Source organism: Nuphar pumila, chromosome 7, assembly GCF_984573655.1.
Source record: "Nuphar pumila chromosome 7, dmNupPumi1.hap1.1, whole genome shotgun sequence".
Lineage (NCBI taxonomy): Eukaryota > Viridiplantae > Streptophyta > Magnoliopsida > Nymphaeales > Nymphaeaceae > Nuphar > Nuphar pumila.
In genome coordinates this window covers 1,787,289-1,921,991 of record NC_143255.1, presented here as the reverse complement: position 1 = coordinate 1,921,991, position 134,703 = coordinate 1,787,289, and the positions used below count along the sequence as shown (strand labels likewise).

The following is a 134,703-nucleotide window of genomic DNA, read 5'->3' as shown; positions in this document are numbered from 1 at the left end:
AAAAAAAACAGAGAAGAGAGAGAGAGAGGCACCACACATAAGGAGGTGCTAATATAAAAAAAATCAGAAAACAAGAGAGAGAGAGAGAGGCTGATAAGAAAAAAACAGAGAAAAGGAGAGAGAGAAAGAGGTGCCACCATAAGGAGGTGATGATAATAAAAACAGAATGAGAAAGATGTACCACTCACTGTTGGATTGGAATCCTTCGTGCCAGAATCCTTGATGCCGGAACCCCTTTTGCTCTGTAAAATCCCCTTTTGCTCCCACACAGCAAGTTGAGAAAAAAAGGGCTTAGGGTTAGGGCTTGACCCGTGGCACTATTTGCAAAAAAAAAAAAAATGAACTAAAAAAACAAACGAAAAACCTAGGCTAAAACAGTGGCAATATATTGCGAGATTTACAAAATATCATGATATTTTTGCAAGATATTGTTTCTCAATATTTTGTAAATCTCGCAAAAAAAATACCATTTTTAACTTTCAAAATATAATTCACAAAAAACATGAGTCAGGATCAGATGCAATTACATGGCATAAAATTTGTGCATTAAGCACCTGATCACCCTCCATCAGGCCTTGGGCCCGATAACTGATGAGCTTGGGCCCGATAACTGACAGGCCCTATCCCCAAGATGGAGGCTGATCAGGTGCTTAATGGACAAATATTTGTGCAATCATATTGCACCCTATCTTTTCACGAAAAAAACGTTACAGCTATAGGCAAACGCTTGTCATATCTGCACTAAGAGACTACCTTCACGCTTTTAGCAAAGTTTGGAGGACTTGCAAGTTCGGTGTTATAAAATATGTATCTTAAAGCTGCAGACCTTTATGTAGAATCACACATCATATCCACTTAATCAAACGGATGGCCGCTACCACCTTTACTCTTTTGAAAGAAAAAGGCTAAAGAGTGAAAATGTCAGGTGCTTGATAAATATTTGTGAATTAAGCACCTGATCACCCTCCATCTTGGGGAGAGGGCCTATCAGATGTGGGGCCCAAGGCCTGATGGAGGGCGATCAGGTGCTTAATGGGCAATTTTTGTGCAATCATATTACACTAGAACTGGACTCAGCTAAAGAGTAACTAATTTTCGGGGCTGGCCCACAAAGTTTTTACCGATCTGGTAGGGGAGCCTGTGAATGTTATCAAGTTGATGGATGTAAAGAGTTTGAAACCCCACAAGGGGTGTCTCTTGCCACAAGGTTGAAGCAAGATGTACTTCTCGGCGGCTATGTCACAAAGATACATCCACATGAGGGCGCATGACATGGATTCAACTTGTAAGTTTGATTTTTTTTTTTTAAATGAGAGATGAGGACACAAAAATTTTAATTTTTTAATCCATAAAAAACTATGCTTTTGATCTTTTAATATTAAAATGATTTTTATTAAAATAATACTTAAAATCATTAAAAAATATTGGCTATACGTGTCAGAGTCCATGTGTCAGAACGTGTCATAGGAGACACCACCAACATGTCGTATCCCTGTGGACCTCAAGGGTTACCACTTACCAATATGTAACTGGTGATGGAGGGGTTTTTCCTTGTCTTAGCAAAAAAAAAAAAGGAAAAACAAAAAGGGTTTGGTCAACTCACTCAAGTTGGCTGCTTAAAGTAATTCCCTGGGGTCCATCTACATTAGATCGAAGGTGAGATCATTAGGATTCTTCTAGCCTACTTGTGCTTATTCGTAAGGTACAACAAGGATATTAGAATGTCAGAGATTCAACTCACTGGTGTAGGGATCCTCGAAAATAAGTTGAACCAAAATAAAAACTAAAAAAGAAAAATAGAAACTAACTGGGCATGCATCTAGAATAAAAGTTTGATGACTTTTGACTGTTTCCACCTGATATGGATCCGACTTTCCTATGTATTTAGCTGATCCAGATCCAATTCATTTGCATCCCTAAAACTAACACATAAACATAAACATATGTGGCTCTTTTCCAACTTAATTTCTCCCTCACTGTCCAACATCCACGACTTTGGGAGATTATCGGCTGACACTTATGTTTCACTTGTGTAAAAACTTGATGTTGTGTTTGGTTGACACCGACCACAGTTAAGTTGATGACTGAGTTGACTTGATAGAACTAGGTTAATCTATGGATGAAGATACAAAAGTGTATTTTTAATCGTAATTAGATCTTTGATTTTGTAGTGGAGATTGAAGCCAAATAGCTACCAAACGACGACATTGACAGGTAGAATGAGACTCTACATTATCAGTCATTTCTCTTCTGTAAAACCCAACCGGCGGAGGATAAACATAAAAAAGCTTTTGACGGTTCCTCAAAATGAAGAACTCTCCCCCTCTCGTTACATGAGGGGACAAGGACCTCACGATTTTTATTTTTAGTAGGGTGAGGTTTATCCTCACCCACCGTAAGAACTCTCGTTGAACTCTATAAGAGTCCTCACGGTGAGCCGCTATGCCCCACCCAGAGAAAAAAAGAGAGAGACTAAGAAGGTTGAGAATGAGAGAGTGGGAGGAGAGCCGTCGAAGCATAGCCGGTGGGAGGAGAGCCGTCCCCTTCTATTCTTTTTTTCTTTTTCTATTTTTTGAGAGACGCCGGCAACCATGACTCTTGACATAATTTTCAAAGAGAATGTCATCAATACAGAGAAGGAGAGAGCAATTACAAAAAGAGAGAAGAAGCTGGCAACAAGAGGTTGCCAACAACCTCTACTATGAGGGGAGGTGGTCGGAGCCACACCCCTTCGCCTCGATGGCTGTCCCGAGTGAGTTGAGTCGGTTCAGGACTCAGGTGGGTCTGTCTGGGTGAGAGTTCCAAAAAAATAAAAGGGGGGGGGGGGGGGGGGGCTTGGTCGATCGACCCAGTTTGGGTGTGAACCCAGACTGAGTCTGGTCAATGTATGTAAAAAAAAAACAAGACGGGCTGAGCCCTATCTCAGTTTTCTTGTTTTGAGTCTGGATTGAATTGAAACAGACTGGGCCTAGGTCCAGTTTGATCCAGTTGATCTGAACTAGTCCAGGTTGGATCAGACCTAGACTGAACTGGGTCTGGATCCCATCTATACCTAGACAAATCAATTCTGGATCCAGATTAGAACTAGATCTGAATCTAGTCTATAGCTAGATGGATTAATCCTGGATCTAGATAAGAACTAGGTTTGGATCCAGTCTGTAACTAAACAGATTAGTCTTGGATCTAGATCAAAACTAGGTTTGGATCCAGTCTGTAACTAGATGGATCAGTTATGGATCCAATCTGTGATTAGGTGGATCAGTTCTGGATCTTGACTAGAATTAATATGAATCCAGCCTAGTCTGTTCTAGACTGGGTCAGTTCTGGATTCTAACTGGAACTGAATTGAATCCAGTCCAGTCTGTTCCTGATTGAAACTGAACTGAATCCAGTCTAGTCTATTCCGGATTAGGTCAGTTCTAGATTATGATTGAAACTGAACTGGATCCAGTCTAGTCTGTTCTTGACCGAAACTGAACTATATTCAGTCCTGTTTATTTCTGACTGAAATGGAACTGAACCAACCTAGTTTGTTCTCAGCTGGAAAAGTTTGAGTCCAGTCCAGTTACACTAAACAGGATATGGATTCATATCCGATATGAAATTTAAAGAAGTCCAGATGGATCTGAACCCAAACCCAATTGAATCCGTATTAAGTTCAGTAAATCCAGTGTTCTAAACTTAGATCATTGTGAGCTAAAATGACCAAATTACCCTTGTATGTGTGACTGAATATCAAGTTAGTAAAACAAGCATAACTTTGCACCCCGAACTCAGAATTAAGTGAGGTTTGATGCATTGAGTTCGTATTGCAGAGAGAAATTTGCTTGTTCTATGGGTCTGACCAAACCAGAGGCACACAAATTGAGATCTGACAAACTATCTCAAGTGGGGTATTTTGATAATTTTGATAAAGTATAAAGAATGTTTGTTTAAACATACTTTTGTGATGATCAAATTCTACTATTGAGCTACAAAAGACTCGACTGCAGACTAGAGTATAATGTTTGCATTTGAGGCAAGGAAAAATGTTAAGCATTTTATATAATAATATATTATATGCTAACGTACTTATGAATTAGACTACATGAAATTATGTTTACTTGATATCATAAATGTATTCTAATGAGTTTGCAATTGCATGTTAGAAGTGCACATGTTTTGAGATTATTGAATAAATGCATGAGAATTAGTATTAATGCAATAAATTATTTCATGTATTTGTGATTCTTCAGCATGTGTTGCATGTATTAAGTTGTATTTTAGATAAAATCCATACTTGAGTTTGTGAATAACTTAAAAATACATGCATGAAAATAGAATCCTTAAGAAGAGATATTAGTCTCGTACTAGATATAATTGTGCTACTGTGACTTAAATTACTTTAGCATACTAAAACCCCATAAATTATTGGGGGTGACAGGTGAAAATGGCTACCTGATGGTTGTCAGTGTGAGAGCCACCACCGTTGGCGCCCTCAGGATTTATAGATATAGAGAGACTATATCTCTACATACTTAAAAAATTGGTGAACCTCAGAACCTTAGGATTGTCTCTTGAAAATACTTGATTGAGAATATCCCTTGAGAACACTTATCGAGAGACAATGAGTATAAACTCGAGTGAAAGTTCATGTAAATGCATGAGATGTTATATATGTCCTAAAGGATTTTAGGGTTTCACCGAGAGAATTAGTATTTTAGAATTAGAAAAAGATATAGTATGAGCCACGAAGCCTTGGAGAAAGTATAGCTCTAGTTGCTGACTTGTTGGTTCGCTATCGGATGTTCTACACTATAGTGGATAAAGACATAGGGAGTGATTCATAGTTTGGCCAACATCGTAAAATTAAGGTATTATATACGAGTTGCGACACCCACAATAGGCTATTACCAGTATAGCCAAAGTAGATAATGGTTAACATCGAGAAAATGCTTAACTTATGATAATCAAGTAAAAACTTGAAGGAAATTAAAAGACAAACATGCGTGTATTGTGTGATAAAAAACTAAAATAAGACTGAGGGCTTAGAGTCTACTACAGTTGTAAATCTGAGTTTCTTTTGCTTGTAATTTATTCTTTACTCAGTTTTAGACTCACCCCTCAATTATTATAACTGTACGTTTCAGGTGACTTTATGGGACAAGACTTAGTGTTAGGATGTTACTAGCCTTCTTCAGGACATAGGTGGTCTCGTCTTCCGCCAGAGTAGTTTTTCTTTCTTCTTTTATTTATTGAACTTGAGAGGTGATGCCTAATTTGGATAATGTAGCCTTCATGACTCATGTGAGATTTATTTATTTGGATTTATTTGATGATAATTTATTTAAAAAAAAAATATTTGGTGCCATGTCTCTGTGCGCTACGTTGATATTTCTTTCTGAAAAGTAATACCCACAAACACAGACTCCAGAGGTCCCAGATTGAGATGTTACATCTTCCAACTTTATACTCTGGAGTGAATGATATTATCACTCGGTTTAGTGATCACTCAAATGTGCCCTAATGAAGTGGGTACTAAAAACGCTGGAGCACACATAGGCAACCAATATTATTTTTTGAAGTGTGAAAGCTCAAAATTGAATCTGCAATTTTTTGTTGTAATTGAACCTGCAGTTTGAGTTCTTCATAAATTTGATTGCCTTAAAAGGATAATAGGAAAGGACATTTTTTTATTTTTCCAGTTTTTTTCCACATCCGAACCTCCAGATGTAATCTACATATTAAGTTTAGTAAAAGCTAACCTTTGGATCACGTTTTTCTGATGCATATATCAGATTTTATGAAGGTTGATGAATCAACAACCTATAATGTACCAAATTTTCAAACATCAGAAAACCAAACTTTTACTTCGAAAAATTATGATCCAAGGGTCGATTCATACTATTTTGACCATGTTGAACACATCCATAAGGTCAGATTTGGTCAGAACAGCACGCTCCTATCAGTTCCAACTAGGGTAGCATATGCTATATATATATATATATATATATATATATATATATATATATATATATATATATATATATATATATATATATATAACGTCTTAAACAATCTTATCTCTTAAACATGCCTAAATGGCTTAAAAAATCAGGTGTGGTGTTTGCTTAATTTGAACCTAAAAATGTATCTATGTAATTTACTAGGTAAAATCCATACATTAGATGAGGTAATTTCATGTTTAGACATGTTTATGGAGTGATGAAAAATCAATGGATTATATTGGACTAAAATTTGATAATAAAAAAATCCAAATTTTTTGTTAAATTGATTTGATCCAAAGCACAATTGTTAGTAAATCAACAATGACAAACATGATTATATCAAGCAAAAAATACCAGTATCTATGTTTCAAAGAAGTGCTTAGGATTTCAATGAGATAAAATTGTTTAGGAGCTACTAATTCCTTTTTTTTATGACGAAGTTCCCTGCCAAAGCAGGTAATCTCTGGTTGTGGAAACTGAGAGCCAAGCGCTTATGGATCCCACAAGTGAAAGGCACCCGCACACCTGACGTTGAACCTGGACCGAAGGGGTCAGCACCTTCTCCCCAAGTCCACTACCACTTGGGCGATGGGGGTGGGTGTAGGAGCTACCAATTCTTACACACACATAACACAAGCTCATGTCAAATTGACAAACAATTGCCAATATATTGTACTGCCACTTGAGATGTAGTTTTTTAACAAAATTTACCTCAATTTTTTTTAGTAATTACCAACTTCACCACATTGCACACATGGCAAGGGTAATATTGTAAAAAGCATATCACTGATCAACCAACAACCTAAATAGGATTTTAGCGGCATTTTTGCAACATCATGTAACAAGAGACACATTCTTATTTCATTTAATCAATATAGTCAAAGTGTGGCTGAAATGAAACCTTGGTGCTTTCGTCTTCCCATTCTAACCCATCCAACCATTTCTTTTCTCCTGTAATGCTTTTTATTCTCTCAGATTTCTTGGCATCTAGAGGCAGCTTCCATAGCATAGGACATTTACTTACTCCAATGGATTCCAAGGCAGGCCAGACTAGAACACCATCATAAATAGCAGATAGCTTGGGTAAATTGTAGATATAAAGGCTTTTCATCCTTTGGTGCTCATTCTCTTCTCAAGCTTGTGCCTCAATTATTGTTCCAATATTCGGACAATCAAACACAGTAATGTATCTTAGATTATGTAAGCATTTCAGTAAGTCACATGTAAAGAGAGTATTTAGTAAAGAGAGTATTTAATCTGTCACAACTTTTGATGTCCAGTTGTTCAAGGTTTTGGAAGCTTCCATGTCCTTTTATACCCGTAAAGATACAATCCAATTTTGGAAGTTCCTCTACTTGAAGAGAACGTAAATCTGAAAATATAGTCTCTTCAAGGCCATCTTCAATTACAATTCTCTCCAAGTCTAAACAGGATTTCATGTAAAGCCCCCGCAAGCTGTTTAATTTTTTTGCCTGAGGCAGTTTTATCCCTGTTAGGCCCATGCAGTTCTCTACAGCTAATGCTTCAATGCAGTTTGCTAATGCACTTCTGAGTAGCCACTCAAGACTCTTGCCATTGTTCATGATGGTGATATCCAAGGTGTCCAAATGCACCAAGTTTTCCAACTCATGCAAGTTTGTCTCATTTTGTAATCCCTCTTCATTTTCACCTGTAGAGCCAATTCCCCAGTAAGCGTAGCTCCTATACATGCTCAAGACTTCCAAAAGGCGTAAATGAGCAAACAAATCAGGTGGAATTCTTTGGAGACAGACAGTGTGGTTTAATCTAAGCATCCTTAGGTTATGCAGCTTAGTGAATGCTTCAGGCAACTCTTTTATAGCAGTACCAGACAGATCAAGCACTTGAAGCTTTGAGAATTCTTCTATGACTTTTACATCCTCTAGCATCTTACAACCTATCAAGTAAAGGGCATGGAGATTTTGCAATGCCGATAAGGAAGGTGGCAATGAGGAAATAGAAGTGTTGCTAAGATCGAGTATTCGCAGTGAGTGCATGCGTTTGAAGAAACAACTTGGCATACTGGCTAGATGTACATTTCCTTGTAGAAACAATGTTAGTAGCTTTTGACAATCTGGCTCATCTGGAAGCTTCTGTATGTAATTGTTCATGAGGGATATCCTTTTAGCTTCTCTCCATTCTGCCGCTTTTGGTGATTGGTGCAATCCGATACCAGCCTTTATCAGATACTTGGACTCGGCATCTGATGATGTGATCTTTACAGCCATGTCACGCACTAAGTCATGCATCTTTACTTCTTGCGGATGATCACCACCTTCTAATAGGCATGCATCTTTGAGCTTGCTGATGATAGCATGTCCCTTATTTTCTACCTCTTTAAATTTGGTTACTTTGTCTATAAAGCCTTCTAAATACCAATTAACGATCAGGTCATATGTAAAAATGCTCCCATCTTCAGGAAATAAAGAACAATACAAGAAACATTTTCTGATATTGTCATCACCCAAGTGATCATAACTAAGTTTTAGACATGCAAATACATGTTTTTCCATGTCTTCAATTTCACCAGTAGAGTGTTGCAATGTCCTTAAGGCATCCAACCATGGACTCAATTGGCCCTGATTTCTCAGGGCTATCCCCACGACATTTATTGCAAGGGGCAAACCACCACATTCATTCAAGACATGCCTTGCTGTTTCTTTTATATTTTCATTTAGGACTACATCCCCGACCTTCCTGCAGAATAAATTCCATGCATCGGTTAGGGACATAACTTTAATTTGAAGCTGTGCAGTAGTCTCCATTGCATTGCATACCTTAAAAGATCTGGTTGCCACCACAAGTTTACAACCATTTTCTTTTGTTGGATGAGGAATTCCCAGTTCACATAAATCCAAACCATTCCAGACATTATCCAAGATCAATAAGTATTTTATCTTTTTCAGCCTTGCAAAAATTTGGTTTGCCCTTTCCCCTAAACTAGAGTCCTCATCAAAAGAGAAACACAAGCTTCTTGCAATAATTTTTTGGATATTCTGAACATTAGGATCTTTAGAAACTTCAATGAAAAACTTATGATCAAATCCACGAGCTTGGTTGTAGACATGCCGTATAAGAGTTGTCTTACCAACTCCTCCCATTCCATAAATGCCAATCCTTGCAATTCCTTCATCTCCTATATAAGTGAAAATGTCCTGAATGAGTTTTGGTGCCCGCTGTTGATCATCCAAGGGTATGGTAGGCATTTCATAAACAATGTGCCCTGGTGGTGCTAATGCCACAGTATCAAAATGTGCCTTATCTTTGTGGTCAAGTACATCCTTGAGTTTCTTTGCAGTTGCTTTTCCAAGTTTGTAATTGAAGCAGAGATCAGAAAAACAACCCTTAAAGCACCTCTTTTCAACCTTAAATTCATCAGATATGGTGACTACTTCATTTTGAAGCAAACAGGCCCTTTCTAACCACCACTGTACCTCCTGTGTGATAGTCTTTCCGGTCTTCTTTTCTCCCTCTACCAACAACCTAATGTCATCTTCTTTGGCCTTTAGCACTTTAGCTTCTATCAGGAGACTGCTGAAGGCATGTTGGCGATTATTGAGATAGCTGAAATGTTGTTGAAAAGGTTCAGAGAAGCACTTGAACATCTCTGTCGTCACACCGAATATTATTCTCAGTATACTGATGTCCATTATGTTTAGATTTCAGGGAATCAGGTAAATGACACCAAAAACTTGCCGAATAGAACTTTGATATACTTGGGAGGTTTTAGAGCAATAGAAACCTATCTCAAGAAACAACAATAAAATGTTTACATATGTAGACTGAGGTCAAGTTGCAATATACAGAAATTCTACAACCAATTGCAACCAAATTAAGCCAATTTCTTAATATTTGTTTAAAGCATTACAATTGACAACAATTACCTCACTCTTATCATAGTTAGAAAAATATTACTTTCCAATTACAAGCACGTAGTTAAAGAAGCTGAAGGAGGAACAACATCTTGGTAGTGCTGAGAAAATCATAAAAACATAAAGATAAGAAACTTACATCAAGCTGGAAATACTTAGATGGTGCAACTTGATGTTTGTATTTTCTCCCAAGATTATTAATGATGATAGTTCAGTGATAAATGTTAAAAAAGAAAAATCCATACCATACCCAGGGCCAGAGCAGCCCCATATTCCAGGGTGCCCTCTCCATGAGACGCATGCCTACCTAAGTGTAAAAAGTGCTATCACCAAGCACAGTGACAAAATTAAACTATTTGATCCATCCATAGTGTCAATTATGAAATCTTTTTTTATCAGAGAAAAGGCATGTAGTATTATTTAATATATTGCAATATTATTTATAGGCAAAAAATGGATCAAACCATTTTATTTTTCAAAATTGTTGTGATATATCAACCTTTTTATTTTCTTAGCAAGTGCTATCCATTCTGTAAACTAAGCTTCTCTTGCAATTTATTTTATTATTTTATTGTTTTTTTAGATTTTCTGGAGAGAAACACAAGAAAAAGTTTGAAAAATCTCATGAGAAACACCCAGCTGAATACTTTCCTTTTTTAAACCCCCTCTCTCTCTGTCTCTCCCTCACTGGATAGGCAAGCCATTCCTCTTTATCAATGAGACAGAAGGAGAAGAAGAATAGGAAGAGAGAATTTGCAAGCTTCTTATAGAAGGAATTCATGAATTTAATGGTTCTTACTATCCAAATGCCTTTCTTCTGGATTTCTGCTTTTGCTGAATCATTCTTGAGCTTGAATTATGGCTCACCATAGCAACCTGTAAGTGGATTCTTATAGTTGGCATCTGATAGTGTATTTTTCATTTCCTTGTTCATCGGTCATCTTTCCTTTGTTTTTGGTGAATGTGTAGGTTTCGCTTTTGCATCCTCTTTTTCATAGTTGTAAGCATCGTATGATATGTTGGGGTTTGAAGACTTTTTATCCTTCTCCTTAAGTTGCAATTTTCTTATTTAGTATTGATCATTCTACTGATGGTAAGGAGCTTCAGCGTATACTGGAGATACTTGGAAGCTTAATGCTGAAAGTAAATTATGCATGTTTTTTTAGTAGATTCATACTGCATTTCTGCAACAAATTCACAATATAGGAAAAAAACCATCAGAAGATATTTCATAGAAATCCATCTCAGCAATGCTGCACTATGACTTAAATGAAAGGGGGGAATGTGTGTGTGTTTTTGCGATACGTTTCACCACTCTCCTGGATCTACTGAATTCATCTCAGGAAGCGGGAACAGAGAGAAACATCATGATCACCAGCTAGCACCCACACCAATTCTTTTACATTGCGTATATGTCCACAATAGTGTTTACATGCTATTAAATCCTCTATATGCACTAATCTTACGTTACTAGACAAAATTATGAGCTAGAAAGACTAAAGGCAAGGAAGGGGAAAAGATAAAAATGACAAAAATTAATTGAAACATCTAATGAAAATGGTTCAAGGCTACCTGGTTCCTTCTTATTCTTCATCATCCTTGTCTTTCTTCCTTATCAGCTTCTTCCTCCTCCATGTTTTTCGAGAGAGAGAGAGGGTGACCACTTTGTTTTCAAAAACAACTGGGTATCAGCCAGTAGGGTCAACGTAGAGAGAGAGGGTGACCACTTTGTTTTCAAAACACCTGTCAATGATCAATCTTATAATATAAAAAGTTTCATTTAAAAATGAGAGAAATACTGTTTTTCATCCATATCCTGCTTACCACGAAGTGAATCAGTAATCATTCTTGGGTCCACGCCTAAATTGAATTTAGAACCGACATAAAAAAAAATCTGAAACACTTAGAAAAAGAAGGATTACATGTTGAGTGGTATTGTCCAACAACAACAGCCCAACAGACCGAAAAGTTTATGTTACAACCGGTAAGCTTCAAACTACTTATCAGTTCTGGTGTCCCTTATAGTACTTTTAAGAAGCAAAAACAGAGGAGCCCTCGGCTCTCTTTTTTCATTTAGCAATAAAAAGCCCCTACCTAGGGATTTTTGCCTCAACGATGCTAGGGATTTTTGCCTCAACGAACGAACGATTACAAGGCGCCCAGCAGGAGGTGACTTTCCTTTGGATCTTATCATGGAACATTTCAGTGGGAAAATGCTAAGAAAAATACGAGTGAGAAAGTATAAAATTTTCATTTTTTTAAAATTTGTTTCACATAAATTTTTTTTTTTCAAAAAAATCGAGGTCCTAAGTGTGAGAACTCTTGCAATTTGATTTTCACATCACACAAACAAAAGAAAAAAATTTACATGTAAAATTTAAAAGTTTTTCTTTTTATAAAAACTTTTACTTTCAAAAGGTGGCTTAAGAGAAATCTAAAAGGCCTTGAGAATAAATCAATGTTGTCAAAATGGGTCAGATCGGCCCCAAAACGATTCAAAAGGGGCAGATTCAAGGCCGATTCAATTAGATTTTAATATTTTTAAAATAAGTTAAAAATATTTAACAACATTGGAATAGATGATCGCACCCCAAACCCGCAAGTAACGACAGAGTGACAATTTAATAGTTATAGATGATGGTGGGCAATGTGAACAAAGTGTTGACATTAATGGCATGTGAATGATTGGAGTATCTTTTTGTTAAATTACTTTAATTGTTTGAGTCTTTTCATTAAACAGAATGGCAAACCCATAAATTTTGTAAGGAATCTGGGCATTTTGTAAAGCCAAAAGTAAAATCATCAAATCATGATACGAATCAAAATTGTGAGGACACCAAAGTGGATGCGTCCAACAGCGAAGCAGGTTATATCTCCCCCCACAACAGAGCAGTTAGCTACATCTCATGTTCGGGGTCCCAAAGAGCACCACGTATGTAAGCATGTGCATCTTGTATCCCCATGTTTGTCAGCATTAATTAGCATTGGAGTTTGATGCGATTGCAAAGACTTAAGTATCCTATTCTCCATTGGTGCAAAAAAAATGACGATTCTTGAAAATGAGTGGTTGTAAAGACTTAAGTGCCCCAAAGATGATTATTTAAGACCCAGTCTCTGCACTGCAAAATTATCTGAGAAAGAAATCTCCCCTGAAGGAGGCCATGAATATCAACCCTCTCACTCTCTCCCTTCTCTTTCTGCTTCTATGCACATCCAACAGAAGATCTTACATTACTCCATCAAGCACCGACTGACCTGCACATTGACTGTTGTGGAGCCTGATTCAGAGTTTTTACCCTTACAGGAGGAGGGTTTGGGGGCTCCTCCTAGCGTGTGTAGCATCATTCAACTTGATTCGTTGTGGAGCCTGATTCAGAGTTTTTACCCTTACAGGAGGAGGGTTTAGGGGCTCCTCCCAGCGTGGGTAGCATCATTCAACTAAATGAGTTGTAGATCCTGATTCAGAGTTTTTACCCTTACAGGATGAGGGTTTGGGGGCTCCTCCCAGCGTGGGTAGCATCATTCAAGTTGATTTGTTGTGGAGCCTGATTTAGAGTTTTTGCCCTTACAGGAGAGGGGTCTGGGGGCTCCTCCCAACGTAGGTAGCATCATTCAACTTGAAGAGTTGTGGAGTCTGATTCAGAGTTTTTACCCTTACAGAAAGTGGGGTCTGAGAGCTCCTCCCAGCGTGGGTAGCATAATTCAACTTGATGAGTTGTGGAGTCTGATTTAGAGTTTTTGCCCTTATAGGAGGAGGGTTTGGGGGCTCCTCCCAGCCTGGATAGCATCGTTCAACTTGATTCATTGTGGAGCTTGATTTAGAGTTTTTGCCTTTATAGGAGAAGGGTTTGGGGGCTCCTCCCAGCGTGGGTAGCATCGTTCAACTTGATTCGTTGTGGAGCCTGATTTAGAGTTTTTGCCCTTACAGGAGGGGGTCCGGGGGCTCCCCCCGGCACGGGTCCCGGGTGTCGTGGTCAAAAAATGCACAGGGTATCGTGGTGAGAAAGACATATTTTTGTTCCAAGCAAGGTTGGAAGAAATCAATGAAAAATCCAACAAGGAGCATGTCCGAATCAAGATGTGGATGTCAAGCGAGAATGGTGTTGTGCAACTCAAATAACACAAAATAATAAGGGTCTGGTTTTTAGTTAAAATGATGAATGAAATGACAATAGAAACCGCTGAAAATTTACAGAAATAAACTAGACTCAATAACAAAGACACCACTTTTTACGGATTTGGAATATGACCTTCGGTTAGGGAGATATGACCATAACAAGTTTGTCCTAATTCGAGTAGCGATTTACAACAATTTGCTTACTGAATAACACTACAAATCGCTATAGTGATTTGCGGAAGAATCTACAAATCGCTATAGCGATTTGCGAAAGACACTACAAATCGCTATAGGGATCCGCGCTAGGGAGAACCCCCCGAACCCCCTCCTTTAAGGGCAAAAACTCTAAATCAGACACAAAACTAGAGAGATAAGGGAGAGAGAGTGAAAGGGTTGATGTTCATGACCTTCTCCAGGGGGAACTCTTTACCTCCCTTGATTTCTTCTCTAGAGAGAGAGAGAGAGAGAGAGAGAGAGAGAGAGAGAGAGAGAGAGGGTTTTACAGTGTTTTACGGAGAAGGAAGAAGAAGAAGATGGCGATGGAGCAATGTAGGATCGTCTGTTTGATGTGCACAGAAGTAGAGATAGAAGAGAGAGAGTGAGAGGGTTGATGTTCATGGCCTTCTCTAGAGAGAACTCTTTGCCTCCCTTGATTTCTTCTCTAGAGAGAGAGAGAGGGTTTTACAGAGAAAGAAGAAGAAGACTTTGAAGAGTCAACATCATCCTCAACTTTATGGATGGAGGACATGTTTGTCCTTTTTTTGAACGGAGAAAGAAGAAGAAGACTTTGAAGAGTCAACATCATCCTCGACTTTCTGGATGGAGGACATGTTTATCCTTTTTTTGAACTGTTTGTTTTTTCTTTTTTGAATGAAGGGCATTTTTGTCATTTTCTCAAACCACTTTATGAGAAGAATAGCAAGAAAGGGTACTTAAGTCTTTGCAACAACACCAGAGTCCGATGCAAAGTTATGTCAACATACACGGGAATACGAGCCCCATGTGCTTGTATACGTGGTGCTCATTCAAAGCCCCGAACACAGACGTGGGATTCAATGAATCATCGGGGGTGAACATACACCACCCTCTCGTCCAGCAGCATTGGGAGCACACCACCTTCTCTTGTGGAACGTGACATCTCTGGCCAAAATGGTTTTAAAAAGATAATATAAGGTTTTGAAATCAGATTTGGAAAAAACGTGGGTGTTCGATATCAATGTTGATTCCCTTTTCTCTGAATCATCTCCAACAGGATCATTGCTTCTCGGATCGAATATTGATCCGTTCAGGGAATGCATACCTCTTTGAGAATTCTTGAAAATCCGAAGCTCGAGGAAAACGCAAAAAAAAAAAAATAGAAGCAGTAAGACAAACCGAACTTAAAAGTAATAAATAAAGCAAAAAAAAAAAAACAAGAGAAATAAGGTAAAAGGGACTCACCATAGATTTAGGCAGCCCTTCTTGACAGATCTGGCGAGCATGGCTGAGGCATTATGAGTTTGAGTATGACAAAGCGAACCCAATAAGCGAAGTCTATAGATCTAGAACTAGGTCAAGTGGATTAAGTGAGCTTGGGTAGAGTGTAGGCACCAAGGTTAAGGCAAAAGTTTAGTGCAACATGGTTCCTCTACTCTGGTTCTAGATACTGAAATAGAGAGAGTATATTTTTATTTATAGAGTTTAAGATGAATTTTGGATATTGAATCTTGATTCAGGATCCAAATTCGATGAGATTTTGAGCTTAAATATCTAGATTCAGCGACTGCACAATAGTTGATATATGATTGGTCATAGGTTTGAGGTATGAAGCTCTAATTGAACAAGATTTCATGGCTTATCCTAAAAGGATTTTTGAGAAATGAAAAAAAATGGGTTTAAGGCATGAGCTTGTTTTGGTTTATGGAAGGTCTAATAATGAGATTCTCTATTTCTGGAAGGTGGGATATCCTCATTTTCACATGCATCTGAAGCCAAAATGAGCAACTCATCTACTTTCATCTTTTTGGTGTAAAACCAAATTTAATCAATTTTAGAGTTAAAATCAGACTTAAAGTAGGCCTGAAAACAGGTTTTTCAATCAGAGACAAATTGACTTGTTTTGATTATAACTTTGCTGTCGATATCAAAATGACATGATTTTTGTGACATTTGAAAGCTAAGATGTTCTAGTTATTGGACATTCTTGAGTCTGTAGATTGTTGTGATTTATGTTTTCATGGGGTTGTGGTAGTAATGTCAGAGGCAGTTCTTAAAAATGAAATCGCAGGTTTGGATTACAGCTATTTTGATCTATATCTTAGCTTTGAAATTTTCAAATTTTGTGTTATTTTGATTTTTTCATAGGGCTGTGGCAATATTATTAGTTGTGGTACATGAGGTGAGTGCTTAATACTAGTGGTTGTCTTGATCAATGTCTTGACTCATGTCTTACGCTAACTTTTAAGTTTAGCCCGATTAAGCCCGGCTTGACCTGATTAAAGCCCATGGCATAACAGGCGGGCTGTGGGCTGAGGTTTTTCCAACAGGTTGGCCCGAACCAGACTGTTGGCCTAACTTATTAATTTACGGCCCGGGCTTTGATCGGTCTGGTTGGGTCAACCGCCTGGTTGGCACGGTCCATTAATGGGCTAGGTCGGCTCGTCGCCCACCTCTAGTCGTTAACCTCTTAACTGCACCATTATTGAAGTATTTGTTTTTATTTTTACTCGGAGAAATCATCCCAGGCACAAAGAACTAGCCGTGTTGGCTCAACCTGCCGTGTTTACTATCGCTGTCCTATCAACGTAAAACTCTGAGGGCATACCCTCCACCTGAGGGAGTCACCAAGTTTCAACTTACGCAGGATGGTGACGTCCATGAGATTTGAACCTAGACCATCCGTCTTAAGGTCTAGGTCCCAATAATATACCTTCAATTATACCTACATGAAATAATCTCAAGGGAGTCTCGTTGAGCAATGGATAAAGATAGGGTGATAGAAGGTAAATATAATGGTTTGCAAGGCACTGGTTGAGACACATGCCAATCCAAAAGGGCATAACTTTGTTATTTGATATTGGAATTTGATAATTTTTATGCTGTTGGAAAGCTTATTTTGAGGGCTAAGCCATTTGGGGGATCATCAGAACTTATTTAATTGGCCAAAGAGGTAAGTCATGTAAAGTCTAATCCACACTTATCTCTTTATTCAAGAAGAGGTTGAAGATGATCCAAAAAGCAAAATTGATGTAATCAATGAGCTCTACATAGATATGGATTCATGTAATTTGAATATTAACGTAATTTGAGCAAGTATGTTTTCTTGTAATTAGTAGTATAATCTAACCTAATTAGAGAGCGCAACATCCACCAGTGCAATTTCAAGTCCAATGTATCAAAATAAACGTAGAGGGAGTTTTGGAAGTTAATGAAAGTAAAGAAGGCATAGGGTCCTACTTACACTTTTTTTCCCAAAATTTTTGCTTGATTTTTTTTTTCTTTCTCAAGTTCTGATTCAAGAGGCCTGGAGGAAGATCTTCTCTCTTAATTTCAGATCACACAGTGAATGGAAGGGAATCACATCTCCAACAAAATTGGGTGGGATGGGTAGTAGGTATTTGATCTCAATACAACATAACACATATCAAGAAGTTCTTCAAGCTCATTTTTTGAGATAAAGATGATGGGTATAGACAGTCAGAGCAAAATATGGAATGAAAGGATAGCCAGGGGGATGGGCTTATAAACATAGCTGGGAATCAAGAATCAAGATTGAGCTTGTGGAATGGTTGGACCAAAATTCTAGATGATTTTGCTAAAATGGTAATTGGACTAGATTTTTGGAAGGATTCTTGTATTTGAAATTTTGGGTCGAAAAGAACATGCAATTATTTAACACAAAACAAGGAAATGAGTAAGACGCAGATCTATGATGTCCAGCAAAATATCAGGTTTAGTGCAGAGTTAAAATAGATCAATTGGAATTATCCCGGATCAGGATACATAAGAATGAATCTCAATGATCAGGATGAGGTTGGGACCTTTCCAGTGAATTGATCCAGTCCGTCAGCTACCCATAACTCTAATTGTTATTCATTCTTTTCAGGTTAGTGCAAATTTTTATTTTTTCTGTTTTTGCTGTTGTGTGGCTAGCTGTTCTTAACTTGTAATAATTTATTTTATCTTAAGAATTCACTTCTGAATTTCTTCATATTGGATTTTTTTTGTTGGGGGATCATTGGGCAGGTTAAGCGGCCAGCCGGACAGGGTATAGCAGTGAAGAGCAGGGGTGCCAACGGTTCAAACCTGGTTCGGACCCAAGTGAGTCCAAACCCCTAACTGTTTTTGAGGTTTTGGTACCAGATCCAGACCTGAGTCCTATCGAGTCTGCTATAAGAAAGACCATACCCGGGTCCCATAAGGATTACATGAACCAGACCTGTCCATACCTGAAAAAATAATATTTTTAATCCTTTTTACTTAAAAAATCAGTAGTCTTAATCAGGTCGGATGGGTCTGGTATGAAGTTTCACAAACCATACCCGGATCCATATACTAATTAGAACCTTGGGGTCCCACCTATGATTTCTAATTGGACCTCCTTTTTATCACCAAACCCTGACCCTACAGGGTTTGGTACGGGTCGGGTGTGAGTTAAACCCGACGCATTGGCACCCCTAGTGAAGAGGTATTCAGAGAGCCTAGGGCAAGGATTCCAAGAGTTCTTGAATGAGATCATCAGGCATATTTCAACAAAGGAATCTGGTTGAGCTTGTTGACCGCTGCATTCAGGGGGAGAAGTGAAGACCCTGACCTACTACAATCACTCGTAAAACAGACGGCTGGATGCTTTATTCTTTGGTTGGCAATGTACTTCCACATCATGATTCTATTAGGTCCTGTTTGAAAGTTGGAAACCAAAGGAAAAATTATGAATGAAATGAGAAAAAAATACAGTATTACTATGCAAAATTTTCCACGTGCAAATTTTTTATAGTTTTGTGTGAATTCACCATCCCTACGTATCAAAGACTTCATCATATCCCATTCCTAATTGTATCTAAACATCATCATACACTATAGAACTCGGTGTAATTCATTCCAAAAGCAAAGGAACCAGTGCCGCTGATGACACATGACAAATAGGAGAATAATTATTTAAAAAAAACACCTGCGTACACTTTCCTTCAAGAAAAAGTGTAATCAGACCAAGTGAAGGTACTCCGTCCATGGTTGATCAAATTCAAGAAACCCACAAAGACACCATAAAGCTTTATTCTATTGGAACCAGGGTTACCAGAAGCGCCATAGTGCATGGGAAAGTGCATTTTCCCCAAGAGCATTTCAGAAGTGCGAAGACTTCCCCCTCGCTTCCTTTCTTTTTTTCATTTTTTTTGTTGTCATCTTTATTTTTCTCTTTTTTTGCTTTTTCCTTCGCTTCCTAGGTTGCATTCGGTTTGTGCTTTTAAGTCGTTCCGCTCTTCTCTCGCTTCCTAAAATTTTAGAATAACCTCGCTTTCCACTTTCGTTTTCCGCTCTCCCGCTTCTCGGACTAGCAACTCTGATTAGAACCAACCATGCATGACATGGCCTAGTAAATGGTTTTGGTTCCAAGAACATTTTTGACTGGTTATTCTGAAAGATTAATTAGCAGTTTACACCAAATCAACTCTCTCTCTCTCTCTTCCCCCGCACACACAACTCTCCTCACACGCAAAATAGTGTGCTCTCTTCGTAACTATCAAGAAACTTGTGGCTTTTCCACTTGCAGACATAAGCCACAAGGATTTGGCAGTGCCAGGGTGAGTTTTCTAATGGGACAAGGAAAAACTGCAATATGACTCCTTTAGCCAAACAAAATCCACAATCAGTTCCTAACTTCCTCACAGTAAACCTTTCAACTGTGCTCCTTTTAACATATCCTACCGTCAGAAACATTCTTCAAGCTCTGAACGATTGCTTACTCTATCATGAATTAACAAATACAGCAATTAAGAACAAAACGACATCCAATGTAAGTAGAGCAGGAACAAGCTCACAGATTTTCTTTTCCATAAACATATTACGGGGATTTTACCAGTAAATGGACAAAATGATTCAAAATCCATATACAAAGATAAGGAATTGCCTAAAGCAAGCTAAACATCCTGTATGGCATTTAAGAGATAGAAGGAAAAGTAGATAACGAGGAGAGCAACAGAATAGTGTGCGACTCCTGAGGATGAGTAGATTGGGGAGAAGGAATTCATCGTGTCATAGGAACTATTCACGGCTATACAACTAAAGCTAAACTTAAAATTTAAAAAGAACATTATAGGTGGGTTCAAACACTAGACTTACATAGAGGTGTGACAAACTGAATGATTGTACTAACAGAATCATCAGCAAGGAGTAAGTATTTATAATTATCTGCACTTAAACATGCTTGGACATGTTAACACATTAGAAAGTTACAATCTCCTAGTGAAGGTAAAGAGGTGCAGGTGATCGAGGAAAAACTAAACTGTAAATCATAAAAAGGGGAAAGTGAGATAAAAGAAAACCACTATTTGTACAAGAAAACAAAATTCAGATGCTGCTGCTACCAACTGTAATGGCTATTCAAATCCAGTTTATCATAATTTTTATCTCATCAATTTCTCACTCATTTGACATAACTTTCTACGTCTTAATCATTCCCCACAATTTGGAAAATGATTTATTGTTATACTTTACTCTATATTTTTATAATGTTTTGTTAGCCGCTTGATTGTTTTCTCCACGAGTAATATGAACTCAAAGAACAATGCTTCTTGGAGAATCGCATTCAAGCAAAAGTGCACCACAAACAAAGGTAGGACCTCTAGTTCCTACAGTGATAACATCCCACCCAGTTATCAATTATCCAAAACACCATAATCATCAAATGAGCAGAATAGAGTAATCTAGCACCCATCACCAAACAAAACATAAATGGCGGTTCAAATTAATCAATTATACAATGGGCTATGAAACACTAAAACCATGTATGAACAATGAAGACATTCATCATAACACATGCCCATGACCAAAAACTTGTATGCAGATAGAAGGGTTATTAGTAAAGAAACAACAGAAAAAGAGCAACCACGGAAAGTGACAAACTGACAACCTTGTGCACTTAAGCACAACAAACCAATAAATCCATTTTTCGCACTCAAAATACCACTTGCAAGTGAGTATTAAGCAGGCAGTCATTAAGGCTCTGTTTTGGGAGTATTGAATCGGAGATGTGTGTGTAGTGGTGGTCTTCCCCAGTGTTCTCATGTTCTCTGCTGTTTGGGAGCGGCGGTGTTGCCAAAACACTGCATTCTGAATGAAGTTGGCAGCCCCAACACCACATTTCAACACCATCCAAAAGAGGTATGTTTTTGGCAACTCCATCCTCCATGCCACATTTTGGCAACACATGGAAATGGTGTTTCCATCACAATGCAAGGATCCCAAACAGAGCCTAAATTGAACACCCAAAATATCTATCCCTTATTGTTAACCCACAACAGCCCACTTCAGATGTTCTATAAAGAAGAAGGCAAGAGTTCCAATTCATAAGTGCAGACCACCATTGTATGGTCTCTAATCCATAGATGCATACCGCCATTCGTCGATCGTATCGCAAGATCCATCTTTTATCATCAAAATCTCAGTTTCCCCTTTCATAAAAGATTCGGGCAATGCTTTTCGGGAATTCAATCCAATATATCGCATTCAAGAAACAAAAGAAAGAAACCAACGGAAAGAAAAGAACACAAGAAGCCTTTCTTTTATAAAAAGCTTAACGTTCCTATAAAATTTCAACCAAAAGGAGATAAACTGAGATCGCTGAAGTCCCGACGAACGAACAAACGTCTCCTTCATATAAAGAGTACAGAGCCGAACAGAGGATGGAAAACCCACCCCGAAGCTATACCTACCGTTCAGAAGACCACCCGGAACTGCGGAGCGTTCGACCCCGACCCCGCAGAAGGCAGGATCTCCCACCGGCACGGCTCGAGCTCGTCGGAGACGGGGCAGTAGCCGGCGAGCGTGATCTTGTCGCCGGAGGCGGCGACGGAGCCGAACTCGAAGACGGTGACGGCATCGGGCCTCGGCACCTCCACGGCGCCGTTCATCCCCGGGACCTCCTGCTCTCTGGCGGCTGCGTCGGTTGCCGGCTTCTCCGTTTTCCGGACGTCCTTCCCCTTGCCGTCCGCGTCGCCCTTAGTTCTGGAGAACCACCACCCCATTCTCGCGCTCCTAGGGTTAGGGTTTTGGTCGGGGAGAGAAGGAAGGGAAGAAGGTGTGAGAGAGATGGCAAAGAAGAAGAGCAGAGAGAGAGAGAGAGATCTGGGGTATAGGTAGATGGTTTCGGGCTTGGATTAGGTGGGACGCAGGAGAGGTGAAAATACAATAGAGCCCCTTCTCGGTATTCGGGTCTGACCCGACCCGAACTGGTTTTAGGCCCTGAATAATTTTAGGGATGTCAATGAATCGGATTTTATCCGATATCCGACTGAATTCAATTCCTTTAGTTGCATTTGTTTAGCCAAAACCATATCTGATAAAATGGTTTTGATTGTTTTTCCAAAAAATATATGAATTTGACGGATATCCGAATCGGTTTACATGTAAAAAGCAGATCTGCTATGAGCATTTTACCTTTCCAATCCGAATCCGAATTAAAATCCGTTTAGCCAACATCCGATTAGTCCAATATGGTATTAACCACATCTGATCCGAACCCGTTTACATCTTAGCCCTGTTAGGCTTCTTGATTTGATTTGCCAATGCATTAGGTAGGTCCCAGGCACTTTTTTTTTATCTTAATCCACATCTGAACTCAAATTGTATGCATTAGATCAAGATCTGGTTATGGACGTAAATGAGTTTCAATGAAGTAAGGTTAGATTTGGATCCATAAGGCATATAGTAATATTAGATCCATTAATTGGAAACAGGCTTTTTGCATGTAAATAGGACTTGATCCATATGTGAACAAAGATTTGACACAGATGCCAATCAAGCGAAAAAAGTAATCCTATTATTCAAATCGCAATATGATTAGAATGTGCAGTTAGATCTTGTTACAAAGATACATGTCTGAGAAATAAAGTATCAGATTCAAAATGAAGCTCTGACCAAACTCGATCCATTTGCACCCCTTGTTGACACTTGAGAGGTAGATGTACTGGTTCGGGTTGGATCGGGACAGACATTGGGTTGGGATCCAATGAACTTGGATACGTGATTCGAGATGGGCTAGATTGAACACGGATCATATCATTTGAATTAGGACGGATTTCATCTTACATTTAATCTTAACCATCCAATCAAGAGAAATGATGGGATCCGTGCATGATTGGATGGCTTGGATTAAATGTATGATGGATCCCATCCTATTTCAAATGATGGGATCCGTGTTCGGCTAGATTTGGACAGCGAACCGGAGAGAGGAAATAGGTTTACCACGATGAGCGGCACTGTTAAGCCGCTATCAGAGAGAGGAAATATGAAATTTGTTTTTGTCAGACTTATAGGATCGGTCGCTCTTTGCTTTATTCATGCCCGGACAAAAAGTTTTCTGTAAAACAAAAACCCATAAAAGATTGTCAGAAAACTTATTTTGAAATTCAAAGCAAGAATTTTAAAAGGCTTTTTGAAAGAAAGTTTAGAAAACTTGTCTTTGAAATTCTGCAGATGATTTTTTTTTCTTCTAAAAGTCTTTTTAGAAAACATTTTTTTTAGGTTTTTCTAATGTTTTCTTTTTTTTTTTCGAATAAAGGGATAACCAAAGTTCATGAAAACAAAATGAATGAAATGCAAAAGCAAGATGAAAATGCTTGAAACAATGAGAAGATCAAAATGCATGAAACATAGGAACTACACATTTTTTTTTTGAATTTTTTCCAATTTTTTGATTTTTTTTTTGTCTTTTAGAAATGTATAAGGAAATCTTCACATTTTTTTTTTGAAGAGACTCAACGCTCCATTTGGAAGTCTTTCCTATACTCATGGAAAATGTTCAAGATCATTCCCCTATTTTTATCATTCGCTCTTTTATAAAAATTCTGCCTAAATTAGTCAATCTTAGCTTGAGAAGGGAAAAGTGAATTATGTGATTGACGTTTCATCTAAAATCCATGGTTGTAAAACTTTGTCTTCAAGAAAATTTTGCAAAATCTTTTGAAAAATGTCTCTCTTCTTCTTTTCAAGATGTTTATTCTAACTTACCTTTTCAAACTTTGATTTCTAAATCCGATTAATTTCATCCTGTCATCCTCCTTTCATAAAATCAGTAGGAACAAGAAACCTGATAAGCATCGTCAAATCCTCTCTTTTCTTTTTAAATCCTTGTTTCAAATAATAGATCAATGTTGCCCCAAATCAAACTTTAGACATCCTATTGCCAATCTCAGATTCCAAGGATGAAAATTTCTTTATAGTAAGATATAAAAACAAATTTTTTGGTTCACTTGGGTCTTGAAATATTTCATAATTTTTTTTGTCATTAACTTTAAAATGCAATGATAACGCCACTCGCACATGATTTTTTTAATCCAACCCCTACCCTCATGGTGGCCTTGGCCTATATGCACCTATCATCCCTATTTTCAGTGCTCAGTGTATTTTGTGTGCTAAATCCAATCTTCTTTATCCTCATCGTAGCCTAACTAGGCTGAGATTTGGCTTTTTGTTTTAACCTCTACCCCCTTGATAATATTCTGCCATGGCTGAGCCTTGGCCTATGCACACCTATCCGTGTTGTTGCTCTTTTATTTTTTTTCTTTTCTTTCACATGTTTGATCTTTTAGCTCGTTTATCTCTACTTTTTCTCGTTTTTCATTTTCTACACTCACTCGTTCTCTCAAGTTTTTCTTTTTTATCCTCACACCATTGTTCTCTTAAGACTTTTATCTTCAAAAGATATCCTATTTTTATTTTCTTAATTATGTAGAGTTAGACACTAATATGGTTCTTTAGTGGGCTTACACCAACATCTAAAAGCTTGACTCTATTCCCCGCTAATCCAACATCTCTAATTTGAATTTGGTCCAAACTAACTTGGATTCTCTACATCACCGAGAGTGCTCTTTTTCACCATGATTTCTTTAATTTAGATTCTAAGAAAAGATTAATGAGATTTATTCATCATTGCTTTCAAGAAATAATCGAATGTCACTTAGAAAATTGTTTGTACCCCTATTCTAGGGATACAACTTTTTCAAATGAGATGCATTGATAGGGCTAGAAAGTTCAACTCCATCGGTGTTGATGAGTTAATAAGAATTGCCAAGCAAGACTTATTTTACAACGAAGGACCCTTCTCAGTCTAGCTTCCACTTCATGAAAGGATGTTGGTGAACATGATGAATTTCTCTAAGGACCAGATCATGAACTTTGAACGTTCTCTTGAATACGGATTTGGTAAAATGTCGCTCAACCCTTCTTCTATAGCCCTCCACATACACTTCTACAACGAGCCTCTTCTCGTTAAGCAAGTTAAGTTCAGCAAGCCGATACTCTTATTGAAAGTCAAGGGGAATTCTAGAGTTGTGGTGATTATAAGAGAAGGGAATTCCACATGAAAAGAAAGCACAACCTTTTCCCCATACACCAACTCGAATGGAGTAGCTTTGGTTGGTGTAGGGATCGTAGTCCGATATGCTAATAATGCATCATGCAACTTTTCACGCTAATCATGACCCTTTTTTATTGCCCATTCAACAATGCAAATCGTTGTTTTATTAGTTGCTTTAGCTTATCTATTTCCTTGAGAATAATTGGGTCTGCAAAAATGTTGAGAAATGCTAAAAATTTTGCTAATCTTTGCAACCTTCTCATTTTTTAAATGCCATTGTCAAAAACTAAATTTTTTGAAATTTCAAAACAGCACAAGATTTTTGTAAATGAATGAAGCAACATGTCAGCCTTGATCTCTCAACAATGAGACATCCTCTACCCACTTAGTGAAATACTCAGTACCAGTATCTATAACCATTTGAAGCTACAGGGTTTATGAGTATGACATCAAATGTCCACATGCAGAAAGGCCAAGGTGATGCAACGCAATGTAATGCTGATAAAGGTGCATGAATGATGTTCTCATGAATTTGGCATTTAGGACACCTTTTGACATTGGTATGACAATCTATCTCTAAGGTCAACCAATAATATCTTACCTGAAGTATTTTCTTTGTCATCATGCGAGAGCCAACATGCCCTCCACAAATTTCATCATGGCATTCTTATATTATGATTTAGCCTCTTTTTATCAGCATACCTCAATAGTTCTTTGTTGTACCCTTTTTTGTATAATGCTCATGATAGGATGAAGTATCTAGTTTTCATTTCTCTCACTTGCTTTTTATCTCTAGAAGTAGCTTTGGTAAGAAACTCTCTCTTTTCCAAGAAATTCTTTATGTCATAAAACCGTGGTTTCCCGTTATCTAGTTCCACTACAACAAAGCAGCAAATTAGCGACGACCACAATCCGTCGTTAATCCGTCGCTAACAGGCGTAGCGACGGATTAGCGACAACGAGGCGACGATATGCTTACGTCGCGAATATTTCGACGCTAACTGGCGACGGATTTATTCCATCGCTAATTGCGACGGATTAACGAGCGCTGTATTCCGTCGCCAATCCGTCGGTACTAAACGGCGACCACGGCTTGGCGACGGATTTACTTCCGTCGCTATGCCGTCGCTAGATTTATATGAATAGCGACGGATGGTTTCATCGCTAATCCGTCGCAAACACGAATTTTTTTTTTAAAAAATTAAATTGAAAATTAAATACCGAGAACGGTACAATTTATATTTCCTGTACAATTTATATTTCCTGTAAATAAAAAACAAACCACACAAAAAATTCCATATAACAAGAATCTACAACAATTAATCGTTCCACCTTAAAATTAACAAGTTTAATTATTTACAATTCAACAATTACAATTAGGAAACATAAAAAAATAGAACTTCTTCAACACAGTTCTCTAATCATCGCCAAGATTTTGTGCGTCTTCTTGTTCATTGTCTTTATCTGTCCCTTCAGCTCCACTACGATGATTATCGCTAGCAGCCTATACAAGAAAAGAACATGCAGTATTGATAAACAAAATATAATGAAATAAATTACACACTATATGTGATTCTATCATGTGCTCATGTGTGATCTAAGGCAATAAAAAAACTCTATATGTGATTCTATCATGCTCATATGTGCTCTAAGGCAGACAAAAAGTTATATATGTGATTCTATCATGCTCATATGTGTGCTAAGGCAGTCAAAAAATTGAATATGTGATTATAGCATGTTCATATGTGTTCTAAGGCAGCTAGAAAAACTCTATATGTGATTCTACCATGCTCAGATGTACTTTAAGGCAGACAAAAAACTATATATGTGATTTGATCATGCTCGTATGTGTGCTAAGGCAGTCAAAAAACTGAATATGTGATTATAGCATGCTCATATGTGCTCTAAGGCAGGCAAAGCAAAAAAAATTATATGTGATTCTATCATAAATGATATATGTTCTAAGGCAGTAAAAAAACTCTATATGTGATTTGTGCATGCTCATATGTGTTTTAAGGTAGTCAAAAAACTGAATATGTGATTATAATATGCTCATATGTGTTCTTAGGCAGTCAAAAAACTGAATATGTGATTATAACATGCTCATATGTGCTCTAAGGCAGGCAAAAAAACTTTATATGTGATTATAGCATGCTCATATGTGCTCTAAGGCAATAAAAAAACTCTATATGTTATTATAGCATGCTCATATGTGTGCTAAGACAGTCAAAAAACTGAATATGTGATTATAACATGCTCATATGTGTTCTTAGGCAGTCAAAAAACTGAATATGTGATTATAGCATGCTCATATGTGTTCTAAGACAGTCAAAAAAACTTTATATGTGATTCTATCATGCTCATATGTGTTCTAAGGCAGTAAAAAAAACTTTATATGTGATTCTATCATGCTCATATGTGTTCTTAGGCAGTCAAAAAACTGAATATGTGATTATAGCATGCTCATATGTGCTCTAAGGCAGGCAAAAATTTTTATATGTGATTATAGCATGCTCATATGTGCTCTAAGGCAATAAAAAAACTCTATATGTTATTATAGCATGCTCATATGTGCTCTAAGGCAGGTAAAAAACTCTATATCTGATTCTATCATGCTCATATGTGCTCTAAGGCAGGCAAAAAGTTATATATGTGATTTGATTATGCTCATATGTGTTCTAAGGCAGACAAAAAACTGAATATGTGATTATACCTGAGAGGAACCTGGAATCGAAGATCCCCTGTTCAGAACAAGATTGTTGATCTCATTTCGGAGAAGGGGGGCAACGGTGTCATGGAAATAGTTATTCAGTGATTCCGTAACGATCTGGCGTACATCATCACCGAAAAGAATAGTCTGTTGCTTGGAGCTTATGTCGGCGCAAGAAGTCGGTGAGTCGTAACTGGAAGAAGCAATAACTGGTGAAGTGTTCATATTACTCCCAAACCTGAACACGCGACCTTTTTTGGGTTCACCTGCTGCAGTCACCCTTGCTGTAGGATCAAATGATGGATGCTGAGTAGCGTCATCGCGATATCGCTCTACCATCTGTTGCTCATATGCCTCCTACAAAATAATGTTTAAAGTATTCATTAATAATTAATGATAACATTATGATAACTTTCATATATATTGCAATGATTATTAATAGAATTAATACATATCGTTGTCGTTCTCGCCTTCTCTGATACGAAGACTCCCGTGGTCTTCCGTTTATGTGTTTCAACAAACACATCCTTATATGGTACACTGCCTCTTTTTTCTGCTTCCTGCGAAGTTAAATGATAAAAGATTTAGTACACAAGTTTGCAACAATACTTATAAAATTAATATTATATATTGCTGAGTTACCATTTTCTTGAGGTGGCTCCTAAATGTCTTAGATCCACCTGTGTGTAGATGGGCTTCAGGCATCTTCGATCGATTTTGTGCAGCCTTCGCAGAGCGATTTTTAAATGCATCTCCCGCCCACTTATCACACATTTCATCCCAGTAATCTCTCTTGATAGTAATAGGACCATGACCCTTCCACAGTAATGGATCATCTACTACGCCAGATGCTTTTTTTGTTGCAGTCTTCATAGTATGCAGCATGTCTGTAAATCGATTGACAACCACCTTCTGCCACACCTTCCTTGCATAATTTTCTTCCACCGTAGTTGCGAAGCGATTCGAAGCCTACAAATATTTTCAGAAAGTTAGTAGACATTACTTAAATAAATTAAATATGAAGCACATTAACTATGAGGAACAACTATATACCATGAATGAGGACCACAATCTGTCTAACACCTCATTTGGGTACTCTTTCCATTAGGCAACCGATCCTCGTAGATGTTGAAGAAGTGAATTCCTAATCTTCCGTACTATTTCTTGTGGCTCAAACCTCGTGCTGCACATGAATTGTTACACAGTAAATATCAATATAAAATATTTATAAGATATACAATAATTGAAAACAAAATACTTACGGTCGATTATCGATATACACTATTCGAATGAGTCTTCTTGTGCCAGCCTGAGAAGACCCTGTTTCCTGTGTTGGCTCTTGACTTGTGTGATTAACTGGTGTAGGTGGGTCGTGTACAGGCGCAACATCATCTGTAAAAAAATACGTTAGAAATTCTCAGAATGCGCATTTGAACTAATCAAGCATCCAATTAGTTATATGATATACCTATCACAGGAGCCCGTGAAGATGAAGACTGAGCCTGACTACTACTGGATGAGCGACCACTATAACCTCCACGAACCATATTCTAACAAATAACATATGTCATACAATACATTCAAATAATTCACATCAAGTATTACAATGCATTCAAGTCATTCACATTAAGCATTGCAATGCATTCAAATCATTCGCATCAAGTATTACAATGCATTCAAATAATTCAAATCATTCACATTAAGTATTGCAATAATTCAAATCATTCATTGCATAAATTATAATACATTCAAATAATTAAAATCATTCACATCAAGTATTGCAATGCATTTGAATCATTTGTATCAAGTATTACAATACATTCAAATAATTCAAATCATTCACATTAAGTATTACAATGCATTCAAATCATTCGTATCAAGTATCACAATACATTCAAATAAAATTTATAATCATTCACATCAAGTGTTGCAATACAACTCATGCATTTGCATCAAGTATTACAATATATTCAAATAATTCAAATCATTCACATCAAGTATTGCAATGCATTTGAATCATTCGTATCAAGTATTACAATACATTCAAATAAAATTTATAATCATTCACATCAAGTGTTGCAATACAACTCATGCATTTGCATCAAGTATTACAATATATTCAAATAATTCAAATCATTCACATCAAGTATTGCAATGCATTTGAATCATTCGTATCAAGTATTACAATACATTCAAATAAATTTTTTAATCATTCACACCAAGTATTGCAATGCATTCGAATCATTCGTATCAAGTATTACAATACATTTAAATAAATTTTTTAATCATTCACACCAAGTTATGCAATGCATTCGAATCATTCGTATCAAGTATTACAATACATTCAAATAAAATTTTTAATCATTCACACCAAGTATTGCAATGCATTCAAATCATTCGTATCAAGTATTACAATACATTCAAATAAAATTTTTAATCATTCACACCAAGTATTGCAATGCATTCGAATCATATACTGCAATGCATTTAAATAGAGGTTTGTAGTATAAGATTTTGCTCACTAGCTTGAGAATTCTTCCTCATCACTAGTTTGACTTTCTTCTTCTTCTTCTTCATTGTTTGCCCATCTACTTGGTACATCATTTGGATCACATTCCTCTATGAATGTTTCATCGGCCAATAGAGATATGACATGCATATCATGCGCAACATCGTGACCATAAGCGAAGTCATAGACATCATCTGATTGATAGTAATCGCTGTCTTCAGCTAACTCATCTTCCTGTAACTGATCATACTCGGGGTATAGTTTGGACTTCACCTTGCAAACTGCCCACCATTCATTTATATCTGACTTTTTTATACTCGGATATGAAGTATAATAAACTTGTTGAGCTTGCGAGGCTAATATGAATGGTTCATATGTTCCAAACCTAGATTTATGATTCACCTCCACAATGCCTGAAGCTTTGTCGAGTCTTATTGCAGTTGGATCAAACCAATGACACTTGAATATCGTAACCCTGTTATTCATGCCTAAGTAAGTCAACTCCATTATTTCCTCTATAACACCGTAATAATCATGTTCATTTTCAACGTAGCTGCTACCCTTGACACACACGCCACTATTTATCGTTGATTTGTTTATACCGTAGTCTTTTGTATGGAATCGATAACCATTTACGATGTACCTGTTGTAGCATTGCACAACTTTGGTCGGACCATTTTCTAAATCACATATTCCTTGATCTTTAACATCACCATGGCGAACCTACGCATAGACACAAATAATGATTGTGATCACGATCAATTAAGTAACTTAGTGTTGTTTATAAGTACAAAATTTACGTTAACTTCTTTACCAACTGTTTCAACCACTCCACAAACTTAGTTTCACGTTCTTTTTGTACTTCTGCATCAGTGAGATGTGAAACTTTGCTTTGCAACTCCAGATCAAATCGTCTGCAAACCATAAATACTTATATTAACAAGCCATGTATCCACATATAGAACATAAAAGGATTTATAATTGAGTTGCATATACATATACTTACTCGATATATGGGTCGATCGCTGAGCAATTAAAAAGAATATAGATGTGTGCTGCATCTTGCTCTCGATCTGTCAATAGCCTTGATCGGCAACTACCAAATGCATACCCAAGTGGTTGAAATATCGACAGCTTGTCAGCTACAGTTATTTGTTCTCCATCATCGTTACGGGGCGGACATGTGTAACGTGTTGGAATATGAGGTTCGAAGTACATAGATGAGAAATTTGAAATCTCTTTTAAAGTGTACGCCTCACAAATAGAGCCTTCTACTCTTGCTTTATTACGAACCTTTTTTTTAGGTCGAACATGCATCTGACAAGAATATACATTTCAAATTTTAAATATCTGACATTAAAGAAACAAATATAAAAAAACATATACCTTTCAAATGGGTACATCCATCGATATTGCACAGGGCCACCAACCCTTAGTTCATATGGCAGATGTATGATCAAATGTTCCATAACATCGAAGAATGCTGGCGGAAATATCTTTTCTAGCAGACAAACAGTGGTGATGACAGAGTCCTCGGGATTCTTTACATCTGATACAACGACCTCCGATGCGCACAATGTTCTGAAAAATCTGCTCAACTCAGACAATACCCCCCATATAGGTTTGTCTAACATATCATGGAATGCTAGGGGTATCAATCGTTGCATAAAGATATGACAATCATGGCTCTTCAACCCATATAACTGTCCATCGTCAATCTTCACAGCCCGAGCAATGTTAGAGACATATCCATCTGAAAATCTCAGTTGTCTCAACCATTGACATACATGTTTTTTTATCAGGTTCGAGCACGTACTTTGCCTTTGGTTTCAGTACTTTGCCATTATACTCTTTGAGTTCCAATTCTGGTCTTTTACATATTAATTTTAAATCCATACGTACCTTTGGATTATCCTTCGTTTTTCCTTTAATATTCGTTACTGTATTGAACACATTATCAAACACATTTTTCTCTACATGCATCACATCTAAATTATGTCGTATCAATAGGGTCGGCCAATACAGTAGTTCCCAAAAAATAGATTTCTTCGTCCAATTGTGATCCTTCCCAAATCCACGAAAGGGTGTAGAACTGCAGGCATCTGTTAATACATCTGAAAAGTATCACAATCTTCTTAGAATCTCTATGCCAGACAATCTTGAGGATGGACCTTCCGTTTCAGTTGTGTATGCTTTAAACACATTCTTTTGTCGTCGGAACGGATGATCGCTGGGTAGAAATCGACGATGGCACTCAAACCAGCAAGGCTTCCTTCCATGCCTCAATCTAAAAGCTTTGGAATTCTCTATGCAGTACGGACAAGCCAACCTCCCATGTGTGCTCCAACCAGATAACATACCATATGCAGGGAAGTCACTGATTGTCCATAAAACAACGGCCTTCATGTTAAAATTTTGTTTTTTGTGGGCGTCATACGTGGTAACACCGTCATCCCACAGTACTTTTAGTTCATCAATCAGTGGCCTTAGATATACATCAAGATTTTGGCCAGGTGAGGTCAGACCAGGGATCAACAGAGACAAGAAAAGATTTGGATGTTTCATACACAAGCTTGGTGGAAGGTTGTATGGAGTTACAAATACTGGCCAGCATGAGTATGAAGTTGATCTACCCCCAAATGGATTAAATCCATCTGTACATAGACCGAGTCTAACATTTCGCACTTCCATTGCAAAGTTCTGATGAGTACGATCAAAGTGCTTCCAAGCTTCAGCGTCAACAGGATGCGTGATCTTGTTTTCATTGTGTCGAACTTTATTTGCATGCCATCTCATGTGTTTAGCTATCCTTGAAAACATATACAATTGTTGCAATCTATGAGTGATAGGAAAGTAGCGGAGCGACTTGTATGAAACTTTCTTTGATCTCGTGCTACCATTGGCTCTTGTCTTTGGCTTGAACCGAGGATGCTCACATGACGGGCATGATATGTTGTTTTCCTGCTCCTTGAAATACAACATGCAGTGATTTGGACAAACATCAATCTTTTTGTAACCCATACCTAAAGCGTTGATCATAACTTTCGCACGATAGAAATTTTGTGGCAATTTCTCATCTTTGGGCAACATACTCTTCACAATCATGCACAAACGGTCAAAACATGATTGACTCAAATTATACTCGGACTTCAAATTCATTAGTTGAAGAACTGCAGACAAGATAATGTGACTCTCATAACCGTTCCAAAGTGGCTCATCAACATCTCTAAGTAAATCATAAAATCTACTAGCTGCATCGTTTGGTGATTCTTCATCTACGACAGTTCTTACATCACTAGAACTCATAGCAGAACCCAGTTCTGTTCCTTCGGCATCAAATATCAAATTCGTATATGGATTATCGTGCACCACATTCACTCATGCATCAAAATTGTTTCTAAATTCTTCTTCATGAAACATTCAGTTCTGATAATCACTCACAAAACTCTTCCTGTATAGGTGATGTCTAACGCCATGAGGTTCTACAAATCGATTATTCTTACAAATCTTGCAGGAACACCTAATCCGACCTGTGGGATATACTGTACTGACACTTCTCGTTGCAAATTCAATAAAACTGTCAACACCATCCATATATTCATGCGATAACTCATTGTCCACTATCCTACGGTACATCCATTCACGGTTTGCAGTTATTTTGTCATATGATGTTACGAATAGTATCCTAACCAGTTAAAAGAGAACCATCAGAATGCTATGATAGAAGAAAATATCAAATTTATCATGCAATATATGATGTCATACAGTCACAAGAATTATGATGCATGCATTGATAACTTAATATTTTCATGTGCAAACTATTCATGAAACGATACATTCATTTGAAGCATGCTTTCAGTATACAATTTCACATGGAAGACATAATCAAATTGAAAGTAACTACATGCAAGCATGGATACAATCACATCAAACATTGCAATACATCGAAATAATTCATATCAAACAAATGTCAAACATGTATCTGCTGCAAACACACTTCAATATCCCACTAACTACTACCATGCCTAGCATGGACTCCGTACTCCAAAAATAAAAACACTTTCATATTCATACATTAAAATCATGCTCAGCATGATCTCCAAACTCCAACAAAGCAGTCCTAGATATCAACAACTAAGTGAGTGTGTGAACAATAAAGTGTTACATTCAATAAATTAAATAACATGTGATGCGCTTGCATCACTTACTCACCACGGGTATTTACCCGATTTGCATTGTTTTTGTCACTTACTTACCACGGGTGGCGGGGCACAAGCGAGTTCCGTTGAGAAATCTGCAAAAAACACTGTGCTAAAATGAAGTCACCACCTGCCGAAAAAAAATAAGAGGCAGATGCAGTTTTACAGAACGCAGATGGCGACCCCTTTGCCGAAAACGCAGGGGGTCGACCCCCTGCCGGAAACGCAGGGGGAGCGACCCCCTGCGCCCTGCTGCCAGAAACCCAAGGGGTCGACCCCCTATCGAAAATGCAGAGGGGGTGACCCCCTGCTGCTGGAAACGCAGGGGGGTCGACCCCCTGCTGCCAGAAATGCAGGGGGTCGACCCCCTGCCGAAAACACAGGGGGGCGACCCCCTGCTGCCGGAAACGCAAGGGGGGCGACCCCTTACTGCCGGAAATGCAGGGGGTCGACCCCCAGCCGAAAACACAGGGGGCGACCCCCTGCTGCCGGAAACGCAGGGGGTCAACGGGGTCAACCCCCTTCTGCCGGAAATGCAGAGGGGTCAACCCCCTGCCGGAAATGCATGGGGGTCGACCCCCTGTCGAAAACGCAGGGGGTCGACCCCCTGCTGCCGAAAATGCAGGGGGGTCGACCCCCTTCTGCCGGAAATGCAGGGGGGTCGACCCCCTGCCGGAAATGCAGGGGGGTCGACCCCCTGCCGGAAATGCAGGGGTCGACCCCCTGCCGAAAACGCAGGGGGGTCGACCCCCTGCTGCCGGAAATGCAGGGGGGTTGTCCCCGTGCTGCTGGAAATGATTACCTGCGCGTCGCCGGACGGTGGTGGGAGGCTGACAGGTAGCGGCGGCTGGCGAGCGGTGGACGGTGGGGGCCGGATAGAGGCTGACGGGCGGAGGGAGGGAGAGGGCGGCGGGCGGGATCAAGACAGCGAAAGAGGAAAAAGAGAAAGAGGGATGAGATTTACGCTACATTTAGCGACGGCTTAGCGACGAAATTATTCCGTCGCTAAGCCGTCGTAAATCAAAATACCAAAAGAGCGACAAAATATATTTTGTCGCTAAGTCGTCGCTAATTAGCGATGACACAATTCCCTCTCAAAATCCTTCGCTAAAATGGTTTTCTTGTATTAAGAATTAGCGACAAAAAATTGATGTCGCTAATCCGTCGCTAATTAGCGACGGATTAGCGATAAAAGTTATTTTCTCGCTAATCCGTCGCGAATTAGCGACAAATTCATGAAGAAAGGTTTCTCTAGCTAATCTGTCACAAATTTTCGTCGCTAATTAACAATTTTCTTGTAGTGTTTTGTCGAATTAATTTTTTCGATCTTCTCTTTTTGGACTATTTCTTTTCTCCCTTCTATCTTTTCAATTTCAAATAATCAACACTTTTGATCTTTCTTCATTTTTACAATCGATGCAAGGTTAGCTAGACCATCTACAAATTGATTATTTTCTCTTCTAGTGTGGGAGAAATTACATAGATCTAATTTTTTTTATGAGATCTTTGACAATTTCATTATATGGAATCAATTTCTCATTTTTTGCAATCCATTTTCTAGTGACTTGTTTGATGATTAACATCGAATCTCTTCATACATTCACTTTCTTAACTCCCAATTCAATCAAAATCTTCAATCCTTGGATTAAAGCTTTATATTTTGCATCACTACGTGTACATATGAAATCTAGTTTTAATGAATATAACATTGTTTCCTTTTCCAAAGTTATGATCACAATTTCAATTTTTGATCCATTGGCATTTTTTGATCTATCAAAATACAATTCTCAGATGTTGTTGGCTTTTTCCAAATTCAGGATGTCTTCATCGCGAAAATCATCTTTGATTCTTGTTTTATCCTCTAGAGGTAAATATGCTAGATGGTCGATTAGAGCTTGCCCCTTGATTGATTTCTACAAAATTTATTTCAAATCGAATTCCATAAGTAGTAGTTTCCATCGAGCTATCTTTCTAGTCAAGACCAAATTCTCAAAAAGGTACTTAATTGGATCTAAATGAGATATGTGTTTCACTTTGCATGCTAGCATATAATTTTGAAGTTTTTTAGTCGCCCAAACCAATGCTAGGCATGTTCTCTCCAATTTGGTATAACTTCTTTTATAATTAATGAATGTCTTATGTAATAAATAACATGTTTTGTCATGTTATCTTCCTTATATTTGGAAAGTAGACTTCTACAAGCAACTTCGTTCACTGGAAGGTATAAGAGTAATGATTTCTCTAACATGGGTGGCTTGAGCATACGAGGGTTTAGGAGATATTCTTTCAATTTTTGAAATAATTGTTGACAATCTTTATTCCAAATGTTCACATCGGGTGGATAAGTTTGATATGAATCTTCTAATAACTTAAATCTTTCTTTGGAGGTTTCTCAATTGCTTTATTGGGTAAGTAGTAGTTGCCATCGGGCTATCTTTCCAGTCAAGACCAATTTCTCAAAAAGGTACTTAATTGGATCTAAATGAGATATGTTTTTCACTTTGCATGCTAGCATATAATTTCAAAGTTTTTGAGTTGCCCAAACCAATGCTAGGCATGTTCTCTCCAATTTGGTATAACTTCTTTCATAATCAATGAATGTCTTACTTATGTAATAAATAACATGTTTTGTCATGTTATCTTCTTTATATTGGGCAAGTAGACCTCTACATGCAATTTTGTTCACTGGGAGGTATAAGAGTAATGATTTCTCCAACATGGGTGGCTTGAGCATACGAGGGTTTAGGGGATATTCCTTCAATTTTTGAAATAATTGTTGACAATCTTTATTCCAAATGAATTCAACCCCTTTTCTCAAAATCCTATCGAAAGGTTCACATCGGGTGGATAAGTTTGATATAAATCTCCTAATAGCTTAAATCTTTCTTTGGAGGCTTCTTAATTACTTTAGTGTTAAGGGAGCCAACATCTTAACAATGACTCTAATTTTGGCAGGATCAATCTCAATACATTTCTTGTTGATCATGAACCCTAAAAGTTTTCTTGATCCTATTCTAAAGACACACCTTTGAGAGTTCATCTCGAGTTTGTATTTTAGGAGACGGTTGAAAATCGTGATGATGGAATCTAGATGACTTTTCTTGGTCTTGGACTTGACTAAAATGTTATCTACATAGACCTCAATGCATTCATGCATTTAATCATGAAAAATGACTTTCATGACATGTTAACGTTGCCCCAACATTTGTAAGACCAAAAGGCATGACAATATAGCAAAAGGTTTCCCAAAGTGTTATAAAAGCAATTTTTGGTTGGTTCAAAGTGACCAATTTTATTTGGTTATATACTGAGTATCCATCTATGAAAGAAAATATTTTATATTCAACATCATGATCTATATTTGGTAATGGGGGGTCATCTTTAGGTGTTGCTTTATTTGGGTCTCTAAAATCGATGCAAACTCTAATTTTTTCATTAGGTTTCAAAATTGCAATGATGTTAGCAAGTCATTCAAGGTATTCTATAGGATAGCTAAAACCTAGCTTCAAAAGGTACTCTAGACTCTCGTTGACCTTAAGCGCTATTCTCTAGTCAATCTTCCTAAGTTTCTGTTTAACTGACAGGGTACATATTAGGCAGTGTTTTGTCAAGTGTCGAGTCTAAACCCAACATGTCTTGGAATGACCATGCAAACACCTCATTATATTGTTTTAAGAGTTCTACCAGATCTTCATTTTCTGTGGAACCCAGGTTTGTGCCTATCTTGAATATTTTTTGTTCTTCTAGAGTCACTAGATTGACTTCTTTGGTTTCTCCTCCCATAATGTGTGAAGGGTATTCCTACCTTTCAAAAATCCTCCTAAACTTAGGTAGTTCAGTGATGTCTTCTTCTTCTTCAGGTTCTTGGTTGTCTGGGTCTCTAGGTGACTTTTCTTAAGATTTTTTGGTTTAAGAAGGTTTTCCTAGTGCACTAGCTTCTTCATGATTTTTGAAATTTGTAATTGTTTTAGATTTTTTAGAATTTTACATGTTGGATTTTCAATATTTTTATTTTTTTAGAATTTTTAAAATTTTCAGTTTTTAGGAATTTTGAATTAAAGGAAGCATTATTTACAAGAAAATGAGGAGTAATAAAATTCTTTGAAATCAAAAATAGTTTTGGGCTTTTTTATTTTCTAATTTTTAGACTTTTCTTAATGAATATTTACAAGGGTGGGGTTAGACATACTTACCTGTTCCCATGGAATGGTGATCCAATTTTTTGATGCCATGATCTTGGATAAAAAATGAAACAAGATTCACAATATTTATTTGAAATCATAACATTTATTTATGGGGCTTCTCATCACATGTTTTTTGGAATCAGAAGCACTTTCCATAACCACATTGCACTCCAGGTTTTTTCTGCTCATGGATTTTGGGTCTGAACTTAAGCTCAACGACCGCTTCTCCGAGACTTGAGATCCCCTTGCTTCCTTCCAACAATTTTCTCATCATGAAAATCTTCTTCTAAACTTATTTTTCTTCTACTTTTTGTCTTTTTGCTTGCTCACCCGCCTTGATGAAGATGACTTTTCTCTTCTAATAAAATTTTCTCATGCTTTTTCTTTCCTGCCAATCTTCTGCCTTAAAACCCTGCTTGTATTTCTAGATGTTTTTCTGGATCAAGTAGCTCTACCATTCCTTGACTAGAGGCTCCCAGACCTTGAAACGGTAAATAACCATTCTTCAGTATCAATGGCTAACCAATATCTGATATTAAGCAGTTTGGGTACAATTCTTTCTGTTTGAGATCGGAGTTATTGACCCTACCTCCATTTTTGAAGAACTTAGCTCATTTGAAACAATCTACAATAGCTATCTTGGCTAGCTCAGCTCCCGTAATTATGCCTTTTATGTCATTTCTTCCTTGTCCCAAACTGTTGACATGTTTGTCATTATTTATCCTATGCGCCATGGGTTGAGTCATCTGCGAACTCTACTATGACCTGATCTCCCCAAGGAATTTTCACACAGGTGATAAGTAGAAGGTACTGCCTTTAACACATGGATCCAAGGTCTACCCAATAAAAGGTTATAGGATATGGGCACAACAACTACATGGAATGAAGTCTTGTGGATTATCTATCCAACGGTAATGTCTAGCATGATAATTTCTTTGGTGGTGGTTATATTTTTGTCGTACCCACTTATCTGAATGCAGTGGGTTCCATACTCTGACCTTGGTATTACTAACCTTTTGGCAATTAGGCTAGGGAAAACATTCATTCCCCCTCCTCCATCTACTAAGCAATTTGGTATTGAAATGCCCCTCACTTGGATTGTTATGTAAAGGGCCTTTGTGTTGCGGGAAAACTGGCTCGGGTCTGTCTTCTTTTAGAGAATGTAAGAGGTAAGTTGGTCATGACCTGAGAAACTGAAGTAGACAAATTTTCAGGTTCTATAGATCTGACGAATTTTATTTTATCAAGGATGTCATCAAGTGCCTTGTTATGTTCAAGAGAAGATTTTATCAGGTCCAAAATAGATTTGTGAACATAAGTCTTAGAGAGTTGATTCTCAATGTCACACCCTTTCTTTTTCCTCAAGTTTGGTTCAGATGATGAGGTTGGTCTTTCCTTCTGAGGTAGGGGATTTAGGCAAGGTGGTGGAGGAACTCTTTTGTAGAGATTTCCAAGTTGGTAAATCCTCCCTAACTGAGTTATGTTTTTCACTCTCTTTGTATTCGATTTTTGGGCCACCACTCCAAGAATTTTGGTGATAGGCTTTTGAGGATCATTTAGTTGGGGGCGGGGGGAGGGGCATCATAGTAATTTTCTTGAAATCTTGGTCCAAGTAAATCACATTGATTTCAGACTCTAACTTCATTTTAGGCTTTTTTCATGGTCTAGACCCTACTTTAACAACTCGAATCAAGGTCCACCTTGGGATAACTTTTGCCCTATCTTCTATATCACGAAGACTTTTGTGATGATTCTTATGTTGTTCAAATAGGCACCTGGGGATGACATTACTTTTTATAAATCCTTTCACTTCAAGCTTACTTCTCTTTCTAAGTCTGAACTTTCTCCAATTTCATTTGACCTACATCTTTGTTTGGTTTTGCTGTTGACTGGATAGGTAAGTCTGGATCTTGCTAGGTGAGGGTGGGGGTGTATTGAAAAGATATGCAGATGTAGATGATGAATCAGAATATTCCCTAGAAAACAAATTTTCAATAAAAACTTCTTATTCAAAGGGATTAGGCAATATCTCTTATAATGGGGCGACAGAAAGGGTTTGGTCTGAAATTTTTATTATACCAAAAGAAATAAAGATTGGTTTAAGGGATTCTTCATGAGAGGACAAGATCCAAATCACGTCTTGAGGATTTTCAATTTGAGGCCAATTGTCAATTCTTTCCAATGCCCCAATGTCTACTTCTTAGACTTGATGTTTAGGAAATGGGTTTTGGTAGATTCATAAGTCCTGGTTAGAGGTAGAGGGTTTATTTTTCTCCAGTCAAGACAAGCTCCCCTTTGTCCAGGTTATCATGAACTATGTTCTTTAAGACCATATATTCCTCAGTGTCATGTTCGACTAGACGATGATATTTACAAAACTTCGTTGGATCTCTGCCTTTTATGAGTGGTGGAAGCTTCAATACACCTGCTTGAATTAATATGGTCATGACTTCCTCATAGATCTCAGTGAGTCTTGTTTTGCCACTGTCTTGTATGTCTGTTCAACTCTGAGGGTTTCTGACTAGTTTACTTCAGTTGGATTTGATTATATGTCCTTCATCCCTTATATTTCCTTTTGGTTTACAGTCTTTGTCTTTTTTGTGATAGTTGTTATTGTACTTGACAACATTAACCTAATTTTTCTGATAATCTCTTCTTTTTGTAGTTCACTTCTTTACTTGACCACAATTTTATGATGATCCCTTCATAAAGACTTCTCTTTATTCCAATTTTGATCCACTCGGCTGGCTTGATCAATTCTTCGAAGCTATTAGCTTGGACTATACTTATCAAACTCTTTAAGGGTTGTGCAAAGTTGTCCAAGATAATAGTGAGTGCATTTTTTTTTTGAAATAGGCTCTGTGATCCTGATAAAGACTGTTCTGCATCAGTGAATGAACTCAAATGCATTCTCATCTTTCTTCTGTTTGGTTTCATACAGGTGGCTAATGGTTGGCAAGGGTTCAAGGTTATAATGGAACCTTTCAAGGAAGGCATTGGTCACTTCCTTAAAAGTTCTGATTCTTTGAAGGTCCACTGTTAGAAACCAGGTTAATGTATCTCCATCCAAGCTTCTTGAAAGCCATCTTATCATAAGATGATCATTATTATGATGCTTTGCACTCACTAACAAACATTGTCATGTGAGAGAATGGGTTTTCAGTTCAATTAAATTTCATGAACTTTTTGGGAGCTTTAGTTGGATATTCTTCACCTTAGAGTAAGAAGTCTTTTGGATCGTATTATTTCTTCTCACCTTGATTTTTTATTTGAAGAGTTAATTGCTTTACTAAATTATGAAGTTCTTGGATTTGCAAGCTTTGTACTCAAGTGGTTGACTTCTTTCTTAGGAAACTTAGCTTCTGGGATCTTCTTTTCTTCCTTCGCTGGCCATTTTTCTTTCAGTTCCCAAGCAATCTTTCTTGCTTCCTTTATGGGGACTCTTGCTTTTTTTGGAATTTAGGGATCTTTCTTGTTTTTGGGAATGTACCTTGTCTATGACTCTAAAGAAGTTTCCTTATATTTGGGTTTTATTTTAACCATCTTTTCCTTATCCTTATTTTGTTCTTCCACCCTTTTAAGATGACTTGACTTTCTTGGAAAGTTCTTCATTAGAGTAGTCTTGGTACTTTCTTGTTACCCTTCTCTCACACCTATTTCAATCTTTCATATTCCTCTTGAGACCTTCTTTTCTTGAGGATGTACTCTTCATTAGATGAGTTCATATTTCTTGGATATCTTTTTTCCTTTTGGTACTGTTCTTGATAATACTTGGGGTGGATTATCTTCCTCGGATAATATTTTTCTTCTTCCTCAGATTCATCGTAATATTTCCTAGGTCCCTTTTTCCTGGGTCTTTCCTCTTTGTATTTTTGAGTCTTCATTTTTCTGGGACAATATCCTCAATATTTATCTGAAACTTCATAGACTATCTTGTTCCTGGCCTTCTTAGACTTTAACCTCCTTGGGCTTTATTTTTCTGGGATAAACTTTGCCTTCATCTGAGCTTTCATACCTCCTCTAACTCCTTAACTCCATTAATTTCATTTTTCTGGGGTAATTCTCATCCTGTTAGTATCCCTTTCCCATGACTTCCCTGGGTTTTCTTTCTGGGGATTTGTTTTTCTTAGGAAGAAAGTTTTCTTCACCATTTAACTCTTTACCCATGGCTTACATGACTAATCGCATCATCTCTCTCATGAGGTCCTCTTGGTTGATTTGATAGGACCTTACTTTTGTTGGGACTTTCTCCCTTAGTTTCACAGTCCTCATTCTCATTTCCTTTGATTTCTTTTCATTTTGGTTCCTTTTCTTGGGTGCCTCCTTTGGTACCTATTATGCATAATAAAATTTCAATTTTTCATCCCAATTACATTTTGTTGTGATTTTTATTGATGAGAGACGGAGGGCCACTATTCAGGTATAAACTATGAAAAGTTGACATTGGAATTGCATTCTCAATTTACATAAATGAATACAAACAAGGGAATGAGAATCCCATTCCAATTCAAAAAGTCATCAAAACAAATAAATTGGACTCCTTGAGAATTCAATTTCAGAAATTCAATTCCTGGAATTGTATTCTTCAAGATTCCTTGAATCCAACCAGGGCCTAAAGATAATTCATGAGGAAAACAAAATAAGAAAATTAAAAGCAAAAGAAAGGAAAAAATATAATAGAGGACTTTAGCTCAATTAGATTCTGAACAACATGCGAATCTGGTTAAAATCAAACACAAATTTTTATAATTTTGTTGTGTTGGATTCTCTACCCATTTTATCTGTTTCAAGTTGCAATTATCTAAATCTGGGTCGGGTCTATAAGCAATATAGTTGGATCTATCAGATTTGGGGCCGGAATCATATGGATATATATGGTCAGACTTGGGTTAAAATCCGTTACAACCTAACCCGTTTTCCATTTTTTAACTTAGAATTCTATATGTTTCACTTGCTTTGTGGATCTAGACATTTGCAATTGGGTCTATTTCAGTCTTGGATATGAATGGCGTGGCCGATGCATATCCAACCCTTCAGCAACCAGCAATTCACCTCTCTCTCTCTCTCTCTCTCTCTTTTGGGGAAGAGCAGCGGCACATTACTAGTCAAGTCAAACCACCATCCAATGAAATTGAATTAGTTTTCTATCTTTTTTTTAATAAAAAAAAACAGACCGACTTCTCTAATTATATTCTTTGATCATATCCTTACATCAAACTCTTCCAAGCCTAATATCTCCCAACTTTACCGCATTTTATTCATAAATTTTAAAGCCCCCCGTTTCTAGTATCATTCCTTTTTTTCGGCTTTCCTTCCACCGAGAAAGCTGGGGTTAGACAGACCCCTACCAGTTATACAAGCATACCATTTTGGGGTTCAAACTTGCAACGTCCCTTAATTCTTTAGTAAAATCTTGATTAACTCCTATTTTTTGAGCCGTATGCCTTCTGTCTCATTTTAGTTAGTTAACCATAAATTAAAAAGCAGTCACCTATATAAATCTTATTATTAGCCTGAAATTTGACCAAGAGAACATAGAATCACAAACAAGAAATGAAGAGATGAAATTGCAAAGATGACTTCACATTGACCTGACCACCAACATCCCATTGGGCCAACTGAAATGAAAAAAGGTTCATCCAGGTTATCTTTCCGTTGTCAGAGAAGTTCCTCAAGTAATTGTAGTTATCACAAAAGAAGACTTGAAAGCAAACAACAGTATGCAGGCAGGCTTGCTAGAGAGCAAATGGTTTCAGGGGCTAATAAGAAATAGAGGTCAGGCAAAAGTAAACTGGGTCTAACAGGAACTAAATGTAGTAAAACACCAATCAGAGCAGCACTTTAAGTAAATATACACATACAAACAACCAACTTATTGTGGAACAAATGAATGGAGAATAATTTTTGCAATAGCAAACAATATGCAAACCACATAATGGGGACAAGCGTGAAAGCCAGTTGGCCAACATTTTTGTTGATCTATAAAATTTCTATTACGAACTTAAAAGGGACGTGCGTGATTTACTCGTCTCTAGCTTATGAAAACATTAAAAGTAAGATCCAAGGGGAATGACGTGGTGGGATGGGGCCAGAAGGTTTTGGCGGGCAGCTTAGGTTGCATTCCCATGGGTGTCACTCCCTGCATAAGCAGAAGCTTGGTGACTCCCTGAAATTGAGGGGTAAGCCCTTAGAGTTTTACGCAGACCAAGTTAGCAACTGTATGTACATCTGGCTGATCCAGAGGGACTAAGGTTTCTGCGCCTGGGGCGGTTTCTCTGAGTAAAAAAAACATTAAAAGTAATGACATGACACAATCAATCAATCACCCACTGTTGCATATGTAAAACACTGGGAAAGTCTAAATTCATAGGACCAAAAAACCCAGCAAACATTCCATTCTGAATTTGAATTGAAAAGTCAAACCATCTTCATATGCATATTTCTTCTTCAGAATCAGCAACTACACTCAACCCAAAAAAAACATTTTTCTTGAGTCATCTAATTACAAACTAGATATTCACAGGACTTGCCAGGCATTCATGATCCTCAACACAAAGTGATTCTCATACAGCATAAATGAAAAACTGGAAAAAAAAAATCCAAGAGAAAGAAGAAACAATCTGAAGATAAAAAGGAAAACCTTAATTTTTTTTTTAATTTATAACTTGAAGAAACCACAACCCAGCACGCAGACCTGGTCGCACTGTATCAGCCTGCCATACCTACAGTAACCGTGCCGGTGGCATAAAACTCTGAAGCTAGGACCCCCAGGGTCTATGCTGGGCATCGTCTTGCGCAGAGGGTGACCTCATGGGAATCGAACCTTGATGGCCCGTCTAGCAGCCAAGACTCCACCCCACTACGCCAACCACCCTTGGGGCTTAGGAAAACCTTTGTTGCGAGAAGGTGAAGAAAGAAAAGGGTGTTCAAAAGAAAAAATGGGTACCTCAGAGAAAATGGGGAAAGAGAGTATCTCCCTACTTCAAGTCAACAGGGTAAATGTACAGAAGAGAGACCACCATGGCGGCTGGGAACACTATGAAAGATGCTGTGTTCGTTGACCTCACGAACAAGGTTTGCTTCTCTCTCTCTCTCTCTCTGTGGAAAAGCAGGGCAGCTTGGATTGACCAAAGCGATAAACAATTTATATAAGCTAATTAACTGCTGCATCTCCATGCATGTCATAAAACACACACGGCTGATATCATATGTTGGCAGATCTGACATTAGCCATTAGGACTTTCAACCTACTTACGAACGGATTAAACATTAATTTGTAATATCTGGAACTCTCCACTTCTATAATTACATTTAAATCAATACCGGCAAAAGCTCAACTATTGCCACAAGAATAAAAAAAGTAGAAAAAAGGGCAAAATTTTCGTGCAGCACCAAGAAGAATTGTTAGTGGAGCAGTAAATGATTTTTCCTCTTCTACCACCTATAAATAAAAATGATCAATACCGAACTGCTAACAGAAGACGAAAGTATTCTTTGTGGAAGATACCATCTTCCTGGATGCAGTTGTCCCCACAATTCTCTCCAGCTGACAAATTTTGAGCGCTTATTCAGAAAGATGATTGGGCAGATAAAAACAACAGTTGTAAGCTCAAACGAAGGGATGAGGAAAGTATCAAGAACCTTGTAACTGTCAAACTGTGAGAAAAGCACTGTGCAGCTTGCATTGTCGATTTCTCCCAGTCTATTCACTATCTAGAGATTGCCAAAACGAAGGTGAATTGTGTTAGTTTACCAGTAAATGAACAGAACAGATTTTGTTATTAGTCAAACAGTTCAGGTGATGCAATCTAAAGATTAAGAGATAATGCTTATAAGCAGTAATAATAAATGGCTGATCTGGAGTTGGTGACCAAATTCTTGCAAACCAGCTTGGCCAAGTCCTAGTGGCTTGATTCTTGGGCTGCCTTATTCCAGTTGTCAGCCATAGGATAGGATACATTTGCAGGAGAAGAAAAGATACCTCAGGATAAAATTCTTTCCTCTCTGGAAGAGAATACACAATTAAATTCTTCACGCCTTTAATCTGCAATTCAGGGGATAAAACATGGAGATTATCTGGCAGATGGTGAAAGCGTCTAAAATATGAGAACTAAAATTCATAAATACACATAAAGCCACCTGAAAGACTAAAAATATGAGCTCGATGGCAAGTATAAATTGTAGGCACAAGTAGCCTACATCAAATGGAACCTATGTCACACGGACTCTTCCAACAGGGCACCGCACCCGCGTCGCACTCACACCCAGGCGGGTGCGACACTTGGACATAGCTTCCTTTGTGTTAGGTGAAGTCAACCACACTGAGGTCCATTTCCATCCAAAAGTAGATTCAATTAAACCTAATCAAGTCCATTTTTATCTATATTATATATAAATACATAAATGCACACAGATACACGTAGTGTTAACTTAAAACTGTTAAAAATTATATATATATATATATATATATATATATATATATATATATATATATATATATATATACACACTCCCACACCCCCGCACCCAAGTTTTTTTTAAAGTGCCGCATCCGCACCCACACCTATGTGACATAGAATGGAACATGTTTGGGTGGTCTGGTTATGTCATGCAGCTGTTGCATTTCTACTGTTGTACTATATCCCCTTCTCTAGCAATAATTATAAACTCCATAAAAAATGGCTGAATCCTGTATCCACAGCAGTATCTATGTGACAACTGTTCAAATGAGTCAACCATGGCTCAATCCGGATCAAGATGACATTTCTAACATGCTGATAAGGGGCAAGATCTTCCCACGGAGCTAATTTATTTACATTTTTAGACAGCAGAAAAAGGTTAATTAATGAAAGAGAAGCAGAAACCTTGTATCGGAAATAGAAATGGGCTCGCTCAGTATACAGCATAATTTTTCGCTTCCCTTCGAAAAACCAAAGCCTTGCACGAGATTTATCGCTCTCTTCTGTGTACCTAATGTGAAAAGAAAGGACAAACATGAATATTAAAACCCTTATAGTGAGTAAAATATAGGTCCTCAAAGACCCTGCCATTAATCAATGACATGAATGGGAACTTTAAAAGAATATGCATAGGCAATATGATCTATTGAATTTCTAAAAAGCATAGATAACATAGCAGCTTTACATAAGGTGAACTTGACTACAATAAAAAGTGAAGCTAATAGTGCACTTGTTATGTGCAAACTGTTAAATTGTATCTCCTTTTTTTGTATATATATATATATATTATTTTCACATCATGTAAAACCCAGGGGTATTTCTGTCTTTTCTCCTTTTTACGCATATCCACACAACAACAACAACTACGCCCTCATCCCAAAACAATTGGGGTCAGCGATATGAACCAAAAAAGAAATTCATTTTGGGTCTTCCACATGAATCCTTTTCCTCCAATCATTTCTATCCAATGCCATGTCCTCGGTGAGGTTCAAAGCATTCATATCCTTTCCTATCATCTCCATCCAAGTCTTCCTAGGCCTACCCCGACCTCTTTTAACTAATATATTTTCCCATTTCTCCAACCTTCTAACTGGAGCATCATTAGGCCTTCGCCGAATATGTCCAAACCACCGTAAACGATTCTCTCGCATCTTATTTTCAATGGGTGCAACACCTACCTTCTTACGTATCTCTTCGTTCCGAATCTTATCTTTTATTGTATTTCCACACATCCATCTAAGCATCCGCATCTCAGCTACACTCATTTTTTGAATATGATGTCTCTTGGCAGCCCAACATTCCGTACCATATAGTAAAGCGGGTCTAATAGTCGTCCTATAAAACTTTCCCTTCAACCGCAATGGCATTCTACGATCGCACAGCACTCCAGTAGCACTTTTCCATTTCATCCACCCAACCTTTATCCTATGATTTACATCTCCATCAATTTCTCAATACTTTTGAATGATGGATCCCAAATATTTGAAATAATCATTCACCGGTATATCTTGCTCACCAAGCTTCACTACACTCCCATCACTACTTCGTTGCTTACTAAACCGACATTCCATATATTCAGTCTTACTCTTACTCAACTTAAAACCTCTAGCTTCCAATGTCTGTCTCCATAATTCTAACTTAGCATTAACCCCAGCTCTAGACTCATCAATCAAAACAATATCATCAGCAAACAACATACACCACGGTACATTTTCTTGAATTGATCTCGTAAGCTCATCCATCACTATCACAAATAGGAAAGGGCTTAAAGCAGATCCTTGATGTAACCCAACCGTTATCGGAAAATTGGTTGTCACCCCTCCACAAGTGCGAACATTGGTTACTACTCCTTCATACATATCTTTAATTATACTAATGTACTTGAGAGAAACACCTTTCTTCATCATTGTCCACCAGAGAACGTCCCTAGGTACTCTATCGTATGCCTTCTCTAAATCAATAAAAACCATATGCAAATCTTTGTTCCTCTCTCTATATCTTTCAATAAGTTGTCTAAGAAGATGTATAGCTTCCATAGTTGATCTTCCAGGCATAAAACCAAATTGATTCTCCGATATCATGACAACCTTCCTCAACCTAGACTCAATCACCCTCTCCCAAAGTTTCATAGTATGACTCATGAGTTTTATACCACGATAGTTTGTGCAATCTTGTATATCACCCTTATTCTTATATAAAGGCACCAAAGTACTCTTCCTCCACTCATTAGGCATCTTATTTGTTCGCCAAATCAAGTTAAAAAGATTTGTCAACCATTCTAAACCTTTCTCTCCCAAGCATTTCCAAGCCTCGATAGGTATACCATTTGGGCCAACTGCCCTTCTTGATTTCATTTTCTTCAAAGCCTCTGCAATTTCTTTCTTTTGAATCTTGCGCATGAAGTCACGATTTATCTCATGAAAAGGAATGGAGAAGTCTCCAAGATCTTGAGCATGACTATCATTAAATAGCTTATCAAAATAATCTTTCCATCTCTCCTTAATCTCCTCATCTTTGACTAAAACCCTTTGCGTTTCATCTTTGATACATCTAACCATACCCAAATCATTCGATTTCCTATCTCTCATCTTTGCAAGCCTATAAATATCCTTCTCGCCTTCTTTGGTATCCAACTTGTCATAAACCTCCTTATATGCCTTAGCCCTCGCGTTTCGAACAACTTTTTTAGCTTCCTTCTTTGCTATCATATACTTCTCCAAATTCTCATTATCACGACTCTTACTTAGATTTCTATAACACTCTCTTTTAACCTTAATAGCTAATTTGACATCCTCGTTCCACCATGATGTATCCTTACCTAGTGGTGCACCGCCTTTAGACTCACCCAATACCTCCTTAGCTACTTTTCTCATACCACCCGCTATCTTATTCCACATTGATTCTGAATCCTCCTCGAGACACCAATCAACTTCCTTAACTACCTGCTCTACAAACATTCCTTGTTTAGCTCCTTTCAGTGCCCACCACTTAATTCTAGGATATATCCTATGTCTATCCCTTTTGCGGCATTGTCTAATTCTAAGATCTAAAATTAAGACTCTATGTTGTGTAGCTACACTTTCTCCTGGTATAACCTTACAATCGATGCAACAACCCCTATCTCTCTTTCTAAGTAGGAAAAAATCTATCTGACTCGTATTAACCCCACTTTTAAATGTTACTAGGTGAGACTCCCTCTTCCTAAACCAAGTGTTTGCTAAGATCATATCATAGGACAAACAAAAATCTAAAATCCTTTCTCCACTTTCATTTCTTTCTCCTATACCATAGCCTCCATGGATATTCTCAAATGTTTGTAACTTTTCTTTTTCTTTTTTTCTTTTCTTTCTTTTTCCTTTTCTTTTCTCTTTTCCTTTTTTGTTGACTTAGTCAACTCCTTGGAGGGGGTCCAACACTAGACGTTGGAAGGGCTCCAACGTCTAGTGGGAGCCCCTCCAAGGCTTCCTCCTTTATAAATAGGGGTGAACCACCCTCTTAAATGTTATTCAATGCTTGGAGCATTGTTCTCCATTGTTTAATAAGGACAAAGAACTATGTTTTCAACTAAGCCTTTTGAAATTGTACATTCGGATGTATGGGGACCGGCACCCGTAGTGTTTAAGGGAAGGTTTTCGTATTATTTTATTTATGTTGATGATTTTTCAAGATACAGTTGGATATACTTCCTCAAACATAAACATGAGGTTTTCTCTACCTTTAAGGTTTTTCATATGACGATACAAAATTAATTCAATAGTAAATTACAAATTCTTAGAACCGATTCCGGAAGAGAATATCTTTCAAATGATTTCAAAAGTTATATTGAAAATAATGGGATTGTTCATCAAAGGTCTTGCCCCAAAACACCTCAACAAAATGGATTAGCCGAACAAAAACATAGACATATAATAGAAACTGCAAAGACCCTATTCATTTCTCAAAAATTCCAAAAAGATTTTGGGCCGAAGCGGCTCTTGCATCGGTTTACCTCATAAATCGATTTTCATCCCAAAATTTGAATCAAATATCCCCCTTTGAAACCATGTATAAAAAAGAACCCGATTACAATAGACTAAGAATTTTTTGTTGTAAATGTTTTGTCCTCACCGACAAGAATGATAAACTATCTCCCAAAGCCATTCCTTGTGCGTTTTTTGGGTATTCGGAAAGACAAAAATGTTTTAGGTGTTATGATATTAAAAATGACAAACTATATGTTTCAAGAAACGTAACCTTTTTAGAAAACATGAGTGATTTTGAAGAACACAAAACTCATGAAGATAATGTCGATTACTCTTTTTTGTTTGAATTATTATCTAGAAATGAGGATTTTTTTAGCGATGATGAATTGAACGGGGATGAGGATATAAGTGAAAGTATTCCACAACCCATCCAACATGAAGAATAAATGATAGTTGAACCAATTACCTATACACATAGAGATAAAAGTACCTTTAGAAGTGTAATAGAGAAATATAGTGACCCTAGTGAACCTTCCAACCACTCTCAAAGAACCGAAAGATCTAGAAAAAATCCTTCTAGATTTATATTCTATGAGTTTTTTTCTCCAAAACATAGGGCATGTCTTAGTGTCATTCACTCATATCAAGAACCTAAGAATTTTGAAGAAGCTAAGGAAATGATAGAGTGGAGGGATGCCATGGATAACGAACTTAGAACCCTCAACAAAGCCAAAACTTGGGTCTTTCAATATCTTCCAAAAAAAGAAGAAATCAATAGGATGTAGATGGGTTTTTAAAGTCAAAACCAAGAGTGATGATACTCTTGAAAGATATAAAGTTCGCCTTGTCGCAAAAGGATATAGTCAAAAATACGGCATTGATTACGAAGAAACATTTGCCCTCGTTGCACGAATGGTCACTGTAAGATGTTTGATCACCATTGCATCTATTAAAAAATAGAACATTTACCAAATGGATGTTAAAAATGCTTTTTTAAATGAAGACCTTAATGAAAAAGTTTACATGGATGCTTCTCCTGGCATGGATATACCAAAGAGAAAAGTCCTTCGTTTGCAAAAAGCGCTCTATGGTTTAAAACAAACCCCTAAGGCTTGGTATGATTAATTTAATGAAATAAAGGTTCAAGATGGTTTTACTTCATGCTACACTGACACTGCTTTGTTTGTCTAAAAAGTCTGATGCAAGAATTGTGATTTTAGTGCGGTATGTTGATGATATGTTGATAACGGGTAGTGACATAAAGGGCATCAAAAGTATTAAAACCACCTTGAAAGAAAGGTTTGAAATGTCAGACTTGGGGTATCTGACATACTTTCTTGGTATCGAGGTAGCCTACTCTCATAGAGGCTATTTTTTGTCTCAAACTAAACTTGCATGTGAGATTCTTGACAGATCAGGTATTACTGAGGATAAAATCTGTGAGACCCCTAAAATTGTGGAATAAAAAATAAAGATCGATAATGGGATACCTTTGGAGGATCCCACCCCCTACCGGCAACTTGTGGGGTCTCTAATGTATCTTAGCATCACAAGGCCAGACATCTCACATGTCGTACACACTGCAAGCCAATTCCAGCATGCTCCTACATCCGTCCATATGGCGTCGTTCTCCGAATTGTTAGATACATGAGGGAAACTTTAAACAAGAGAGTTTTTATTTTCTCATCTTCTGAGTTAAATTTAATTGCATATACTGACTCTAATTGGAGAGGTGACCCAAATAATCGTCACTCCGCTATAGGTTATCTCATGGAGATGCAAGAAACAACAGAAAGCGTCTCTATCATCCACAGAAGCAGAATATCAAGTCATGACTTCCACAACCATGGAAATTGTGTGGATTCATCAATTATTACAAGACATGGGGATTCAAGTTCAAGGACCCACAAAGTTATGTTGTGATAATAAGAGTGCAATCTATCCAAAATTGAAATCAGGGTCAGAGTCTTGATCCAACTGGGACTCTTCGAACAGAGTCCTGGTTCAACTAAAACTCTGAGTTTTTGACTTCTCTTTGAAAGATTTGGTTAAAAACAGGCAGAATAACAATGAAAGATAGTCCTAATCTGACTGAAACTCTGGAAAAAGAGAACTGATCCGGTTAGAACTCTAAAATTTTAGCTAAAATGAAAGATTTTGAAAATCAGATGAGAAGGTTTTGAAAACAAGTGAAGAACATGAGTAAAGGGTGAAATCGAGAAAGAGTCCTAATTCGACTAAAACTCTAGAATTTTGGCCAAAATGAAGGATTTTGAAAGATTTTCTCAAAAACAGGTAAAATGGTAGTAAAAAGTAGAGTTCTGATCTGACTGGGACTCTGAAAAAAGAGTCCTAATCCAACTAGAACTCTGGAACAAGAGTCCTGATTGGACTGGGATTTTGAGATTTTGGCCAAAAATAACAAGAATGGGCAAGGGATATGATTATATCTGATTTAGAATCAAAATGGAGTTTTGAAAAGATTCAAAAAGATGAAAAGACAGAGTCCTGATCCAACTAGGACTGAGATTTTTTGAGAAATTTTGATAAATGAAGGAATCCAGAAGCGACACAACCTAAATGGGTCTCATCTGAGGATTGAAATTAAGTTAAAAACAAATCCAGATTGTTTTTATGAAGAAAACAAGATCCTGGGGGTTAACAATTAGAAAATATTGATGCAAAAACTCAAGTTTGTGAAATTGATTTCGAAAGAAAAGTTTTAAAACTCGAATCTGGATTAAAAGATTTTGAAAACAGGAGTACTGGATCTCGAAAATGAGATGCAATGACATACAATGTTACGTAATGCAGTGAGGTGATATGCCAAATGCATGCAATGATATGCAATGACACATAAAATGCAAACACTGAATAAGGGTGAAAATTTGGGGTGTTTACACACCCTATCCTTTATAAGGAGAGGGAAAGCATCAAATGAAGGACGATCATTTTTTCAAACCAGATTTTGAAAAAGAAAAAAAAACGAAACTTCTTTTGGCTCCCCCCTTTCCCTCTTCCATTTTTTTGAGATTTCCTCTTTTCCCTCCTCTTTTCTCCTTCTTTTTCCCTTTTCTCGCTCCTTCCTTTGTTCCTTCTTCTCTGGTGGAGCAACATATCGGTGGCGGCGCATAGGCTGGAGATCACCCTCCCTTCTCAATCAAGACTGTAAGTTTTCTTCTTCATTTTCTCTTCTCCTCTCCCTTTCTTTTCTTCGCCCTTCTCTTCTTTTGTATTTTTGTTTGGCATGTGCTCGGATTCACGGTGAAATCAAGTTTGAAGTTATCGTGAATTCTCATTTGCAGTGGAATTCGATTAGATCCGGAATCAGATGATCTGCCGGAATTGATTTTCACGATGAATCTCTGATTCACCGTGAAATCCTTTATACCTCTTGAATTCTTTAGCATCTGCCGAATTTGATTTTCATGGTGAATTTTTTGTTCACCATGAAATCCTTGATCTGCCGGATTCCTTTGCCGGAATCATTTACCGTGAAAATCATTATATCCTATCATAATCAGGATCAGAATTGATTTTCATGGTGAATCTCGGGTTCATCGTGAAATTCTTTGCATTTTCCAGATTCCTTTATATTTTCGGGAATCCGTTGCATCTGCCGAAACCTGTTGTTTTGCTGGAAATTATCGTGGGAAGTTGATTTGTTGTATGTATTTCGTCGGGAGTTGATTTGAGTTCTACAGTGAATCTCCGATTCACCGTGGATATCTCATATTAGCTAATGTGAATCTCTGGTTTCCAATACTGTAAAGACACAGTAGCTGTAAACTTTAGCTTGATCTGCTCTAAAATCCAGAGGCTCGTGTGTAGCATTCCTCTGTTGATCTATCAGCTTTACTGAGGCATCTTTGGCCCGAGTTCATTTTGAATTAAAATCCAGATTGTTGAATTTGGCCAATCCGGACCTGCCGAAATTCTTTTGCAATTCCTGGAACTCTTCATCAGATCTGATGAGAATTCCCATGCAATTACTGGATAATCCTCATCTGATCGAAAGTGTTTACCATGAAATTAGAGTTAGATCTGATCAGACGGAATTATCTTAATCTGCTGTGTTTGGTTCAATCTTTACCTGTTTTATAGTTTTTTTTTAATCTACATCATAGCAGCTTCCGACCATGAGCACATTCGATACATCCATGCTAAAAATCACACGTTTCATGAACGCACAAAGCATATTGAGATGGACTGCCACTACGTTAGAAAAGCATATTTGCAAAAAGTTATAGATCTTCCTTACGTGACCTCAGAATATCAGTTGGCATATTTCTTCACCAAAGTGCTTTGCTCTCCTAGATTCAACTTTCTTCTCGGCAAACTCTTGGTCATTGCGTCCTAAGTTTGAGGGAGGGTGTTAAATTGTATCTCCTTTTTTGTATATATATATATATATATATATATATATGCGTGTGTGTGTGTTATATTATTTTCACATCATGTAACCCCAGGGGTATTTCTGTCTTTTCTCCTTTTTACGCATATCAACGTTAGTGAATATGTATGTACCTTTTCTTTTTCCATTTCTTTTCTCTTTTCCTTTTTTTTCTTTTCTTTTTCTTTTTCTTTTTTTGTTGACTTAGTCAACTCCTTGGAGGGGGTCCAACACTAGACGTTGGAGGGGCTCCAACGTCTAGTGGGAGCCCCTCCAAGGCTTCCTCTCCTTTATAAATAGGGGTGAACCACCCTCTTAAATGTTATTCAATGTTTGGAGCATTGTTCTCCATTGTTCAATAAAATTCTTTATATTTTAGCATTTGTGTTCTCTATTTGTACCTTGTGTACATTTTGTTCTAAGTGTTCTTGTGCCTTTGTGCACATATCCCTTTGTGGAGGTAGTGCTTATTTTGCACATTATCTCTTTTGAGATATTTTCACACAAACATGAAGCCACCCATGGACTAAAGGGTCCAGAAATATAAGCTTTAATAAAAAAAATTGCTGCCATCCTTTTCTCTTCATGAACACTTATGCAGTATAAAAGATTATTTCTTCCTATTCTCAGCCAGCTCTTGATTAATTCAATAGGGAACATTGATAAATAGCATGCTGAAAGGTCATATTCTTACTCTCCAAGCATACAGAAAGAAGCTTTTTGTGACTTCAAGAAATTTCGAATCCGCACAAAGTCAAAATATGAACTGGTAAATATCATGATTCCACCCTGCATGACAAAGGAAACAGGTTTTACATAAAATAGAAGCATTGTTACTGTCAACAAGTTGAAAGAGGAGAGAAAAAGGAAAAAAAAAGCACATGCTGATTGACTGATTCCCTTGTCACATGAGAAAATCAAAGGTCTTGAAACTCAACCAGAAAGAACTGAAGGGGAAATAAAAATAGCAACAGGCAAGCTGGAGCAAGAACTGAAACAAGTGTTAGTTGTGTTGCAAACCTGGAGTGAATCCTTTATCTTAGGAAATACCTGCAAAGATGAACTTTCAACATCAATATTTGGTTTACCTACAAGCAACCAAAGAAGTCTGGTTTTTGTTTCAATATTTCAACTCTTAGATAAGTCATACATGTAATGAAACCAAGCACTTAGAAAATAGAAAACAGAAAACGAATTACATTAAAATCCTGTAAGTAACGAGATGCAATAATAGAAAATCAGTAGCTAATTTGATTGCCGCTTTGCATATGACTGACATGAACCAACATGTTACATCAAGGCTTAAATAAAAATGTAACATAAATTGATATTTTATGATTTTTACTATGACATCGGAGAATATCACAGAGCTTAGCATCTTCACAGTCACAAAAACTTCATTAAAGTATATTGGACATGAATGACCTGGGGTTGATGGCCAATGATCTTGGTCAGCAAGGCGGTTTTTTCTCCACTTTATCCAGTAAAAAAAAATCATAAAATGTAATTAACAAATAACGATACTAATCTAATTACGAAGAAATATTCCACTGCCAAAAGGATCCAGCACTGTTTATACTTGTTTTGGAGGCATCTAAGCAGAGAAAAACAGCCAAACACATTTTTAAGCCAACAGGTTACAAATTGGTTAAGAAATGTGAATTCTTCCAAGTAATTAGGTGATGAAACCTACAATTACATATGATTAATTTCAATTTTGGATGTTTCATTGAAGTTGAGTATCTAATATATAAGTTTGATCATGTTCATGGGTGGATGCCAGGGATGGAATTATGTGGTTTTCTAACAAGAGATGGCATAAACAACCCTACATCAATTTGCCTCATCTAGTAAGCATAATGACCAGATGCTATTAAAAATTGAAAATTATTTCAAACAGCACATGAACTATTTTCAACCAAAAGACATCAAACCTTCTGAACAAAGTAATCAAACCGAGCATCCTCTACATCAATGATAGAAGCAGCATCGAATCGCTCATAAACCTACAACATATGAATATTTTATCTTAGTACTGTATCTTTCACTCAGGATTTCTTTCCGTAGATCATTAATGCCACAAGCACTATTTAAAGAAATTATAACCACATATCATCTTAAAGAATAACAATAAATAATAATAATAATGACACAAACCTGCCGCACTTGAAGTAGAATCTTTTGGAGAATGCCAGTATACTCACGTGCCAATTTTACCTAAGAAAGAAATTTAAAAAATTAAAAATAAAAATGAGGATGAAAAGAAATTTAAATATACCAGCCTACCTTGCCTTGGTAGTTCACAGAGAATTTATTGAATAATGCATTCATATCTGTCACCAAAAGCATGAAAAGATTCAAGTTACATTAAATTAAAAAGGAACAATAGCACATTAAATAAAAAAAGCAGTCAACTCAGAATAGTATGACCAGGTAGAAGCTCCGCTTGAAAATTGACTGTTGAAAATTTATTTAAAGAAAAAGCTGAAGGCACCACAGTGTAATAAACAAAGCTGCTGGCACCACATGTAACAGAAAAACAAGCACCAATAACCAAAACATAAAAAATATACTTCAGTGGCATCACATGAATATGTAAAAATATCAAGTTATAAAGAGAAATAGCAACTCAGCATCTTATGTAGCATCACAAAAATATTTGAAAGCCTAACGATTTTTCTTGGGGATTCAGGTAGGTCAAAGTGAAAACTTCTTTATGTTGACACAATGCAAGCATGTTGTGCATGTTCTGAAAAGATTTGATATGAACTGTAGACCTGTCAAGACACCTATGGTGTAGAATGTTAAATTTGAGGCATGCAGAGATGAACATCCTCCTACGGTTGAGTCGGACATGTTCAAAAGTTTAATTGGAGCACTTCAGCATTTTACTTTTACTCGACCAGACTTGGCGTATGTTGTTAACCAAGTCTCACAATACATGCACAGTCCCAAAATGTTCAGATGGTTTGGTGTATAAGTCATCACTTGGGGCTCCAGTGAACTCACCACTGCTCATTATTGCTTATTCAGATGTTGATTGGGCAGGAGAATCATATGCAAGAATATCAGTTATAGGATATTGTGTTTACTTAGGCTCTCACTTTGTGTTGTGGTTGAGTAAAAGGCAACAAACAGTTGCAAGATCAAGCATGAAAGCTGAATATCAGACTGTGGTTGTTGTTACCACTGAAATCCTATGGAATAGACAATTGTTGTTTGCCTTACATCAACCGATTTATAGGTCTCTCTATATTGTGATAATAGAAGTGTTGTTGCCATATCCACCAATCCGGTTCAGTATGGGAACATGAAACATGTGGAACTGGATCAACACTTTGTTGGAGAAAAGGTTGAAGATAAGGAAACTCAACCTGTTTTCACTTGTGGAGAAGATCAAGTGAACGATAATTTCACTAAACTGTTCCCAACAAATAGGCATTACTTATCAAAGGTCAAAACTGTCCATAGATCTTACCACGTACAGTTTGAGGGGCTGTGTTGAGAATCACGTATTGGATCTGGTCCAAGTTATAAAGAGGAATTGTAACTCACGTCCCATTACGCTATTGTTTTTGGGACTTTACCATCCAAGCCTTGCCTTTGTCTCATTTGTTGTTTTCTGTACGGGTGAGACAGGGTACGGTTGGTAGTCTTGACTTTAACAAATCAGTCATATTTAACGGAGAGAGAGAGAGAGAGTCATCTGTGCAAGACCATCCAGTTTCTAAGTACCTGCCATGATCAGAAAGCAGCACCATAATCCCCCCCCCCCAAACACACACACAGTGACCAGAAAGTTGGGACATAAATTTCTGCTTAAAATCATCACAATGTGGTAAGCGGGGTCCTGTGCCAAGTTGAAGGCTCAGGTTCGAATCCCTCTGCCACATGGGGCTTAAGCGTTATCTGGTAGGGGTCTGCCTAACCCCAGCTTGCCTTTCGAAAAAAAAAATCATCACAATTTTCTAAAAATAAATAAATAAAAAGGGCTACAGGATGTTGGAGAGGGAGTTGCCTAGGGAGGGATTGGGTCTATGATACAAGGGAAGAGAAAAGTGTGCATGCAAGGACAGAACTCATACTAGAGAGCAACCATACAAATGAAAAAGTGCCATAAGTTACACAACCCGTGTACGGAAAGAGAAATAAAAGCTAGAAAATATATGAAAAACATTTGATACCTGGGGTAACAAAATAACTTAACAAGATTGTCTGACGATAAAATTGTGCATGTCCATCCAGATACCTGATCAACAAACAATTGAAAAAAGAAAATAAAAGAAAGAACATTTAGAAACAGTTGGAACTAATAATGCAACCAAGGACCCAATAATATATACAAAAAGTCACAACATAATGGTTGAAAAAAAGGGGTAAAATAGCTTTATGCAATTTATGCAACTATTAAGAACCATTTCACCAAGCGCTTGGGCTGTTAGCATGGAGATGCAGGTTAGTCCTGAGGGAAGCCACTTCTTGCAAAAAGCAAAAAAGCAGAAGATTATTGCAGACCCCAGTATGCCCCTCCCCCAACACCCTGGAGTACAAGACTGCACTTTCTGTGTGGCCCTTTCATTTTATGCAACTAGAGACAAGTAGCATTTATACACCAGATTTGAATGTTCTGAATCAATTTCTTCATGAATATACAGATGGTCGATATCCTACCATTTTCTAATGCGCATAATATCAGTACCATGCTGCTTTGATGGCATCTGATTAACCTGTTTAAAAACAAAATTCATGTGGTCCCAGTTCTGCATAATAGCATGAATAGAGTAAGCAATACAGAATTTTGCAGTCAGCATAATACTAAAAAGGAAAGAAAACTATAATATCAAGTGAATGTACCTGCATTGCCATTACATCTGCATGATCAGTAATTAGGACCTGCTTAGGACAGCCAACATAATCATTGCTGTCAGTTATACGAGTGTGAAGACAAAAATATAGGGAAAAAGTTTGACTTATATGAACAACATAGAGATTTGCACAGGAATCTATACCTCTATAGAGGACAGAAAGTCAAAATCTTTTTCCTTCACCTTCTTGGCCTCCTCAATTTTCTGATAAGTAGCAGATAGAACAATCTTAATGTGTTTAACAATGATTTCAGCAACACTTTTATTTTACAAAAATCTGAAAATTTATTTGTTAGTAACATTTTAATCCAAAAGCAAAAAGCGCCAATGGACCGATGGATTATATATAATTTTCTCTAAAAAATTGGTATAATGTAAAAATTTTAAAGCAAACAGTTGCATCATCATCATATTCACTACATATCACATTGCTTTGCCACTTCTTCACTATCATATCATTCATCCTTCACAGTGAATTGCAACCAAATTTTCTATTTTTAGGTGGCCTCAGAGCTCTACTCTGGCAACAATGCTACTGATACCTTCAATGTTTGAAGGTTCAATCGCCCAAGAAAACAACCTGATCATTTTCTCCAGTCTTTTTTTTATCCTATTTTTATTATTGAAAGCATCATTTTCTTGATCATATCTCACTGAAAAGGACTGTCACTGCAAGTCATCTAAACAGCTGCTCAAGTGAGGTCATTAATTACCATTTTGGCCAAACAACCATTCAGTTTTGTGAATCAAGAGAGAGAGAGAGAGAGCAACAATTTTGTTCTAAAGCATGAGAGAAATATTGTTTCACTGCCTAGGAAATGCAGTGGCAGAATGACCCTTTGTATTCTTCATAAAATAGATATTGATGTACTGAATCTTCATATATAATTCTTATTTCTTACACTATTTTATACAGTTTCTGAATATCTTGTTCAAAAAAATGAAAACATGATTGTAGAATTTGAGATTTTGAGAGTGAGGTATTATCTCTCAGGTTTCTTGTTTCAAACATGTGATCAAACGACCAAGTAAGGAAACGACTGCTAGAAAGATTTGAAGAGTACTCAAGATTAAAGTCAGCATACTCTTTTCCAAGTTGACATTGTTTTTTATCATGCATCTTTCCAAAATTTTAACAGTTTTTGTCACAAATACCCTAATAATCCAGAAAATATTTATAATTCTTGGTGATGCTGGAAAAGTAGATCTAGAAAATGTCAGAAAGGTACAGCTAATCTAAAATGATCATGGTAGAGTTACAGCAATACTTTGAGATTTCTTGATATTTTTCTAAGATTTTAGGTATCTTTCTTTTGAGATGCACCCTGACACATTCAAGCATAAAGAAGAACAGCAGCAAAAGAGGGCTGGAATGAATGGCATTGTTCCCAATGTGGGATGTGATCTCTTGGGTATCCTTTTATATTAAATCACTAATGCAAAAATTACAATTCTACCCCAAATTAGTAATGAGTGTAGTAATTACAAAAATAACCCCTATTTTGCATGACCTTAGCTTGGACAAAAATACCCATACAATCTTATACAAATAAACAAGTAATACATAATAAAATACAAGCTGAAGTCACAACCAAATCAATCAAATCATGTCTCAATAGCCTTCCTCGAGTTGTTCATGGAATAAGACCATGGACAACTTGGATTTTAAAAACCAGAATCCTCGTCTTGTGAGGCCCTTTGTGAATATATCAGCAACTTGATTTTCAGACCCAATAAATTTTGCTTTCACAGCTTGATCTTCAATCTTTTACCCAATAAATGTTGATTTATCCTATGTAGTCAAAAGCACTAGTACTTTTTTTCGTGCAAGTGAATCACCATGTGCAGCCTAGATCACCACGAACCCAAGGGAGGTCTAGCAGCCTTCCGCCTTAATGGTGCGCTCGCAGTAGTACAGGGACACATAAGGGACTTAGATGACAAGGCACAAAGCACTTGCAAGCCTTGATCCGTTCTAATTTGTTTTTCACATAGTTCTACAACTTGGGGGCAATGCCACTTTGGCTCTAAAAGAGCCAATTCATCCCAAAGAAGAGAGAGGGCATTGTAATATTCCTTAATGCTCATCTTTCCTTGGGTCATAGTTTTTACCTCATTGAGCAATATCCTTGAGACTATACATATCTTTAAGATACTTCTATGCATCACTAGCAAAATCAAATTTTGCTAAGCTAAAGCATTTTTTGATGTCAACACTATTGATGAGTCATCCAATTATCTTGAAATGACTCATCCTCCATTCTTTTCATTTTTTCTCATATTTGGGACGGCCTTAGACATTTCGTCTCTTTGAAAAGCCACTTCCTTTCCTTCTTCCATCTTAGTAAGTATTAAGTTTAGACTCTTTCGATGCCATCAATCAAACCAAATAGACCCCTTTCCCATATTTTATGCTTTACTATGGATGCCCACATCACATAGTATCATTGAGTCTCACGGGAATGGAGACGACTACTTCTTTTCATCCTCCATTTTTACAATAATGAGAGAGAGGAGATAAAGAGAGAAGAAAAGAGAAAAGAAGGTAGCAAGAATTTTGTTGAAGAGAACTTTGATGGTGCGCTTCCCAATGCAACGATCCTATGAACCGATGCTCCACCAATCTCATGATCCTCCTCTTAGCCTTTCCGAATGAATCACAACCCAAGAGCACCAAAACTTTGACACCATGTAATGAAATAAGAACGAAAGCAAATGAGAGCTTCTTGTGGGCTTACAAGAACACAACCAACCCATAAAGAACCACTTATGGATCAATCCACACCACCCACACAAGGGCCAAGAGAGAAAAATATAAACGCTTATGTATTACAAAATGCTTGAGAAAGCATTGAAGAGTTACAAGGGAAGAACCCCTATTTATAACAAGAGAGAAGGAGCATGGAGCAGCCCAACTAGCTGTTGGGCTGGCTCCCAACGGTCACATTTGTGACAATTGGGAGCAGCTCCAACAGCTAGTTGGACCTATTTCTTTGAAGTACAGCAGCTCATAAAGAGCTAAAAAATAACAAAAATATAAAATATAAAAATTACACAGTCAGCCCCTAATGGGCTGACCACTATTACAAAGTGATGGATATTTCAGTTTCATATATATATATATATATATATATATATATATATATATATATATATATATATATATATATATATATATATAAAATCTTAACAATACTTATGGGCACACACTCAAAACACACACACACACACACACACACAATATATATATATATACAAGGGGAGCACCAATATATAGAAGGGACTCCAATGGCTAGTAGGAGTTCTCCTACTAGCCGTTAGAGCTAGACCCAACGGCTTGTTTGACTAGCCATTTCTAATGGCTACTCAAACTACCCACTCTAATGACCAAACGATGAAGAATAAAATACAAAACACCTAATCTAGTCTAACGTACAAAGATACTTGTTCTAAGCCTAATAGGCATACCTTTAGTATACCTTACCTAAAAAATAAATATACAATAAGGTACCTCTGTGTACCTTGAATCTAATAGGTATACCTTATATACAATAGGTGTATCTCTAGTGTACTTTGAATACAAAGCACAATAAATTAAAAAAAAAAGAGATACCTAAAAGTATACTGAGTATACTTGGGTATATACAATAACAAATACACTAGACTGTATGTACAACAATATTACAGATTTCTTAACTTTAACTTGGACAAAAATATCTATACAATCTTATACAATACATATGTAGTATACAATAAAATGAAAGATGAACTCAACCAAATCAACTAAGTCATGTCTCAATAATTTTCTGATATTCTCCAGGAAGACCTGACCCAAGATTTCTCCATTTTCTGAAACTACAGATTTCCCCATGCCTAGAAGCTATTTACAGTAATAGCTTTTACATAGACAATCACTTGAACAGGATAAAATTGATACTTTACAACTAGAGGACTGGTAAATTTGCACAGCAGGCCATTCGATAACCATATGGGCCTTTAGCTGCTGAAGAACCAATAATGCCCAGATTATGCAAGAGCTGATACAAAGTAGAGAATAACCTTATGATCAATTTGGAAACATTAAGATGGCACACAATTTTCAAATGAATCACATAAGCGCTCAATTTTTTATCAATTTACATTTAAGTCCACTTTTCAGCATCTACCCAATCAACTTCTTGAGTAAAACACCATATTATTAGGCAATGAAGCTACAATTTTTACCCTCAGTAACTAAACACTACCCCACTTCAATCAATTCTTTTTTCATAGCCAAACCTTCATCTGTAGTAAAGCAAATTCTTTCCATCACCATTTGAGTCAAACTTCACACACTATTTGCATAGTGACAGGCTGAATTTTGGGCAGTATGGAGGTCAGAGCGTTTCACAAGCTCTTAGAGAAGAAGAAATTAAAAACAGTAAAAAATAAAAGCACAACTTGATTGAACGAACTAGAGGAGGGCAAACCAACCAATGATCAACTGGACTGGAATAAGATCAAACAGGCTTTCGTTCTAATGAGAAACAGCTAGATGGACAAACATAAACACTTAAAAGCAGATTGTTATATGTAAATAAGAAAACAATTTGGCCGGTTTACAATTTATGCAACTTATTGTATTCTTTTATCAGACTAATTTGGCCCAAGAAATGTTGCTTGCTCAAAATTTCTAGGATACGTGCCTTTAATAAGTAGCAACTTGTGAGCTGTTAAATAGAAAAACAAAAATTCCCTACTTTAAATGGAGTATTCTTCAACTTGCACCCAAGCAATTAGAACATAAAAGGCATAATTCATAAAATTTCTCGTGAAGCTCCAACCTGAAGTCCTATGTTGCATAGAGCATCTCATCCCTCTACCAATTACTATTTAGCTGAATTGGCAACATGCACACTTGATCTGAGAGCTGTCCCACAAAATGTTGACTATGCCTTTTAGCCATCATAGGTTATATCTAAGTAATGATTGTGCTGATCTTTTCCTAATTTTTTTGTTCTCGCTTGAGCAAACCAGAAGCACCTTAGATAGGTGGGAAGTGCACTTCCCCATCAGCTAGCTTTGGAAGCATAGTAATTCTTGCTTCTAAAATGTGATGGGGTCTCACTTCCCTCGCACTTCCCTACATGTATCTCATGGGCTTCTGCTCTTCTTGTGTTTTCCATGTGTTTCCTCTCTTGCTTCCCATGTGCTTCTCCTAAATTGCTAACCATGATTTTTCGATGCTGAGAAAAACTTAGTTCTGACACTAAAAGATCATGATACTTAAGATTAGTCCTTTTATTTTAATTTTTAAACCAAATATTATGCTATGTTTAGAAAAGGTAAATAAGAATCTCGATTAAAAATAGTTAAAGCTATTAAAGAACAAAATCAGTTTATGGTTTTACATTCGTTTCCCATTCTTTCCCTTCTCTTCTATCAGCCTCCAATAATTTCTGGGTTCATTCTTTATATAAAAGCTCTACCAATCAACTTCATAAATGCTAATAGTCAACTTACTTTAATTATTTTAGGATTGACAATACAATTATCAAGAGAAAAATGAAACATCAAATGGCTTTTTGGCATTTAAAAGTCGAAAGTTTATGTTATATAGTATTATAGTTGTATTTTTTATTTAGTTTTAAGTTTTCATTATTAAGATCATAACTCTTCCATTTCATATCACAAGAATTACATGGATTATATGTTTTAATGAGTTAAAGAAACATAAGAGATATTTGTTCCTCATTTGATTTTATTTTTACTTTCAATTTCTTTTGTTTCATTTTTAGTTTGGTTCTTATTCTTATTTTGGTTAGTCATTTGATTTCCTTTCCGCTTTCCATTCGATGTTTTTTGCTCCCCATTCAATTCCCATTTTGCTTCCTGTTTTATTCCTGATTTGCTTTCAAATTGATTCTCTCACTACCTATAAATTTTAAAATGTCTTGCTTTTCGCTTCCGCTTCCATATGATTTCCAGCTTCAGCTTCTCAGTCTGACAACCTTGTCCTCAGGGTATTTTTTACAAATCTATGTCAGACTCTTTTAACAGGGCACCGCACCTGCGCCGCACCCACACCCAGGCGGGTGCGACACTTGGACACAGCTTCCTTTATGTTAGGTGAAGTCAACCACACTGAGCTCCATTTCTATCCAAAAGTAGATTCAGTTAACCCTAATCAAGTCCATTTTTATCTAATATTATATATATACATAAATGCACACAAATACACAGTGTTAACTTAAAACTGTTAAAAATTATATATATATATATATATATATATATATATATGTATATATATATATATATTCCCCGCACCCAAGTTTTTTTAAAGTGCCACATCGCTGTACCCGCACCCGCACCTATGTGACATAGTTACAAATATTTTCTTGGAATTTATCCAACTGATAAGCAACTAATAAAACTTGCATTCTGTGTAGAATGATTTTGTAGCTCGGTAAAGACTACAAGTTATAGAGGATCACATAGTTGATCTATGATGCAATCACAGGTTAGTTTGGTTAGATGGCCTTTTGATACAAATACAGGGTTTCCCTTATCCTACTCTCTCCATGGTGATGAATGCCAAATAGTGATGCAAAAGACATTACTCCATTATAGCATGAAGTAAGGTAGCTTACACTTTTCACAAGCTAGGCATATAGAAAGCAACCTTTCCTTACATATCAACCGTTTATACTTAATGTTTACAAAATGGTACTTTAGTAATTTTAGTGTTCATTTTCAGACGTGCATGCATCTGTGTGTGTGTGCGTCCGTGCATGAATGATTACAGAATACATAACCATTTATCTCCATGACTCTTTTCTAACAAGATGTACATCAGTCAAACATCATTTTATCCTACTTGTTCAATGCTCTCTTGAGCCAATTTTGATGCATGGTTCATTTTAGTACGAATTTGATCTTGTCAAAGAAAAGCCAAAATTTTCAAAATTGTTAGCCTGCAGGTGGCATCTTCGAAATAAGCTTTTCCCAATATTCCAAAGAAAAATTCACATATCAGAAAAGATTCTCTCCAAAAGAAAAAGCTCATATTAACAGAAAAGTCTTCATGTAAACAAGCCTCTTCAAATAAAAGATTAAAGATCAATGATTAGCACAGGAAAAATGAGAATTACTTACAGTTACAAGGCCAAAAGGAGATGCAATAATCATGTCTGACGAATAAAAATCGCTGTACAGTTTTATGCTTTTCCTAAAAAGGCAACAGATACAAAGAATAAAATTAATGAAATATAGCTCCAAATGTCATGTACGACTCAGCTAATAACAAACAAATTTGATGAAATAACAAAGGAAGAGCACAAACATGCATAGATGAACATGCTCTGGAACCAAATTTAACCAAAACATATGGATTGATGAAATTGATAAAACATATACAATAATTTTTTGACTGATCCAACTATTAAAGTTCTATGTGGTCCATTAGGGGGCGTTTGTCACTTTCCCTTGAATAGGATGTCCAGTAGAGAAGTTCTTCCCATTGGGGTGGGGGCGCAAATCCATTTTGATAGGAAAGTTATTTTGTTTCATTTATTATGTGGATCCAACCACATATTTCACATGGAGATGTTTGTTTCATCCCCCTTGGAAAAGAGGCCCTCTTTCCTCCTCTTTCATAGGAAAAAGCATGAAACAAATGCACCCTGAGATATATCTGGTTCCATAACAGTTCGGCCAGCATATAGAAGCCTGTTTATAAAGACGCCATATAGATAACCTATTGCCATTAAAATTCAAGGAAACAATACCCAACCCATGGTACTGCAATCTATGATTTACAAAGTAATTTAGAAATCAAGCAACTCATTCTCCAAAATTGAAAAAAAAAACTTCCCTAAAAATACAATGACAGTTTATAAAGCATCTCTACAAAACCAAATTTACAGCATATCACCTCATCAGGAATAATGAACTACAAAATATACCAATATGAAGCAGCTGAAGCATACTGGCAAAACCCTTTCAGATCAAATCTAAAAATAATCAGAACATTGTCTTTTAACCTGTCAATCCTTTTTCACAAAACTTTCTTAAGATTTGGTTTAGATAGGATATCCTAAACCAAGATATACACTCAAGAAAGAAAACCAACGGAAAGGTTTTAAAACTTATTGCAACAAATAGATTGTGGAGAAGAGACAAAATAACAATGGCAAAATTAGATTCAATTCAGCCAATTGCAAATAATGGATAAGGTTCCTGGTGTAGAGAGAGAGAGAGAGAGAGAGAAGACGCCAGCAGCCAATGTGAGTTGCCCTCATTAATAGGGCATGATTTAAAGCAAAGAACCCAATCCTCACAACAGCTTCAAGTTTCCAAAAACTCCCCAAAAGAAAAGGAAAGAAAAGTTGTGTAAGGGGGAAAGAGTAGCGTGCACAAGCATGAGTACACATTTAGAACACAAGTATATGCACTCACAAGTGAAAACATGCATATGCACACAGAAATCTAAGAGAAGCCCAAGACTCAGCTATGCGAGTAAGCGGCATCACATGGATGGATATATCACCGAGAACTCTGGCCTATTTCAGTGATTATGAACTGTATTCAACAATGAAGCATTTGTAAACAAATGAGAAAGGGTTCATAACAGAGGAAAGGTGATGACAGGATAGTGTCCAGTCATATGTTCAAATCTCACTAAAAGTATTGGTAACCGTGCTACTGTAATGAACAGAAAAGCTCATATGCTAAATTTAAGTTGCATCCACAGAAGAAGGTTGATAGAAATCACATTTATCTATAATCTCACCGAGTAAACTTGACGCCCACCCTAAAGTGATCATCAGAATTCCCACCAAAAAGAATTTGATGGTCAACAGGTTTTGAAGACCTAGCATCATGATCCATATGTCCATTTTTAGTAGCTTCATCTTCATCTTCTGCAATACCAAACTCTTCAAAAAAGCGATCTCTATGTTCAATATTCACCTGTGCACAATACCAGTATGATGTCAATGAAGAAAGTGAACTTTGTCATGCTTGGAGTCAGCAGTGCACTATGCAACATAATAGTTAGGGTAGTAGAACAACTCCATGCACGAGTCATCTATAACATAATAACAGCAAAAGAAAACAAGACACTTCATTCCATCATTCACACCTATGATCATTGTAAAGTGCAAACTATATATTGCAGTTTAAGTAACATAAATGTGATGGTATGTTGGTTCTATTATGCTATCCTTCATTTACATGTTGTATCACTTCATTTTCTTTGCAAGTTCACATGATTTAAATCCCGTCTCAATATTCCATTCTATCTTAAGTTGTAAGTTTCTGGAAGGTTCTATCCTTTTATCTTTGCAAATGAACCTTTTGTTCTTTTATATGGAGAAGTTAACCAAAGGGATCCCAGGGTGCAGCAGCCCTGTGTAAACTTTAGGGGAACAGGATTACCTTCAGGGTTATCAATCAGAGATCGAAATTCTTTCTGGTTCTTTTCAGTCTGGGAATATTCAGCAAGTCAATCTAGCCTAATTAGCATGGTCTACATTGTATTTGTAGTCAGAATGTTACATTTTTATTTCAATTTTAAATGTGCAGAGACAGACTGACCCAGGAAAGTTAAATCTCATTTTTCCTAGTGGTGTTGCCTCATTTGTCAGAAATTTGAAATATATGGTCCAATGCACATAATGATCATGTCCAGTGAGTGTCCAGTTTCCAACTAAAAGTTCACAATGAATACTGGACACAGTATGATTAGAAAGCAATAACTGGAAAACATATATTCATTTTCCCGTTAACATAATGTGTACTACCAAAAAGGATAAGCATTTAATTGTATCCCGTAAATGCATTATCACGTCTGAATGCAGAAAACATGCTTATCATGCCTATACAGGTAATAAAGAAAAATTATGAAATGTGCAAGCAAAGATATAAAGTATATCAAAATACAAGCTACACAAGATACAATGTTGAGAGAGAAAGAAGTTTGGGAGAAAACCGTCCTATTTCCTTCAATAGAGAAAAAGAACTATATTTATAATGGCATTTACCAAATCACATAGGAAAATGCAAATAACAAGTTTTATGCCTCGAAGAAATACTCCAAAATCCCAAAAAGAATGAAGTATTCTCATAACATGTAGGAAGTTTACAAGTTGAATTTTCAGAATTTCATGGCAATATTTAATACAGAAAATGACCATATTGTCCTTAAAATGGTGTGTTCTCGCAAAACCCACAAATATGTCAAAATTCTCCGCATGTCCAAAATCATTGATTCCCGACTTATTTAGGATCATTTTACCCTTCGCAACATATTTGTGCAGACCTCCTAACATTCTCACAAATATATTGTGAACCTCCTGACGTTCGCAAGCGAACTTCATGATGTTTGCACAAATAGGTTGCGAACCTCTTGAAGTTCGCACAAATATGTTGTGAACCTCCTGACGTTCACACAAATATGTTGTGAACATCCAAATATGGTTAAAATCAAACTAAGGAGATTCACATGATATTTACGGGACCTTTTGACATTCCCATAAAATATCTTATGAACCTCCAAAGTTTATAGTCACATGACTTCAGACTCATATAAATACTTATTTTTTCTTTTGCGACTCTCTTTGCCCCCCGAGATAACCCTAATTGTGTGTTATCCTCCAACTCTCTAATGTCAACAGGTCAGCGCAACTATCATCTGAATCTTCTCAATGATTTTTACCATATTCGAGGGTTCACATGATAATTGTGCAAATGTTGGGAGATCCACAAAAATGGGAACGAAAGGTTGTAGCAAGTGTGAATCTTCTCAGTGAGTTTCATCTTTTGGAGATTCGTAATATATTTGTGCGAACACAAGGAGACCCGCGAAAATATGTTGTGAATCTCCTCAATGATTTTGACCATATTTGGAGGTTTGCACATATTTAAGAGAACGTAAGGAGGTCTGCGCAAATATCTTGTGAACCTCCTTGGTGATTTTAACCATATTCGAAGGTTCACAACATATGTGTGAACGTCAAGAGGTCTGCACAGATATTATGCAAATCTCCTAAGTGATTTTAACCACATTCGAAGGCTTGCAACATATTTGCACAAATGCCAAGATTAGTTGTCATAAGCAGTGCACCCCTAAAAAGACTAGGCGAGCCTAGGGAGACTAGTCGGTACACCAATTAAAATAATTTAAAAATATACAAAATATGAAAACAAACTACCAAAATTAATAACAAACATGTATACAACATGAAATCAATCAACAATAAGCAATGGACAAAACACAACATGTCATCGAATATTGTAAAGCAACTATATTAAATATACAAAACATGATGATGACCCACCATGGCAAATATGTAGCATATTTGAATATATATTTGCAAATATATAGCACATACAACACTATAAGTGCATTCAAGTCTAAAATAGTCAAATACAAACTAATATATGTCTAAAGGGTAAGGGTCAAAGAACCCCAATAAGTTTACAATAACTCAACAAGTCTACTAAGATGATATGTCGAAAAGATAAGGATCAAAGAACCCCAATAAGTTTACAATATCAAAAAGACATAAATGAACTAGCAAGCTAGTCCAAAACTCTCGACTCTCTACTCTAAGGAATCTAATCTTTACATGATGAATTTGAAAGTCCATCTGAATCATCTTCATCAATATATTGGTCATCTTCTTCAGTTTCTATAGAACTAGCTTCTTCCTCTTCTTCTTCCATCATCACCACCTTCTTTCCCTTGTTCGATCTTTTCTTCCTTATGTCTTGTGTAGCACGAATTTTTTCTCTCCCCTCAATGCCCCGACGATCCAAATGCCTTTTCACCTAAAGACCATGTAAGTGATGTGTCATCTTCAAAGACCGCCTCATCTTCACTTGGTCACTCATCTTTTTCATCGACTTCTCATAAGATGATGGGATCGATGAGATCACCTTTGCTCATTCGCTCCTTATATCATTGCCTCAATCTTCAATTAAATTACACAAAAACCAAATCATTCAACTTCTTGTGCAAAATTCGATTGATTTTCTTTGTATGTATCTATAAAAAAAATATAAAGTTAAAAATGTATACAAATTAACAAATATTGTTTAGTATTAAATAACAGTTTACCGCTTCAAAAATACTGCAGACACGTTCGCAATTGGAAGCATTACATATGAGGCCTAAGAAACGAACAACGGTCTGGAGCTTGGGACAACCAATGCCAAAGGAAATCCACCAATCTACTATAAAAAAATATCAAACTAGATGTAATTAAAGTATATATGTTATAAAAATAATACAAACTTAAAGTTATATGAAATTTAATCAACTTAACTAGCAACTACACTTTTCTCTTTGTCTTTGCTAATTCCATGCAAAACGACACACTAACAGTTCTATATTTTATCAGTTGGTCTACTAGCAGTGATTTTTTAAATATGTTCTTTAAATATTACAACTCTCCTATATCTTCCAACATCAAATCCACAAAATGTGCAGCACAAGAAGTCCAAAACAAGTGTTTTCTTTTCTCCATCAACATTTCACCAGCTTTGATGTAATTGGGTGCATTATCAGTAACAATTTGAACAACATTTTATTCGCCAACTTCTTCAACAATCTCATTCAACATTTGAAAAAGCAAATCTGAATCTTTAACTTCATCAGATGCATCAACTGATTATCAAAACATTGTAACTAAGGGGCAATTAACCAAGAAATTAATAAGCGTTTGGCCCTTAGTATCACTCTATCCATCCGACATTATGTTGCATCCATAGTTGGTCCAATGCATTTTGTATTGGTCCAAGAACTCATTTGTTTTCATAATTTCTTTAGCTAAAATTGGCTCTCACAACTCGTGGTACGACGAAGGCTTCATCCCAGGTCCAAACTGGCCTATGACTTCAATCATACTATGAATGGAAGGCAACTTTGATGTATGAAGAGATATTTTTGCTTCATAAAACCATCTATCCCCTTCTTCTTTCTTGAAGTGGTTCTCCAGCGTGTCCATTGTTGTTTCCTTGTTCTAGATCACCTCGAAAATATAAATTCATAGGTCCTTTTGGTTGTGGTGGTTTCAAACCAAAGTTACTATTCGGCTGCACCCTCCATCTACGAAACTGCAAGTCCTCCTGAATTCGAAACTAAGAACATGTATTCAGATCTCCCTTCATATATATTAACCCTTTTTTTTATTTTTTCACTCTTCTTTGATTTTTCATGTACTCAAAAATTACTATATTGATTTCTGGTGTGGTTTTATCACATGCCTTCACATTGTTTTTAAACCCAAGTAGATGTTGCTTAATTTTGTATATGCCTCCTTTATAAGTTGTTTTACATTTACCGCACGTCGCAGAATTCAAATCATTTTTGTCCTTACAATATGCCCAATTCCATGTTGAATCGCCAGATTTTCGCTTCAAGCCCATCACATCATCTTCTAAATCTGGAAACGTCGAACATGGAGTACACCCACTAGCACTTGAGGAAGAAGCCCCTTCCATTGTTGTTCTAAAAAAAAATGTAAATTCACTAAATTAAAAGGAGTAAGCAACAAAAAACATAAGATAATATATATCAATATATGTGAAAAACAAATACATAAACTATCCAGTATATACATAATACATAATTACATACGCTTATAAGTTATAATATATATATATATATATATAATTATATATATTTACATATAGAAAACAGATATATATGTGCATCATCATCTATTTGTGAGTGTGTGTGTCAAAAAAGATAAAAAGAATCCATATCCTCCAATCATTTCTATCCAATGCCATGTCCTCAGTGAGGTTCAAAGCATTCATATCCTTTCCTATCATCTCCATCCAAGTCTTCTTAGGCCTACCTCGGCCTCTTTTAACTAATATATTTTCCCATTTCTCCATCCTTCTAACTGGAGCATCATTAGGCCTTCGCCGAATATGTCCAAACCACCGTAAACGATTCTCTCTCATCTTATTTTCAATGGATTCAATGCCTACCTTCTTACGTATCTCCTTGTTTCGAATCTTATCTTTTATTGTATTTTCACACATCCATCTAAGCATACGCATTTCAGCTACACTCATTTTTTGAATATGATGTCTCTTGGCAGCCCAACATTCCGTACCATATAGTAAAGCGGGCCTAATTGTCGTCCTATAAAACTTTTCCTTCAACCGCAATCGCATTCTACGATCGCAAAACACTCCAGTTGTACTTTTCCATTTCATCCACCCAACCTTTATCCTATGATTTACATCTCCATCAATTTCTCCATACTTTTGAATGATAGATCCCAAATATTTGAAATAGTCATCCACCGATATTTCTTGCTCACCAAGCTTCACTACACACATCACTACTTTGTTGCTTACTAAACCGACATTCCATATATTTTGTCTTACTCTTATTCAACTTAAAACCTCTTGCTTCCAATGTCTGTCTCCATAATTCTAACTTAGCATTAACCCCAGCTCTAGACAAATCAATCAAAACAATATCATCAGCAAACAACATACACCACGACACATTTCCTTGAATTGATCTCGTAAGATCATTTGTCACTATAGCAAATAGGAAAGGGCTGAAAGCAGATCCTTGATGTAACCCAACCGTTATAGGAAAATTGGTTGTCACCCATCCACAAGTGCGGACATTGATTACTACTCCTTCATACATATCTTTAATTATACTAATGTACTTGAGAGAAACACCTTTCTTCATCATTGTCCACCAGAGAACGTCCCTAGGTAACTCTATCGTATGCCTTCTCCAAATCAATAAAAACCATATGTAAATCTTTGTTCCTCTCTCTATTTCTCTCAATAAGTTGTCTAAGAAGATGTATAGCTTTCATAGTTGATCTTCCAGACATAAAACCAAATTGATTCTCTGATATCATGACAACCTTCCTCAACCTAGACTCAATCACCCTCTCCCAAAGTTTCATAGTATGACTCATGAGTTTTATACCATGATAGTTTGTGCAATCGTGTATATCACCCTTATTCTTATATAGAGGCACCAAAGTATTCTTCCTCCACTCATTAGGCATCTTATTTATTTGTTAAATCTTGTTAAAAAGATTTGTCAACCATTCTAAACCTTTCTCACCCAAGCATTTTCAAGCCTCGATAGGTATACCATCTAGACCAACTGCCCTTCTTGATTTCATTTTCTTCGAAGCCTCTGCAATTTCTTTCTTTTGAATCTTGCGCATGAAGTCACAATTCATCTCATGAAAAGGAATGGAGAAGTCTCCAAGATCCTGAGCATGACTTCCATTAAATAGCTTATCAAAATAATCTTTCCATCTCTCCTTAATCTCCTCATCTTTGACTAAAACCCTTTGCGTTTCGTCTTTGATACATCTAACCATACCTAGATCCCTCGATTTCCTATCTCTCATCTTTGCAAGCCTATAAATATCCTTTTCACCCTCTTTGGTATCCAACTTGTCATAAACCTCCTTATATAACTTATCATTCGTGTTTCAAACTACTTTTTTAGCTTCCTTCTTTGTTATAATATACTTCTCCAAATTCTCATTATCAAGACTCTTACTTAGATTTCTATAAACTCTTTTTTAACCTTAATAGCTAATTTGACATCCTCGTACCACCATGATATATCCTTACCTAGCGGTGCACTGCCTTTAGACTCACCCAATACCTCCTTAGCCACCTTTCTCATGCCACCCGCTATCTTATTCCACATTGATTCTGAATCCTCCTCGAGACACCAATCAACTTCCTTAACTACCTGCTCTACAAACATTCCTTGTTTAGCTACTTTCAGTGCCCACCACTTAATTCTAAGATCTATCCTATGTCTATCCCTTTTGCGGCATTTTCTAATTCTAAGATCTAAAATTAAGACTCTATGTTGTGTAGCTACACTTTCTCTCGGTATAACCTTACAATCGATGCAACAACCCCTATCTCTCGTTCTAAGTAGGAAAAAATCTATCTGACTCGTATTAACCTCACTTTTAAATGTTACTAGGTGAGACTTTCTCTTCCTAAACCAAGTGTTTGCTAAGATCATATCATAGGACAAACCAAAATCTAAAATTCTTTCTCCTATACCACAGCCTCCATGGATACTCTCAAATCCATCCCTATTAATGCCTACATGTCCATTAAGGTCACCGCAGATGAAAAGCTTTTCTCCATAAGATATCCCTTGTACTACTCCATCTAAATCTTCCCAAAATTGACGCTTAATGGAATCATGTAAACCTACTTGAGGTGCATAAACACTAATAATATTAATAATATCCGTACCTAATACTAATTTAATAAGTAAAATTCTCACCCTTCCTACGGACCTCAACTACATTATTTATAAACTCACGACTAATAACAATCCCTACTCCATTCCTATTCCTATTTATTCCTGTATACCAAATCTTATATTCCCAAGGTTCTATCACTTTTGCTTTCTCACCTACCCATTTGGTCTCTTGTAGACATAAAATATTCATCTTTCTCCTACACATAACATCTACTAACTCTACCAACTTACTAGTTAAAGACCTTATGTTGCAAGTGGCTAACCTAATTTTATGCTCTTGAACTATTTTCTTTATCCTCCACCCGTCCAACAAAGTGAGGGAACCCTTGCTTATTTGACACCACACCAGGGCGCTAGTGTGACGCGTCGCTTCTGGGCGACGACCTAGCAACCCTTGCCCATTTATCAATGCCTTCGGGCCTATAGAGTACAACGGGTCGCTTAGTAGGGAACGCCCCAACAAAATTCTCATATTGGTTCATATTCATAGGGTGTAACTAAGTTTTTATGCTGACTGTCACTGGCCTACTGCAACCCTCCTCCTTTATCCGGGCTTGGGACCGGCACTCAACAGCGTTGACCGTCCATCATACATACATACATGATATGTGTGAAGTGTGAAAAAGATAGGAAAACAGATTATATATAAATTGCACACACACAAAGATATATATATATATATAAAACTTAGAAACAGTCAACCAAAAATATAACTCAGAAACATAACCCAGAATCAGGCAAACAAATTATATATTAATTACATATACATAGATATATATATATGAAACACACAAACACAGAATATATATAATAGAAAAAATGGTAGTTCAACCAATAGGTACTCAAGCCGCACTCAACAGCGTTGACCGTCCTCCGTCCATCATGCATGCATAATGGACGGTCAATGCGCAAAAACGAGCAAAAAAAGCATAAAAATGTTCTTTTGCTTAAAAAAAGATAAAGCGCCGCAAAAAGCCAGTGGGGACATGTGCAGGATTTCTGAAAAGAGCTTTGAGCGTCGTTTCGAAGCACCGCAAAAGGTCCAAGCGGAACTGGGACCTTTACCGGTTCGAAAGTGCCGCTAAGGGTTGTATTTGCGCTTTTTCACATTTATTGTGCATTTTTTTTCATGTTGACCGCCCATCACGGGCACAAGACGGTCAGCGTGGTTGAACTTGGGTTGAGCACCTATGGATTGAGCAGCTACCAATCACACATATATAATATACATATTATAATACCTGAAATACAGAATATATATAATATATATAATTTATATAATATAACTGAAACAGAAGATTATCAAATATATATATATATATATATATATTATAAGATACATATATATCTAACTGAAAACATAAAATATAGAAAAAAGGAAGAAAAAAAGGAAAAAGAAAAAAAAAGGAAAAGCATGAAGAAAAATAGGGGGGGGGGGGGGGGGGGAGAGAAGAAAAAGAAAATAGGGATGGAGACAGCAAACCGAGAGAGAGTGAATGTGAGTGACAGAGACAAAGAGAGAGAGAGGAGTGTACCTTCTTGTTGCAACAAACCGAGAGGGAGAGAACAAAAGGGGGGGGGGGGGGGGGGAGCGAGAAACATAGAGTGTGTGAGTGAGAAACTGTGAGAGAGAGAGAGAGGAGTGTACCTTCTTGTTGCAACAAACCGAGAGGGAGAGAACAAAAGGGGAGAGAGAGAGAGAGAAAAGTGGGAAGGGTTACACCCTTCCCGTTTTTATACCTCCCTTTTAGCATGGTTGACCAGTTAAAAAAAAGAACAAAAATAGGCTTTAAGCCTAGGCAGTCTCAACCTAGGCGGCAACTATACGGTAAAAAAGGGCCCCACTGCCCAAACCCAAAAGCCCAGGCAGTGTGGCCGTGCCTAGGTTGCCTATGCGCCGCCTTTGACAACTAAGACGTCAGAAGGCCTAAGCAGATATTATGCAAATCTCCTAAGTGATTTTAACCACATTTGGAGGTTCACAACATATTTGTGCGAACGTGAGGAGGTCCACGCAAATATGTTGCGAATCTACTGGGTGATTTTAAGTTTTTAACCATATTCGGAGGTTCACAACATATTTGTGCAAGTCTACACAAATATGTTGTGAAGGGTAAAATGGTCCTAAATAAGTCGACATTCAATGATTTTGGACAAGGGGAGAATTTTGGCATATTTGTGGATTTTTTAGAGAACTTGCCATTTTTAGAAGATAGTGTGGTCATTTACTGTATTTAATATTGGTTGTCATAGCCAATGACATGCAAAATTATAAAATTACACATTTTTTATTTAAACTTTTTGACACCAAGAATCATTATGTAAAGACATCAGTACTACTAAAAATTAACAAAAAGGTCATCACAAGACCAACCTATACAAGGGATGACAGGGACAACAGTAATTAACATCAACTAGAGGTTGCATGCACAAAACATACTTTGAACACGCATACTCACAAATTAGAAAATGAAAAAGCAACTTTCAGGAGTGATCATAGGAATATGCAATTCTTAAGTGAAGTTCTGATCATACTCTGAGTGATGGAGGTGTTAGTTCAATTAACCTCTTGACAACACGCAGTGCAATGCTTCTGATTGGCAATAAGATCAGAACCTGAACAGGTAGGGCAAGAAGTTAATATTAAAAAAAAAAATTATAAACATCTAAGAATGAAGCATGAAACAAGAGGCCTTACACAATAATAAAATATAGAAAAACATGTGTATAAAGAGAAAATTGCAAAATAAAAAAGAAAAAAAAAGAAAAACAGAACACAATCATTATAACATAAACACACACATGTATCTGTGTGGTGCTCAATAAGACATGACATTAGGTCATTTGGTGTGGCTCCACTGATAGCATATAGGCTTATCAAAAAAATTCATAGAAAAGAATCAATTGGCGACCAGAGGTCATATCAAAAAATATCAGTTTAGTGAATCCGTTATAGAAGTGTCAATCCTGTCCAAACTTATTCAGGATAAACCTTTTTTCCTTTTTTTTATTCTGTATTTCTTGTAGTCCAGCCAAACCACCTATTAGAGATCGGATCAAAGGATAATGGACCAGATAGAGTGAGCAGAAGAGAATCTCAATCAAAGGAAAGTAACAGCAGTAAGTCTCAGTTAAGGGAAAGTGCTCAAAATCCTAAGATTAGACAATGACAGCAGCATCCAATAATGCCATTCTCCCTATTATAATACATGCTTGTCTCAAGCACTTGATGAAATATAAATTTATAGTTTTTATGCACTTTCTCTTGCCAATTAGTGGGTTTATGCTTGTATTCTTGTATTGACCCATGAGAGGTGTTTCTGCTCTTGTGTTATTGTGTTCTTGTAAGCCCATAAGTGGCATCTACTTGTGCTTTTGTATTTTATTACATTGTATCTGAGCGTGAGGTGACGATGAAGTGAAGGAACATTCATTCCAAGATGCATGAAGGAACATTCATTCCAAGATGCGTGAAGGAGGAACGAGTGTCCATGAACTTCATCACTTTGGAAAAAGTTCATCATCAACACTTTTTCTCTCTTCTCTCTATCTCTTCCAGTGTTGTTAAAAGCGTACCTTGAGGAGCAAAAGGTGTGCCTCAACTTGAGGCAAGGCCCTCTGCGCCTCAAGGCACCAGCCTAAGGCGTGCAAAAGAAGAAGAAGAAGAAGTTTTTTATATAATCAGTTTCTCAGTTATATAATCAGTTTTTCAATTATATATGTTATATATTTAGGACATAATCCTGTTATGCTATGTAGTTTTTTTTCAAAGCTATATAATTTGTTTCTAAGTTATATAATTAGTTTTTCAATTATATAATTAGTTTCTCAGTTATATAATCAGTTTCTTAGTTATTTTTTTATAGTTTTTTTAATCAGTTTTTTTAATCAGTTTTTTTAATCTTGTTATGATGTGTAGTTTTTTTCACAGCTATATAATTTGTTTCTAAGTTATATAATTTGTTTCTCAATTATATAATCAGTTTCTTAGTTATATAATAAGTTTTTCACATACTTTTACATGCTAATCTCATATTTTTAAGTATTTATTTGAGTTTTTTTATTTCGTATTGGTTGTTGCTTCATCAATAAAGCATTTATTTATTTATTTATTTATTTATTTATTTATTTATTTATTTATATTTTTAGATATATTTATATAGTTTTTTTAAGTTTTCAAAAAAAAATTGAGGCTTACGCCTCGCTTCAGTTTTTTGTGGAGCACCTCGCTACACCTCAACGTTTTTCACAACATTGATCTCTTCTCTTCTCTTAGTACGATGGCCGAAAAGGAAGTAGTTACGGTTGTTCCCATCAAGTTTGATGGGAAAAATTATAACATGTGGAAAAAGAATCTTGGTTGGCAAAGACTTGTGGGACTATGTTGATGGTTCCATATTCTTACTAAATCTATTTGTGGAGAGGATTCTGTAACTAAAGAGGAATCTCTTAAAGACAATGACACAGAGAAGACTCTTTTAGACAATAAAAAGGTCATTGTAGCATGAGATGTTAGACATGCCAAGATTTTATCCTTACTTATAGGAAGTATGTGTGAAGAACCTTATGAAAATATATTGGAATTTGAGAGGGCCAATGAAGCGTGGGATTTTATCAAAGAAACCTACACCCAAAATGGTGTTGCCCATAAATGAGAATTGCAAGATATGATTCGTAATTGCAGGCAAGGAGAAAAAAGTGTCAAAGAGAAATATGAAACTCTCAAAAGACTTTGGGACCAAATGGCTAAAACGGAGCATATTTGGGATACCCTTAATGATGCTTGCCGTAGGAAAAATCATATCCTTAGTGAGCAATTTTTCCAATTTATGAGAGGACTTAGGCCCAAATATGAACATGTTCGGGTTTCTATCATCCACAGTAAGCAAGAGGAGCTTCCTCCCTTGCATGACATTTTAGCCCAAGTATAACAGAAAGAAACAAAGCTAAAATCCATGATCGGATCTAAGGAGACCAAAGACAATGTATTGGTGGTATCTAGACCCAGTGCTAATACTTATTCCTATAAGCCTCCTATTTCAACAAGAATAATTTTGGGAGGCTAAGGAGGAATGATGGTAGATATGATGAGAAAAATGATGCTAAAAAAGGGAAAAATATTTTTTATAACTGTGGAGAACCGAGGCACATCAAACCATATTGCCCTAAATTCAAAAAGGATAAGAAAAAAGTAGTCATCTTAGAAGCTCCTCACGAAGACAAAGATACTACCAACACCAGTTACAAAAACATGTCTTTATCCCAACTCGTTGAAGCTCTACAACTGCTCCTCAAAGGCTCATCCTCCTTAACCAGTGTCGCAGTCTCCTCTTCCTCACCTCTCGATAAGATTTTTTGGCTCTTTGATTCTGGTGCTTCATTTTATGTGACCGCTAATAGTACTATACCTTCTGATTGTAGTATTAATTCAAGTAGATCTAATGTTTTTACCGCAGATGGATCCTCCCTTGAAATCAAAGGAATTGAAAACTTTACAAATTCTTCAAGCTTCTTTATCAAAAGTCATAATCATTCCAAAACTTAATTTAAATCTTCTTTCAGTTTCCCAAATAATCAACCATGGTTGTAGTATCTCCTTCGCATCTAACAAGCAGATTGGAGGACATAGAGAAAGAGATCATTACTATATGGACCGGTTGATCATTCCCAAAGATACTTTTTGTTTCAATGTACAAAAAATAGATTTTTTTTTGCATCAAAGACTAGGTCATCCTAGTATTTCTAAGGTATCCAATGTATCTCACTTGAAAAAATTTTGTAATAAAAAATCCAATGTACTGATTGTATTCTTGGGAAAATGAAAGTCATTCTTTATCAAGAAAGAACTTTTTTTGCTTCCAAACCACTTAAATTAATATACTCGGATGTTTGGGGACCTGCTCTGGTTGCCTCTAAAGGAAGATTTATTTATTATGTGATTTTTGTGGATGATTATTCTCGTTTCACTTGGATTTACTTTCTTAAGCATAATTATGAAGTTTTTGAAACCTTCAAAACTATTCATAACCTTGTCAGAAATCTACTTAAAACCAATATTTCTATATTTCGTTCTGATTCAGGGAAAATATATATCCAATGACTTTAAAAATTATTTGAAAAATCACAGCATTTTGCATCAAAAATCTTTTGTAAACACACCTCAATAAAATGGTATTAGCTATAGTGTTAAAATAATATGTAATTCTTGATATACGTATATTTATAAATATACGTATATCAGGGGCTTTTTGGTCATTTCATATACTGCACTTTAGCACAGTCCATTGGGGACTGAAAAATCTTTTAGTTTTTTATTTTTTGTTTTTTCTATTTTTTGTTTTTTGAATTTTATGTAGCCGTTGGGGGGCCGACAGTCCAACGCATGTTGGACTGCCCCCCTTTTGTGAGAGCAAGTGAGGCTTCTTATTGTAAGCCAATGCTTGTAAAAGCATTTTGTGTGAATATATGAAATTCCTTTTTGGCTTTAAGCCTTGTGCTATTTTGTGAAAGTGATGTTCGGTATCTCCTTCGTGAGATTGTTATTGGTCCATTAGTGATCATTTTTATTTGTGCACTTCTTTAGCCTTTCATTGGCATGGTAATAGTGCACTATTGTTTCATTTCATGGTATCAGAGCTAAGGTCTTTGAAAAAGCTTCTTTAGTGATCCTTCGTGTGGTAGTGCCCTTCACGCTTGTGCTAGCCGCTTCTCTATTCAATTTTTTTGCAATTCATTATGGAAGAAAGAGATTCTGCCTCCGTCATCACATACAAGCTAAATGAGAACTATTTGATGTGAGCGACGGCAATAATGAATCACATCAAAGGCAAAAGGCTATGGGGCTTTATTAATAGCTCCACTAATGAACCCCAACTCAAATTGACTAAAAGAGAAAGAGATCAAGTCAAAGTATTGTCCGAAGAATAAAAGGAAAAGACTTTACAAGAATACCAAGATAAGTTGGAAGATTGGGAAGCAAGCAACACTCAAATCCTCTCATAGTTTATAAATACCATGGAATTTAAGATTGCCACCAACATCATCAAGTTCAAGAAGGCATGCGATGCATGGATCTTCTTAAAGAATTCCTTCATTCAAAGGGATATGGCTAGATTATATTACCTCCAAGACAAGGTACGTAATGCTAAACAAGGAGACAAAAGTGTGAGAGATTTCTATGGGGTTTTGTCTCCCATTTGGGACGAATTAGCCATGTTAGAACCTAAATGGGAAGGTTCAGCTATAGAAATGAGAAAAGTTCAAATAGAAAGAAAAAATCTTTTTTCTTTCCTTTATGGCCTCCGACCGAAATTTGAACAAGTTAGGTCCTCTTTACTTCATAGGACCTCAATTCCTTCTATAAGTGATGCTCTTGCACAAATTTTCCAAGAGAAAACAAGACTTGGCATGCACAAGTCAAATGATAAGGTTTTTGCCATGGTAAAGACCCGAAAACTTTGTAAAAACATATAAACCCCCTCATTTTGAAAAGAAAAACAATGGGGAAGGACATCATGGAGGATACAAGGGTAAAATCATTTGTCATCGTTGTAAGGAATCGGAACACATAAGACCGAATTGCCCCAAATTCAAGAAGGTAGCCGTTTTAAGTGAAGAAACTCAAGATATCAAGAAAGAAGGCAATTTCAATGACTTGACAATTGCTCAAATAGCGGAGGCCGTTTCACACATCCTTAAGGATACTCCTTCTACATCCGGTGTCACCATCTCTTTCTCCTCTCCTCCAGGTAAGTCCACTTGGATTTTGGATTCAAGAGTGTCTTTTCATATGACATATAATGAATCTCTACTATCCGATTGCACCAATTCATACTTTTCATGTGTGTCAACCGCCGATGGCACTTCTTTAAAAGTCAAAATTATAGGAAATCTTAAAGACACTTCAAAAAAAATTTGTTCCAAACATAAGGGTTATTCCAAAATTAGATTTAAACCTTTTTTCAGTTTCTCAAATTTTCGATAACCGGTGTAAAGTCTTCTTCTCATATAAGACTTGTTGGGTGTAGGATCTCCAGTCAGGGAAGTTGATTGGGCAAGGCCATAGAAGAGAAAATCTCTATTATATGGACTTTTTATGTCTGCCCAAAAACTCTTTTTTTAATCATGTCAAAGATATGGATTTAGATCTTTGGCATAAAAGATTAGGACATCTAAGTTTATCCAAATTATCTTATTTTTCATTTTTGAAAATTTTTTGTAAAGATAAAGATTTTGTATGTGAAGATTGAATACTTGAAAAAATGCAAATGATACCTTTTGGATTAAGAACTTCCTTATCTAGTGAAATCTTTGAATTGGTGTACTCGGATGTATGGGGTCTCACTCCTGTTATGTCAAAGGGAGGATATTCATATTATGTTACATTCATAGATGATTTCAGTAGACATACTTGGATTTTCTTCCTCAAGCTTAAATCAAAAGTTTTTTCGTGTTTTAAAAATTTTCACAACCTTGTTATAAACCAATTTAAAACAAATATTAAAGTCTTCTGCTCTGACTCAGGAGGAGAGTTTCTCTCAAATGAATTTCAATCATATCTAAAAACTCATGGAATTTTACACCAACGATCTTGTTTAGGGACTCCTCAACAAAATGACATTTTTGAAAGAAAGCATAGTTATATTACTGAGACTGCTAGAATCCTTCTTATCTCAAAGAATATTCTAAAACAATTTTGGGCCGAAGCTGCACTTACTGCAATATATTTAATAAATAGAATGCCTTCTCAAGTCTTGAAAAACAAATCTCCAATTGAATTTTTTTTTTAAATTTCTCCTAACTTGAAGGTTATTTGGATGTAAGTGTTTTGTGCTCCTTGTAAAATATAACAAACTCTCTCCCAAAGCCATAAAATGTGTCTTTCTTGGATATGCTGAGAATAAAAAAGGTTATCGATGCTATGATCAAACAAATGACAAACTTTATGTGTCCAGAAATGTCACTTTTCTTAAAAGAAAATGGATTTAATTTTGAAAAATCCAAGGAAGAAGCCGAGTATGCCTTTTTATTTGATTTATTACCTAAATCAAATAATGAAATTGTTAATGACGTTGAAAATGTCAAATCTATTAATGACTAGTGAAGAAAGAGAACCATCCTAAAATCTCGTACAGTATTCTAGACGAAGTAATGGGGAGCATTCATGTACCTTTGAAAGATATAATCAATCAACAAATATTGAGGAAACTAATGTTAGGAGATCTGAATGAATCCATAGGCCTCCAACTAGATTTGTGTCATATGAATCTTTTACTCCAAATTATAGAGCTTACCTTCTAGCTATCCATTCATATCATGAACCATCTAACTACAATGAATTTAAAAACATAGACGAGTGGGTAGAAGCCATGAAGATAGAATTAGATGCACTACATAAAGCTCATACCTGGACAATTTAACCTCTTCCCAAGGAAAAAAAGACTATAGGGTGTAGATGAGTCCCTAGAAAGGTATAAAGCACGATTAGTTGCAAAAAGGATACTCCTAAGAATATGGAATAGATTATGAAGAGACATTTGCTACAATAGCTCGTATGACCACAGTTAGGACTTTAGTTGCAGTAGCATCCATTAGAAAATGGCCTATTTATCAATTAGATGTTAAAAATGCATTCCTAAATGAAAATTTAAATGAAGAAGTGTGCATGGATCCTCCTCTCGGTTTGACTATTAGTTTAGTAATACTATATTGAACTTTGGTTTTAAATCCTGTTACACTGGCACTGCTTTATTTGTAAGATCTACCGGTACTTCACTTATTATTATTCTTTTGTATGTTGATGATATGATCATCACTGGCAATGATAAAAAGGAAATTGAAGAAATTAAAGTTATGCTTAAAAGGTCTTTTGACATGACTGACCTTGGTTTTTGAGATATTTTCTAGGAATTGAAGTGGCTTACTCGCCAAGGAGATACATTTTGTCTCAAATCAAGTTTGCAGCAGATATTGTTGCATGTTCGGGAATCACTGACACAAAGTGTGCAGACACACCTGAGATGATAAATGCAAAAATGACAGTTGAAGATGGAGTACTATTAGATGATCCAACTCTCTATAGGCAACTTATCGGATCGCTAATGTACCTTTCTATTTCTAGATCTGGCATCGCACAAGTTGTACACAATGCCAGCCAATTTCAACATGCACCCACATCAGTTCACATGAGAATAGTTCGATACATCCAGAAAACTATTTCTAAAGGGTTATTCTTATCCTCTTCCTCATCTTTAAATCTTATTGCTTATACTGATTCTGACTGGAGAGGAGACCCCAATAACTGTCACTCAAGTACTGGTTTTTGTGTCTTTTTAGGTAATTCCCTCATCTTTTGGCGATACAAGAAACAACAAAAGGTGTCTTTATCCTCCACTGAAGCTGAGTATAGGTAAATGGCTACAACAACCACCGAAGTTGTGTAGATGCGAGCATTACTTACAGATATGAGAGTTGATATTTCAAAGCCTTCAAAATTATGTCGCGACAACAAAAGTGTCATATATATTGCCATCAATCATGCCTTTCACGAGCGAACAAAACATATTAAAATGGATTGTCACTACGTTCGTGAAGAGTATTTGAAGGGGACAATTATCTTACCTTATGTTGAGTCTGAATTTCAGATTGCAAATTTCTTCACCAAAGTTCTTCCTCTACCAAGATTCTTGTTTCTTAGCAAACTTTCGGTGATCTCACCGTAAGTTTGAGGGGGAGTGTTAATAATATGTAATTCTTGATATACGTATATTTATAAATATACGAATATCAGGGGCTTTTTGGTCATTTATGTTAAAATGTAACTCCAAATTTCATTACATGTATATATATAGAGATACATATACATATATATCATGTATGCATGTATATGTATCTCTCTCTCTCTCTCTCTATATATATATATATATATATATATTTTTATTATTATAATACCCAAAAGGGTATTTTTGTAATTTTCCCTTTTACGCATATTCCCTTTAGAATTATGGTTGTAATTATTTTTTTAACTTTTTCTTTTTCTTTTATTATTTTTTATCTTTTATTTTTTGTTTTTTGAACCACATTGGGGGCCTCCCAATAGAGTCATTGGGGCCCCCACAACGGTCACAAATGTGACCGTTGGGGGCTCCCAACGACTCCCTTGGGAGCCCCCATGTTGGCTCCTCTTGTGTGGATGTGTATATATAGGGGTTCTCCCCCTTTGTAAAAATAAGCTTGAGAATCTCAAGCATTTCCTTTTTGATTATTGCATTCATCGCATGCCTTTGTGCATGTTTGATTATTTTACGCTTGTATGCGTATTTGTTCAAGTGTTGTTTGAGTGCATTTGAGCACATCTTTTATAAAGTATTAGTGCTTGGATGTGGATTGTCTCTTCGTGAATATTTTTACAATTTCATATATTGTACTTTAGCACAGTAGGTTTAGATGTTTCCATCAAGCGTCAATTTTGGGAAGATTTAGATGGAGTAGTACAAGGGATATCTCATGGAAAAAAGATTTTCATCGGCAGTGACCTTAATGGGCATGTAGGCATTAATAGAGATGGATTTGAGAGTATCCATGGAGGCTATGGTATAGGAGAAAGAAACGAAAGTGAAGAAAGGATTTTAGATTTTGGTTTGTCCTATGATATGATCTTAGCAAACACTTGGTTTAGGAAGAGAAAGTCTCACCTAGTAACATTTAAAAGTGAGGTTAATACGAGTCAGATAGATTTTTTCCTACTTAGAACGAGAGATAGGGGTTGTTGCATCGATTGTAAGGTTATACCGAGAGAAAGTGTAGCTACACAACATAGAGTCTTAATTTTAGATCTTAGAATTAGAAAATGCCGCAAAAGGGATAGACATAGGATAGATCTTAGAATTAAGTGGTGGGCACTGAAAGTAGCTAAACAAGGAATGTTTGTAGAGCAGGTAGTTAAGGAAGTTGATTGGTGTCTCGAGGAGGATTCAGAATCAATGTGGAATAAGATAGCAGGTGGCATGAGAAAGGTGGCTAAGGAGGTATTGGGTGAGTCTAAAGGCGGTGCACCGCTAGGTAAGGATATATCAGGGTGGTACGAGGATGTCAAATTAGCTATTAAGGTTAAAAGAGAGTTTATAGAAATCTAAGTAAGAGTCTTGATAATGAGAATTTGGAGAAGTATATTATAACAAAGAAGGAAGCTAAAAAAGTAGTTTGAAACGCGAATGATAAGTTATATAAGGAGGTTTATGACAAGTTGGATACCAAAGAGGGTGAAAAGGATATTTATAGGCTTGCAAAGATGAGAGATAGGAAATCGAGGGATCTGGGTATGATTAGATGCATCAAAGATGAAACTCAAAGGGTTTTAGTCAAATATGAGGAGATTAAGGAGAGATGGAAAGATTATTTTGATAAGCTTTTTAATGGAAGTCATGCTCGGGATCTTGGAGACTTCTCCATTCCTTTTCATGAGATGAATTGTGACTTCATGTGCAAGATTCAAAAGAAAAAAATTGCAGAGGCTTTAAAGAAAATGAAATCAAGAAAGGTAGTTGGACCAGATGGTATACCTATCGAGGCTTGGAAATGCTTGGGTGAGAGTGATTTAGAATGGTTGACAAATCTTTTTAACAAGATTTGGCGGACAAATAAGATGCCTAACGAGTGGAGGAAGAGTATTTTGGTGCCTCTATATAAGAATAAGGGTGACATACAAGATTGCATAAACTATCGTGGTATAAAACTCATGAGTCATACTATGAAACTTTGGGAGAGGGTGATTGAGCATAGGTTGAGGAAGGTTGTCATGATATCGGAGAATCAATTTGTTTTTATGCCTGGAAGATCAACTATGGAAGCTATACATCTTCTTAAACAAATTATTGAGAGATATAGAGAGAGGAACAAAGATTTGCATATAGTTTTTATTGATTTAGGGAAGGCATACGATAGAGTACCTATGGATGTTCTCTGGTGGACAATGATGAAGAAAGGTGTTTCTCTCAAGTACATTAGTATAATTAAGATATGTACGAAGGAGTAGTAACCAATGTCCGCACTTGTGGAGGGGTGACAAACAATTTTCCTATAACACTTGGGTTACAACAAGGATCTACATTAAGCCCTTTCCTATTTGCTATAGTGATGGATGAGCTTACGAAAACAATTCAAGAAAATGTGTCGTGGTGTATGTTGTTTGCTGATGATATTGTTTTGATTGATGAGTCTAGAGTTGGGGTTAATGCTAAGTTAGAATTATGGAGACAAACATTGGAAGCAAGAGGTTTTACGTTGAGTAAGAGTAAGACAGAATATATGGAATGTCGGTTTAGTAAGCAACGCAGTAGCGATGAGAGTGTAGTGAAGCTTGGCGAGCAAGAAATATCAGTGGATAACTATTTCAAATATTTGGGATCTATCATTCAAAAGGATGGAGAAATTGATGGAGATGTAAACCATAGGATAAAGGTTGGGTGGATAAAATAGAAAAGTGCAACTGGAGTGTTGTGCGATCGTAGAATGCCAATGCGGTTGAAGGGAAAGTTTTATAGGACGACAATTAGGCTCGCTTTACTATATGGTACGGAATGTTGGGCTGCAAAGAGACATCATATTCAAAAAATGAGTGTAGCTGAGATGCGTATGCTTCGATGGATGTTTGGAAATACAATAAAAGATAAGATTCGAAACGAGGAGATACGTAAGAAGGTAGGCGTTGCATCCATTGAAAATAAGATGAGAGAAAATCGTTTATGGTGGTTTGGGCATATTCGGCGAAGGCCTAATGATGCTCCTGTTAGAAGGATGGAGAAATGGCAAAATATATTAGTTAAAAGAGGTCGGGGTAGGCCTAAGAAGACTTGGATGGAGATGATAGGAAAGGATATGAATGCTTTGAACCTCACCGAGGACATGGCATTGGATAGAAATGATTGGAGGAGAAGGATTCATGTGGAGGACCTAGAATGATTTTCTTTTTTGGTTCATATCGCCGATCCCAATTTTTTTGGGATGAAGGCATAGTTGTTGTTGTTTTTACTTTAGCACAGTCCATTAGGAACTGAAAAATCTTTTAGTTTTTTATTTTTTGTTTTTTCTATTTTTTGTTTTTTGAATTTTATGTAGCCGTTGGGGGCCTGACAGTCCAACTAGACGTTGGACTGCCCCCAACGGTCATAACATTGACCTATGGAGGCAGTCCAACGCATGTTGGACTGCCCCCTTTTGTGAGAGCAAGTGAGGCTCTATAAATAGAGCCTCACTTCTTATTGTAAGCCAATGCTTGTAAAAGCATTTTGTGTGAATATATGAATATCATTTTGGCTTTAAGCCTTGTGCTATTTTGTGAAAGTGATGTTCGATATCTCCCTTGTGAGATTGTTATTGGTCCATTAGTGACCATTTTTATTCATGCACTTCCTTAGCCTTTCATTGGCATTGTAATAGTGCACTCTTGTTTCATTTCACATAGGGTATCTAGTCCTCACACCCATGAGCAAAACGGTGTTGCAGAATGCAAACACCATCACAATGTTGACACAGGGCTAAGTTTGATGAGTCAAGCTGAGGTTCCTACCAAGTGCTGGAGTTATGCTTTATGTGTTGATGTGTATCTGATCAACCACATTCTGTTTGAAGTCACACGCCATAAATCACCCTTTGAAATTCTTTTAAAACAAAAACCTGATTATAAGTTTCTTAAAAAAAATTGGTTGTGTCTGTTACCTGTGCCTAAGACCTCATAGATCCCATAAACTTGATTACAACTTAAGAGTGTTTGTAGGATATAGTAATACACATCGGGGCTATCAATGCCTACATCATATAACGGGGAAAATCTTCGTCTCTCGAAATGTAGTATTCGATGAATCGAGGTTTCCTTTCCAACCACACCCATAACTCCTGGCCTTACACTATCTGCCACTCCTGTATCTGTACCCGCACCTGTTGGACCTATATCAAATGTTCAAAACTAGTCTATGGTCACTCAACCCATACCCATTCAAAATAGTGACCCACCGTCACCGATCCAAGGTCCCATTATCAATGAACCCTCAACCTCAAGTCATGATTCAACACCTTTATTTGAGTCGTCAACCTCATTGACACCCATTTCTGACAACCAACTTCATATTCAACTAGAGCCCCTACCTAGACCACTCCGTGCCCATCCAATGATTACACGATTTCAGGATGGTATTGTACACCAATAATTTATCTTTCTACCCTTTATCCACTGCCATGTGCTCTCATAGCCCAATTTATTGAAGATGCCAAACCAAAAACCTTTCGCCAAGCTAACCAAAGGTCTTTACTGGTATGCTTCTATAGATAAGGAATTTTTGGCTTTAATGCAGAATGGTACTTGGACCCTCGAACCTCCACACCCATCTCAAAATTTAGTCGGGAGCAAATGGATTTCAAAATAAAGCATAGGGCAGATGGTTCATTAGAGAGATACAATGCTTGTCTCGTTGCAAAAGGATATGATAAGGAAGAATGTATGACTATTTTGAAATCTTTGGCCTGGTAGTCAAACCAACTACCATATGAACAGAGTTGTCTATTGCAGTGAGCAATCAGTGGCCCATTCGTCAGTTGGATGTGCTCAATGCATTTCCACATGGTGATCTTAATGAAGTCATTTTTATGGAATAACCTTTGGGTTTCAAAGATCCACAATATCATGATTATGTATGTAGTCTCTGCAAAGCTATTTATGGCTTATAACATGCACCCAAGGCGTGAAAAAAAAAATTAAGGCATTGTTAGCTATGGGATTCTCTGGATCTTGAATCGATACATCACTCTTCATATTAAGGCAGTTGTTTGTGGTTGCTTATGTCTCAGTTTATATGGATGACATCTTGGTTACCAGCAATTTGGTTCAGTACCTTCGCAAACTTAGTTTAAATCTAAGACAAGCCTTTGCTATAAAAGATCTTGGAGCCCTGAATTTTTTTCTTGGTATCGAAGCAGTGTGGACCCCCAACGGACTTATATTATCTCAAAAGAAATATATAATTGACCTTCTTCACCAAGCTAACATGATTAGAGCTAAACCAGTTCATACACATCTTTCAAGCTCCTCTATTCTTTCTGTTGGATCTGGACCTGCTTACCATGATCCAACTCAATACCGAAATATCGTTGGTGCACTTTAATATCTCACCTTATCACAGCTGGATCTTGCATATCCAATTAACAAGGTGTGTCAGTTTATGCACAAACCTACTATTGAACATTGGACAACGATTAAATGGATCCTTTGACATATCAAGCATACACTCCAATTTGGTCTTCTTATCAAGACATCTGCTAATTGGTCTCTCACTACCTTTTCGGATGTTCAAGAGGCAAAATATAGGGGCTACATCCAATACTAAGGCCAAATACAGGGCCGTTGCTAATGTTGTAGCAGAACTCATTTGGATCCAATATTTCTTAAATGAACTAGATGTCCACTATTCTTCAACGCCAACACTTTGGTGCGAACGTATCCCACAATGCATCCTGTGTTCTATAATTGGAACAAGGACGTGGAAATAGAGGTTCACTTCATTCGGGATCATATTGCTTATTACACAATGAACAAGAAACACTAAGAAGAAGAAAATGGAGGCACAAAGACAAGGAGTAACTTCATTGAAAATGAAGAATGAAGAAAGAGTACAACATATAGAGACAAAAATAGTTGACCACATGACCTCATGACTATGTATAAAAATACCCTCCAGAAATAATCATATATACAAGAGAAGGGTAGCACAAGATTTAATAATACACATATTGCATTCCTCAACACTACTAAGAAGCAATTGGTGGTCAAACAATTAGTGCATCAAGACTAGATTGCTACTACCAACAGATCGGTTGAATGAGATCAGATCCAAACTCAAGGTCCATCGTAGACCATTGAGTTTGGGGGGGGGGGGGGGGGGGGGGGGGGAGGGGAGGGGGGGATGTTCAATAGGACCTAGAACACCTATACACCAGAACTCTGTATGCGAGATTGGTGTGCTGACATACTGAAAGAATAATGTTTGATCCCTCTCCCACTTGTAAGACTTTGTTAAATAGGCACAGAATGTGAAAGTGATGCAAATGTGCCCAATTCGCAAAAAAACAACTAAGTTATGCTACTCCTACGGATCTATGCTACCAAAGCAAGGTTAATGGAAAATAACTTAATTAACTAATGCAGAAAATTAGAGAAAATATCAAGTTTCAACCCAATCAACCTCACTGAACAATCCTTATAATGAGTATTTATAGGGGAGGACAAGAAACCCTAAGTCTATTTCGGATCCAAGATGGATCCATTACATCAAAAAGATAAAAACTAAATACAAAATCAAATAAATTCTAACTAAAATGGATCTCTTATGGATCCGGCTTGCACGCAGCTGCACTCCTGCATCATAAAGTCAATTGGAGGAAGCATTCCATGTGGAAAGGTCCTCTTTCCATTGATGTGAGACACACAGTCAGGTGTAGACCCCATAGAAAGCTGTCTTTCTTGTGGCAGGCACACAGCCACTTGAGCACCTTAAATTTGGATTTGTGAACTAGTGGCAGAAAATAGCTAAAATTTGGAACCACTATTTGGTTAAAATGATGTAGAAGTATGATCTTTTAATCAACCTTAGACTGAAACCAAATATGGGACCAAGGGATCAAGCATTTAGAAAAAGGTAGGCCATATGCTTAATTGTTTGCCTTAAGGAGGTTGAGTAGAAAATGGCAAAGGATGTAGTATCTGCTTTTGATTTGGATACACAGTGAAATGATTAACAATTATGACAAAATTTTCCTTTATAATGTGGCACAAAAGCTAGTGGAGAATCATCATCTTCAAATATCATATCCAAGAATAAGTCAGGACCTTATAAAGATAGGAGCTTTAGAATGTCGTTCAAATCCTTCAGCAAGTAAATCTCACCTCCAAAGAGGTGAAAAAATAGCAGCCTCATAGTGAACTCGTGCTATATCTGCTTGTGGTATCCTGCTATTACATGGAACACTAACAAGTGTAGCATGCATAAACCCGCAAACATTTACATTAGAACAGAAAAGGGAAAGGCCCAAACTATATATCATTATTTAATATTTCAAATGTAGTAAGAACAATAGTAAAAGAAGCAAAAAGTAAGGTGTACACATAATCTCATATCATTAATACAAGAAAGGGAACTCAAGTGCAACTATAGAAAATTAATGATGAATATCAAAAAGATGAACAAAGTTCAGATCACAAGTAGAGTGATCAGCACTATAGAAATGAAAAACTGGCATGATATATCAATTACATCTAAGTCGAGCTTTCTAATTTAATACAAAAAGGATGCAGAACACAGCCTTTCCACATAGTAGAGGAAAAAATCTGCACCTTGGGACGAGTGAACCCCTGATCCAGTAGCCCAGCACTAACTGCAGCAGCATCACCATTGCTCTCTGATAACTTTGCCAGTTTTGCACTATTCTTAGTAACAATATCTCTTGCCCTGAAGACATGATTCAACTACAAGAAAAAATCAATGAGCAAAGCAACATAAGGATGATTTGGTAACATTAATTAGGCAAACAAAGAGGGGGTTTGTGGGCAATGAAGCAAGAATACGAAGAAATACTTATTCTAGAGAGGAAAAGAAAAGAAAATCAAAGAATCTACACGTACAGAGTGCATTAGGTATGCATCCATGATATTTGAATCTTCTAGCCCCTTAAGATAGAAAGGCTTCTTGTCAGAGTGCAAAATATCACGATACCTACTACCTACAACAAGTAATAATGTCCACGTAAGATGCAACAGAATGAAAAAAAAATCCATCAACATATTAAAAAAAGGGTTTACAGTGGCATTCATTGAAAACCATCCTCACTAGTTTAGTTGTTTTTATGGAATCAAGACAAAGTAATGTCCACATCAAAGCATAGAATCACCATAAGGATTAAGGTTAAATGTATTGGAATATAAGAACTTACAAAGTGAAAAGAACCTCCACTGCCTAGATGAATGAAAATCAACAGATCCAGACCCTTTGTACAAGTCTAGCCAATGTCTACACAACTGGGACTTAAGGCCATAATCACCACTCTCATCATCCTCCTGAAGTGGAAAAACACAGGGACTACACAACATGAATATACAACAAATAAAGTTGAAATCAAACTTAAGATAGAAGCCCCAGTCTTTAATAGAAAAATAGGCATCAATCAAAATTCACATATGACATTTGAAGATAATGATGCCAACATCACAGTTCAAAGGCCGACTCCAGTCTGACCCTGTAGCATCCAATGAGAAAAGAAAAAGCTTCTAGAAAACTCTAGGACATGAGATTTTCTAAAACACAATTTACTAAAGATTGGAGATCTAGACTCTACTCTGTCAATCATGATGAAGCAACTTTACTATCTGTCAATGATGATGAGGCAAACACCAATGGAATCAACAGCTACCAAAATATCATGTACTTTCTATATTTCCACCAGAGGAAAAGAAAATGAGAAATAGAAAGAAAATCCTTATGAATTAAGGGGCTAGGCACTCAAAGTGGTTAGTGAAGCACTTGTCGTTGTATCACTAATCCATACAATAGGATACACAAACACCCCCCCCCACCCCCCCACCCCACCCACCCAGAGGGAATCGGAGAAAGTGGTGCATCCTAGCATCCTATCATGTTAAAAGATGCAATATCGCATCGTGTAATGCATGCTATATTGTAAGATACTTTTGTTAATGTTTCATATTTTTATTGAATTGTTTTAGGTAGTTTCTTTAGATGATTTGTTCACTAATGAGATCTTTTCACATAACTAATACTTTATTAAAGACCTATTCACCTATTTCATGTGAAAATAGTGAATAGGTTGTGTCTTAGGGGCATAAATGGCATTTTGATATTTGATGTCTTTTTATAGTACATACTTTTTTATTGTTTCTTTCTTGTTCTTATCTTTCTTAGGGTATTTCAATCTTTGTAATGTTTCCTTGTAATGTAAGCCCAATAAAGAGGGTAAACTCTCTTGCATATATTTTCTTAGTGAAATAAGACAATTTAGAGTTTTGCCCTCCACTCTCGTGTGTGTGCTTGTGCTTCCTTCATATTGCAGCAAATGAAAGATGACATCAGAGCTAGCAAAGATCATAGATTTGAGGATTGTATGAAGTAAGATAGTGCAAGTTGCTACAGAGCCATCGCTACAGTAACATCGCTACAGTGCCATAGCTATAGTGTCGTCTCTACAGTGTGCTAGAGTACCATGAAGGTTTGATTTGGGTCTTTCACTGTTGGTAAAGCATCTAAAAACAAGACTTTACAGGCAAGTTTCATCTGAGTTGGAGTTGTCTAGAGGAGGTTATGATTTTTTCAACATTTCCTAAACTGTTGTCTAAATAAAAAATCAGTGGATACTGAATCGTATTTAGAGTCTTAACTTGGGAGTTTGGTTCCACTTGGGTCGTTTTTTATATAGAAAGGTGTTGAAACCCTTGTTTGGTGAAAATACACATTCGTTTGAGTGTATTTTTAAGTTTGGGATTGTCGAACAAGAGGTGGCAGTTGTGAATTTATGGCTTCCTTGGTATTGGAGATCCTCTATTAACATAACAAAGTTTTTTTTCTGTGTTGATGGACAGATTTGAAAATTGAGTTGAGGTTCGAAGCTCTTTGAAGGTATTTTTATTTGAATTTGATGTGCTAAAGCTTTGGAGCATACTTGTACATGCTAAATGTCTGTTGAAGTGCTTGAGTGACTGATTGTGGTTTGTTTGAAGCATGTGTTGGAGATTGTATGTTGTGTTTGAAGTGGAATATTGACTGGTGATTGCTAGGGTGAATAGCATTGCTTGTTGTGCTAGTGCAAGCTAAGTGTTTGATGGATTGTCTAAGCAACATGTACACCAAGTAGTTGGGTGTTTGTGTAAGTAATGCACATTGTATATGTTTGGTGCTTCATTTGGGTGTTGTATATACCACATATTTGATGGTTGTTTGCTCGATGTGTTTGTGCTCACCCAGAGATTGGTGAATCGACTCTTGGTGTGCGTAATGGAGGCTAGTATTTGGCTAGGTGTTGATTGATTGGTTGTGTGTTCCAAGAAGATGGAGGATAAAGTAAAATGTAACTACTACAAGAGGCTTGCCCATATGAAATACTCGTCCTAGGTTGGAGAAGAACCAGGGAATTTGTCTTGACCATGTAGCAGCTGTGACTAGTGCAGCTACACATACTAATGCTATGACTACATCGAATATGCAGGGGCTAGAGCACCAGTTACCTTTTCACTCTGCAACTTCCTTAACCCTATCTTCTTCCTCATTTGATACAATTCATGAAGGTGAATTTGAACCTAATTTTCGTGGGTTGATTGACTCAAGAGTGTCATGTTACATGAGTGCAAATGAGTCAAAATAAGAGTGCTCGTGTGGTCTCAAAGAATGTGCCTATTCTTGCGTGCTATTTAAGATGAAAGAGTTAGGGGTACTGCAATATTTCCTTGGGTTGGAGGTTGCATACACTAAGAGAGGACATTTACTATCCCAACATAAGTATGCAGTTAACCTTGTAACTCGGGCTAGGTTAGTTGAGGATAAAAAGCATGTAGACACGCCCATTGAGACAAATGCTAGACTTAGATCGACAGATCGTGAGCCTCTTGTTGATCCTATAGTATATCGTCAGTTGTTTGGGAGCCTCATTTACTTGACAATTTCGCGACCGAATATTGCCTATGTTGTGCATTTAGTGAGACAATGTATGAGTGCACCCCATACAGTTCATATGGTGGTTGCAGTATTGAGGATCATTCGGTATGTCAGAGATACTATGCATTATGTATTGTTTTTCTCTTCAGCCTCTTCACTTGAGCTTAAAGCCTACTATGATTCTGATTTTGGAGGATGTGGTAGTACTTGTCATTCTACTACATGTTTCTGTATCTTTCTTGAAGACTCTTTGATCTCCTGGAAGAGCAAGAAGCAACAGAGGATTGCAGGCTGAGTATCGAGCTATGGCGCAGATTACTGCAAAGATTATTTGGCTTCATCGATTACTTAGGGATATGTGTGTTACTTTAGCATCGTCAACAGTTTGCATTGCGATAATGAGAGTGCTATCCATTTGGCTAAGAATCCAGAGTCTCATGAACATACCCAACATATAGAGATTGATTGTCATTTTGTACCTCAGGTGTATCTTGATGGCATTATTACCTTGCCCTATGTTCAGTCTGTTCATCAAATTGCTAATGTGTTCATTAAGGCACAACCAACCGTTCAGTTTCAAACCTCAATCTCCAAACTTGTGATGGTTCCTATTGCACCATCTCGAGTTTGAGGGGGGCTGAAAATAGTAAGTTGTGTCATAGGAGCATAGTTGGTATTTTGATATTTGATATATTTTTATAGTACATACTTTTTTATATTGTTTCTTTGTCGTTCTTACCTTAAGGGTTTTCAATCTTTGTAATGCTTCCTTGTAATATAAGCCCAATAAAGAGGGTAAATTGTCTTGTATATCTTTTCTTAATGAAATAAGACAATTTAGAGCTTTGCCCTCCACTCTAGTATGTGTGTTTGTGCTTCCTTCATGTTGCAGCCAATCGAAGATTTCATAAGCCAAGGAACAAAAAGAATTTTTCTTCTTAGTTTATTGTGATTAGTGAAGACAAGAAAGATATCTATTATGGAAAAAGTCACATTGTTTAATTTGTGTTCGTTCTGACTAGTAGAAATGATCAATGAAGACATTATGAAACCTTCTCTTTTGGAATACATAAACTCACTAACTCTTCAAGCAAATATGGATAGTTAATACTTTATTTAAAATTTACATAGTGTGACCATTGACCAATTAGTTGATTTTAATTTTTTAGTTTTTAATGTTTAATCTTAGACCCTTCTGATACATGCAACAGGTACGCCTTTAAAACATTGTAATTATGGTTATTTTTATTGTAGGACATCCAGTGTCTATTGATTGTTACTTGTCTTATTTATTTCATGTTTATTTCATTCCTAGATTTACTTAAAATTGCAGTGTCACTGCTCCAATGAGTTTTGTTTCTCTTTGTGGTTGAGTTTTCTAATTTCTAAAAAAATTATGTTTAATATTATTTTAATTCGATTTTAAATCTTTTTTGTGAATCTTATGATACGATATGTAATAATATATGATAAAGTGTAACTTACATCGCTTATGGTACACTTTATGATGTGCTTTTTACAATATTGGTGAGGATAATAGCCAAAAGAGAACATATTTGTAAATGAAGTGTCAAGCATGATATAGAATAAATACCAAAAGAGAGCTCTCCTCTCAACCAAGCTCTTCTCACCAAACAATGGGTTAATTATAGTTCATTGGACTGGCATACCAGCAACATATGATGGCAAGAAACTCATTTTGGAAGCCACAAATAGGAGAACAAATATTTGGAAAATTCCCAAATACTAAGAAAGAACTGGCATCATCTGCTAATAAAAGCTCATTACTAAGATATTACAGATGATCAAGCTCAATTCTATTAAGATTTCAGACCAAAATGCCATGTTAATACTACAAGGGCACCATTTTCAGTGAGATTTTACATATTATGAACTTAAAAGATTAATACAATAATAATTAATTAAATAGATACATCTTTTTCAATTTTTAAATATCTATGTGAAAAACTATACTTATTATTTTTGTAACTGTGCATCAATTTTTTACAAACACGTACCAATTCTTGAGAAACTATATCAATGTCTGCTAGAAACTCATCAAATCTTTTGAAACCATATGAATACATGTTTCAAGTAAAATATGTACCTAAACCCATTTCTGGCAACCATACACCTATACCCTTTGGGAACCATAAGTTTAATTTGCTGAAAACAAGAAAGCAGTACAGAACCAAACATCAATAACTTTTTAAAGCTACAGCAGAAGTTGGACAGCTTCATTCTACACTTTATTTCATGAATGTTAAGAATAACTACCATATCAGACACTTCTCTTAATGCATATAATAACAAATACACAACTCAATTATTGGAAAAAAAATGCATAAATACCCAAACTCAGTGGTCAAAGCACAACCTTCAGAAAACACTGGCCAGTGCCTAGCCATCTGGTTGACGACTTGTCAACAGCTGGAACCTCCCAACCAAACTTCCACTTCCCCTTCATTATTTCATTAATCTCTGTTTCTGACAATGAGTGTTCCAGGTGACGGCGGAAGTAACTGATAAGCAAGCTATGCGTTAGACAAATTGTAAAAACCAAAATAACATTTTCTAAAGAACGAACAATTAAAAAAGAAGAAGAAAAGGAGCATGAAGAAATGAAAAGTGGCTTTCTGATATCAAATCTCACAAAACGGCTATGTCACATAGGTGCAGGTGTGGGTTCGGATGAGGATATGGCGATGCGGCACTTTAAAAAAACTTGGGTGCAGGGGTGTGGGGAGGTATACACTATACATATAATTTTTAACAGTTTTAAGTTAACACTAATGAAATAAAAACAATTATCATATCATCAATTCATCATGCATAAATTCATGCAATAAATCAAATTACCAATCTACAATTGCTATTCCTCATCAATAAAAAATAACACCACACTAGGGCCGTGGTGCATATATATATATATATATATATATATATATATATATATATATATATATATATATATATATATATATATAATTTATTTTTTCTCTTTTTCTTCTTTTTCCTGTTTTTTCCTTATTTTTTTCTTCTTCCTGTTTTTTCTTCCTTTTTCCTTTTTCTAGAGTTTATGTTTTCCAGTTATAAAGATTGAGGATGTTGCATCGATAAGTCTATAAAGATTGATTTCCTACTGTCAAGTTTCATAAAGATAATCAATAACTGGATCATTTTCTTCTTTACATTGCAATGCATGAAAGTACAACTGTTGGTGTTCAAGATTGTGAGTTTCCAAATTGTGTGAAAAAACTGTCCTATCACTCATCACTTCAATGCTGACAAGGAGCCCCAGACCATTTAGTTTATCAAAAACTACCCAACTATCACTTACGAGCTTGCAAACTATTTCATGATATTAGTTCCTATCCTTATTTGTTTAGAGCAAAACGGGATTGCCATAAAGAAATGAGGCACCACATGGTTTTCAACTTGAATGTTGTTGGCTGATTTTCTTTTTTCTTTTTTCTTTTATTTTCTTCCCTATGTATGAGTTTATTATTTCGATTTTGCATTTTTTTATTATATTTCTTTTATGTTTGAGGAAAATTTGTGTGATCCCCTTGACTTCTAGTTTGGACGTTATTTTAACTGGTTTATGTGAAATAATTGGATTTCCTTTTGGATTTGTGAAATCATTGGTTTAGTTTTGGTAGTCTGAGTTTCTTGATTGGGCATGAATTCGTTGTTTGATCAATTACTTATTTTAATTATTGTGTCTGCAAAACTCTCAGAACCAACTTTCAATTTCTGGATTGATTGGTGGCATTCTTAAACTAGACAAAACTAATGGTGAGAAAGAGGGCATGAGTGGTAGTCTTCTATTTGACAAATATATGTTGTTGGTTTAGTTTTAGAATATGGACAAAGAATTGAATTTTTTTTCAACAATTTCCCATTTTGTTTTGCTCAAGTATTGTTTAAATTGACACTAAGGAAATTTTGATATCAAAGTATTTGATACATGAAAATTTGCATGCAGATGTCAACTGGCCCCCTCTTTGAGCCCTAAATATTCTATTTTATTGGGAACAAGGAGAAGAATATAATTGGATCTCTATTTTTGCATGATTCTGAGAGTGGGCTTATGGTGTTGATGAGAGGCTAAATTTTGGTAATGCCACTTGTTTTGTTTCAGAAACATGTGTAGTTATGGTAATCTTTTTGTCAAATCTAAATTATGACTGAATTGATCTTATGTTTTTGGCTTTTGTGCATGTAAAATTTCTTTGAAGGATTGGTTGACAGAGGCTTACTGGAGATAGTTGGTTTCATGAAGTCCTCAGTGTCCGGTTGACAGAGGCTTACTGGAGATGGCTGGTTTCATGGAGTCTTCGGTGTATGAAAAGTTATTAACTAAATTGGGTTCAAGCAATAGATCAACATTGAAGAGGTGCCCTTCTAATTTGGCCTTTCCTTTTCTTTGCTTCTCTTTTTTCCTGTCATTTTTTTCTCCTGTAGATTGTTTTATATATTCTTATTGCATTATGTACACTTTTGAATATTGGTGATGTGTTCCTTTCATGCATTCTTTGTACTTTGTTTTGCAGTTTGCTTGTGGATGCTCTATAATAAAATATTGTTACTATGTAGTTTTATTGTTATAGAGCTGAACTGATAATTATAACCTGAGGCTTTCTTCTTTTGATAACAAACATACAATTGTCTCTTAAATAGTTTGTGCATACATTTTGATGTGTTAGAAATAAACAACCAGGAAAAAAAGAGAGGGAGAGAGGGAGGGATAATTCAGCAGAAGATAGCCATCTGATAAAAAGAAAAAAGTTATCAGCTCCATTTTATAAACTTCTGTATGCCCTTGAGAGTGTCAACACACCAAATTCCATAAGGATGTGTGTGTATGTGTATAAAAAATAATAAATATAAATATATAAATAAATAATACATATAATGTATGTAAGTATGTATGTATTTATTAATATAATTATAAAAAAATGTGAGAGAGTGTAACTATGCATGTATTTGTCATATGCACCAGAGCCTGTTTCCATTCTTTTGTTCTATATCTGAGTTTTCCTTCATGGCTGTGTATCAGAGCATGGTTATCCATGACTTCTTGTTCTGTTTGTTCTTAACCATTCTTATCTCATTAGCTCATTTCTCTTCTCCTAAATTGATCTTTCAATGGTCTTTTATTGTTACATGCACTTTTTCAGCCATCATTATCGGCCAAATAAGGGTGATATATGCACTTTCAATAGCAGGCTAGCCTACTTGGGTTCTACAAGGGGGTGGCATGTCATGTCATGTAAATTCTACTTGTATTTGGTATATTTGTAGTCACTTGGGGCTGGGATGGCAAATGTAACTACTTCTTGTAATGGGGGTAGTTAGGAGGGCCGTGGCCTATATAAGGTCCAGCCCAAGCCTTTGGTTCATTATCTCATGTTCTACTTGAGATTGCTTAATGCAAATTGAGAGAGATTCCTTGTGAATCTCTTGGTTAGGGTGCCCTACTCTAAAGGCTTAGGCTTAGGTAGTTAGCACCTTAAGGGCCTAACCACTTAAGATTCCGCTTATCCATTTCTAACCATCCCTAACCTCCCTAAGCTCTCACCCCTACCAAGCCAATTCAGCCCATCTCTCTCTCTCTCCAAGCTAGCCAACCCCCCTACTCCTTTTTCCTTGTTTTCCAAACACTCAGCACATCTTCTTCCCCATTTCCCTTATGCTACCTACACCTCCATTGCATTCTTGAGTGAATAAAACATTTGGTATCAGAGCAGCAAGATCCTAGCTGTTGAATTTAAGCATTCACCATCAAGAACCACCAAAGAGCTCTACTCGGCTAGAGGAGCTCACATGGTTGAAGATTTGGAGGACTTCCATAATCAAGAAGCCAAGAACCTGTAGCAGACCTTCAAACACGTGGATCTACTAGAGAAGGATCTGAATATAGCTGAGTTACAGTCCTATCTCTCATCTGGAGAAGACCCTTGAAGGAAAGAATCCAAACTTGTAGAACTCTAGCGTGAGATCCTCTCCACTATCGAGTTCCATGCATTGGACAAGTGGATCAATTCTTTGGAAATTTCTTGAAATCTGGCATTCATCTTGCTTTGGGTCTTACAAATGATAAAATTCAGTGGATGATATGAGTTTTGGAGTGACTTCTTGAGTGAAATCAGATTCCCCACGTTCTTGGGTCGAATCTTCATTCTCTCTATGTGTTGCATGGCCACCTTTGTAGTAGAAGCATAGCTTGGGCGAATTTCTTGGAAGATTGCTGCATTCTTGCTGGAATTTAATTTTGGGCGTCATATATGTAAAAGTTTACATCATTACATGTTGATTGAAGTGTGATTCATGGGTGTTTGATGCTGGAGTGAGATTTGGGTTGAATCTTGATTGAATTAACATGGTCTTATCAAACCCGCGTTGGAGTTCTCAAGATCTTGATCTTGTTAGCATAAGATCTGAAGTTTGGGTGATTTTCCTGCTGTTGTTCTCGTTTCTTGTTATTTTTGGGTGTATTTTGAAGTGTCGAGAAGTGTTTGAGGTCAAGTTTTTGTGATTGGATTCTGTTTGGAGATAGATAGACCAAGTTCTTTATCTTGGAGAGGTGCCAATTCTGTTCAGGCCAGGCCAAACCAGACACAGAAAATTGTTCAACTTCAAAAATTTGTATCTCCCAAACCCCTTGGAATCTGACCCTAAAATTTTTACTGCAGCTACATCCACGTGTCAAGATACTGTCCAATTTTCAGAATTTTTAGACAATCGTGCTCTCAGATAAAAATTCCATGGTGAAACTTGTTTTACCAACTCTCTGAACCTGTCCAGACCCAGAAAAAACAGTCGGATTAAAAAAATTCATAAATCCCAACATACTTGGAGTTTGTCTCTCAAAATTTTACTGTAGCTTCTTGCACGTGTCTACTTTTGACCCTCCAATTTTTAGAATTTTTGAACATCTGTGCGGGGAGATAAAAAAAATCTGTGGTGCAACCTGTTTCTACTTGACTGTGTACTTCCTGAAACAATGAAACCTGACCTGTTACCATTGTGAACCCTGTTAGCCCAACTTAGACCCTTCCATTTGACCCCAAATTTTGACCATAGACCTATCATACACCCTACTTGAAGACCAAACTCAGCTTTGACCTGAACCTATCAGGACTCAATTGGCCTATACAAGTTCCAGTAAAGCTGCAGAAATTGCCTTGACTGTGTGAAGTGAAATTCCTGTTAGATGGCAGCCATGAAGAGTGATGAGTTTAGTTTGATTTTTCACTCATAAAACTGATGTGTATGTTGCTTGTGATTAATGGATGTAAGAGGAATCCACCCTTGACTGAGATGAATAAAATAATTAAGAAGATTGAACAACTCTATGTTGAGATCGAGAAGCGATTAGCTAGAGAAAATACCTTGAGATTATTGACAGCCTAAATCAGCTCAAGGAGACATTAAAGAAAATTCATTGGTCTCTATGTGGCATTTTAGATTTGGGATATGAAGAATTATATCGCTGCTCTATGATGATAAACTTCGCTTGAAGGAAGACTTGGAGAATTATCATGTGATCTGTTCAAGAAAATAAGCCAAATAAGAGGGTGTCACACATGAGACTTTTCACGAACATAAAGAAAATCCAAATGCTGAATTCATGGAAGAGAGTTTCATGTCACCACAACTCTAAGATCTGATGCATGAACAAGAAGTAGCTGGATTGAAGGATGGCGAAAAAGAAAATGAAAAAGAAAAAGAGGAAGTGAGGGAAGAAGAATTAGCTGAACACCCAAAGGATGCTGAAGAGAAAACCACAGAAAACTCTGCTGAATTGCCACAAGCCCAGGCTGAATTCCTGGATGGGAAGATGAAACAGAACGATGTAGAGTCGGTAATGCAAAAAAAGGATCAGATTACATGTGAGAACTTTGATCAGGTGTTATTAGATGCAGACCTTACAACCTTTTTTGATAGCATATGCAAGGTAACCACTATCATTACCAAAAGAATACGTAAATTCATAAATAAACAAAAAAAAAGATCATACACACTATATGCACCAATCAGGACCCCTAAATTTCAACCGTTAAAATAACATCAAAACCCTAAATTATCCCAACATAACACAAAAATCCTTAGAAAAACTCGACAAAAATCCTAAAAATCAGGCCAAATTACAGGACTTAATTTATCTTTTTTAAACAAAATCCCTTCGGAACACTTTCCCGAGGATTACGCAAAATCCTAGAAATTGTTGTCAGTAAACGGTATGTACAAGAAGAATCAAATCAACGACCTAACTAATCAAAACCCAACATTCATCAACGCTATGCAAAACCCTGGATCAGAACCACAACAAGCACTAATAAAATAAGAAAACGCAAGAAAAAAACTGGAATTTTGTTCCGCCACACTAATCAAGGCAAAAGCATCAGACCTCAAAAGCAACAAGAAATCAGTAGAAGATATCAAACAAAAAAAACTAATTTCGCGAAGAAAACTAGAGAGAGAGAGGGAGTAGGCGAGGAACCTGGAGGTGTCATTTTCGGGGTTCTGGCTGATGACGATGGCGTGGTCTCCTGAGGAGAGGGCTAAGACGCCGCGGTCGCCGACGTGGTGCTCGACGTTGCAGACGACTGCACCCTCGGGGATGGAGCGGAGGGGGGGGACGTTGCCGACGGAGAGGGTAGCCTTCTTACCGCAGTAGACGAACTCGCCGTTCCGCTCTCCGAATTCCAGCGACCGGAGCTTCGCCGGACCCTTCCGGTGGTGCGTGTGCGACCGGAAAACCGACCCCGCTCCCTTCCTCTGCGCCCTGACCACCCGACCCATCTCTCTCTCTCGCTCTGAACTTTGGTGTGTGTAGTAAGAAAGCTTTATAAAACACTGCTTTTGTAGTAAAGAACTAACTTAGTAACTTACCACTTACCCTTGGGGTTCTAAAGTGAGTCGGGTTTGGGTCGGGTATAAGTTAAACTCACCTATCTCAACTTGAACCCAACTCAAAGTAAGTCTGGTCATGGGTCGGGCCAACCTGAACCCAACTCGAGGTAGGTCAAGTTTGGCTCGGGTATAGTTTAAACCCACCCAACCCAACCTGAACCTAACTCAAAGTGTGTCGGGTCTGGTCATGGGTCGGGCCAACCGAATCCTACCCCGAACCTGACTTAAAATTGGTCGGATGTGGGTCGGGTATAGATTAAACCCACCCAGCCCAACCTGGGTGTTGGTGGGCTGCAGAACAGAAAAATCGGAAACCATAAAAATTATATTTATTAAAAAAACGGAGAAGCCATAAAAAGTTATAATTTTTTTGCCTAGTGATACATCATCTAAGATTTTTATGTCACCATTCAGTTCCATCAAATTTCTCTAATAATCATTTCAATCCATACGTTTCAAAAAAATTAGGTCCTTGTACCTGAAGAACAAATACTCCACTTGTCTTTCATCAATGATAGCTCTTGTAGGCTATGACACTCACTGCTATATTGCAGCACAACTCTGAGATGCAGCCTCAGATGTACATAAACAATGAGTAAGGAAACATTGTTATCAATATTCCAATAAGTGAAACTATAGTCAATCATTCTGGAATTGCACATAATAAAACTTAAGTGGCTGTGAAACTGCATATCCAACCGACTAACTAATCGAATTAATAAAAACATTGCAAAGTTATAAACCAACCTGTCATTGCTTGAACATTTTAATAAGACAACAAAGACGGAGAAAACCACAAATGCAATTTCAACAAAAGGTGGTTATACATTCATTTGTTTGATCATCAATGAGTTTCCATGACTTAAAATAATAACACTTAAGAATGAATACTCAATGAACATATTTATTTGATCACGAGCACACAAAAGACAAATATCAATGTTCTTACAACTACATGGCTAAACATACACAAACCACTCTATAATAACATGCCGTAAAAGTATCAAAGCTATTACATGTTCATAAATCAATGATTCTAAAGAGCCACAAATTAAAGTATCAAAGTGTCAAAATATCAAGGAGTAAAAGTTATAATAAACACAAACCATAAAAGTATACCATACAAGCCTACTTTCATCACTTTAAAGTGTTAGGAATACTTCGGCTTTCTCATTGTTATTAAGGAGTCTATAGCTAAATACGTGAAAAGTATTGTGTCTCTTCAAACCCACCATATTCTCTGGAAGCTTGATTGCTTGACCTATAAAACTGAACTTTGCATTACTTCGTCTATCAATAAGTGTCTCATACATTTTATTTTGGATGTCAATCATCTGATTTGTATTAGACTTTCTCCTACGATGTGTGTTGTTGTCAGCATCATCTAAATTTGATACCTCTACGGATTTCTTACGACATCGTGTAGGTAGTACACTAATAGTGGGAGTAGGCGTCTTCCTCCTCCTCAAGCTCATTTAATCATATGCTTGCACAAATATTGCTTTCAGTAGTAGAAACCTCAACTCTTGGACAAAAAACTTTGAATGGGGTCAAGATATATTTACTCATAGAAGTGGTCCCCCGTAAAGAGAATATCATATTCATTAGTAAACTTAAGTCTTCTCAACCTAAATTTATCGCCATTTTTAAACTTGTACAAAACATAAAACATGTATATATAACAAATCAGCCCCAAATTCAAGAATTTTTGTCCATACAAAAACAAAAATGTTTCAAGCATACCTTTGCAAACTCAACCCAAAATTCAACTAATGCACTGTATGTATGTCGAATATGGTCCCAACCCAAACTAGTTTATTTAGCAAGGTATGTTCACGCTTTTCAAACATTTTTTACATTATCTTAATGGTTCTTTAACTGCTTGGATGTGTAAGCAAAGCGAGTTGATTGAGAAAAATTTTTCTTCGCAATCACCCAAGCTTCCTTAGTCAAGTGTGTTTCTTGTCTATTGCTTTTTTTAACCTTTTTTAGACAGATTTCAACGAAAGCTTTGTGTGTGCAGTCATCTCAATGTGCCTTTTTCACAGGCACTAGTTCTTGATTATTCTCGTTGGCTATAGCCTAATACATAAATTAAGAATTAAGGACAAGTAGGCATCTGAAATAAATTTATAGAGTTATAGAAGCCAATAAGCGATTTGTGCTAACTTTGTGAATAAGTTGAATAGAATAAGCTTGCGGATTCATCATACAATCAAAGGTACCTTATGGATGTTTTTGTAAGTGTTATTTTTATCGTTGAAAGCGTTTTGGAAAATCACCAATCAAGTAATAATAAAACTGACTTTCCATGAATATGGCAAGTACGGGTCGAATCCATAAGGAACGGGATACATTCAAATTAAATCTAAAACTTCAATTTATTAATATCACAAATGTTTACAACTACGTTAACATTACAATTCTAATTGAATGACAATCTAAAAATGAAAATGAACTGAAATGGATTGCTAAGTCTTTTTCAGATCGTTAGGGGTAAATTTGTCTTTTCGCCACACGTGCATCTACACTCGCATTCCAAATACACCTGTTGATATGTTTCTAACTTATCAACCTAAACAAAGGAAAATCAAAAGTTAGCAACAATTCCAGAAGTAATTCTAAAAATTAGACTAACCCTAATTCTGAACTAATTACTAAACTAAATTACAATAAACTAGAAATGAAGGAAAATGAAAAATCAACTAGACTAACTAATCATATTAATTCTAACTAGTCTAACTACTATTAGTATATTAACTACATGCTAGAAAACATGAAAAACTATCGAAAATCAACTAAGTAAGTAAATGATTGTTTTACCCTTATTGTAGTGCAAAATGGATACTAATAGGTTTTTGCAAACAGGGAATTTGAAGAGGCAAACAAAATCTGATTTAAAAGATTTTTATATTATTCTCTTTCTGACAGATTCAAGAGTCTATCAAATTTTACGGAATTGAAAAACTCATTCGAAAACTCCGGATACAAGCGTTTCAAGTTTGATGAAAATTCTAGAATCGTTTGACCCGAAATCTAAAATCGCGAAAAACCTAATTTTGGAAAACACTTAAACATCAAACCAAATCAACTCGAAATGAGTTGATTTTTGGTTTGTACACAGTTAACACACTAATGAATATCATAGAATAGTAATTTTGAGAAAACTCAGAATATTGCACATAAGGTAACGAGCGAAAATCCATGCAAAATTCAGGTTTCTACTTCAATACACTATTCACTTGAATGAATGTAATGTTTGCACTTGTCTAATTAATACATATGCAAAGCAGACTTCTACCTACCTAATGACATTAAATAAAACTAAATATCAGTAAATGAACTAACTATGTTAAACATTACATTAAACCTTATGAAACAAAAACCAAATTATCATACACGACTAATGCTAGAATAGAACCAAACTAATTACTCAATTAAAACACCGCAACACAATCCTAATGTCACCTAAGTTACATTACTGCAGTCAAGAACTGAGTATTAAGACACTACTAACACAGAAATTAACAACCCTTAACAAACTATATATTAATTCAAACTTTCCTAAATCGAGTGAGATAAACATACTTCCAAAACCAAATGCATACTAAAGTTAATCTAGCATTTATTGACATGGACATAAGACTAATTAGAACTAGCACACCATCTAACGAATCAGTAAACCTAATCTAGGGATGAATCAATGCACTAACCAATAATACAACTGCTATAGTAATGCTACCAAAACAGAGTATGTCGTCCACCCATCTACTACAAAGCATCCACTTCAATCAATCATAGAAATAACCCTAATTAAGGCTAACACACAAAGTAAACTAACATATAAACCTAATTTACCAGATTAACATAATCTAATACAGGTTTAACTCACACATTAGCAGATAAAATACACTAGGCTATACTGTTGAACAGGAAATAACCAATTGTGCTATGTATGCAGAAAACTAGAAAACTGATAACATATTTATTTCATGAAAAATGCCTAAACTGTGTGGACTATCAAACACCTCAACCTGAAATACAATCTAAAAGAAAGGGACTACGTAGCTATAGCATTAAACTTACAATCTACCTAATTATCACATGAACTAATTATACAATGTAGCTAAGTTAACATCCTAAAACAAAAACACATCCATCGGCTAGAGTCAATCTAGCCGGTTTAGGCATAAATTGAAAATCGATAATTAAAGTATTGCACAACTAAAAAACACACACAAAACAATACAGCCTAGACTCAATCTACCATGCTGGTTTAAGCACAAAACATCTATACTATGGTTGCACAAACAGGAAAAATGTATAGAAATTACAGAAATTAGAAAATTAAACCACACACGATTTGGGGTTTTTTGCTAAAAGAAAAGGGGAAAAGAAGACAACCGCACCTTGGGGTTGTTCGACGAATGGGGAGATAGAGGGTGAGTAGATTAAGCGAAGGTTTTTGCGTCCAGAGGCCTTCAATGGTGTTGCTGCCATGCTCTCATTGTTGCACCTTGTCGTGGTGAGTAGGGTTGAAGTGCGCTGAAAACGAAAGAGGAACCGATTCAAAATCGGGTGGAGGAGAGAATCGGGGAGGTGGGGTCGGTCTTCCATGGAGGAGTAGACGACACTCTAGCCATGGATGACGCCTTCCTCCTCTGCTACATCTGCAAAACATAGAAAAGGGGCATCGGTTAGCTGCACGGATGAGAAGAAATGGAAGACATGAAAGAAAGAATGAAAATGGAGAGGAAGACGGGCGATTAGAAGGAAGTGCATGCGATTTCCATGCAAAAACTCAAGACGAACAGAGAATGGGGCGTGGTGGCTGGGAGAGACGATGGAGGATTGAGAATCAGGCCTCAAGTGGCACAAAACCCTAGGAAAAACCAACGATTACAGTTTCAAAACTTGATTTTAAAAGCAAAGACCCAATTTTTGGTTATTTCCCAAAAAAGGATTAAAATAGAAAGAAATGCTAGGCGCCTTTTCTGAAGAGGTTTTCTATGAATATTTTTTTAAGAACGGGTTTGGGTCTGATATGGGTTGGATTGGGCACATTTTGGCCCGAATCCAAGACCCAAATGGTCGTTTGGATCCGTTTTGACCCGCTTCGCTCTGAGGTCTGACCCGTTTCACTGAAAATGTGATATCTCTCTTGTTTTAAGTTCAATTTGAATGAAATTTGAACCGTAGCTCAATGACATCTAAATGCATCTAAGTGTGGGTTCTAAACCTATAAATGATGCATTTATGCGATAAAAATATATTATATTTATGAATAATTAATGCATCATCAGTACCCAATGAACCCTAATTTAGGTTAAGTAGGCAAAACATATGAATAAATTGACAGAAATGCTTAGTAATTAAAAATCATATTAAAAGGATTAAACAAAATTGGACATGAATCACCAAATCATATGATTAAAGTCCTAGACACTTCACCTAAACACTACAACAAGGCCACAACATTCATCATGCAATAAAAGATTGAGAAAATACACAAGAACTCATAAAACACCAAGAAAAATGAAAAAAATGCACCAAGAAACCTAGATTAAGAACACTGATAAAACACCAATGATTTTAGCCTAGTAACAAATGCAACAAAATGCATATTGAAAATGCAAACAAATGAAATGTCCCACTAAGAAATATAACAAAATGCGCATTCCAACCAAACAATATACTACCAATTGAAGTTCAAGCAGAATTCAATGTAGAAGACACATCAAAATAACCAATAACAACAAAAGCATCACTAGAAAAAGCAAGAGATGTCGGCGATTAACATTTATTTTGTTTATCTATGTATTGTCTAAATCTAGTAGAAAAAATCAAGATCACAAAACACACAAATGACACACTTGACATGTCCAGCCTTCCCATCCAATTACGATGGTAACTTTAACCTTGAGCTTTTCACTGACATCAAAAGGAGAAGTCAAAGATTATATCCAATCCTTTATGGCAACATAAAACCAATTTCACATACTATCAACTTTTACCAATGCTATAAAGGTAAAAGTTTGCAAGTTGAACACTACATCCAAGCATAGTATTTTTCTTTGCCACTTTTCAAGAGACAACCATGTCTATTGATTGCATGATTGCATTAATCAAAACATTTAACATCCATTTTAGTGAAAATCGTTGTTAGCAAAACTGAGATTTTCTTATACAATTTTAGCGAAACTCACCATTTCAGTCAAACTTGATGTGAGATTTGCCTTTACATCGAAATAGTGAAACTCAGTTTAGTTGTCATAGAACTAACAAATCTTAGTTGTAAGACTTTTTTTTAATAACTACTTCATTTCTTTCAGTCCACCCCATCACCACTACCACCATCATCACTACTTCTCCACCACTTTAGTTGTCACAGAACTAACAAAGCGTAGTTGAAAGACTTTTTTTTAATAACTACTTCATTTATTTCACTCCACCGTCATCACCACCACTTTTTCACTACCACCACTTTTCCACCATTATCACTAGCACCACCACCATCATCACATTGTCATCACCATCATTATTTTCATCACCACCATCATCACCATTACCACCACCACCACAACTACCAAGGTTGGCAAACTCGTCAAGTCAACTCAGTTGACTCATTCTAAAATAGGTACCAAACGAGTCACCAATTGAGAATGACATTTTTTTGCCTAAACTCGCCATCAACTCTACCCGAGCTAGCCAACTCACACTAAATTGGTCAAACTCGGACTAAATTGTTCGAGTTGAGACATTTAATGAATATTGTAATGTCCATACAATTTTTATGTTTATTTCTAATATTTTATAAAAATTCATCAACCATGAATAAATTGATGAACTTTTGGATGCTAAAAAGGGTACAGAGCCTAATCAAGAACGCAATTTTGTGTATTCTTGTCTCATTTAAATTATATTATTTACTTTGACGTCGCACTGTTATGTGCATTGGCTACTGCTTTACACAATTCACTTAGCCTGATATATGGTTTCATATACTGGGCCCTGCTTTATGCAATTTACTTAGCCCGGTATATAGTTTCATACACCAGGCCCTGCTTACACAATTTATTTAGCCCGATGTGTGGTTTCACACATCGGGTCCAACTCTATACTATTCACTTTACCGTTGCGCTGTTATTTGCACATGCTTCCACTTTAATATATATGTATCTTATATACATATATAATTATTCAAGTATATAATTTTGCATACTCTTGCTTTATTTTAATTACACACATATTTATTTAGAGTACACCTTGTGTACTCCTGCCTACTTTAAATTATGCCAGTATTTATTTAAAAACGCAGATTTGTGCATCCCTACTTTAACTCAATTTCAAAAAAGTCTTCATGCAAGTGTTCAAGTTTGCATGCCCTGATGTCTCATAAAATAAAACAAGTGTTTTACATTCGCATGTTTGTGATATTCAACGTACACATGCGCCACTTATCCTACAAACAAAATAAGCTTCCATGCTTGTATGCATCAAAGTTGTTACGTTCATTTTTATCAGACATTTTTCAAGCATTAGAGTGTTCTCTTAAATACATTTCCAACCTGGTTGAAACTTTAACATAAGTTAAGCTTGGTATGAGTCAAGCATTCACAAATGAGTCTTCTCTTCGAACCAATATAATGCAAGGACTTTGACTACATAGACTTTGGTTGTACTTAAGTCAGGTCCTTTTTTTCTGTATCCATAATGACTCGGATATGCCCTCGGCATAAGGCACTGGAAATCATGATTTTTAGTGTTATGATTGGTCTTCTTTATGAGAAACCAATATCATTTTCATCATTGTAGTACTATCAGACATGCACTACATGCTCGTACATCGATGAATGATTTTGAGGTTTATGACAAACCTTGTGCGATAATACACCATTTTATGAGAAAATTATGTAAACAAACATGATCACTTTTACAGAAAAGACACTCAATTTGGTTTAAAAGACTAAAGCATATTGAATGTGTTGTCAGATAAAATAAGACCTAACATACCCATTAATCTTTTGGGTCTATCGAGAGAGAGGATATGAGGTATAAACTCTGATGGACAAGTTATTAACAACTATGTTCCTCGAGTGGTAATGGTTCAGCGTCTCCGGTTATCAGAGTTAGGGACTAGGCTACCAAGTACTATCCTAGGTGGTAGATCCTATTGATTTCTACAGAAGTTCGGATGCATTCCCTATTTATTTTTGTCTTTGGAGAGTTCTCTCTTGATCTATGAAACCATCCTCATTGGAGCAAACTCAGCTAGTCATTCAGGTTATAATTTATATGAAATAATAAACCCCTGAAAAATCTCAATTATTTCTATATTTTATCCTATGAGTACTCACATGTCATTAATTATCGAAACAAGATTATGATGTTCACTCTGCTTCTCTTGAAACTGAATGTTGCAAAATTTGATAATGCATATATTAGTCTTGTCAGATATTGGTGCACCTACCAGACTTTCATGAGTCTGACCCATTTTATGAGATTCAAGTAATGAATAGGTTGATGCTACAGACGATAGCATGATAATGCGATGATATAAAAAATCCACTTTCTCTGTTATTCGTGCCTGAGCACATTTTTATAATTTTGTATAAGGGATTTTGTAAAAACACTTTCTATATAAAACTCTGTTTTAAATATGCATGGTTTTAAATGAATATACAGAAATGTAGACCCAAATCCAAAACATTTGGGAACCCAACTTGTTGGATACAAATTTTGCCTGTAATCAACCCAAGGTTCACTGACTTATTCTTTTAAAAGATTGTCTTCCATTGAATTATCATTTTCAACTCTAAAAAGAATTGATTGTTAAAATTTTAAATTCTTTCTAGAATTTACAAGTTTTGGATTTTGGGGCATTACAAATATAATTTTTAAAAGTTTTTTTTAGAAGGAAACCAACAAAAAGTAAAGACTGTAATTTTGTCTGTTTAGTTTTTTCTTAACATTAACACTAAAAAAAATGATCATATTGTCCTTGCAAAATACCGTGTTTTCGAAAAGGCCTCATAATTTACCTAAACCATTCTCATGTCCAAAATTTTGATTCTCAACTTTTTTAGGACATGTTTTTTCTTTCGCGATTATAGCACGATGTTCGCAAGTCATTGTTGTGAATGTTCCCAAAATGTATGAACCTCCCCTTACTAGAAAAAAAATCGCATAAGGGACACATGCAAGTGGACATTTGCAAATATGTGAGGACATTTGCATGCGAAGGTCAGAACATTTGCAAATGTGGGAGTATTTAATTAAAGGAGATTTGCAAATATAGTATGACCTTCGAAAATCATGTTTGCCAATATCTATAAAATGTGCAAACTTCCTTTTATTAAATGCTTTAACATTTGTGAATGTCCTGACCTTCACATGTGAATGTTCTCACACATTCTCTAACGTCCTCCTGCCTATGCCTTTTTTTAATAAAAATGAGGTTTACACATTTTGAGGACATTTGCAACAATGATTTGTGAACATCGTGCTATATTTGTGAAAGGGTAAAAACGTCATAAAAAGTTAAGAATCAGAATTTTAGACATGGGGAGGTTTTTGGCAAAGTGTGGGAATTTTTCAAAAATACACTATTTTACACGGACAGTACAATCATTTTCCATAGGTTTTTTATATGCCATGAAACTTTGAGAAGAGGTCAAGCATGACTTCGTGACTTGTTCCTTGTCAACATTGAGTCATCATTGCATGAGATATTAATTGAGAGTTGAATAGTCAAGGTTGAGCTTCAGACTTTGGGTTTCAAACTTTTGACCTTCCATTACAGTTCTATCTCTTTTGGCAGTCTGAACTCTAATTACCTAAATACGATGATCTCTTTTATTTTTCGTATATTCTCTTTATTTATTGGATATTTTAGATTTTAGATACATTTTACTCGCCATTCTATTGCAATTGAGTTTTGCTGGCGAAAGTCAAGTTTTGTTAAACTTTGTTTTGCTGACAGTTGAGTTTCACTGAAATATTGAGTTTCGCTAAAACTATATAGGCAAATCTTAGTTTCGCTAGCGATGAGTTTCACTAAAATGGTTAGTTTTGCTAAAATAGTATAGTGAATCTCAATTTTGCTGAAATTGTGAGTTTCACTGTTTCATGTTTTAACATAAGGGTAAAATAATTAGAAATGCCTCTATATTCAACGAAAATTGAGCGGGTGGGTATTCGAAGAATATTGTGATATCTTGTGGCTATTATGTGAAATAGCATTATTCTTAGGAGCAGTACAATCATTTTAAAAAAAAACTTTCTAATTTTATGAGTGAGCTCGTTGTGATAGAATATGATGCAAAAGGGGGTTACGTGAATGGGTAACCATAAGTCATGGGTTAGTGGGTATGCGTTAGAGACGTTTTAGAATCCACGATTGTGTTGTGGTTCTTAAACTTAAGGAGTAAGTTATGTAATTCATAAGTTATAAATGGGTCATGAGTAGTGGCTATTAATGAGGAAGTGACAGTTATAGGTTTACCTTTTTAGCTATAAATAGAGGTCTTGGAGGTTGTACGAGAAGTGTAATCTCTCTCCTTTTGTTTTTACTTTGTGTTAAAGATTTTCAATATTTTACTCCATTGTTAAGTTAATATTTTATAGTGTTGCTGCATATATCTTTACTTTATTCCAACAAGTTTGGTATCAGAGCCCCAGGTTCGATTAAGCTGGGTGTGTTTGAGCATTGCGAAGATCATTGCCGAAGCTGGATCTTCAAGTTGGTTGGTAATTACGTGGTGTAATTCACGATGTCTAACGGTACAAATCTGAACTCTATAAATCTCTCACATGCCTTGGTACCCATTTTTAATGGAGAAAATTATGAATTTTTGAGTATTAATATGAAGACGTTTTTCATTTCTCAAGATCTTTGGGATCTAGTTGAAAATAGTTTTGTAGAGACACAAAGTTCAAAAGCAACAGAAAAGGCAGCAAGTGAAGTAAAGGAGTTGCGTAAGAGATGCCAAGGCTCTTCTCGTTTTGCAGCAAGCCGTGACTGAAAGTATTTTTCCTCGAATTGCGGCAGCCACCAAGTCGAATGAAGCATGGACTATTTTGAAGGAAGCCTATCATGGAGATAGTAAGGTAACTATTGTAAAACTCCAAACACTTCGTAGAGATTTTGAGACCCTGCTAATGAAAGAAAATGAGCCTGTGCAAGATTTCTTTTCTAGAATGTCTACTACTGTAAATCAAATGAGAACATTCGGAGAAATAATTGATGATAAAAAGGTAGTAGAAAAAATCCTACGAAGCATGCCACCAAAGTTTGATCATGTCGTCATAGCTATAGAGGAATCTAAGGATATGAATAATTATTCGATTAACGAATTAATGGGTTCTCTTTTGGCACATGAGGCTAGATTGAACAGGTCAACCGAAAAAAGCATTGAACATGCATTTCAGGCCAAGGTAGAAATTTCCAACAAGCAAACAAGTGGCGAAGGTACCTTAGAGAATAAATATCCAAGAAGAGGAAGAGGTAGAGGAGGATATCGTGGCCGTGGTCGTGGAAGATTTGAAATGGGTCGGCACAATGTAAGCAATCAAAGGCCAAATTATAAAGACAAACAATGTCATTATTGCAAGAAGTATGGGCACGTGGAAGCAAGGTGTTGGGAGAAATAAAAAAAGCAGGTTAATGTTGCTGAAGAACAAGAACAAGGTAATCTTTTCCTTGCATAATTTGAAACCAAGGTTAATAATATGTGGTTTCTAGATAGTGGGTGTAGTAACCACATGACAGGTGAAAAAAGACTTTTTCACAATATTGATGAGTCCATGAGAATGAATGTTCGTCTTGGAAACAACAAAGAGGTACAAAGTGAAGGCAAGGGAACTATTGAAGTTGATGTTAAATCAGGTAATAAAAGAATGATTCATGATGTTTATTATATACCTGGTTTATCATACAATTTATTGAGTGTTGGACAATTAATTGAGAATGGGTATGCACTTAACTTTTATGATGGAATATGTGAAATTAGAAAAAAGAGAATGGACATTGAACCTCTTATAAGAGTCAAGATGGCACCTAATAGAATGTTCCCTCTTGCATTTACACACGTGAATGATGTTGCTTTAATTGGTAAAGAGGATGAGCCATCACATCTTTGGCATTTACGATATGGCCATTTACACTATAATGGGCTAAAAATACTAAGAACCAAAAACATGGTTTTGGGATTGCCTAGTATAACGTGTAATGATGGAATTTGTGAAGGGTGCATATATGGGAAACAACATCGTTTATCATTTCCCATCGGAAAGGCATGGAGAGCTAGAAAGCCCCTTGAGTTAGTTCATGCAGATCTTTGTGGTCCCATGAATACTCCATCCTTAAATAATAGTAGATATTTTTTATTGCTTACTGATGACTTTACTCGCATGAGTTGGGTGTTTTTTCTCTCTCAAAAATCAGAAGCATTTAAAAAATTTCAAGAGTTCAAGGCTTTTGCAGAAAAGGATAGTGAGCATGTCATAAAGTGTCTACGCACAGATAGAGGGGGAGAATTTTTGTCTAATGATTTTGAAGAGTTTTGCAAAAGGAATGGAATTCGCAGGCAGCTAACAGTAAGAAAAACACCAGAACAAAACGGTGTAGCTGAGCGGAAAAACCATACAGTTGTAGAAATGGCAAGGAGCATGTTGACTGAAAAACAACTTCCGAATGAACTTTGGGCTGAAGCCGTGAACACAACAGTATACTTACTCAATATATCTCCAACAAAAGTTGTGCGTAACATGACTCCATATGAGGCGTGGTGGCAGCGGAAGCCAAATGTAAGTAATTTAAGAATTTTTGGTTGTGTTGCTTATTCCTTGATCGATTATAGTGATCGTAGCAAGATGGATAAGAAAAGTGAAAAATGCATTTTTGTTGGTTATAGTGACACAACAAAGGGGTATCGATTATATAATCCAACATCTAAGAGTTTAATCATTCGTCGTGATGTTATTTTTGATGAATTAAGCTCTTTCTTGGACTTGGAATCAAGATGCAGATAAGTCAAAAATGGAGGTCATTCCCCTTGCATCTGATAAAACATTAGAAGCTTCAACAAGTATGTCTCAAAACAATGGTGATAATGAGGACATAGACTCACCACCTAAAAAGGTAAGATCCATAAAAGAGATTTATGAATCATGTACTTTTGCCTTGTTGGTTGAAGAACCTATGTGCTACGAGGATGCTAGTGAGAAACAAGAATGGGTAAAATCCATGGAAGAAGAAATGGTAGCCATTCAGAAAAATGATACCTGGGAACTTCTAGATTTACCCACAGGTCAAAATGCTATTGGTGTGAAATGGGTTTACAAGGTTAAATATAATGCAGATAGGAGCGTGCAAAAATATAAAGCAATGTTAGTCGTTAAGGGGTATGCTCAAGAATTTGGAGTAGATTTTTCAGAAACTTTTTCTCTTGTTGCATGTTTTGAAACTGTTAGAATTATTTTGGCATTAGCAGCTCATATGAAATGGTCAGTTTTTCAATTTGATTTAAAATCAGCATTTTTGAATGGGTTCTTGGAAGAAGAGGTATATGTTTGCCAGCCTCAAGGATTTATTGTTAAAGAGAAGGAAGAGAAGGTGTACAGGTTGAAAAAGGTGCTTTATGGCCTTAAACAGGCACCACGAGCCTGGTATGGGAGATTGGACTCATATCTAATGCAAAGAGGATTTCACAGAAGTGAGAGTGAGCACACTTTATATGTAAAAGGATCAGGTACTGACTTTCTTATTGTCTGCGTTTATGTAGATGACATAATTTATACAGGCTCATCAAGTACACTTTTTGAAGAATTTAAAGAGGACATGATGCATGAATTTGAAATGTCAGATTTAGGGTTGTTACACTATTTTCTTGGACTTCAAGTTCAACAAAGTGTTGATGGTATTTTTATTTCTCAAGAAAAATATGCTTTAGACTTACTTGAGAAGTTTAACATGGTGTCATGCAAGCCGTGTTCCACTCCCATGAATACTAATGAGAAATTATCAGTACATGATGGTACTATGAAGGCTGATGAACGATTGTATAGAAGTTTGGTTGGAAGGCTAATGTATCTTACACAGACTCGTCCAGATATCGTATTTTCTGTTGGCCTAATTTCAAGGTTTATGCAGTGTCCAACGATACATCAACTTGGAGCAGCAAAACAGATCCTTCGTTATATTCGAGCTACCACTAATTATGGGATTTGGTACAAATCAAATCCTGAGTTTAAATTAACTGGCTTTACTGACAGTGATTGGGCTGGTTTTGTAGATGACAGGAAAAGCACAAGTGGATTCATCTTTAATCTTGGATCAGGAGCCGTGTCATGGATGTCAAAGAAGCAAGCAACAGTGGCACTTTCATCTTCAGAAGCAGAGTATGTTGCTGCAAATGCAACTGTATGTCAAGCTATTTGGATAAGAAGAATTTTGGCGGACTTGCATCAAGAACAAGCGAATGCAACCGAACTCTATTGTGACAATCAAGCAACCATTGCCATGACAAAGAATCCTGTGTTCCATGGACGAACCAAGCATATTGAGTTACGTCATCATTTTATCAGACAAGCTGTTGCAGATGGAGCTGTAGCAATGAAATATTGCTCTACAAATGACCAAATTGCAGATGGATTTACAAAAGCACTTAGCTATTCAAAGTTTGTGAAATTCAGATCCACTTTAGGTGTATCGAGTTTTGCATCAAGGGGGAGTGATAGAATATGATGCAAAAGGGGGTTACGTGAATGGGTAACCATAAGTCATGGGTTAGTGGGTATGCGTTAGAGACATTTTAGAATCCACGATTGTGTTGTGGTTCTTAAACTTAAGGAGCAAGTTATGTAATTCATAAGTTATAAATGGGTCATGAGTAGTGGCTATTAATGAGGAAGTGACAGTTATAGGTTTACCTTTTTAGCTATAAATAGAGGTCTTGGAGGTTGTACGAGAAGTGTAATCTCTCTCCTTTTGTTTTTACTTTGTGTTAAAGATTTTCAATATTTTACTTCATTGTTAAGTTAATATTTTATAGTGTTGCTGCATATATCTTTACTTTATTCCAACACGTTGGTGAGGAAAATTTGCAAAAAAAAATAATAATCATGCATGCTGGTAACATCACCTGCAGATACACAAAAACAGTTTAGCATGTTGCCCTGCTTTTCGTTGCATTAGATGCATTTCTCTCTATTATTCCCTCTAGAAGAGAAGTTCAAGACACCAGCATCTTAATCATATGTATATTTGTGATTCGTGACAAGATTCTTGTTTTATGCTCTTCGCGCTCTTTGATAGTTGGAGTATGTCAATGTTTAAGCATAGTCGCCTATATCATTTAAGGTAATTTCTCAAAGAGATTATCAATAATTGATTTTTCTTGCGAAAAAACTCAGGAGTTTCAAAATATAAAAGTTATAAAAAGTAATAAGTATAAGAAAATAGAAGGTATTCTTGGAAAAATATAAGGAAATAACTTTGAAAAGTTTTTAAAATATAAAAAAAACAAAAGTTGGGCTTAAATTATAGAAAAATAAGAATTTTCAACAATGTCGCAAAATATTGTGATAACATCATGTTATTTTTATTTCTGGCAATATTTTGAAAATATTTCATATTTTGCCAATATTATCGCCTTACCTGAATTTGTAGTTTTTTTTTAATGAACTGAATTTGCCGATAACATTGCGATATTTTTAAAAATAGCGATATCCGTAACATTGTGTTTAAGCTAGGAGATGCTCATTATTTTTAGTCATTCTTGTAGTTGTCAAAGCAGTTTAACCTTATGAACAATCACACACACCGAAGTGACCGGCAATCTTGTATTTTGTTTTGTGATGGAAGGATTAAAGGATGCTTTTTATTGTTCTGACTCACACAACTGTTCCAGTATGCATTAGTCCATTGCCTTAATGGAAAGAAACGGGGCTGGCTACCAATGTATTGTCTGCTTTACAAAAAGTTGCTTGAGTCTGGGTTAAGTACTGCACCATATGAAAATGTAAATGTCTAAACATTGTGGGAAATCCTTAATAGTGCAGACACTCATTTTCACTGCATTTATTCCTCCATTTGTCATTCTAGTTTCCAGTCTGAAACTGAAAAACATACTTTGTATGCAAAATCATCTCCGCTACTACTTGAAGTCCCAAAAGATAAAATTCCATATAAGGATTGACGAACTTTTTCTAATGATACTCCAGTTAGAAGGATGGAGAAATGGGAAAATGTATTAGTTAAAAGAGGTCGGGGTAGGCCTAGGAAGACATGGATGGAGGTGATAAGAAAGGATATGAAAGCTTTGAACCTCACCGTGGACATGGCATTGGATAGAAATGAATGGAGGAGAAGGATTCATGTGGAAGACCCATAATGATTTTCTTTGTTGGTTCATATCGCCGACCCCAATTGTTTTGGGATGAAGGCGTAGTTGTTGTTGTTGTTGTAAGGATTGACGAACTTTGAATTTTTACATAGGCAAGCCAAATAGCAGGATGTTACAGAGCAAAATCCATGCATCTAGCCCAGCTTTGCTAGAACATCATTAAGCGTGGTGACGGTCTGGTCATAGTATTTCTCTGCTTCTGGGGTACTCTTTATCTGGGTTGCATGATCCAGCTGATCAACCAACAGAAGAATAAAACATTAATACATTTGAAATATAACTATCCTCAACAAGCATCTTTTCATGTTCAGGGGGAATTGGTCTACTAATAGATAGAACTGGATATCTATATACTTTGGTTGAGAAGTTCCTTATCAGCAAAGGTAAAACACACCATTCTTATAACTTGAAGTTTGAAACACAAATTCACAGTGATTTTGAATTCTGAAATGACAATTTGCCTGTACTGAATTTGGCGGACGCCCATGCTAAGAGTGATTGTGGTACTAAGAGCGACTGCAGATATGAGGATACAACCATTTTTATGAAGTCTCCAATATGATTTGTATATAATGGGATATGGAATGGTAATCAAAATGGAGTATCCATGTGACAAATTGTTATTCATAAAATTCATGTACCTTTGGCCCGACCAAAGGGAGGGAGGGGTATTTTGAGCCAGAGATATGTGTGTCTCTAATCCTCAAACCTCAAATATGAGTTTGAGATCTCAGCGATCAATTCAAACACACCCTCAAAATCTGATTTAGTGATCTGCGACTGAAATGTTGAAAAAGAAAGCCAAGGATTAAGAAGGATGAACTCACGTTATCGATTGTCGCGAAGAGCTTCGCTGTGAGTTCTTTCAGGGGCTGCTTCTCTTCCTTTGGCTTCGACTCGATGACGGTGCTGAGATCGTAGCGGAGGTATGTAGCCTTGAGACGAAGGTCGCTCGTCACGTAAGGCCATGCCTTCTTGTCGATGAATCTGTTGACACCAACAATGTCCTTGGCCGAATCCTTGGCTCTCTTGGCAGCTTCAACTGGTGTCAGTGGCTGCAGATAGAAGCGTTCTTTCAAAGGCAGTATCAAGTCCCTTGGCACATCAGAATTTTTAGTCACAGCTACATTCATGTTGGCAAACACCAACAAGTACATCATGGAGTTGGCGCAAACCAATGTCATAAATCTCACTACTAGGAAAATATTGGCAAGGAAAATTCTTATGAAAATTTGAAAAAAACTCTTTTTTCTAAAAAAAAAATCTTGACAAAATATAGATGTACATAAAATTAAAAATGTAAAAAAAAAAATACATGTGAAATATAAATTACATAAAATATCAGGGGTTGTGCTTATCATATTGATATAGTGATAAAATACGATGTTTTGAAATAAATGATATTTTCAAATACTTCAACTTTAAAGAACTATATAGGCTTTTGAAAATCTGGCACAATAAAATTACCATGCTTTCAAAATACCGTTGCTATTCCATTACAACGTTTTAGACCCTTTGTTTTTAACCTTGCCTCTAAGGTGCTTAACGCCGTCCCTCCATAGTGGGACCCACCAATTTTTTTTTCTTTTAATCTCCATCATTTATTTGACCCGCGGATTCTGTCGCAATCAGAGGAGTGCGGATAGGGTGCAATCACATGGCACAAAATTTGTGCATTAAGCACCTGATCGCCCTCCATCAGGACTTTAGTCCCTGTTCCCAAGATGATAATGCACAAATATTTGTGCAATCGTATTGAACCTGATCTTTTCACCAATCAGAGGGCGGATCAAGTCAGGTTGTGTAGAACTGATCATAGGTCATATTCAACATACACCACACATCTTACTTGACAACTGTGAGAGTGGGCCTACATGCATCTCCGTCAAGTGAGATGTGTGGTGGGGATTGAATTTAAACAAAAGTAATATGACCTAATCTCCCTCTCTCGATCAAATTTCAGAAATGCAATTACTCAGCATAAACCCAGTTGCCAAAAATTAGAAAACTTATGCAGTCCGCCGGAAGGTGGTGGAGGAGGGCCCACTTTGATCGGCTTTGCCTATGCCAGGACTGACTTGACAAAGGACCCAGCGACAACTCTGGCAGCTAGGAAGCTGAGGACGGCTCAGCGGCTGCTCTAAGACGCGGCTTCCAGCTCCACTGGAGCTTGTTGAGCTCTTATAGGAATAAAAGTCGATCGGCTCATGGCTACCCAGCTGCTGCTGCTGCTGGCTCCGGTTAACCGGATTGAGCCGCTTAGCTGGAGGCTTCTGTCGAGAATGGTCTGGGAGGCTTGTGCAAGCCAGCCATCAGCCATTGAAGCCATAGCATGAGCGGTTGGAGTCACCTACGTAATGTGGGCGTTACCCACAATAAGGACTCCTATAAAGGTGTTCCTATCGAATAAGCCCCACGAATTTGGAAGGGAACAGTTAAGTTACTGTTACATAATAAAGACTAATGCTATAAAAGGAGCTATTGATGAGAGACCCCTGTGCAGAAAAATAAAGGAAAATCATACGTGATTTTTATTGTTGGGATTGGATCCTGCTCACCATAGTTGGAGGGCTTGCACTCATCAAAGGGCTGCAACCGGTTGAGGATTCGAACATCTCAGAGTCGCCGATTCAATTTTACTTACCGACTGTTTGCAGTTCAACATGACCGCTACATGTATGCCATCACTCTTCTCTTGCGCAGTCCACAACATTGGGTTATAGGTCCACACCACGCTTTTCTGTTGCACGAGTCTGTTGGCATTTTTCTGGCGACTGTTGCCATGGGGCGGCAATATTTTTTCGGCAGACCCGATCCAATATCTACTATTTCTTTGTTGTCGGAATAGCTTTTAAAAGCTAGTGGCCGCCAATGATTTTGCCGGTGGCACTGGATGCTGGTAGCTGACAGCCGATGCAAGTCGCCGATTGTAGGTGACTATCACTGTGGGGTGACAATATTTTTTCGGTAGCCCGTCGTCGTGGGGCGACGTGGCTCGTTAGTTAACCGGTCGACCATCGCCAACATAAAAAAATAGGGGATTGGAGAGATTACGTCGCCAGGGGAGATTGCTTTCGTCGTTCAGTGACACACAACATCTGAGGGCCCATTTTTGCAACCCCCCCCCTCCCCTCCCCCTTTCTCTTTCTTCAGTTTTACCTTTGTCGTTGGGCGTTGAGGGGCTATGATCGTTGTCAACAAAAATCCATCATCGGAGTGCCACTATCGATGGGCCTCCATGCTGTTTGGTTGACCATCATCTAGATTGACTAGTCGCCGATGGAACCCTTTCGTTGGAAGGGGGTTTTCGTCAGGGTCATCGTCGAACATTGATGTTGTCGACGCCGGAATGCGTCGTCTCTAGGGGGAGGGGGGTGTTTCGTCAGACTCCTCTCCATTGATCATCAAAAAGGGGTTTGAAAAGCCCTTTTTCTTTTCTTGTGATTCCTCTGTAGATCGGGGTCGATGCAGTTGTCTAACATGAGTCATCGATAGGCGGATTGCCAGGCAGACGACATGGGTCGTCGACAGGCAGGTCGACGGGCAAGCGACGTAGGTCATCGACAGAAGACGTAGGGAAAAACCCTTTTTGGTTTCTCTGAAACTGTAAACAAAAACCCTTGGGTTTCTGTTTTAATGTTGGAACCAGATCGGGTTCGGTATTTTTGACCCTGTGATACGCCCGATCCAAACCCATTTAAGGTGGATCAGGTCTGCCATTTTCCTTGGATCGGATCCGGACCCATAATGGTTCTGGGTATGGATCTGATCTGGAATGATTGGGTCCGACCCGAGTTATGATTGGATTGGGTCTGATCCAGATCCAATTTTACATCGGGTCAGACCCAAATTCGATTATACCGGGTCAGACCCAAATTCAGTTTGTACTGGGTCAGACCCAAATCTGGTTAGAACCGGGTTATACCGGATCTAGTATGTATCGGGTTAGACCCAGATCTAGATTATACTAGGTCAGACTCGGATCCAGTAAAGACCAGGTTAGACCCAGATCTAGATTATACCGAGTTAGACCCGGATCAAGATCCTAACACTATTTGAAACTGAACCAGATCTGTGACTGATTCAGACCCATGGATGATCGATTTAGGGTTATTTGAGACTGGTTCAGAGTGTTTTCAGACCAGTTTCTGCTTAAGGACCCCGGGTTTTACCCATTTAAGCTTGGCTTTTCTTATTGTTCATGCATTTTATTTGTAATTATGCATGCATAAATGAATGTATAATATTGGCATCGAGGATAATTAGATGACTTAGTGAATTCATGTCACCAAAGTGACTGAATACACGTATGTTGTTAAATTTTTGTTCTATTATATAACTTTAGTCAATATTATTGTTGTACTTAGATTCACGAAATGATAAACGACCCAAATGTAGTTTTATCATGTTTGAAGTTTAGGTAAGGTAAAATGAGACAAATGTATTGAGATACATCATACATATGTATCTAAAGGTTTCTTGTGATGATGATCTAGATTCACATGAGCCTTAGTTTTACCAAATATGGTCGGTAGGCGTAGTGATTAAGCATGTCAGAGCTCTTACCAAAGTAGGACTCCGATGACCCCCTACACTCACCAAAAAATAAGCATATTTAGGGCCTTTTATTTATTGCTTTTTCCATCATGTTTGTCTCGTATATACTTTCTTTTGATATATGTCTTTTGTCATGCAGTTTCTGGTTTTATGATTTTAGATGACTCAAATACTATTCATTTTCTTGATGGATCTAATTTTAGTGATTGAAAAGAAATTATTCTTTTTACATTAGGATACATAGATTTGGATTTGACCTTAAGAATAGATGAGCCTGCTGCCCTGACAGATCAAAGCACTATTGAACAAAAGAGTACTTTTGAGAAGTAGGAGCGCTCAAATAGACTTAGTCTGCTGTTTTTGCAATCAAAGGTAGCTAAGAATATTCGTAGTGTTATCCCACAATGCAGGATGATGAAGGAATTCCTGAGTGCCATTGAAGCACAATTTGTCAGTTTCAATAAGACCAGGGCCAATACCATAATGTTGAAACTCATAACTATAAAATTTTCTGGAGGAGGTAATATTCGCCAGCACATTTTGAAATGATGAACATAGCGTCTCAGTTGAATGACATGAAGCTAACCATTTCTAACTCATTCCTAGTGCATTTGATTATGGCGTCTTTACCTTTAGAGTATGAACCTTTCAAAATCTCTTACAACACATATAATGATGAATGAACATTCAATGTACTTATGTCCAAGTGTGTTGAGAAAGAAGAGAGATTGAAAGGAGAGAAGGTGTAAAGTGCACATATGGCTTCTCATGGATCTAAGGTAAGACAAAAAAAGAATGCATTTAAGAAAACTGCTAGAAAGAAGTCAGCAGAAGATAAGACATCTCAGAGCAAGCAATCTGATTCTGCTCCTATAAAGTACTTCTTTTGCAAGAAGAAGGAACACAGGAAGGTAAATTGCATAAAGTACAAGAAATATTTAGAAAAAAATAAATTGTCATTTGTTTCTCATGAATATAATTTATTATAAATTTCTGAAAATAGCTGAGGGATTGACTCTAGTGCTACTGTTTATATTTTTAACTGTCTGTAGCTGTTCCTAAACAGAAGGGAACCAATAATGCATGAGAAAAGCATCTATTCAGAGAACAAGATGCTTTCGCATGTGAAAGGTATTGGGATCTGCATGATCACTTTAGATACAAGCATGGATTTGGATCTTCATGATGTCTTTTATGTTTCATCATATAGTATAAACTTAATTTCAATTTTAAGACTGGATAAATTTGGATATTGCTTTAAATTTGAAAATTCTAAGTTATTCATTTACAGAAATTCTATTAAAATTGGTTCTGCATTAGTTTATGATGGTTTGTATAAATTAAACATGAAGATCCAAACTTAGGAGTCTCTGACTTTTGAATATGCATTGATTGAGAATAAACGTAGGATAATAAATGATAAATCTTACATGCTTTGGCATCGTAGGTTGGGTCATATCTCTGAAAAGAGAATAAAGAGACTTGTAAATAAAGAGATCTTCAAATCTCTAAATTTTATCGACAATGACCCGTGTGTTGATTGCATAAAAGCTAAGCATACAAACACATATAAAGAAGGTGCCAAACGTAGTAGTGAGATATTGAATATAGTCCTTACGGATGTATTTGGACCTTTTACCCCTGTTACTTAGACAAAAAATATTTTATCACCTTTATTTATGACTATTCACGGTATATGTATCTCTACTTTATTTAAAAAAAAAACTAATGTTTTTTAAATGTTTAAGGAATTTAAGAAAGAAGTAGAGAAACAAACCAATAAAGTTATTAAAATAGTCAGGTCTGATAAATGTGACAAATATTATGGTAGGTTTACTGAAATGAGGCAAAGAGAAAGACCATTAGCACGTTTTATCAAAGAAGAAGGCATTGTGCCTCATTATACCATGTCTAGTAGTGCATACCAGAATGATTAGCTGAAATAAAAAATCACACCCTTAAAGAAATGGTCAGGTCCATGTTGAATTATTCAATACTTTTCATGAAGTTGTGGGGTGAAGCCTTAAGAACTGCTGTGCATATCTTAAATAAGGTTCCTACGAAACTTGTGCCTAAAACTCCTTACGAGTTGTGGACAAGTAGAAAACCATCACTGTCTTATATGCACATATGAGAATGTCCTGTAGAGGCTAAGGTGTATAACCCCCACATTAAAGCCTTTGATCCATGAACAACAAGTGGATATTTCATTGATTATCCAAAGAGATCAAAAGGATACAGGTTTTACTGTCCATCTCATTCACCATAGATTGTTGAAATGGATAAGGAAAAAATTCTTGAAGATGATTCAATAAGATTAAGTGCACTTCAAAACTTTGGTTTTGAGGAAATACAAGATCCAGTCTCACTATCTGTTAAGAAAAACACTAAAAGATACCATATTGTTATTCCTAATGATGATATGGTTGATCACCCGGTTGTTGATCCACAAATCTAAAATGAACCTATTGTGGATAATGTAAAAGAGTACAAACAGGATAAACAGGTTCAATCTGAACCTGTATAACGACCTGTTTGGAGATCCACAAGAATTAGAAAATCTATCATATATCATGACTATGTGGTGTACCTTCAGGATATGTACTTGGCATAGAGATTCGCCGAGACAGAGCAAAATGTTTTTTAGGCTTTTCCCAAAGATCCTACATAAATAAGGTATTAAAGCGATATGGGATAAAGAATTGTTCTCCTAGTACAAAACCCATATCAAAATGTGATAAATTGAGCCTAAAGGATTGTCCACAAAATGATATTGACAAAGCACATATGAGTGTATCCATATGCATCAGTTGTTGGCAGCTTGCAATACGCACAAACTTGTTCACGTTCAATATCTCTTTTGTAGTAGGGGTGCTTGGTAGATTTCAGTCTAACCCAGGCATATCCCATTGGAAGGCTGCTAAGAAAGTCTTGCGGTATTTGCAGGGGACAAAAGACTATATGTTGACGTATCATAAGGTTAATCACCTCGAGGTCATTGGCTACTCAGATGTGGACTTAGGAGGATGCCTTGATAGTAGAAAGTCTACTACTGATTATGTCTTCTTACTTGTTGGGGGAGCGATCTCTTAGAGGAGTGAAAATAGACGACCACTGCTACTCACACCATGTAAACATAGTTTATAGCATTGTAAGAGACTACTTCGCAGGCTATATGGTTGAAGAACTGCATATCACAGTTAAAGGTGGTTGATTCCATTGAGAAGACACTGAAAATGTACTATGATAATGAATCTGTGGTGTCCTTTTCGAATAACAATAAGATCACTACATCATATAAGCATATAGAATTAAAGTACTTTGTTGTTAAAGAAAGAACAATGAATCATCTAGTGCATATTGTTAATATTGGTATCAAAGAGATGATTGTTAATCCTCATACTAAAGGGCTAGCACCGAGATTGTATTCCAAACATGTATTGAGGATGAGTTTGTTAAACTCTTTTGACATATGCATATGAATAAAGTGATCACATACAGTTTTGATTCTCATTATAGTTATTTATTGTTAATTTCATAAGGATTAAATATTTAACTAAAGATCTATAAAATAAATTTTAAAGGCCAATCTATTCATCAAGCAATTACCATAAGGTATTCGGTCGAGGGTTTATCGTTGAAATAAGTGGAAGAATGTTGGAGTCACCTATGTAATGTGAGTGTTACCCACATTAAGGACTCCCATAAAGGTGTCCCTATTAGATAAGCCCCACAAATTTGGAAGGGAACAATTATGTAACTGTTACCTAATAAAGACTAATGCGGTAAAAGGGGATGTTGATGAGAGACCCCTATGCAGAAAAATAAAGAAAAATCATACGTGATTTTCATTGTTGGGATTGGATCCTGCTCCAGTCGCTGGATGGCTTGCGCTCATCAAAGGGCTGTAATCGGCTGAGGAGTCAAACATCTCAGAGTCATCGATTCAGTTTCACTTACCGATTGTTTGCAGTTTGACATGGCTGCTCCAGGTATGCCATCGTTCTTCTCTTGTGTAGTCCACAACATGAGCCATATCTCCTCTGCTTGAGAATTCTTCCTATAACAGTGGAGAAGGTTGTAGCTAAAGATGATTACAGGATGTTGCCATAGCTTATGTGATGGGTGTTGCTCCGGGCAACAGGCAGATCCCTTATCTACCTGTTAGTTTTTGATAACTTGAGATGTCATCAATCATTCGTGAGGTGACACATGTTATGTCTCAAGATGCACCATTGGGCCACCTGGATTGGGTTTCCGACTAGGTATCCCGGGTATCCAATGGGAGTCCTACAAGAGATTTGGTGGGGCATACACTTGGCAGTGGCCATGGTTCAGTTTGGGTCTGGACTAGGACTGGTCCAACCTGGTTGGGTCACCATTTGCCTGCAGTTGCCTGATTCATGTTCCAATTCTATTCTAAGTTTGGTTGCACCTAGGGAAGCAAACAACACAGATTCAGATTGGATATCCGATCAAATCTGAATCCATTTAATTGGATTCATTTGCCAAAGTCAGGTCTGAACTCGATATTATGTCCGACATCCAAATCTGATCTGAATAAAATCCAAATCTGACTAAAACTGCCAAGTCTGAATCCGGATCCAATTATGACAGATCTGATTTGGTCGGACTCAGTAATGCCTAGATCTGAACCGAGTCTGAACTGTTTACAACCATTGTTGCACCCACTCATTTAGAAAACTGAGATTAAAATGGTATATTGCATCTTGTCTCAATTTTCTGGATAAGTGCAAGCATTCAGGGTGAGATGAGACAATTGGACAAAGATGTCAACGAATTGGGTTTGGGTCCAAGATAACACCGAATCTGGATTTGATTAGTTGGATACGGTAATGCAAAGAAAATCCTATTAATGACATGATTTAGTTATCTATGCATATCTTTATCTGAATCTGTCAGTTTTCCTGACCCAATTGCTTATAAAACGTATCCGACTATCTAATTGGATCTGGGTTCAGTATTTTTTGTCATCCAAGTTGGATTCTAGGCTAGAACTGATTAGGTTGGACTCAATAATGCCTAGATCCAAATTGAGTTAGAATAATTTACATTTCTAGTTATCCGAATCAAGGGGTGTTAGGTCAAATCTCATCAGGGCTTATGCAGCTTGAATATGGGAGAAGAAAGTGGGCGGATCCAAAGTATGCCGAGGCCCGAGGGTATGATAGTCGGTATGGGCATGAAAATTTTCAACCCAAATAATTTTCGGGATTGGCCTGAACACAACCTGATTAACATGTGGTAGGGTTTGAGATATAATATAAATTGCTAGATATCCGATCTGACCTAGCTGACCTGAATATGTTTTATGTATTTTTAATGAAAAGATGCATTTTTAATGCTCTTTAAATTATATGGATCAGGTTTGGGATTTATTTTCTTGACTTGATAAGGACCTAAACCTAACTGGTTGTTATTTGGGCGGCTTTGGGTAAACCCTGATCCAACACAAACTCGACCCATAGACAGCATGTTGTAACTGCCCATGCCCATTTAGACAATATCTGGGATGCGTCTATTTGGGTCCATCTAGATATTTAGATTGGATCCTTTCGAACAAAAAAAAATGTACCAATCTGTCCTGTCATACGGCCTATTGTAGCTAGGGATGAAAAACACGCTGGGTGGCCGGCAGGTTGCCCGTAGCCCAGCCCAACGGGTCAGGTTTGGGCCTTGTGTTTAGAAGAAGGGTCAACCTGAACCACGATTATACCCGACCAGACAAAATCACATGCTGGGTCAGCCCAGCCCATGAGTTAATGGGATATCCACAGGTATATATATATATATATATATAGGAAAATTGGTCTGCGCTAATTAAACCACATGCTAAATGGGGTTTTCCGGCTTCTCCAGTGCTTTTTATGCGGTTCCGGCCCCATAAATGTGTTGGGCATGGTCAATTTACTAAGAATCCACACCTGGTTCAGGTGTTTTCAATGAAAAAAATGATGTTTGGAGCCTAAAAAATTTTCAAAGATTTTG

At 36.6% G+C, this 134,703-nt stretch overlaps 3 protein-coding genes and 1 pseudogene across 3 annotated transcripts; all 4 read right to left on the bottom strand.

Annotated features, from left to right (window-relative positions):
* Window positions 1–7,204: 7,204 nt before the first annotated feature.
* LOC149830814 (disease resistance protein RPS2-like) lies at window positions 7,205–9,610 on the bottom strand. The gene has a single exon (XM_090011832.1). The coding sequence runs from the start codon at window positions 9,608–9,610 to the stop codon at window positions 7,205–7,207; it is 2,406 nt and encodes an 801-aa protein (XP_089867958.1).
* Window positions 9,611–21,729: 12,119 nt separating this feature from the next.
* On the bottom strand, window positions 21,730–22,292 carry LOC149830813 (allyl alcohol dehydrogenase-like protein). The gene has a single exon (XM_090011879.1). The coding sequence runs from the start codon at window positions 22,214–22,216 to the stop codon at window positions 21,908–21,910; it is 309 nt and encodes a 102-aa protein (XP_089868005.1). The 5' UTR covers window positions 22,217–22,292; the 3' UTR covers window positions 21,730–21,907.
* Window positions 22,293–46,354: 24,062 nt separating this feature from the next.
* Window positions 46,355–107,644, bottom strand: NOF1 (U3 small nucleolar RNA-associated protein). Its single transcript, XM_090013503.1, has 21 exons — window positions 107,319–107,644; window positions 101,187–101,331; window positions 96,081–96,204; window positions 95,773–95,870; window positions 95,485–95,616; window positions 79,641–79,721; window positions 69,600–69,778; window positions 67,964–68,036; window positions 60,974–61,033; window positions 60,819–60,857; window positions 60,636–60,724; window positions 60,149–60,213; window positions 58,251–58,297; window positions 58,122–58,181; window positions 57,899–57,970; window positions 56,985–57,014; window positions 56,659–56,753; window positions 48,015–48,120; window positions 47,132–47,194; window positions 46,792–46,863; window positions 46,355–46,696 (listed from the first exon to the last, which is right to left on the bottom strand). The coding sequence occupies exons 1-21, from the start codon at window positions 107,618–107,620 to the stop codon at window positions 46,622–46,624; spliced, it is 2,007 nt and encodes a 668-aa protein (XP_089869629.1). The 5' UTR covers window positions 107,621–107,644; the 3' UTR covers window positions 46,355–46,621.
* A 16,627-nt stretch (window positions 107,645–124,271) lies between these two features.
* On the bottom strand, window positions 124,272–126,469 carry LOC149830811 (oxygen-evolving enhancer protein 3-2, chloroplastic-like; annotated as a pseudogene).
* Window positions 126,470–134,703: the final 8,234 nt, after the last annotated feature.

What these genes read in the sequence shown, in the direction of transcription:
- LOC149830814 (XM_090011832.1), bottom strand. Translation starts at nt 9,610, where the DNA reads ATGTTCAAGTGCTTCTCTGAACCTTTTCAACAACATTTCAGCTATCTC.
- LOC149830813 (XM_090011879.1), bottom strand. Translation starts at nt 22,216, where the DNA reads ATGGGGTGGTGGTTCTCCAGAACTAAGGGCGACGCGGACGGCAAGGGG.
- NOF1 (XM_090013503.1), bottom strand. Translation starts at nt 107,620, where the DNA reads ATGGGTCGGGTGGTCAGGGCGCAGAGGAAGGGAGCGGGGTCGGTTTTC. An exon ending in TAACACCTCCATCACTCAGA is followed by an intron (nt 69,779 to 79,640) that starts GTATGATCAGAA and finishes TATTGTGCACAG; the next exon opens with GTGAATATTGAACATAGAGA. An exon ending in GGAAAGAATTTTATCCTGAG is followed by an intron (nt 46,864 to 47,131) that starts GTATCTTTTCTT and finishes GGCAATCTCTAG; the next exon opens with ATAGTGAATAGACTGGGAGA.